The sequence below is a fragment of the Mauremys reevesii genome, linkage group 2 (assembly GCF_016161935.1).
Source record: "Mauremys reevesii isolate NIE-2019 linkage group 2, ASM1616193v1, whole genome shotgun sequence".
Taxonomy (NCBI): Eukaryota; Metazoa; Chordata; order Testudines; family Geoemydidae; genus Mauremys; species Mauremys reevesii.
In genome coordinates this window covers 155,722,411-155,844,565 of record NC_052624.1, presented here as the reverse complement: position 1 = coordinate 155,844,565, position 122,155 = coordinate 155,722,411, and the positions used below count along the sequence as shown (strand labels likewise).

Genomic DNA, 122,155 nt, shown 5'->3' with positions numbered 1-122,155 from the left:
CTGACCATCTTGGCTAATAGTCATTGACACCGCTAAGTCACTTAGGTGCTTTTGAAAATTTTACCACTACAGCCCAAATAGCCAAATCATAAGAAGGGCAGGGTTGGGCGGTGGGGGGTGGGAACTGAAGCACAGAAAATTGAAAAGTCTTGTCCAAGGTCACCCTGCACGTCAGCAGCAGAGCTGGCAATAGAAGCCAGATCTCTCTATTCCCACAGCTGACACTATAGCCACTAGCCCACACTACCTCTTGAGAAGCTAGAACCTGGTTAACTCTATTCGTTAATCAATTAATCCTATCAGTTTTCCAACACCCCTTCCCCCTGTCACTCTCACACCATTTCTCAGCACGGTTCCGAGCAGAGTGCCGTGGTGAGGTCTTATACTACCAGAGAGGAACAGTGGTTTTGTGATTCGAACTGTCGAGAGGCCTGGCTTCTATTCCTGGCTCTCTCCCGGTCTTGCTCCATGACCTTGGGTGAGCATTTACAGGAAATTTGAAGTGCCAGGGGGTGGGGGAAATCTTCCATAGTATGGAGTCCTTAAATCAAGACCAGGGCTCTGATTCTGCTGTCTCTTACACCAGAGCAAATCCACTGACTTCAGGGGATTGCTCCTGTCTTACGCCTGTCTAAAAGTGAGCATGGAGTCAGGCTGTAAAGGCAGGGGCGGCTCTAGGTATTTTGCCACCCCAAGCACGGCAGGCAGGCTGCCTTCGGCGGCTTGCCTGCGGAAGGTCCCGGGTCCTGCGGATTCGGCGGCAGCCTGCGGGAGGTCTGCCGAAGCCGCGGGACCAGCGGCCCCTCCGCAGGCATGCCGCCGAAGGCAACCTGCCTGCCGCCCTCGCGGCGACTGGCAGAGCGCCCCCCATGGCTTGCCGCCCCAAGCACGCACTTGGTGTGCTGGTGCCTGGAGCCGCCCCGTGTAAAGGGCTCTTTCTAAGATGCACTAGCTTCTCTGCACTGACTGAGTTTGACTGAGTGGAATTTTCTGTCTCATCTTAATGAAGGGACCAGACTGGATGATCACAGCTGTCTCTTAAAGGGCCTTAAAATCCATAACTTGAGTCACCTTTGCCTGGTTTCCAGAGGTGCTGAGCACCTGCAGCTCCCACTGAAGTGAATAAAGCCCCCTGGTTTAGCTGTGATCAGAAGCTAGTCCCAGCATTACACTCTAGCAAGCTGCGCTTGCCAGAAAGAACCACAGAGATTTTTCTCCTGCTGCATCCTTGGTTATTTTTATCAGGTTTTCCCCTGATGGACCTAGCACAACTGAGGGGCTGATCACTGAAGTCCCTGGAAAGGCCTCCAAATGGTTTCAACAGGCTCTAGATCAGGCCCCCATTAGCAAAGCACTTATAGCACATGCCTCAAGTTAAGTGTGAGCTAAAGTGCCGTTGAAGTCGACAAGACTTCAGCCTGTGGTGCAAGTGAAACTTGTGCTTTGCTGTGCATGGACAGTAAAGCCCCAGCTCCCAGACTCATGTGATCACACCATGTTGGGGGTTTTAAGTAAATATCTAACTTCTGTAGCTGTGGATAAAAGTACAAACATGTAAACTCCCTAAAGGCTCAAAAAAACCGAGCAAATTAAAAAATATATATTTTTAAAAGGTCTCATGATTTTTAAGTCAATCCTGTGATTTTTTTATTTTATTTTTTGAAGTGGGAAAGAGCTGGCTCATAATGTTTGAACCGGAGCCTCAGCAAGGGTCTATGTGATGGTGTCTCTTTAAGGCAAGAAAATGGGAAAAGCCCCCTTCCTGGCACTGAGCTGTAGTTGGGTCAGGCTGAATACCTGGCTACTCTTTAGACACACAGGGATTTCTGTGAGATCAAAGGGCCGCAGGGGCTGATTGAAAGCAGGGGCCTTGGGGAAGAAGCAGAAAGGAGGGGAGCTGGGGCCAGAAGCGGACCAGCCCGCCCGCCCAAAGGTGATAATGCCTCTTCTTGTTCCTTGGCTGGAAACTGGCTCCAGCCCCTGGGAATGAGGCGAGAGGGGCCATGTCTGGGGAGACAGCACCTGAAAGGGAAACATTAGACTCCAATCAATCAGTGGCAAATTAGGAGCAAAGCAAGGTGGCTTCCGTGCACACACAAAAGGGAGCTTTGCTCTGCCTCCTGTCCATCCGTTCCTCCCTACCCCCTGTCGAAACATGAAGGGCCCGGTGTGTGCCATCAGGGTGACACTGCCAGGCCTTAATCCCAAAGGGTGGATGCCATTAGAGGGGATTTGCATGCCATGTGTGTCTGTGCCTGGTCAGAGCACTGGAGACCGGCAATTTGAAATGAGACTCACAGGGAGGGGGCATCCTTCAATCAGACGGGGGGGTTAATTTGTTCTTGGGAAAAAGGCTTCGACGCCATGCTCTGGGGACTGATGCAGCGCTCCTGTCTCCAGCTTCCCCTGCAGAGATACCGTCCGCTTTCCCCCACCTTGCTGCCCAGGATTGTGCCAGGTGCATGCTGCTCTCTTCCCTGCTGTGACCCAGGGAGGGTGGAATGCAAGCCCAGCTTGGGTTGTTGGAAGCAAACCTATTTCCAGAAGCCAAATAGCATCTCCTCCAAGATTCTAACAGCAAAGGAGAGAGAATGTGTTCAAAGGGGTGGATTGTACGCACTTTGCGGACAAGGACTGTCTTTTTGTTCTGTGTCTGTACAGAGCCGACCACAATGGGGCCCTGATCCTTGATTGGAGTTCCGAGGGACTACAGTAATAATAATGATTATAATGAATACTCTTTATTTTAAATGTCAATTTCCTGTTAAATTAACCAAAGAAAGCAGCATAAGCAGAGCCCACTTCTAGCAAACTTGGAAGTCTCCTGCTTTCAGATGGGAGCTGGGTGGTCTGAGCACACTTCTAGATTACCAAGACCAGGTCTGCTGTTGGGAAGTACTGGTGAAATGGCAGTTCCCACCAACCAGCATTGGCTATGCCACATGCCAATGAGGCCACATGTCACCACCGCTGCAGTCCTTGCAATGGTGGAAGCTGTAGTGAAAAAGCTTCTGTTGGTTCTACCACCTGGCGATCTAGCCCTTCTGTGAATAGCAAAAGTACCTTCTGGGGTCCTGGCTTCTTCTGGTTTCTGGCATCATAAAGTCATAGAGTTTAGGGCCAGAAGGATCATAAGATCAAGTCTAACCTCCTGTATATCACAGGTCATTAAATTTGTATTCAGCCTGTGTCCTCAGTGCTCCACGCCAAGGGAATTATATCCTGGCATTTCATGGTGACTTTCCTAATGTTCTGTTAATGTTGCCAGCTCTGGAGCTTTTCTTAAAGCCCCAGTTCCAGGAGTCATGTGATTACATGAGAACCTCAGCTTTCATTTTCAAAAATAGCATGTCTCTAGCACTCCTGGTTGGGGAGAAAACATAGAAAAGGAGATCCCTGCGGGTGCTGGTGCCAGAAGGCAAGTAAACAGATCCTACCATACATTGGTATTTTAAATCTCATGATTTCTAAACCAATTTAATGAATTTGGGGGCCCTGATTCATGGTTTCTGAATGCTTGGAGTTGGCAATACTGCATACAGCAGAGCAGAGTCCACTTGACAGGCTGAGTTGGTGCGGTGACATGGCCATGAAGAAAGGTATAGGGCTTCGGGCCAGGATCTGCTCTTAGAGACACCAACATGAATCCAGAGCAGCTCCTCTGACTTGGTGAGATTACTCCAGCATAACTGAGCTCAGAGACATCTGATTCTCCTAACATAACATGCTTGCTACTGCCAGCCAGGGCTAATTGTTCTCCATGTCTACTGAAAGTAGGACAAGAAGTTATCAGCTTAATCTGCAGCCAGGGAGATTTAGGTTAGATATTAGGAATAGGAACAACTTTCTAACCATAACGGGAGTTAAGCTCTGGAGCAGGCTGCCCAGGGAGGTGGTGGAATCCCCGTCACTGGAGGTTTTCAAGAACAGGTTGGACAAATACCTGTCAGGGATGGTCTAGGTTTACTTGGTCCTGCCTCAGCACAAGTAGATGGACTGGGAGACCTCTTGGGGTCCCTTCCTGCCCTAAATTTCTATAATTTCAGGACTGCTTTCAATGCTGCTAAGCCCCCAGGATTCCCTTTGAAGTCAATGACAGCCATCAGACCCTTAAGGGGCCTGGTCCCTGAGGTGGCTTGCAGTGAGTTCCACGGACACCCCAAATCCACCGCTGCAGCCACATTGCCTCTTCCACCACCACCCGACCCGCGCTGTCCGACCGCTCCCTGTAATTGCTTTTCCTTCTCACAATGATGGGGCGGACGGGGATGAAGAATCTTAATCCTTTAACTGGGTCTAAAAAGAGCCGTTTACAAAGCTACACAAATATAATGCGGCAGGGATGCCGCTGAGGTAGGGTGCGGGGGAGGGAGAGAGGGTCGAAAAAGGGAAAATTATAACAGTTTGAGTTAAATGAAGCTTTAAAGCAGGAGGGAAATGCAACACCCAGTAATTACTGGCTAACAATAAGGCCAGGAGCCCGCTCCCAGGTGTGACAGTCAGAGAATTAGCACAGGGGCTGTTTTAGGGGCTGTTTTTTTTTCCCCTTCGGCCTCATAGAGTTTGGTTCTTGTTTCCACAGGAATTCGAGACATTCTTTAAACTCAGAAGGCTTTAAAAGGGCTGGTTTTGCCTCCCCATTCCCTCCCCTCCCCCCCCCCCATTTAGCCAGAGCTTCAAAGGTGGAGGAGTTCCCTTTGTGTAATCTCTGCTTTAATTTTTTTTTCCTTCTTTCCATCCCCTTCCCCCCTTTTATTTTATTCCCCCCTCCCTTCTCATTCTTCTTGACCTCCCCGTATAGAATGGAGTCTGAAGGGTGAGTCCTTTTTAATTATGGCTGGGGAAGAAAAAACTCACACTGTTTCTTTCTTGTTTTTTGAGGTGAGACTTGGAGAGGGGAGGGGCGGGGGCTGGAGGGGAGGGGACTGGAATGTCTTTCTGTGCAAAAAGTGCAGTCAAGGATATCCCACCCCGGCTGCATCCTGCAAAGCATGATGGCCCCCATGTTAAAAGCAAAATGTCTTTCCCAAGGCTTTTCTCATCGGGCCGCTTAGTTCCTCGCCGACTCTGGCTGGTAGCTTGAAAGGTCTTGTGTGTGTGTGTGTGTGTGTGTGTGTGTGTGTGTGTGTGTGCAGGGAGGGGTGTGTGGAGTGGGAGGTGCATTGGGACCCAGCTGGGGATGGAAGGGTCTCAATGCTGGTGAGATTAACTCGCTGGAAGGGGAAGTAATAATGGCACCTCTCATGCAATTAATAAAGTTAGTGGGGCAGGGAGTCTGGGAATGCGAGTCGGGGAGGCCGGCGCGGTCGGAATGAAAGAGCAGATGCCGGCGAGGCAAATTAGAGATGAGCCCGAACCCCGGGAGCGTCTCCCCTGAGGCCACCCACCCCGAGCATTGGGGGCGGAGAGGGGGCTGGAACAAATGGACCCCATTTCTGAACCTGCCCCAGTTCAGGGTTCGCAAAAAACAGGGCTGACTGATGAGAGTTTGCAAAGCATAACCTGCCTCTTGTTCTGCCCCGCTTGCTCCAAGCAATTGCAGTGTCAGAGGAAAGGCAATTCTGGCAAGGAGATGTCTAGCTCTAGGCACTGGTCCGAGGAACCCTGGAGAGTCCATTTCAGGGCACTTTGGTCTAGGGTGACCAGACAGTAAGTGTGAAAAATCGGGACGGGGGTGGGGGTAATAGGAGCCTATATAAGAAAAAGGCACAAAAATCAGGACTGTCCCTATAAAATCAGGACATCTGTTCACCCTACTTTGGTCTGGTTGGTAGCTGAATTTGGTGGGGGCAGAGAAGAGGTGTTCAATTAAATCAGAGCAGTTTGCCTTAGTCAGTCACAGGGAAGCTAGATTCCCAGGGCCCAATTCCCCACTGCACTGCACCTCGTGAGGTCGTCTCCACCAATGAAAAGTGCGTGAGTACCTCCCAAGCAGCATGTTTTGTATTTAGTTTGCACTGGTGTAAAGGCTGCACATGGTACAGTCCCCTCTGTTTGTGTCTCTATCTACGATAGACTTAGGGCTTGTCTACACTACAGGACTATTTCGAATCTACTTAAGTCGAATTTGTGGATTCGACCTTAATAAGTCGAATTTGTGTATCCATACTAAATACACAAATTCGAACTTCTGAGTCCACATTCACGGGGCCAGCTTCGACTTTGGAAGCGGTGCACTGTGGGAAGCTATCCCACAGTTCCCGCACTCCCCGCTGCCCATTGGAATTGTGGGATTTCCCCCCAATGCATGCTGGGGAAAAATGTGTCGTCATTGAACCGTCAATCACGCCTCCTCTCTTCCTTGAAAGCGCGGAAATCTGTTCGCGCCCTTGTCTGGTCGGTTACAGCGCGGACGCCACAGCACTGCGAGCATGGAGCCGCTGCGATCATCGCTGCACTTATGGCGTTGTCAACTCCTCGCACGTTATCGACCACCTCTTCCACAGTCAGATGCTGAGAAACCGGGCGAGGAGGCTCCGGCAGCACGGTGAGGAGAGTGGCGCAGACCTCTCAGAAAGCAGGGTACGCCGGGCAGTGGAGATCATGGTGGCAATGGGTCAAGTTCATGGTGTGGAACGGCGATTCTGGGCCCGGGAAACAAGCACAGACTGGTGGGACCGCATAGTGCTGCAGGTCTGGGATGACACAGAGTGGCTGCGAAACTTCAGGATGCGTAAGGGCACTTTCCTTGAACTGTGTGACTTGCTGTCCCCTGCCCTGAAGCGCCAGGACACAAGGATGCGAGCAGCCCTGAGTGTGCAGAAGCGAGTGGCCATAGCCCTCTGGAAACTTGCCACGCCAGACAGCTACCGGTCAGTAGCGAACCACTTTGGCATGGGCAAATCTACCGTGGGGATTGCTGTGATTCAAGTAGCCCACGCAATCGTTGAGCAACTGCTCTCAAAGGTAGTGACTCTCGGAAATGTCCAGGTCATCATAGATGGCTTCGCCGCGATGGGATTCCCAAACTGCGGTGGGGCTATAGATGGGACTCACATCCCTATCCTGGCACCAGCCCACCAGGCCAGCGAGTACATTAACCGAAAGGGCTACTTTTCAATGGTGCTGCAAGCTGTGGTGGACCATAGGGGACGTTTTACCAACATCAACGTCGGGTGGGCGGGCAAGGTTCATGATGCGCGTGTGTTCAGGAACTCTGGTCTGTTTAGACGCCTCCAGGCAGGCACTTTCTTCCCGGACCACAAAATAACGGTTGGGGATGTGCAGATGCCTACAGTGATCCTCGGGGACCCGGCCTACCCGCTAATGCCCTGGCTCATGAAGCCCTATACAGGCGCCTTGGACAGTGAAAAGGAACTCTTCAACTACCGGCTGAGCAAGTGCAGAATGGTGGTGGAGTGTGCTTTCGGACGTCTCAAGGGGAGATGGCGGACCTTACTGACTCGCTCGGACATCAGCGAAAAGAATATCCCCGTAGTTATTGCTGCTTGCTGTGTGCTTCACAATCTCTGTGAGAGCAAGGGCGAGACCTTTTTGGCCGCTTGGGAGGTTGAGGCAAATCGCCTGGCTGCTGTTTACGATCAGCCAGACACCCGTGCTGAGAGAATATCCCAGCGGGAAGCGATATGCATCAGGGAGGCTTTGAAAGCGAGTTTCCTAGCAGAGCAGGGTAACCTGTGACTGTCCACTTGATTTTAAGAGAGCCTGATCATAAACCAAGTTTCCCCCACTTCCGAAGGACGTTTTAAAACTAAGGACATGTTTTAGTAATTAATAATAAATCTTTCGTTGACTTTGCATTTCTCTTTCTTCGTTGAAACATGGAAGCATTCTGTGCTGGTTAAGGTGTGCACTGATGGGTGGGTTTGCAGGAAGGGCGAGGTGCCGTCTTTGGATAGGGGTTAACATGACGGCTGTGGGTTTGGGCGTTGGAAGGGGTGAGGGGTGTGGGGGAAGGGTGAGTATCTGCCCCTGGATGAGGTCTCTTTTTGGGGCTCAGGGCACCGGGGAGGATCGTGACTACGGTCCAAGTGCATGTGAAGGGAAGCCTGCCTTTACATTCGGGGATGGCAGGCACCAGGACCCTGCACAAGCATACACATCAAGGAAAGACCCGGGGCAGCATACACCACACAGACTGTCCCTGGTGCCTAGTGACTGCAGTCTGTGTGTGCCCTGCAGTTGACCCTGCAGCCAAGTCTGTAGCATGGCACTGTGGGCTATGTAGTGAAATTAAAATTCCCCCCACCCCACACACAGAACAACAGAAAGTCTTCTGACACCAGAAACGTGACGGAAACAGTCAGTAACACCAAACCGCTTTTAATAATGTAGTACACAGTGGGGGGTTTGAACTTGGAGTTGGGACTGGTTGATGCTGTAAGGAAAGAGCTTGTACAAATTTACAGCGCGAGAGTTGTCTCGAACATTATCTGTGTGCTGCGCTGCAGGGACAGTTCTCACGGCCCCTACCGCCCCTCCGTCTTGTCACTTTGGGTGAGGGGGGGACAGGACTTCTTGGCGTTGGAGGGCGGTTGCAGATGCACTGCAGGGGGGCTCTCTCCTCCTGACTGCGGTCTTGCAGAACATCTACAAGGCGCCGGAGCGTGTCCGTTTGCTCCCTCATTAGACCAAGCAGCGTTTGAGTCGCCTGCTGGTCTTCCTGCCGCCACCTATCCTCCCGTTCCAGGTGTGTGCGATGCTGCTGACACAGGCTCTCCCTCGACTGTCTCTGCTCTGCCGCCTCCGCTCTGGAGCTGGCCATCAGTTCCTGGAACATGTCGTCCCTTGTCTTTTTCTTTCGGCGTCTAATCTGAGCCAGCCTCTGCAGGGGATGGCGGGCAGTCCGGGAAGGAGCCGAAGCTGTGTGATGCGAAAAAGTAGGTGATTTCCTTGAACAAATACATGTTTGCCAACAGTAAACACAGTCTAGTCAGTTTCAGTTAAGAAGACCAAACAGGGAACCAAGTCTCAGGAGATCTCGGAACTAGTCCGAGATTTGAATACGCTCTCATTGGCGGCGCGATTGCACTGGATAGCGCAAGCGAGGAGAGACAGCTGCATCCCTCTTGCACAAAGTCCTGGTAAGCCTTACAGTACAGAGTGCTTATCAGTTAGTGCTTAGCTGTGCTCTCCTGCTGGAGGCAATGTGCAAAGCAGAAAAGATGAGCGTTATGCGGCACCTCCGCCAGTGAACGGAAAGACCCTGTATGCTTTTCCTCTGTGGCCTGCAACACGTGGCTGTTAAGCGAGGTCATTCTTATGCAAAGTAAAACTCTGTTAAGCGAGGGTCATTCTTATGCAAAGTAAAACTCTGTTAAGCGAGGGTCATTCTTATGCAAAGTAAAAGTCTACCATGCACAATAGTAACAGTACACTAATTCCACTAATTAGATGCAGCACTTCCACAACGACATCACCCTGAGGCGTGTCAGGCGCACACAGAGAGAGCGGATGCTAACAGAAGCCCTGCACAGACCAGGACCATACGCTGCCATGCTCGTAGAGGCGATGGTCCCCCTGTACCTGAGGATGGCCTGGCGCGGAAGAGTGTGCTTCAACGGAGCACCCAATAAAGCACCTCTCCCAAGAAACCTCTTGCTGAGGCTTTTCCAGCTGCTCTCTGAGAGCTTTTTTGAACTGTCCCCAGAGGACTATTGCTCCATTCCTATCTGTGTAGACCTGCTGTTTGTATAGTTTCATATTTAAAAATTTTTATATAGTATTTCTATTTTTTATATATATCCCTGTTTCTTAAAAAAATAAATGTTTCCCTGTTTGTAGCACTTACCGCCTGATCCTTCCCCTGATTCTGAGTCCGGGTTCACGGGCGGGGACGGTTGGTAGGGGATCTCTGTGAGGGTGATGAAGAGATCCTGGCTGTCAGGGAAAGCGGGAGTGGGTTCGATGTCACCTGCGCCGTCCTCAAAAGACCCTTCCTCATCTTCCCCATCGGCGAACAGGGAGGGGGAACTGTCCCGGTACACTATTCCGTCCTCGGAGTCCACCGTCACTGGTGGGGCACTGGTGGCAGACCCACCTAGAATGGCATGCAGTGCCTCGTAGAAGCGGCATGTCTGGGGCTGGGCTCCGGAGCGTCCGTTTGCCGCTCTGACTTTTTGATACCCTTGTCTTAGGTCCTTCACTTTCACGCGGCACTGCATCGCATCCCGGCTGTATCCTTTCTCTTTCATGGCTTTCGAGACCTTCTCGAAGGTCTTCGCGTTCCGCTTGCTGGAGCGCAGCTCCGAGAGCACAGACTCCTCGCCCCACACAGCGATCAGATCCATGACTTCCCTGTCAGTCCATGCTGGGGACCTCTTTCTATTCTGGGATTGCCCGGACTCCTCTGCTGGAGAGCTCTGCATCGTTGCAGGTGCTGCGGAGCTCGCCCCGATGTGCAACCAGAACGTCAGATTCAAACCGCCCAGACAGGAAAATGAATTCAAATTTTCGCGGGTCATTTCCTGTGTGGCTGGCCAGAGAATCCAAGCTCGGACTGCTGTCCAGAGCGTCAACAGAGTGGTGCACTGTGGGATAGCTCCCGGAGCTGCTAAGTTCGATTAGCATCCACACCAAGCCTAATTTGAGCTAGCAAGTGCGAATTTAGCGTTACTCCACCTGCCGGGGTGGAGTACCAAATTCGAACTAAAGAGCCCTCTAGTTCGAATTAAATGGCTTCCTGGTGTGGACGGTTGAGCGGTTAGTTCGAATTAACGCTGATAAATTCGAATTAAAGTCCTAGTGTAGACCAGGCCTTAGTATCAGAGGCATCAGCAGCACCAGGGGTAGGGAGCTAATGCTAAAGGTGGAGCAGGAATGGAAATAGTTTTGGACACAACAGAGTCACTGGCTTCCAGAAGGATCCAAGCTGCAACCCCACTCTGCTCCCAATGAAATGCCAGCTGGGACTGGTTCCAGAGAGGGCTGTGCGCTCTGCCCCTGAGAGTGGAATGATGATGTTCGAGTGATTCGATTAGAAAGAAGGACAAGGGGAGGGGAGAGGGAGAGGCTCAGGCTGGGTCCTCCAGAATCTCTGGGAACTGGGTTTATCCTGTCCAGCCTTTTGCCTCGGAGCATGAATGTGGGAGATAGGAAAAGCCAGTTCCAAACACCCCTGAACTCTGGGAGCTTGGAATGTGGGTCTTCATTGTTGTACCTTGGCCCATGGCCAATTGTCACTGCGATTATTTGGTGCAATTAACACTGCTTCACTGGGACTGTGATATGCTGGGATCCTGTTATCACTCTGGGCTTCTGAGTCCTTCTCTGCCTCGTGTACCTGAGAGCCTGTCTGTGTTGTGTATTTGGTTGTCATGGGTTTTGTTACTATGGCAACTGAGTTAGACTATTAAGGGATAGCTCAGCCGGTTTCAACCGGCTGAGTGAGCTCTCTGTCTCTGTAAATAAAATGGAGGTTTTGGTTAGCTGTCTGCTCTCTGGCCTCAAGTGATTTCTTCCTACACCGGCTGCCCCAAGGATATAACACTGGCGACGAGGGTGGGATCCTGGTGCTGCTCCAGTAACAGAAGGAAGTAGAAGTCAAGGTAAAGACCAAACAAAGAAAAAAAGCTGCTTGTTTGCACTGACTGTGAAAGTGAAACTAAAAATCATGGCTACTCTGACCAGGCCCCTGGAGCCTTTTGATGAGAATACAGAGCAGTGGCATGTGTATACTGAGCGTTTTGAGCTTTTTGGTATTGCAAATGACATTACAGAAGCGAAGAAGGTGCCAATATTCTTAACTGTTGTAGGGGCTAAAACCTACTCTCTGCTACGCAGCTTACTACACCCTGTTAAGCCTGAGACTAAATCTTACAGTGACATTGTGGAAATCCTGGGGTCTCCTTTCTCCCCAAAACCATTGGTAATTGCTGAAAGATATAGGTTCCACAAAAGAGACCAAAAGGAAGATGAAACAGTTGTACAATTTGTAGCCATTTTAAAAAAGCTAACAGAACACTGTGAATTTAAAGAGATGTTAAATGATGCCCTGCGTGACAGGTTAGTGTGTGGCCTCTGCAATGAAGCTATACGGAAGCGCCTACTGACAGAGGCTCAGCTTACATTACAGAAGGCTATTGATATTGCTGTCTCCATGGAACTGGCTACAAGGGAGGCACAATACATCGGTGCATCCCCTAGGGTGCAAAAAGTGTCACAAGAACTGACCCACAAAACGGTGCAGAGTCAAGAATGTTACTGCTGTGGTAAGCCGGGTCACCAGGCATCAGAATGCTGGTGTAAGGACCTGGTGTGTCGACACTGTGGCAAAAAGGGACACATTGAGCGTGCCTGTAAACAAAAGAAAAAGAGGCCTGTGGTCTGGCCGACAAAAAGAGGAACCTTGCATACCCTAGAGCAGACCCAGGATGATCAAGGTGACACCTCCTCACAAGAGGAAGTGCCACTGCATGCTTTGTCTTTGGCAGCGGGCTCACATGAATACTGGGTAACCCCCTTATTGGAGGGCAAACCTATATGCATGGAACTAGACACCGGTGCAGCTGTCTCGCTGGTTCCTGAGACTGTGTATAAGGAAAAGCTACAGCATCTTCCGCTTAAGGCAACAAAAACTGTTCTGAAGACGTATACAGGTGAAGCTGTGCCCATGTTGGGCACTATTGATGTTAAGGTGGAGCTCAATGGACAGGCGGCTAAATTGCCACTGTTTGTGGTGAGAGGTGACTACCCAGCCTTAATGGGTAGGTCTTGGCTTGGGAAGATTCAGCTGAACTGGGCAGAAGTGCACCGGATGACTAAAGAAGAAACCAGTCTAACCCTATACTAAGGAAACATGCTGCTGTTTTTGGAGATGATTTGGGAAGTATGAAGGGAATCACTGTGACATTGAACATTAAACCTGGCAGTCCACCAAAATATCTGAAAGCCCGAACTGTGCCATATGCCATCAGGCCAAAAGTTGAAGCAGACCTGGAGCGCCTGGTCACCAATGGAGTCCTAATACCAGTTACCCATAGCTCATGGGCCACTCCTATCGTTCCAATAGTAAAGAAAGATGGCTCTCTCCGGATTTGCGGTGATTTTAAAGTCACTGTCAACCCAGTGTTGTGTGCAGAGCAATACCCGCTTCCCCGCATCGATGACCTCTTCGCAGGCCTGGCTGGGGGACAAAAGTTCAGTAAGATTGATCTGAGTCAAGCATATTTACAGATGCACATCGATGAAAAGTCCCAAGAGCTGTTGACTATTGTGACTCATAAGGGGCTTTATCGATACTGTCGCCTACCCTTCGGAATCACATCGGCTCCCGCCCTGTTCCAGAGGGCTATGGACCAGATCTTCTGTGGCTTGTCAGGAGTTCAGTGCTATCTGGATGATATCCTGGTCACTGGAAGAAATGAAGAGGATCACTTAAAGAATTTAGAGGCTACCCTACAAAGACTGGAAGAGTATGGCCTACGAGTTCGCAAAGACAAGTGTGAATTCTTCAAGCCCTCTGTTGAATATTTGGGACACATCATCGATTCTGCAGGTCTTCATAAGGCCCCTGCAAAAGTTAAAGCTATTGTGGAGGCTCCCCCACCTCAAAATGTAAGCCAGCTGCGCTCATTTCTAGGACTACTGAACTATTATGGGAAGTTCATCTCACAGTTAGCCACACTGCTAAAACCACTTCATGAGCTCCTTGGGCAGAACAAGGCCTGGAAGTGGACTGAAGCCTGTGATGTTGCATTTAACAAAGCTAAGGATGCATTGTTAAATTCTGAAGTTCTAACGCACTTTGATCCGTCCTTACCCTGCAATTGGCCTGCGATGCTTCCTTATGGAGTGGGAGCGGTCGTGTCACACATTATGCCTTCGGAGAAGACCTATTGCTTTGCTTCACGCACTCTAAGCAAAGCAGAAACTAACTACGCCCAAATCGAACGTGAGGCATTAGGAATTGTTTTTGGAATTAGGAAGTTTCATCAGTACCTGTTTGGGCGAAAGTTTACTCTTCTTACAGACCATCGACCTCTGACATCAATTTTTGGACTCTACACAGGCATTCCCCCATTAGCTGCTAGTCGTATGCAACGTTGGGCATTGATACTTTCTGCACACACATATGAAATCAAATATCGGAAATCCACTCTGCACGGCAATGCAGATGGCCTCTCAAGGTTGCCTTTACCGGTCAAACATCAAGATAGTGCCCAAAAGGAAATCTTCTACTTTGAACAGGTAGAGAATACACCCATCACTGCTACTCAGATAAAGAAGGCAACCCGCGTTGACCCAGTATTATCCCAAGTTATGGACCTGGTGATGCATGGAAAATCTCGACAAACCTCTTCGGTCTCACCCGACCTTGTTCCCTACATGTCCAGGCGGACGTAGTTATCGGTCCAATCTGGTTGTTTGTTGTGGGGGAGGCGTGTCATTATTCCACCACCCCTGAGATCACAGATGTTAGAACAGCTACATTCCGTTCACTGTGGAATAGTGAGCATGAAGGAAATTGCACGAAGCTATTTTTGGTGGCCTAGATTGGACAGTGCTATTGAAGAGAAGGCAAAAGCTTGTATGTCATGTCAGGGTGTAAGAAATGCACCCCAGTGGGCACCCCTACACCCATGGGACTGGCCTGAAAACCCGTGGCAACGTATTCACGTTGACTTTGCTGGCCCCCTTGAAGGAAGCATGTTCTTGGTGGCAGTAGATGCCCATTCTAAATGGCCAGAAGTGTCTATAATGCAGTCCACTACTGCAGAGAGTACTATCCAAAACTACGAGGACTCTTTAGTCGTTTTGGTCTGCCAGAACAACTTGTGAGCGACAACGGACCGCAGTTCGTCTCTCAGGAGTTTCAAAACTTTATGAAGGCAAATGGGATACACCACATCACGTCAGCACCATATCATCCGTCTACCAACGGATTAGCTGAAAGATTTGTGCAGACAATGAAAAACGCTTTGAAATCAGCAAAGGGACAACACTCCATTCAAAAGCGTGTGGATACCTTCTTACTTTCCTATAGAAACACACCTCATGCTACGACCCAGGCTTCCCCAGCCTTTCTAATGATGGGACGACAGCTGCGCACTTGCTTTGATCTGCTGAAACCTTCTGAACCCAGACAAACTGTGCAACATCAGCAGCAATATCAAGTCATCAGACGGGCACCCAGAGCAAAAGACCGAACCTTTAGCCCAGGACAGCCAGTTTTGGCTCGGAATTATACTTCCAGAGCTAAATGGGTCCCGGCCACAGTCATCACTCAAACAGGACCTGTTTCCTATACAGTCCGGACTGCAGAGAATCTTACCTGGCGGCGACATGTAGATCAGCTGTTGCCAGGTAATGCCAGTCTACAGGACCCATCTGCAGTTGAGGGGTCTGACTTCACCCCTCCTGGTGAGACACCGAATCATGAGTCACCTGTTCCTGACTGTTCTCCTCCATTACTGCCGGCAGCTGAGATACCCCTTTGCCCAGCACGAGCTGATACCACCTCCTCACCTATTCGTGCTGCGGACCCTGAGCCCCTAGTACTTTCGGGTGCAACAACACCAGAAGTTCGCCGTAATCCACCTAGAGACAGAAGGCCTCCTCATCGGCTGGATCTTTAGTTAGGGCGAACCCACGGTTATGGGGCAAAATAATCCCCAGGGTTTAGCCGGGAATGGAGGCAGTCTACCCTCCTTCTCTAGTTTAGTGTGTGTTTTATTTAGGGGATGTTCTTATTGGGGGGGGAGGAATATGTTGTGTATTTGGTTGTCATGGGTTTTGTTACTATGGCAACTGAGTTAGACTATTAAGGGATAGCTCAGCCGGTTTCAACCGGCTGAGTGAGCTCTCTGTCTCTGTAAATAAAATGGAGGTTTTGGTTAGCTGTCTGCTCTCTGGCCTCAAGTGATTTCTTCCTAAACCGGCTGCCCCAAGGATATAACAGTCTGCACTAGAGACATTTGCATTGGGGTAACTATACCAGCGCTCTGTGCCTCAGCTGCTTTCTCCCATCTTTGCCCTCTCTCAGTGCCTTCCCTGCACATTAATAACTACGTTAATGTTTAGGCTGGCTCGGCAGTGCCCGGCTCTATCCAAACCAAACAGGTTTGTGATTGAGAAGAGGGAAGTAGGAACTTGCTTCCGCCCTGGCCCAGGAAAGATTCCCACTGCCTGAGTTTGCTGGCAGATCCCAGTGGGCAGGGCAGCCAGGGTAAGCCGAGCCATTTGCCAGGGTTCCCTGGGCAGGGAGAAGATCCTAAAGCAAAGAAGGTGGGTGCTCGTCCATGACGGAGTCCCAGGGGCACTGCCTAACCGAGGCCCCACAGACCCAGGAGATCTGGTGGAGGACGTAAGTGCTGCTGTAATGCTCTTTAATGCATATTGGTAACCTGATGCCGGGAGCTGAAAAGCACCTTACTCCTATGCAGAACGAGCACCCTGTGAGTGTGACACGTTACTAAATCCGAATGGTGGCGTTTCATGCTCGCTTTGCACAGGTGTAAACAACTGCACAACATGCAGGACAATGGGGAATCAGGCCTGAGAGTCCAGTGATGCTGGCAGGACTCCTGGGTTCCATTCCTGACTCTGCCTCTGGCTCCCCCACTCACTGCGAGCCCTAGGACTACACCCGATTTGGAGAGACCTTTAAAATGATCAAAGATGAATGCAAAGAACCACAGATCAGATGTGTTCTGGGAACTGGACAGAAATTTTTATACAGACAAGAAACCCCAGGCTTCCCTGGAGGCCTCTGTGGGGTTCTGATGGTTCCATTCATTCCTGTGAATTGCCCCTGTACACTGCATGGCAATTGTCTGCCGCATGTTTGCACCCCTGTAGGCACCTGGAGTACCTCACCTCTACATCAGGCCACTACAGCAGCAACCACCAGGATGGACTGCATGGCCCACCCATCTCAGGCAACAGGGGGCACCAGCATTTTGCAGTCTTCCTGGGTTGGAGTGGAAAAGGCGATTAATTCCATCATGTGTTTGGCTGGTTGTCAGGGGAAGGTGTCTGGGATTTTTCCCTTCGTGCTCAGATCAGGAACTTCCCAGAGCATCTGTGTCGGTCTGTCTAGCTCAGGGCCCTTGGCAGGGACAGGGAATTCCAGGCATGGTGTTTGGACAATGCACACAGAGGGGTCCTAGGGTTTCCAGTCACTGTTGCTTTTTGTTTCCCATGCACTAACCTAATGGTACAATGACAAGGTGGCAAACACACTGCAGGGAACCCAAAGAGATGTTTGCATTGACAATTAAAACAATATTCAGGGCAGGGGGCAGTGCAACCAGCATAGGGAGAGGGAGCTGGTGGTGGGCACAGGGAGTGAGACCAGCACAGGGGCTAGGCATCGAGGGTCCAGTGGGGACTCGGGAATGAAACCAGCACAGGCCATGCGCTTGTGGTATTGGGGACTGTGCCATTAAGGGCTGAGTGTCCCATGCAGAGAGTCTGGGTGGGGGCACTGGGAACCCTGGACACCGATGATAGCAAAGCTCCAGCAAGCACCTTAAGCCCTGAGCGATTACTGAAGGTAGCGTGGGGCTGGCAAGGCATGCTGAGTTTGCCAGGAACAGTCTCGAAAGCTTGTTGCACACTTACCCAGCATTCGTTCTGCAGTGTCCCCTCTGGCCCCTCACATGGGCTCTTGCCGCGACTGGGGGAAGGGGAAAAGAGAGGGAGATGAAATACTGACCAGGCAGCACCACTGCTACCGACGCCACGGTGTGTACGCATGTGTGTGTGCCTAGGGGTCACTCCTGTGTAGATGGTGTGAGAGAGACACACCCAAGGCCTGTGCCACAGTGAATAATTGGGGGTGGGGCAGGGAGGAAAACCCCCACAAATCATCCTCTGTGTGTGTCATATCTGCATGGCAGTGTGGGTGTCGGCAGTATGACGGATAGACAGACACCCACAATGGAGAAATTGTGTGAGTGGATGGGTGAGAGAGAGAGAATGGGTGTACCTGGGCCTCCCTGTGTCTTCCTGTCTCTGGGTGTACATAGGACACTTCTGTATAAATTAGGCCCTGAAGCGCATACTATCACAATCCTCCCCATGGCAACACCAGGTGGCCTGGTGCCGAGTTGGGCTCATCCTGATTACAGGGCGTGGTGGGGAAGGTGCTGCTGGGGAGGCTCCTTTTAGGCCACTCCAGGGAGCCCCTAGCCTAGATTTGCAGCTCTGACAGGTGCAAGGGGCTGTGGGGCAGGGAGCGTGGAGGGGGAAAGGTCTCATTTCCCAGCCACTCCTAGGGACAGGGAATAACTTGCCCCCTTCCAAAGAGCCCAGGGGCCCTCACTGAATTCTCTCCCTGGCTCTTCCACGGCCACTCACATGCCAAGCAACCGGGGAGTCTGAGGGAGGAATAAGGAGCTGCTGCTGCAAATTATCCCTCGTCTCCAGCACTGCTGCTGCTGCTCACTCAAGCCCTGGGTTGCTGAGAGAGGCGGTCGCCGTAGCAACGTGCAGTGGAGGGGAGGAGATGCTCAGAGCAGGGATGGCTCCCCATGGAAGAGCGAACCTGCCTGCAGCTAGGGACAGGCTCCCTTGAAGGTAGGTCCAATTTGCTGCTGTCCCTCTCCTCTGCCTCTCTCGTTGCCATCCCCCGCTCTCCACCCAACACCCACGGCCACTGCGGTGGTCAAGTGAAGAAGGCTGCATTTCCGGCTGGCTGCTCCTGCTTGCACAGGGGAGGCCAGAGTTGGGTATGGGTGGCAGAGGTCCCAAGCATAGGGTTACAGAGAGCCCCGTCGTGCTGAGCTGGGGGGGCCCCCAACGCCGGGGGCGGTAGGGAACACATGCAATGTCGGCTAATCCAGTTACAAGGGTGGCACAGTCACAGGGGAAGGTGAGACTGACGGTGTGTCACTGATGGTCTAAGTGTGGTGCTGGGACTGTGTGCGTGAGTCTGAGTGACATTGTATGTCAGGGCAGGTGACAGTGTGTCTGCCTGTTCCTCTACTGTACATATCTATTTAATAATGCCTCCCAGCCCCAGACCTCGGCTGCGAATCCACTGCTAAGAATCCATCTCTCCCCAGAAGGGCTTGGGTGACTTCCATCCCTGTTTCGGCAACTGCACAGCACCCACACCCATTCCCCAGGGGCCCCACGAAGCTCTGACAGCCCAGCCCAGGTGACGGGTGTGGAGATGAGGCTGTCTGAACAGATACATCACCTGGAAAATTTCTGCTGATAGACGAAACTGCATTGGTTTCGTTGCTTAGTCCTCTGAGGCCCTGTGGCTCCTCGTTGGCAACCCCCAGGGCTCTCTGAGAGAAGGAGAGTCTGAGCATTCAGCACCCTGCACCCACAGAGGGGACTGCGTGTGAGGTCGCACTGCCCATCACCAGGAATGGTAAGGAAACTTAGAACTACACCCCTGGAGAGGGCAGTTCCGAAACAGGGCCTTTCCTGGCCTCGATCCTGACCCGATGGATTAAGAGCCCCTGCAGGGAATCTGGTTTGATAATCGATGGAACAGGTTGAAGTTTCCCACCTCTGATTTCTGTGCTGATTTCATTAGCTCCTCTTATTGACTATCATATTCTGAGGCGTTAGACATTAGTGGACTTTGCAGCATTCTTAGTGCATGGGAAACAGGGTTCGCATAAGTACATTGGCCACGCGATGGACGACTATTGATCCTGTATGGGGCGCCTGGCTTCTACTCCTGGCTGTGGCTGGGGATAGGGTCTGTGGTTAGAGCAGCAGCGTGTGAGCCAGGACAGCAGTGTTATCCCTGTCTCTGGGAGGGTGTGGGGTCCAGTTCTACGCCCATACAGTAGAGCTGGGAAAAACTGTACCTCAACAGGGCTGATGATAATTTCTCCCCTTTGCAGGGGGCTCTGGATAAAAGGTGCCAGAGAAATGCCGAGTGGTGCTATCGTCATAATTGGCCCCCTCTTGCTATACCTGCTTCCCTGCACATCCCGAGTGTCTGTGGAGGGCTGGGATACTGCTGGAGACAGAGAGAGGCCCGATCCTTCTCCCATACTCTCCATTTCACATGGAGGTCTCTGGAGGTGGCCTGCTCCCTGACAGCTGGTTCTCTTAGAGTCAGATCAGGAACGCCTGGGACCGCGCCCAGCAGCAGAATTGTCAGTCGCTATTTAGTCTCTGAGCCACTTCCTCCCTGCCCCCACCAGTTCTGTGCTGTTCTGTTCTAGCTGTGTGGGGAGAGAGGATACTGCTCTGTGCTCTCCCCAGCTATGTTTCTCTAGTGCACTTGCAACAGATGGTGATTAAGCAGTTGTTGCAAAGGAACTCCTGAAGGGGGAGCCCTTGGATTTACTAGGGAACATGGCACTGCCAAGAATGCCCAGGTTGGGAAGTCACAGACTCAGGAAGGTCAGAGGACAGGTTCCCTTGCCGGGCATAGCAGCCCCTGTTTCCTGGCTCGGTGAAGCTACAAGGGGTATTCTGGAGAGCTTAGGGCCTGGTTTTCTTAGTCGACGAGCACCCATAAACGGCACCTGCAATGGATGGGAGCTATGAGCACCTCTGAAAATGAGGCCATTCATGTTTTCACCCCATCAGGGCCTACCTGCAGGATCCCCGCCCCTTTTCATGTGATCTGAAATAGCAGGCCCCTGTCCTGCATCCATAGGAAACCTGCATTCTGGCATCTCAAGCCAGAGATGAACCCAGATCACTGTGCTAAGCACAGTGGATGTGGATGGAACATGGATGGGAGACCTCCCAGGAAAACCTAAGCTGCTGCCAAAGTTGGTGCTGATGATTCAGTAGAGGATGCTCTTCCTTCAGGGTCATCAGTGAATGGCTTTCCCAGCCTTGTGCAAAGGGATGCTGGAGGTGCTCCCTCTTGGATCAGCTGTGACACCAAAGCCCAGCTCGTTTATGGCTATTACAGATTCTGCAGCATCTTTTCCATGAGATGGGGTGTCAGCCACAGTGTCCATGCCAAATTCCACCATGGGCTCTGCACTCTGCTTCCTTAGAGAGGGCTGTGACTCACTCTCCCCGCTCCAACCCCCCTGGAACTTTGCGGGAGTTCTGATCCAATTCTGAAGCCGGAAACTTGGTCTCAAATGTCCATACAGATACAATTATCATCCTAGAGTGTTATAGTGCTGCGTCTCAGACAGCTGCCACGTTCCACCCCAGAGGCAGCTGCACTCCAACACTTGGCAAGGCGGGGTGATGTGGGAGGAAAGGTGGGTCTAGACGTATACTATCCATGAGCTATAGCCAGCTGGAGCAAAGCCATTTCTGCAGGATGATATCCTGTTTGTCAGCCTGGTTCCTTTACATTGCATCGCCTGGATTTTCTGGGGGGAAATTCTACCCATTTCTCCCCCACCCACTCCTCTCCCTTCCATTCTGCCATGTTATTTTTGGCACCGGCACAGAGCGTGGTGACATATTGATTTATTTCATTTTATTTTGCAACAACAAAAATTAACAGAGGGAGGGAGAGAGAGCAAGATGGAGAGCCGCCACCTCTCACAAATACTGCTTCGTCATGATGCTGGTTAATTCTCCTCTTGTTCAGAAATGGACTGAGCCAGCAGCAGAGGTGGGGAGCTGCACACACACACACACACACACACACACACACACTCTGACTGGCTCTCTAAATCCACATTGCTATCACCACTGGATCCTTTGCAGGCACTGCCTCTGGGGCTGGGAGATATACACACACACACACACACACACACACACACACACACACACACAGAGGACTGTCATGCTGTCAGATACACACCAACAGCACAGCAGCTGAACCCAGCAAGGGCAGCCGGCTGAGGATTCGCTGTGCTACTTCCAAGCAAGAGGCAGAAGGAGGGGAAGGAGAGGCGTTTTGCTGCGAGAGAGGGCAGGGGAGCAGTTCTCTGGGCTCCTGGGGCTTGTTGTTGTTATCGTTCTCGGCTTGTTTTTCGGGCTGGGAAACCATGCGGGATTCCTGGAAGAGGCTTCCATAGGCTGCCGTACAATCTCATTGAGCTCGTACTTGACCCTGCCATGGCTCGGCAGGCGTGAGAGGCGGGAGGGCACATTCCAGGCAGATGCTGTTCCACTCTGGTGCCTGTGCCCAGGACTAACCCAACCTGCAGCAAGCGAGTGTGCAGAACCGGCAGGGACTGGAGTTCAGCTGGTATGTTGTTAATCGCATCAATTCTACTTCCTCCTGCCTTCCCTTCCTCATCCTCTTCTTGCTTTGCTTTCTCCCTCCCTTCCCTCCCTGGCTGTTTGTTCTTTGCTCTTTCTTTCCTTCTGTCCAGCCTCTTCCTCCTCCCAGGCACCTGGAAAGGGGACCGGCTTGCTAAGTGAGGATGCTCACCCTCCACTGCCAGAAGCATCACCGCCGGCTATGACAAAATGTGTATTTTTCATAAGTGGCTTCCAAAAGGCAGGCCCCACAGACAGCCTTGGCACATGCCGTCCCTGGGGTGCTGCTGGTGATGTGGGGCAGCAGGGGTATTGTGCTGCTAGGGTGGAGTTAAGGCATTCTAAGCTGGCACTTGGTTGGCAGGAGCTGGTGCTGGTAGTAGGAACCAGGATTCTGGTGCCAGCCGGACACTGGTTAATAAGAGCTGTCTGGCTGGGCTCAGCTAAGGGGGTTTTGCTGGGCTGCGTTGGCCTATTACTGGTTTGAGAGGCTGCTTAAAATGTTTTGGTTTTAGCGTTTTAATGCTCAGGGCCAAATTTTCATGCATAGGCAACTAAACAAGGCATTAGCACCCCAGCTTTGGCCCTGTGATTGGACCTTAGGACATATAATGAGCATTTGTCCTTTGAGGTTCTGGACCAATCATGCAGGTGACAGGGGTGGCAGGTTTGTTTAATTTTTGGTGGTGCCCAGAATGGGTCCAAGTCCTGCCCCGCCCACACCTGCCTAAGGTTCTGGGAGGGATTTTGTGTGCAGGAGGGGGTGTGGGCTCTGGGAGGGAATTTGGGTGCAGGAGGGGGTGTGGTCTCTGAGCTGGGACAGTGGATTGGGGTGCAGGAGGGTGTGCAGGGGTGCGGCTCTGTGAGGGAGTTGGGGTGCGGGCTCTGGGCTAGGGTTGGGGTGCGGGAGAGGGCCAGGGGTGCAGCGCTTACCTCAGGTGGCTCCCCAAAAGCAACCTGCACACCCCTCTTGCAGCGGCTCCTAGGTGGGGGAGGTCAGGGGGTCTCCGTGCACCACTGCCCACAGGCACCGCCCCCGTAGCTCCCATTGGCCACGGTTCTCAGCCAATGGGAGCTGCGGAGTTGGCGCTCAGGGCGGGGGCAGTGCGCGGATATACACATCCCCCCAGGGCCACAGGGATGTGTCGGCTGCTTCCGGGAGCGGTGTGGAGTGAGGGCGGGCAGGAAGCCGCCTTAGCCCCACTACGCTGCTGGTGGTGGCAGTGGCAGCCGGGGTCACCCGGGCCCTTTTAAATGCCTGGGGCAGCAGGCAGGGTCGGGAGATGCTCTGGGGGAGGCACGTGGGGGCAGCAGGTGGAGCCAGGGGAGAGACCCGTCCCCGAACATTGGTGGAGCTGGGCCCCCGGGTCCTGAATATTCCTGTAGCATGGGCACCATGGGCCCATATAACTTGCCACCCTGAGGAATTTGGATGTTCTTGGGGCCTGTGCTTGACAAATGAGTTCCTCAGCTCTCATGAGCCCATTCCCCATGGGCTCAGAAATCCAGTCCAGTTCTTCTCCTCCTCTCAGAGCTGCATCCAGAGCCCATTCCAGGTGGGTGCAGAAATGCAGCAGGTCCAGGCCTTTAATGTCCATTTCCTACAGAGAAACATTTTTGTGACTAACAGGAAAGTGACGAGGCAGGCGGGCAGGCTGCCTCCACAGCTGCACAACCGTAGACTCCCTCTTAGCAACCGGCTCCCTACAGTTTCAAATTCCATGCAGTTTTGGGGTTCTGGGGATGCTTCCAGAGGCCCTTGTATCATAAGGGAGTTCAGAAGCCTCACCTGGGACCAGCTGATTCCCAGGCCAAAACAGGAATGAGACAAGGGTTTGCACTGTTTGCAACTCAGGGAGAACTTCTCTGTGCAGAAAGTGACCGAGGTAGAGGTGGAAGAGCCAAGGCCGTGCTAGGTGGAAAGCAGGGAATGGCTGTGGAGGTGGACCTAGGCAATGGGCAGATCTAGGATCTATAGTATGGGGTCAAGAGGGAAACATCTCTGAAGAAAAGTAGACATTTGCTCCCAAGGGCACTGGTTTTAAAGCAGCCCAGATCAGCGGTGACCAGAAGCCATTCCCGTCTGATAGCCCCCATGGGCAGTGAGTTTACAGGGTCTTAGTTTAGTTTCTAGCAGGACAAGCATCTATATCCCCCAAATCCCCACTGCAGTTGGCCTTAATTTGCCTCCACCCTTATGGGCAGTCAGAGGGAGCAAACAGCCACAGCTTAACGGGCCACTCTCATACTAGAGAGGGATCCCTCCAGGGCGGGGGTGAGAGGCATGGGAGGTTGCAGCCCATATACTGGGGACACGAGGACATTGTGGGTATTGCAGATTTTGGAGGGGATGGCATCAAGGTCCCATAGGCCCATCTGCCCCTCCCATCATCCATCCTATGGCAGCTGAGGGGACACACAGGCAGATGCCAGCACCTCCTATGCTAGAAGAGTGAGAAAACTACCCGTTTGCACAGTGGGAAAAGGGGTACTGGGATCGCTGCCTAGATGGGGTGATTGTCGTCAGGTTCGAAAGACAGAGTATAGAGCAGCCATGGGGCCAGCCCGCTCATACGCCTGCCTTAGGGTTTCTAGCATTGTCGGAATGGCTCTTAGATTCTCCCATGCCATGATGGGCACGTTAGGGACACCAGAGAGAAATGCACGTCCCCCGGTTGAGAGATCTGAGCTCCAGCCACAACCTCATCTGCACACTCCAAAGTCTCTTGGCTCCAGAGCTTTGTTTTGACTCATGATCAAGGCCTTTAGCAAACTTCTGACTCAGGTCTGGGCTGGGATTTCAGAGTCCTCCACGTTCCTGCTGGGGACTCTCCGATCCAGGGGTTTGGTACAGTCCCATTGACAGGAAACGGAGAGGGAATGTTGGAAGTGTTGTGTCTGGCCACCCCCAGGACCTGGGCACTGCCGCCCAGCTGGGTTGCTGGGACAGAAAGGAAAGAACCCTTCCCTCCGTGATTCCCCCAGGGTGTGTCAATATGTAGCGCAGGTTTCCAGAGGCGCTTGATGTCCAGGGAGGAGAATGTAGGGGCTCATCAGGCTGGAGTGGACAGGACTCAAGTCTGCAAGGAGCTTGGCCTCTTGCTCAGTCTATGTCTCTCCTCCTTTCGCTGCTGTCGTGTGTAAAGCCTGGTGCTGCTGACTCTTGGCCCACAGCAACCACAGCCCCATTTCTCTCCTGGGGATCCAAGCTCCCCAGGCTCCATAGCTGCTTATTCACCAGCGCCCACCCTTGTATCGCAATTCCAGCTGTTATTTTGTGTGCCACCGGTGTGCTCGGCCCTCTCTGTGCACAACCTGAGACTCTGCACCATGGAGCTCAGAGTCTGGGGGCCAAAGCATGTGGGGGCTGCCATCAAAGCCAACAGATGTGCTGTATGAGCAGGACCGACCCTACATCAGACAATACAGTGCAGAGAGAGGTCAATGGAACCATCCCACAATGGTGCAGTTAGGAATCACCAGTATCTTTGTTATTAGGGGCTTTAATGAGGGTTTGTTTCTGTTGCTCCTCGCAAGCTGGGTGTGTTGAGCTGGACATTATCAGCTGGTAGGAAGGCTCAGTTCTTTTGCCCCCTGGCCTCCCTATGCCCTTTCTACATCCTCAGCTACTGAGACCGGCTCTGGCCTCTCGGTGAAGCACATGCTGCTAATGTACAGAGCTGGCTTGAGAAGCCATTTGTTCCCAGAGCAATAGCAGCTGAGAAGGTGGAACTGGCTATGGCTGCCAAGCTGCCACAGAGTGAGAGAGGCCTGGGGAAATGCAGGGGACTCCATGACTCCCTCCTGGCGAAGGAACTTGCACATGGTTTGCTCTGACTTGTCTCTAAGAGGAACGCCTGCCTTGTTTGGCCGTTGGTGGGTGTCAAACACCACACCCTCCCGCCCCACTCAGCCAGGGCAGAAATCAAACCATCCCGGTGGCTGTGGGCAGGATCAGCTGCGCTCAGAAACAGCCACTGGCCTAGGAGAGAGCCAAGGCTCAACTGTGCTTTGCTGCGGTGGGTGTTGAACTCCGCTAACCCTTTCTGGGCCGGGGAGGGTGGGGGTAGCTGTATTCAACCCCAGCTGAAGGGAGAGGGGAGCAGTTTTTTATCCTGCCATCATATGCAGGGAAGGCAGGGCCTCGTGGACATGTGTGTGTGTGTACATCTATCTATCTATGACTGCCTAGGAAGGAGTACTGCAGAAAGGGAGCTGTGGGTCATAGTGCATCATAAGCTAAATATGAGTCAACAGCGTAATGCTGTTTCAAAAAGTAGTGTGTCCCGTTCTGGGCACCACACTGCAGGAAAGATGTGGACAAATTGGAGAAAGTCCAGAGAAGAGCAACAAAAATTCTTAAAGGTCTAGATAACATGACCTTTGAGGGAAGATTTTAAAAATTGGATTTGTTTAGTCTGGAGAAGAGAAAACTGAAGGGGGACATGAGAGCAATTTTCAAGTATCTAAAAGGTTGTTACAAGAAGGAGGGACAAAAATTGTTTTTTTTAACCTCTGAGGGCAGGACAAGAAGCAATGGGCTTAAATTGCAGCAAGGGAGGTTTAGGTTGGACATTAGGAAAAACTTCCTGTCAGGAGGGTTAAGCACTGGAATAAAATGCCTAGGGAGGTTGTGGAATCTCCATCATTGGAGATTTTTAAGAGCAGGTTAGACAAACACCTGTCAGGACTGGTCTAGATAATACTTAATCCTGCCGTGAGTGCAGGGGCCTGGACTAGACGACCTGTCGAGGTCCCTTTCAGTTCTATGATTCTATCATTCTATTTAGTGTTCACCATGATATCCCAGAGAGATCCTCTGGCTTAGTGCTGTGCTGAGAGTGCCCAGCCAGGATGACATAGACCTGATCTTGGCTACCCATGTGTGTTTCCAGCTCTGTATGAATGCTTTGTAAGGATAACACAGGAGCAAGGGGACAGAGCTCCCCTTTGTAGCTTGCTTCTTTGCTTGGAGCAGGAAGGGGCCTGCCAAGGAAACTCGCCCTCCCGAAGAATGATTCCCCACCCCGTTTTCCACAGCCCCAGGGTGACTCCTGAGGGTGCCGTGTGGTAAGGAGCCAAGCACTGCCTGAATCCAAGGCAGGTTGCGGTCAGCTGATAGGGCAGCTTTGCCAATAGGTTGTGAAGCTAGGGGCAGAGGAGGGAGCCAGGTTTGCTTTGAACCCCCTCAAAGAACAGCTGGCCTGTCTCCTTCCACCCCATCCACTGCCACAGTGTGCCCAGCTTGTCGAGTGCCTTTAGCGCGGCTGCCTGTTTCCAGCCTCGGCTTTGCGTCTCCACAGCAGCAGGCAGAGCTGTTGCTATGGCTGGGGATGTGGAGAGAGTTCTAAGCTTCTTTGAGTCTGTGGCCTGCAAAGGGGCTGCCTCTCCAGGAGGTGTGTGCAGGCAGGTGGCCAGGGAGTCACGGCCCAGTTATCCCTGGCTGAGCTGGGGACGAGGATGCCTGCAGTGCCCTCAGGCAGGGCCAGCTCTACAGTTTTCACCGCCCCAAGCAGCGCACTGAATTGCCACTGCGGACGGCGGGGGCAGTCCGTGTGCCCTTAGGGCGGCAGGCACGTTTCTGCAGCAGCGGCAATTCGGCGGCAGCGTCTATGTTTAGCTGAAACCACCGTGGACAGCTAAACATAGAAGCTACTGCCGAATTGCCGCCACTGCGGAAACGCGCCCGCTGCCCTAAGGGCACACGGACTGCTCCCGCTGTCCACGGCGGCAATTCGGCGCGCTGCTTGGGGGCAAAACAACAGGGACTGCCGCCCCTTGCAGATTGCCGCCCCAAGCACCAGCTTGGAATGCTGGTGCCTGGAGCCGGCCCTGCCCTGCAGTCTCTGGGACGCTGGCAGAAAGCAGGGCAGGAGGTGTAGGGGGCTTGAGATCACTTTTCCTGAGCTGGGAATTGGATTGGACATGTCCCCTGAGTGTAGCTGGGAATGGGGCAGGGCCTCAGTGAGGACATGCGCAGCAGGTGTACCATCCTTATGGGCTGTCAGGGTCCCCATAGGGTACGAGGGCTCCCTGCAAGATTGCCCAGGGAGGGAGTTGCCCGCAGGGAGGGCGATGACACAGGGAACAGGCTGTCAGGAAGTGAAGGGTGTCCTGGAGTCTGAGTCTGCTGGGGTTTGGCTGCTCCCTGCCAGGCTGACGTCACGGCCATTCTGGACACATGCACGCTGGTGCATTCACCCCCACACCCGTGTCTATGCCTCTCTGGGTGCAGCCTTGACCAAGTCCCCTCTCATCCCCTTTACATTATCCCTTAGTCTGTTTCCTGCTGCCCCTAAGAGATGCTGTCTGGGAGGTCTCCCACCCCCCTCACATACAGGATGAGCTGGCTAATCCCATTCTAATCCCAGATTACACGTCACAGGAGCCTTTTCCTCGCCCCGCTGCATCACAGCCGCAGCCTCTCCAGCGCCCAGGGGCTGCTAAAAGGGCATCATCTCCTTTTGCAAGGCTGGGTGGCCATTGGCAAGCTGCGCACTCAGGCACAGCAGAGCGGTGGCGTTGGAGTCAGCAGGGTCACAGCAGAGTGGAGCAGAACTTGGCCCACTGCATCCAGCTGACATGCTCTGTTTCCCATCCCTGGTGAGAATGACAGCACCGGATCCGTGGGAGCTAACCTCCCCAGGCAGGGAGCCTCAGATGCAACAGCGATGCTCAGTGCATGCCATAGCACTTCGAGATCCTGGGGTGAAAGGCACTGTTTAAATGCAAAGATCCCCCTCCTGCGCTGCCTAAGAAACCTGGCCCTGGTTCTTCTGACCAAGAGCCACCCAGAGCCGCTGCAAACTAGCACAGCACTTCCTTGGCTTGAGGAACAATGACTGCTAGTTCCTGCTAGAGCTCAGAAACCAGGGGATTATAGCAGTGTCACAGATATCCACCTGAGTCTCAGGTCTCCTGAACACTGAACACTGGTGAAAATGGCCCCTCCCATCCCCCTGCTCACCTGTAGATCTCAAAGTGCATTGCCAATGGAGGTCAGATAACATAGTGCAGTGCAAAGAAAGGGCAATATCACGTTCCCCATTTTGCAGCTGGAGAAACTGAGGCACAGAGAAGGGGGAACTGATTTGCCCCAGGTGAGTGGGAGAGCTGGGAAGAGAGCCCAGGTCTCACCCTTCTAGCCTGGTGGCTGATCACAGGACAGTGCCACCCATGATCTCAGTTATGCAAGTGTCACCTGCTGAGAAAGCACAATGCACCCTAGCCTTCACCCTCTCCCAGCCCGGCTCTCTCTTCTCCTCCTCTCTGCTGCTTTAGCAAATTGGGGAAGAGACAAGGAGGCAGCCAGAGTGAGCAATAAACACAGGCTCTTATCCTGCAGAGCCTGACCTGGGAGCAGTAATTGACACAAACTTCATTTAGTATCAAGAAGCCCGTGGGGTGTGGGCATGTTGACTGGAGCCACTCCCTCTGCCTGGGAGGCTGCGGGCCAGAGCCTGTTTGATGACTGAGGGCAGGGACCCTGTGAGGCCCACACAGCACTTGCCTAGAAACACTCCCTGTTGCTCATGTGCTTTGCAGCAGCCTGCTTTGCTGAGCGAGCTTGAAGGGAGCTGTCTGCCTCTGCTCTCCCCTGCCCCATTCCACTGCTCGCCCCGCAGTGAGCGAGAGACCTCCCCTCTGACCCACTCTGCTAGGGGAAAAATATCCCACCAGCTGCCAAGTTTTCTGCTTGTGCAGCCCATATTTTAATGTTAATGAGTCATCCTTTTTCCAGCTGGCACCTCTGCTGGGTGATGCTAAACAGTGTGGAAGGAATAGATTGTCAATAGCACCGGGTTAGCATTGCCAGCCTCCCCAAAGGCGTTATTCCAACACATTTGGGAGGGACCAGGGAAGAGAAGCTGGACAAAGGAGGAGATAGATGCCGATAAACCCGGCCAGAGCTGTGGATCTCATTTCCATGTCTCCCCTGGTGCTACTGCCACCTCGCTGCTCTTCTTCTAGCAAAGCAGTTGCACCAGGCACCCAGGATCAAGCTGCCATATAGATCCCAGGAGCCGCTTAATGGGATAGCCAAGTCCATACAGTCCCACGGGGCATCCAAATCACTGTCAGGAACGTGGGCATCTAAACCAGACCCTAGGTCACCCAAGTCATGCATGTGGCCCAGCCACTCAAGCTGTCACTGAACAGGGAGGCCAAGCCCAAACCATCACACAGGGCATCCAAACCATTGCCTGGGCACCTGGGCCATTCTGTGGTGACCCCATGCCAAGTCCCTGCATGGGGCACCCAATTGTGGGCATGGAATGGCAGCTGCTGCTCCTCCAGCTGGACAGAGACTTCCCATGTAGCTTTGCCCAACCTCACCCAACAGACAGCAGCCAGGTGTGCGATGGTCCAGCATGCTGTGCCCTATGCCGCCGTTCCTTGCTGCTCTGGGGGCTCCGGCTGCTCTTTCCTTAGCTGTCCCATGCCTGTAGCTGCTTTTTCCCTCTGGGGGCTAGTTGCTTGCCTGGGATGCATGGGTATGGGGGGGGCAGGTGCAGAAACCAAAGACACAGGTACCTAGGAGGACATGTGCTCATGCTGCCTGGAGCTGGGGGAGCCATGTTCTGACAGCCAGGTCTTTCATTCTAATGGGCCTAATTAGGCTGGGCTGACCTCTCCTAGAGGAAGCCGGCTGGCTGGTGTAATGGATGGTGCTGTGCAAATGGCTGTTGAGGCAGAGAGCCTGTGTGCATCCACCATTCCTGCTGCAATTGAGAGCCGACTGCCTCCCGGATGGTAATTGACGTGCCATTATCACCGCTCACTCACAACATTAAGATTTCATTGCTGGGGCTGCATCTCTAATGGTCTCAGCTGGTGTTGGTTGGGGGCTAGGGTGGGTGGGTCTGTGCACAGAGAACAGCCTTTCAGCAGGAAGCCGAGGGACTGGAGTTCAGCGGCACCGGTGGGAGCTGTAGCGTAGACTGTCTCAGCTGAAGACAAAGTGGGAAAAATTCCTGTGCCCTGTCTCTACAACAGCTTCCTCTGTGGCACTCGCAGCCATCCAGGTGACTTAAGGCTCCCATTTTTGTCAGGGAAGATGTGAACAGCACACATGCAAACTCCCTCCAGGAGAGAAACACACCAGGAGAGAGGAAAGAGGCCCCTAGCCTGAGAACAGAGTGGGGACTAGCTACTGCAGACAGAAGGCAAAAACTTGAGTTCCTTCGCTCCCACTAGTGTCCACTTTCTGTTCTTTTCTTCTGTGGGACCACACCCAGAGCCAGTTCCACATGGGCTCAGAAATCCGGCCCAGGTTCTTCTCTTGCCAGGAGGAAACAGGATGCTTTGTGATTAAGGCACTAGACTGAAGTTCAGAAGACCTGGGTTCAGGTCCTGGTTCTGTTACAGACTCCCTGTGTGATCTGGGGGCAAGTCAGTTAGTTGCTCTGTGCATCAGTTTCCCATCTGTTAAATGGGGATAGTGGCACTGTCCTACTTCATAGGCAGGTTGTGAGGATAAACCTGTCAGTGTTTATGGGGTCCCAGGTACTGGGAGGGAAGGTACTTTGAGGGAACGTACTTTGAGGGCCATGCAGGTGCCTTGGTAGATACTTGAGTTAGGATGAACCTATGGGGTGGAGATGACACATTGTGTGGAGCACTCCCATGTATTTATTGAATGGCCAGGTACTTGTTTGAGAGAGCGGGGCAGATGGGGACAGGGTGGGAGTGTGGCCCATTGGGCAAAGGAGAGGCCTGGATTTCAATGTGTGTCAGGACTCCTGGGTTCTGATCATGCTGTAAATTGTATGGGCTCTGGTCCTACTGTCTTCAGGAGTTGCATGCACATGGCTGATGGGATAATTGGACCCCTGGGTGTTCTGCCACTGGCTCACTCTGTGCCTTAGTTTCCCACCTTTACCTCCTCCTGCGGGAACACGAGGCTTAATTCGCTGACATGGGCAGGGCTTTGAGCTTCTGGGGTGGAAGGTGCTATAGAAGCCAGTTTGCAGACACTGGCTCACAGTGGATATTATCAGATTTCCCTCCCACTCTCCAGGATATTGGCTTTAGATCCCCCTGGGGCAGAGTGGAGGAGGCAGGGAGGCTGGGCTGTGGATAGAGCTCCTGTTGAAGGATGGCGACTGGAGGGCGAGTCAGCCCAGACGCTGAGATAGCAGAATCTTTATTCGGAAGCCCCTGTCTCTTCTTTGTCCTAGGGAGAGAGCAGGATGGAGAAGGAAGCAATTGCCCTTGGGGTCGACAGGGCTGGCCCCCAGCATCCCTGTGCAGCAGGTGGGGGCACTGGGATGGGGTGAGGGTTGTTGGGGAGGGGGATTGTTGGTGTTTTAGTGGGAGGAGGTGGCTATAAGTGAGGAGTCAGGGGGTGCAGAACTGCAGGTCCTAAGCCACTGTCCAGGATGTTCCCCATGGCTGCGTGGGGCACCGGAGCCCTGCCCATCTTTCTCTCTGCTGTCCTAGTGGTAGCACGAAGAGGCGTCCAGCAGGGCTGGGTGTGTTTCCCCAGCCCCCTTCCCCATGCGGCCACGTGCGTTCTTGGCTCACGGGACCAACTCCCCGTCTGTTTCAGGAACTTGTGACCTAGCATATCCCTTGCTTATTTATGGCTGTGAGTCTTTTCCATAGCAACCCTCACATGATGCCTTGGAGCGAGGGAGGGGGAAATGCCAGGGGAGAGAAACAATGAGAGACGGAGAGAAAGAAATAGAGGAAGAGTCGTGATGAGGAAGGGCGAGGGAGAAAGGGGAGATGAAATGCTGGGAGGGAGGAGAAGCGAGCGAGAAAGTGAGAGTGGGAGAAGGAAGGAAGAGGAGTGCATGAGCCATGTGTGATACCCCTCCCCCGTCTCTCTCAGGCCATAGCTCTCTGGAGGAGCAGGAGGGGCTGCTCCTGCCCTGGCCACTTGCCCACAGGCTGCTGCAAACTATCATGCTTGGCTGCTGTAAAAAGTCAAACCCCGGATTTCCTGGAGTGGGGGGAGCCGGCCTCCTAAATCACCCATGTCAGCCCAGCTTTGTGCACTGAGAACCTCCTGTCCCCAACCTCTCTCCCCCCGCCAACATTGTGCTCTGAAAGGTTACTGTGCTGGCAGTGCTCAACGCCGCTCTGTTCTCTAATCCTCTTCTGTGTCTGTCCCACAGGCTGGGGAGAGCCTGGGACATCCTACTTGCCAGCCCCTGCTCTGCTAGAGGAGCTGAGAATCTGGTGCACTTTCCCCTCTCCAAAACCTTTCTAGGGGTCAATAGGTTAAAGTGGCCAAATGCAGTGATCTAGCTCTCTATCATCTGTTGAATTGACTGCATGAGTGAGAAGAGCTTATTGGAGGAAAACTAAAGTTCAGGGATTTTTATTATTTGATTATTATTATTATTACTATTATTAATGATGATGATGATTGGTTATTATTATTATTTGTATCCAGGATCCCAATTGTGCTAAGTGCTGCACAAACAGAGGAAAAAGATGGTCCCTGCCCCAAAGAGCCCACTATCTGAGTAAAAGCAGGCTAGCAGAGTTTTGCATTTATTTCTGAGCATGATAAAGCCGGGGGCTCTCGTATCTTGTGGCAGTGAGTTCCATAGTCTGGATCCAGCACCTGTCAAGGTTCTGTTTCCTGCACATGAGTCTCCCCCACTGGTTGACAGTGTCACAGCTCCGCTGGACTGGGGCTGCTGTGGAAGGATGTTCCAGTGGTTTGGTCACTAGTCTAGGACTTGGGCGGGATATAGGTTGAATTCCCTGCTCTGCCACAGATTTCCTGCATGACCTTGGACAAATTGCTTAGTCTTTCTGTGCCTCAGTTCCCCCCCTGTATAATGGGGATATTAGTGCTACCCTGCCTCCCAGGGTTGTGTGAAGGTAAACACCTTTCAGAGTGAGGAGTGCTTGGAGATCTGCTGAAAAGAGCTGAGTGTTACTCTTCGTGGGAGGCTGTGGTCATGGGGGAAGAGGCATCTCTCAGGTAGCCAGTGGCAGGCTTTGAATGTCAGGGGAGCGCTCTTGAGCTGGGCTCTATGTTTGTTAGGCAGCCGGTGTAGCTCCTGGCGCTCCTGGGCCATGTGGCTAAGCAGACAGGCTGCTGTAGTTTTCTCAGGGCATGTGGTTTCATACTTACATAGAATAAAGCCTGGAGGTCACCAGTTGTCTCTGTCTCAGAGGACAGGGCATAAGCCTCTGGTCAGCTGCAAAGGGTAATGGGCACCAACAGCTCTGAGGAGCCCAAAGGGGTCCCAAGGCTGCAGATTGGCTGAATCTGAGAGCTGAAGGTTCAGTAATGGGGGTTGCTTGAGGAGAAGGTATGTTCTTCCAGGTACTTCCCCCTTCTCACTAGCATCACCTCCGTCTTGCCTGGGCTCAGCTTTAGCCACACGCTCTGGGTCCTGCCCAGTGCTGATCTCAGCCCACTGCTGGGAGAGCGGGCGATGGGGTTGTGTACCTTGGAGGTAAGGAGCCACAGGGCTGGGTAATGCTGGCACTGCAGCCCGCGCTGGCTCACCAGCTTCCCGGATGGCTTCACGCAGGCATGGGCTCTGGAGAGAACTGGGCATTGCCTTAGCTTTCGATTCACACTCCCACCTCCCGCGGATTTGGCTGGCACTTGGTCAAACCCATCAGCACCATAACTCGGGGCTGAGCATGGGCCAGCCAGCCCCAATGCTCACAGCCCCGTCCTGCTTCACCCAGCTTTGCTTGGCTTTCAGCTATTCCTTTTCGGCAACCAGTCTCGGTGCCCAGTCCCTATGGTGCTGGGGGATGGATGGAATCAGTTTGCTCCCTGGTGCAGAGAGATCTGGATCCCAGCCCCCGGTGGCTCACAGCTGGCCTGTGTGAGAATCCCAAACATGGGTAGGATCCAGCCTTATCTCTGATGGCACCCGCAAGCAGCCAGCACGTGTGTACTCAGACTGCCTGCCAAGGAGAGCCCGAGTGGCTGGGATCACTGGCCCAGGGAGATTGGTGGTTGCTATGGAGAGAAAGACTGCTGATTTGGGCGTTGGCACTGCTGTCTGCTCCAGATAAGCATGTTCTGGTGAAGTGCCCTGAAAGGGTGGGGTCTAGGCCACCGGAGCTGAAGGCAGTAGGTGAAAGGGACAGATTCTCGGGACAGCTACAGCTCTGCCTGCCTCCTCCTCTGGGCCTCTCGTTTCCATCTACCTGCCTCCTTCTCTTCATCTACAGTGTGTCAGACTCTCCTGTCTGTCTAATCATCACCATGCACATCCTTCTCTCCAGGTATCCCTTTGGCTCGTTCTCTCTTTTCATCTGTCTCTAATCTAGCTGCATATCTCTTCCTTGGTCCATCTGCCTGTCTGTATGTCTGTAGTCCAGTTCTTCCTCTCTCCATCTGTCTGGCCGTATATACACGTCCATTCAGGGCATGGGCACAGTGAATTGGCAGGTGACTCAGGGTGCACGCAGAGCCCAGGCCTGCCTTGTATTGATCTGTTGCTGGCAGGACAGCAAGTGGGTGGTTTGAAAGGCGTGTGGCCCAGACGCTGTTATTGCACAAGGGAGAGTCTGAAATGTTCCTAAGCAGTTGCCATGTCTCCAAAGGAGCCCACCTTTCCCTCGATGGGAAACGGCTGTTGGCTGCTTCCAGTCAGGACCTAGTTAAGAGTCCCAGGGGACCCAGGGAGGGAGTGAACCACTGGGTAAGGGCATGGGGAATGGGTCTGATGGGAGCTGGCAGCTGCAGGCACATGGGGGGCAGCCGGGGATGGAGAGCAATGTTTTCGGTGATTATTTTGGATAATGTGATTATCATCTAAAATATCCACGGGTCTGCCTGTCGGTGAGGGCCAAGCAGCTGCTTTTGACGGCTTTGTCAAAATGTTCCAACTCAGCCAGATGTGACTCCCGTGACCCAGCATACATCGTTGCCTGGCCGAGCTGTGAATGGGGGTGAGGTGATTCCAGCCTGCATGCAGCCTCCTCCGATGTGCCCGAGCATTGCTCACTGCTCCCAGCATGCTGATGCTCCCCTGGGCTCCATATAACTGCCCAAGACTTGCTCCTCCTTCCATGGCCTCCCTTCCTCACCCTGATTTCCTTCCTGCTATGCTCCCTGGCACATAAGAATACCTGTCATCACACTCTGGGATAGTGGCTCATCCCCAATTTTTGTGCCAGACATGGAGCACCTGAGACATGTTACCCCAAAGGTAGTGCCCTGCACTCACTTGGAACATCCATGGAGGAGCAGAGCATTCTGCACCTCACATGGAATTAGATATGGTGTTACATTGAAGTGTGTGATGTACCATTGACTTGCACGGATCACCCCAGTGTTTGTGTGGGACATGACTTAATGTGGATCATCTCCAGTTGATATGTGGCTTTCCAGGGATTCTCCCCAGTGGATACCTGGGATATGGCTTCACGTAGATCTTTATCATTGAATACACAGGATGTGGCTTTATGTGGATTGTCCCAAGTGGATACATGGGACATGGTCTCATGTGGATTGTTCCGAGTGGCTACATGGGACGTGGCTTCACATGGTTTGTTCTTATTGAATACATGGGATGTGGCTTTATGTGGATCATCCCCAGTGGATATTCAGGACATGGTTTCCTGTGGGTCATCCCCAGTAAAAACATGAGACGTAGCTTCATGTGGATTATCCTTAGTGAGTATGTGGGACTTGGCTTCAAGTGGATTGTTCTTGTTGAATACATGGGGAGTTGCTTTGTATGGATTTTCCCCAGTGGGTACATGGGAGGTGGCTTCACATGGATCATCCCAGGTGAATGTGGCTTGATGTGAATCTGCTTCATAGGACCTAGCTGATAGTTAGGTTGGGTATGATTTAGCTAAACAGGGTGTGAAATGTGCTTACATCACCTGCTCCCGTCCTGTGGATTTCCAAATATACTACTCGCTGCCAGGCATCAGGAGAACTTGGGCTCATCCATGGGGGTGGTACAACGGACTGGGAAATCCATGAGACTGACACTCAACAAGGCTATGGCCAGGACATTTGTGGTTCCTGAGATTCCAATGCACAGTGTGTCCCCTTGAGACTGGCATCAGCTTCCACCTGAGCCCTAATCCCCTTTACGGCAGGCAGCCAGAGATTTCTAAGGGCTCTTCTTATCTGCTAACAGCAAATCCCAGTGTCAGGAGGAGCAGGGCATCAGCTGAAGCCATTCCCAGAGAGTCAGGGACTCCACCCCTGGCTTTGCCTGCAGCGGTGCCTGTGGAAAGTCTGAGCTCATGTATCCTGTGCTAGTCAGCTACTCAGCCGGCCTGGTCCCTACAATCCTACAATACATCGTTATCTAGTGTCCCTCATGCTCCCTGCTGTGCAGGGCTGCTGCACAGAGAGAAAGAGGCTTTCACAGGGAGACGAAATAGTCCTTTGCCCTTCCTGGCGCCGTTCATTGTGGATTTCGATGCACTTTGCAGGCACTCATGAATTACATGAGTGCTCACAGCGCCATCCCTGGGAAACATCCATCCCCATTTTATAGATGGGGAATCCCAGACACAGAGAGGGTCTGGGTGCAGCCCCTGGGAAGGGGAGAAGAAGCGTGGCTGGATTTCTGTGCCCACCTGGAATGGGCTCTGGGTGTCGCTGCCTGGCCAGAGGAGAGCCAGAGCTGCATTTCTACCTCTGCTGGCCTGGATTCTAGCAACACAGCACCAAACCAAAGGGTTATTTGGAGTGTGTTTCTGACCCAGAGGCGGAGAGATTCCCAATGAGATTGATGAGCCCGGATGGTGACTATGTCTCCTGGAAGAGAGATCAGGATGACATATCACGCTAGCTTGATTTCCTGGGACCGGAGGAGGCTCAGCCTTTGGGGGGACCTTAGTCCCTCCCCTCTTCCATTTCTAGAGGCAATGGCTTAGTGCTTTAAGCCTCATGTTTGAAACCCCAGGGCTCCTCAGAATCAAAGGCTAAACACCCAGCAGAGCCACTTCAGCTTTTCAGAATTTCATGGTAAAAAAACCCGATGAGCCCCATGAACTTGTTGCATGTGAGCCTGTCCTGGAACAATGAGCTTCCGTGCAGGTTTTCAAGATTCTCATTATACAGGGGTATAATGCACCTTGGTCCCAGATAGCACTGCTGTGCAGTGAGCTGCATGTCACCCCTCCAACCCACCACACCACCACCCCAGAGGTGGCCGCGTCTCAGAGTCCCATCAGGGTGAAACAGAAGAGATGGACTCAGCGCAAGACAGTGTAGACACTCCCCATTCGGAGTATGAGGATTGTTTGCTCTCTCCCCACTCCTGCCCTAAAGGAGAATTTCAGAGAAAAGCAAGAAACCTGTAAAAGAGGGGAATACAATCCCTCCCCCATCCCACCCCGCCCCAGCCCCTTCTGTGCTGGGTTCTTTTCCTTCCCAGAACCGCACGGCTGCTTGTTAGCGCTCCAGGGCCGTACGCTAAGTGCAGCCAGACTGCTGCCCTTGCTCCCCACTGGGGCCTTCTCAACCCAGCGTGCTGGCTGGGACAAAAGGCTTAATTAACTCTGCTCTGATTGTCAGCGCCAGGTCAACAATCGCCTGCGATAACAGGCCTCGGAGCTGGGCCCTGACACAGGACCACCTGCCCAAGGCAGGGCAGGGGGGGAGACAAACTCCTGCTGAGAAAAAGCCAGACGGAGCGGAGCCTGTTTGACTCCGCTGGGCTGAGGGAGGCCGAGGCCTCTGAACAACAAACCCATTGTCCCCCCGGCTGGAGGACAGGACTTAGCTACAGGGCTTAGTTACCCGCATCAGCGGCTGGGGATGGCAGGTGAACAGGCCTCCTGGGCAGCATGCTTCAGGTGGCATTGCTGGGGGAGTCCCGTCCAGACTGTCAGACAAACGCCAGTCCTTCCCAAGCCATGGCTGGGAGGAGGACCGGCCCCTGAGGGGTCTTGGCATGTCTGGGTCTGCTCCGTGCCTGTTATAAACTCCCAGCATGAAGGAAAGGCAAAGGTCCCCCAACCTGTTGTCAAGGAGATTGAGGCAAGGCCTGTGCTTGTGCTGATTGGCTCAGAGCATGGAAAGTGCTTCTTTCTCACGAGCTCTCAGCATTGGGCCCTGTGTTTTTTGGATAATCTGGGCCCAGGCGTCCAGAGCTCCGTGTAACCAGAATGAACCCTCACAAGCCCCTGCACTAGGTCTGTGGTATCATGGGGAAATTGAGGCATGGAAGGAAAGAGGCCACTGATTTTGGGTGCCTCAGGGTTTCACCAAACAGCTTCCGGGGCTACTGCCAAAAAGGTTGACCTGCTCTGGGTCACCCCACAAGCCTGTGTCAAAGGCCCCCGGGGGATCCTGGTCCCTTTGCTTAGGCCACAGGACTGTTTTTATGTGTCCTCTGACAGCCGTAGAATTGTGCTTGGTTTGGATGCTGGTTCCCAGAGTTTGGAGGAGGATGGTACTGGATAAAGGCTCCTCACTTTGGTCCCATAGTAGAGCCCGCTGATCCCTCCCTCCCGGAGCCTCAGCAGCTGGTGGCTGCTCTGAAGGCCAAAGTAGATGGAACCCAGGAAAGATGGAGCATATTGAGTCTCTCCCTTAGAGGTGGCACATGCGCCCTCTCCCCTGCTGTGAGCAATGACAGACCGGCAGCCTCTTGCAGCCTGGGGGGCAAGGAGTGGGGGAGATGGAGGTGTGTGTAATAACTGGGCAAATCACCCCCCGCCACAGCCTGCAACACAGGGAGACTAGAGACTGCTCCGGAGTTGGATTACTCTGTTCCCCGCTCGCCTGGCCTGGTGAGACCAGGCCGCGACTGCAAGGATGCGTTTTCCAAGCAGTGGGTTGTGGGGGATATTGATCAGAGATGTCTCCAGCTGGCAAGTGCATCTGGAGGGCGAGGCTTGGGTTTCAGCTCTCAGGACAGAGAGCAGTTTGGGGAGAGGAGGGCTGCAGAGGTCTGGTACTTGGAGACGCCCCTTGTGGAGCTGATAAGGTTCTGGCTGGGAGCAGGCTTGCCACATAGCTCTGTCTTGTACTGCCTCCCCGTGTGAGAGGTGCCCCGTGTGAGAGGTGGTGGAGAGGATGCACCGGCACTCAGAGATGGATCGGAACCAGAGCCGGTAGTCTGATCCACTCCCAAACTCCACGGCTCAGGTAAAATGGGATCCACGTCAGAACTGCACCCCTGGTTGTGCAAGATCCAAACCTGATTGATGAGGCTTTGCACCCTCCCGAACAGCCCTGGTTTTGCCCATCTCTGCCTGACTATTAACCTGGGGGTATTGAGAGGTTGGCAGTAGCCCCTGATGGGGATAATGCTGTAAGGGGGGCAGAATCCAGAGGCTGGAGGTATCAGAGCCCCACCAAGCGGGTACTGGAGACATCAGTAGGCACCAGGGTGGCACAGTAGAGCCTAACACCTGCCTCACCCCATCTCCCTCGCCCGGGTGCTCGGTGTGATGGGGGCTTGTCCAGAGAGAGAAGGGACTGACTCACAGAGAGCAGAGAGGATTTCCCAAAGGAGGGGCAGCAGGAAGGGACCCCCTTTTGCAGGGGTGGGGTCAGCAATCCGGCCCTGCATGTACCCCCTGCAGCAGTGATTAATTTGTAATGAAAGAGGTGCCAGGGCTCAAGCAATTTTTTTACTTTCATAACGGATGTAGCAGGCCCAGAGGAGCCGGGGTGATGAACTGCCAGGCCCAGAGGTGCCGGGGCTCAGCCCTGGCAAGCTCTGGCACAAATTAAGCACTGCCCCAAAGGGCCCCGCCCCCCAGAAGCACAGGCTGCCCCACGGCTGCGGAATGGGCTGATCTGCTCCCCAGCTGTCTGTCCACTGCCCCAGGGACTTCCTGGAAAGCCCTTGTTGACCGGACTTTGTAGTCGGAGGTGGGGAGAGCTGGGCAGGGCCGGGTAGGCAGAGCGAGCACGTCTGTGTCATTGCTGAGAGCTTGGGAGGCGTCCAAATGCACTCTCTGTCACTTCCCATTGTCCCGAAAACAATGGCTCAAAACAAGTGCAATGATCCCACCGCTCAGTGCATGGAAAGACTCAGCAGTGGCTGGGAGCCCAACTGGCTGAGATCACTGCAGGCTCACCGGCGCTGCCAGGTCCTCCCTGGCCACGCCCTGCAGTGGTAGAGCCATCGCTCGGTGTCCTGGGCTCTGAGCAGGCTGTGTGTGCTCCAAGCCATGCCATCTCCCCAGACCCTTGGCCCTGGGCAGGCTGCGCATGTTAGCTCAAAACCGGGGCTAACTAACAAAAGTAACTGTAAATGGGGACTCATTATTGAGCAGGTCTGTTTCCAGTGGGGTCCTGCAGGGATTGATCTGCTCTTGGCCCTACACTATTTAACATCTTTATCCATGGCCTGGAAGAAAACATAAAATCATCTTGGATAAAGTTTGCATATGACACAAAGATTGGGAGAGTGGTAAATAATGAAGAAGATGGGTCACTGATACGGGGAAATCTAGATTGCTTGGTAAGCTGGGTGCAAGCAAAGAATACGCGTTTCAAAAATGGAACTGTATACCTCTGGGAACAGTGTGCCACTCCGCCATGCCATGTGGGAGACTCTGGCGAAATTCCTGCAGGAAGGGGTTTCCACCCTGGGCCACGCAGGACGCTGGCTAGCTCCTCAGTTCAGGTCTCTTGCTCCCTGGGTGGGGAACGCTGCCATGCTTTAGGGAAGGGGAAGTTTGTCCCTGCTTAATAGCGCCTGCTCTGGCCATTTAAGAAGCTACACTAGCTCCCAAGGGAACCCCATGCAGGGAGGGTGCTGGTCAGCCAGTGGGGGAAGCAGGGGTCTGAGGGTGGCAGAGGTTTCAGTTTCCCCTCATCTGACATGTGGTTTATGTCCATCTCCCCGGGTGTCTGCATCCAAGCTGCCCTGGCTGCAGAGACCGGATCGTGGGAGAGGCGGTGTGTGGGTGGGTGTGAAGGGGGGATCAGCACGCCATGTCTGGTGTGTGGAAGGATCTCACCTCTCCCCATCTCTCTCCCTCATTGCAGAGGGAGCATCTGACCCACAGCCCAGCCTAGGAGCCCAAAGGGATGTGGAAACACAGAATCACTGGTACGTAAACCCCTCATCAGCATCTCCCCACCTGCCAGGAGAGATGGGCCAAACCCAGAGTTGTGTATCCAGCTCTCCCAAGCCCTCAGACTCAGGAGACAGTGGGGCCTAGATCAGAACCGCCCTGGTTCTGGCTCCACAAGCATCATCCGCCCACCCCATTCCCCTTCCCAGCTTTTCCCCTCTCCACCGGGCAGCCCCCTGCTGAGCCTGCTGATGAATATTTCAGAGCCCTGCCGTGTGCACCTCACTTTGCATTAGCATCAGACGCCTGAAGGCGGCCAGCTTGGCCCAGTAATGGGGCAAGACGAGAAGCCCAGGGGAGCCAGGAGGGGGCTGCAGATCCAAGGAGCTGAGAACCGGACATTGCTCAGTGACTGCATACAGAGGCCCCCTCCCCCTCCCTGATTGGTTTGATCTGAACCTCTCAAAGCCTTGATTCCTCCCCATGTACACGCGGTCCGGGCTCTCCCTCCTTTATTCCTCCATCCCTGACCCACGATGGCAGTGTGCCAGATGGACCAGCCCTCGGGGATCATTGCAGACTCCTGTCCCCACTTGAGACGGGAGCAAAGGTCTAAGTGGCAGCTTCACTCAAACAGATCCGCCAGGCCAAGCCCTGGCATCAGCTTTGTGCCATGACTGGGCAGAGGGGCGGCAGGCTGGGTGCCCCCCCCCAAGCTGCTGCCAGGACCCAGGGGGGCAGGCAGCTCACCCTTTGGAATCCTAGCAGCAGGATGCCTTTGCCCAGGCTGATTGCTGCTAACGAACCTTCCTTCTTCACCCCGCCCCCTCCCCACAGGACTCTGTGCATGACCCGGCCCTTCCCACAGGCGACGGAATGGAAAGGTTACAGAAGGTAAATGAACTGGGTTAAACTCTTCAGGCCTCCGCTTTGCAACCACCCCGGACACCCTGGTCAAGGCATGGGGGAAGGGGTACGGCGTGGAATATATTGGAATGCAGGAGGCTCTCGCCTCCAGGGGGCCACTTCAAGCCCACCCCATCTCTGTTTGTGGGCCTCGTGCTACTAACTGGTGGGTCTCAGTTTGCTCACTAGCAGACAGGTGTCCACAGCACAGAGCCGCTGGCACCAGCAGGCCCCGTAGTTGGCAATCTCTGCAGAGAGATCAAGGGCCCCACCTGCTGCTGCAGGGAATGCCCAGATGCAATGGCAAAGGGCAAAGGAGCCAGCACTATACCTGCTCTGAGGGGGTGCAGTGGCAGAAGAGAACCTGGGAGCATCCCCTGCCCGCTGCCATGCCAGGTGAGGGGCAGGTGTCAGTTTCTGAGCAGGACAAGGGGTGAGCTGGCAAAGGCCGTGCTGGGCCCTTCTGCACTCAGCACTGCAAGGGCCACGCAATTGCATGCTGTTAATTGCAATCACTGGATGCTTCTGAGGCGCTGGGGCATGCAGTTGCTGTACAGGAGAGCAAAGGAGCAGGGTCTATTCTTCACCCATCTCCATGCTCTGTCCTAGGGGCTCCGCCCCTTGCTAACTGGAGTTTGGGCAGACAGCACCACCTAGTGCTTACTGCAGCTCTCATGGACACATCTGCTGAAGCTGCTGGCAGTGCCCACCTGGGCACAGCACTGCCCCCTGCCCTAACAACATGACCACCATTTGGGCTGCGGGAGTTGGAGACCTCGCTGTGCTGTATGGGGCAGGAGCTGCAGATTTCCCTCCACGTGTGTGGCAACTCCTGACCTGGACTGGTTGAGTTTTAATTTCTAGTTGAACGTGTTTTGTGTTTTGGGAGGAGCTGCAGTTCATAGCCATTCTCCACATTAAAGATGAATTGTTCCCTGAGTCCCAACCTTCCCCACACACCCCATGAGTCTTAGGAACACAGGGACTGCCAGATTGGATCAGACCTGTGCTCCATTTAGCCCAGTATCTGGCTCTGACAGTGACCAGCACCAGCTGCTTCAGAGGAAGGGGAAAGAAACCCCAGGGGACAATTATGGAATAACCTCCCTACAAGAGAAGATTCTTCCTGACCCTCAACACTTAGAGGTTGGTTTGTGCCCTGAAGCAGGAGGGTGTTTGTATCCCCCCTGTTTCCTCCTGTCTAATGTAGCGGTGGGTGTTCTTGTGACTCATATACAGCTCCAAGCCTTTTTGAATGCTGTTGTGCTCTTGGCCTTGATAGTATCTGGTGGCAGTTAGTTCCTTGGGTTTACAGCCCCCCCATATCCTCAGTCAAACCTGAGAGCATGTGTAGGCATGAGAATGCCAAGGAATGGGGATCTCAGAGGGCTGATGTCCTTCTGGATTTCCTAGGTCTTGCTCTGAGGATCAAGGCCCTCCTCTCTGGGAGTCAGTTCCACTCATCTCCAGCCCTTCATACAGGTGCAGCGATGGGAACACACACACACACACAGGTACACAAGCACACTTGCACATGCATGCACACACACAGTTGCACGTGCATACATACATGCGTGCAGACACATACACACACAAAATCTGGGTGCAGGTGCGCCCGCACACACACTATTCTCAGCATCATGAACTTCCCCCTCCAAAGCCATATCTAGCTAAATGGTGCTAAACTGACATATCCAAAAGGCACACCCATATAATATCCATCTAGGCAGGGAGGGGCTGTTGGGTTTGGTACTGTAATTCCCACCTGCAAGGGAGTGAGGCTCATCAGATGACTGCTTCCCTTGGCATTGCTGCCTCTCTGTGTGCCTCTCGGGGGGGCTTAGCTGCGTTTTCTCTTGCCTTGCCCTGTCGGCTGCATTGATGAAGCCAGCGGAAGAGAAGGAAACTCACAGAGGTCTCTCCCTCCTTTCCAGCAAACTTTAACCTCCCCTGGGAGTGTCTGTTCCTCCCGCGGGTCCAGCGTCCCAGGATCGCCCTCCAGCATTGTGGTGAGTGCTGTTCATGTCATATCTCCCTTTTGGGGGGTCTCGAAAGCACCCAAACTCCGTGTGGGCAGCGTAATATAGCGATCAGAGCAAAGTAATGGGAGTCAGGACTCCTGGGTCCTGTTCCTGGCTCTGGGAGAGGTGTACCGTTTGGTGTTTAGAGCAAGGGAACTCAGGACTCCTGGGTTCTCTTCCTCACTCTGGGGAGGAGTCTGGTCTAGTGCTTAAAGTAAGAGAATGGGAGTCAGGTGTCCTGGATTCTAATCCAGGCTCTGACCTGCTGTGTGACTTTGGGCAAGTCCCTTCCCCTTTTCTGTGCCTGTGTTTCTCCATCTCTAAAAATGAGGAGAACAATCCCTTCCCAATTCCCAGATGGGCTGGGAGGCCTCAGTTCCATGTGGGAAAGAGTCGTGCACCCTGACCTGCACTAGGAGAAGCTCAGACACCTGCTTGAGGCTTTTCTGGTTGAGAAGGAGCTTTTCCTCCTTCGCAGGCCAGAATGGACAATGAGGTTCTGGGCTACAAGGACCTGGCGGCCATTCCCAAGGACAAGGCAATCCTGGACATCGAGCGCCCTGACTTAATGATCTATGAGCCCCATTTCACCTACTCCCTCATGGAGCACGTGGAGTTGCCAAGGAGCCGAGAGGTGAGGGTGTCTTGGGTGGGGCATGGTCCTCTGTGTTTGTTCCTTCTCTGACAACCCCCCATCAATGGCTGAGCTAGTGTAAGCTCTGTGGGCAGCTCCCATCCGGCTAAGGGGAGATGCTTGCACCTTGCTGGGCTGCAAGACAGGGATGTACCAGAAATCTTTACTGTGTATCCCAGTGGTTGCAGGGTGAGTCAAGTAAATGGCATCTATCTCTCTGTGCTTCCTCCCACAGCGGTCCCTGTCCCCCAAATCCATCTCTCCTCCTCCTTCTCCAGAAGTGAGTACTGCCACACCTTGCCTCCTGCTTAGTTCTCCGCAGGCGTCTCTTGCTCACAGGCAACAGAAACCCACAGAGCCTGAGGTCCGACCAGTCTCCCCCACAATGTGCCCTGTATTTTAACAATTGTGCTTTCACTCCTATTACGAGCACTAGGGAGACTGGGGGTGGGGTTCTAGGGGGTCTACACTGCATTGAAACCTGAGGCTATGTGACCCGGGTTTCCAGCCCCAGCCATGCTAACACATCCATACTGCACTGGGCAGACCTTCTGACTTGGGTCTGCTGCTTGAGCTGCGTCCACACTGCTCAATGACAGGACTAGGACTGGGACTCGGGCTCGGATCCACCCCCCTAGTAGGGTCCCAGGAGTGCAGACAATTTGTGTGCAGATGGAAGGGGGCTTGGGCTCAAACCTGGGCTTAGTGGCTGGTGTAGACATACCCCGGGAGAGCCTCTGCAGGGGGAAGGTATTACTGGGACAGGTGTCAGGATTGGTGCCTGACGCTGCCTGGCTGACAGATCAATGGATGAGTGGATCCATCTTTTCCACTGGCTCATCAAATGGCTCCTCCACTGTCCACATGCCGTGGCTGTGTCTTGAGCATCCGCACTACTGGCTGAGGTGAGATCAGCTAGCCCAGGAGCTCAGCGGAGTCAGAATCCAGGGGCTTAGGTTGCACTTGGACCCTGATTGAACAAGAGAGTTTTAGAGGCTGGATTAAACTAACCAGCCCTGTGAAAGATGAGGGAGATGGACAGCTGGACTTCCAGTATGCCTTGGGGCCAGCTTCACCATGTCTCACCATTCCAAGCAGTGTCAGCCTTTCCTGAGAGATTCGGGAGAGTTTTCCCTCCCAAGGGGTGGGACTGAACTTTGAGATGCAGTCTGGGCTTGGCAGTTAGGTCTCTGTCTGAGCAGGCAGCATGGGCCACTGTCAGACACAGGCGCATGGGGCGCTGATCTGTCCCAGGGCAGCAGCTGCTCTGACACTGGCTCTGTTCACAGGTCATCCGGGACTGGATGGAAAACAAGTCCCTAGGAAGTGCCTCCCAGGCAGCTAGTCGCCGGACCAGCAGCACAGCCCGGAGCGGAGTGCACCACTTCCACCGACCTGGTACGGCCCACATGCTGTCTGGGGCTCTCCAGGGCTCCCCACATGGGTGCGAGGGGAGTAGGACCCCAACTTCAGGGCCACACACCACACTGAAACCCTAACCAGAGACCCAAGACCAGACCCTGCTCCCTGCACCCCCACCCTCCCTGCTGGAGCCAGCACCTGAACCCAACTGGGGGACTGGGACCCACTTGTCCTTCCTCCAGGACCCCACCAGCATGGAGCAGGGTGAGCGCTGTTCCGTATACCCACAGAGCAGGGACAGCAGGAGGGTGAGCCTCCCCCACCAGTGGGCCCCCACCTCCTCTAGGAGTGAGACGGAAGCTCAGCTGTGCCAGTGGCGGTGGTGGGGCTGGCTCACTGGGTTGCCTGCTCCTTCAGCGGCATTTCTCACCCTCCTGTTCCCCTCCCCTCCTCCAGAGACCAACACCATGGAGCTGAACATATACAAGAAGCCGCCGATCTACAAGCAGAGAGGTGAGTGCGGCTGCTTCCCCACCCCGGCCTTTGGGTGCTAGGTTGGGACATTTGGGGGAGCGAGCGCAAGGAGATGGGGAAGCCAGATCTCAATTTTCTGTCCCTCTGTCTATTACAGAGCCCTCGACGGGAGCCCCACAGAGCAAGCACATGATAGAAGACCAGATCATTGAGTGCTCCAAGTTCCCAGCAGCCCAGGCCCCGGACCCCAACCAGCCAGCCAAGATCGAGACAGATTATTGGCCCTGCCCTCCCTCCCTGGCAGTTGTAGGTAGGTGATGGCAGGGTGTTTTACCTGCAGCTGGGCGACTCCTGTCAGCTCCCCCCCCCACACACAAGCTGAGCGGGGTCAGTACTGAGATGGGAAACCACCAAGGAAAGCTGAAGTGTTGCTTCTGAGTTAGCATCGACACCCCATTATGGTGACTGAGGGGGCTGGGCAGATGGGACATACAGCCAGGGCCCTGACCGCTTGTGGTCATGAAAGATCCCCTGGCACGTTTTGCTAGCCCTGGTGCTGGAGTGATTCATTCTGCCTCCCTGAATTTCCCCAGCGGGGAAAGGATCCAGCCGCCCTCTATCTCCCTGCCCCCTTGATTCGGAGTCTTGCTTTTCCCTTTACCCTGACGCTCTCTTTGGGTCCCCAGAGAAGGAGTGGAGGCAGCGGATGGCCTCCAAGAAAGGCATGGAAGAAGAGGAGGATCTCACGGAGGAAATGACTAACCTCCATGAGCTACAGAAACAGGAGCTGAGTAAGGTAGGATGACCTTGGAGGTGCGAGGGCTCCAGGAGTGCTGAGTCCTGGACCAGGCTGGGGCTGGAGGGGGCTCCAGCTTGGAGGATGCTGGGATTTGATGGGGGCTGCTCCCTGGAGGATGCCGGGGCTGGAGAGGGTTCTGTGCCCTGGTGGATACTGGGGATGGGGTATGGGAGCTGTGCTCTGGAGCATGCTGGCGCTGGAGGGGGCTGTGTCCCAGCACCGAGTCCTACCTGACCCTGAGTGCTCCTTCTCCTTAGGTCACCTCAAACCTCGGGAAGCTGATCCTGAAGGAGGAGATGGAGAAATCTCTCCCCATCCGGAGGAAAACCCGCTCGCTCCCAGACCGAACGCCCTTCCACACCTGTGCGTGGGGCCAGGCAGTGACCCAGACATGCCCTCCTCTCCTCTTCCCCATCTCTGATGCTGAGATCCTCCCCCCAGGCTTTTCCTGGCATCCACGGGAGCAGCATCCATTTTAAGTAGATACCCTGACAAGTGACATTGTTTTGGTATCGTTCCAGGTGTTGGTTTTATTTAAATATGGTTAATGGCTGGGACTGGAGTAGCCGAGAACTCCCCCCAGCCAGCTCTCCTGGCCTGCTCCATGCAGCACCCCTTGCTGGGAGAGGCCGGGGCAGGAGCCATGGGGCGCTCCCCCCGGACCATCCCCTGCACTGCTTTGTATGAGGATTGCTGCAGGAACAGTCAGCCCAGAGGTGACACTGGCTCTTGCTCTTTTTCAGCTCTGCACCCGGGGAATTCCAGATCCTCCACCCTTCCTGCCTATGAGAGAAGTACCCTCACCAGGGTAAGTGCAGTTCCCCACTTCACCCTCCCCTTGCCTGTTGTGTCCTTGGGAGTTTGGTGTTTTCCACATATTGTTCTTATCCGTTCAGATGGCGTTCAGGTCCAAATGGTGCCAAACTGAACCACTCCACCTGGGCTAGGATCCAGCTGACGGTGTCTGAGAATAGCTGTGGCTGTTGATAATGCACTGGGCTGGGCTGTGTACCCCTGGGGTAATGTCCTGGGCTGGGACAGTCAGGAAGAGGGGTTACCCAGAACGGAGAACCAAAGCAAATCAGCCAGTGAGAGCAGCTGGCTCACCGCCCTGCTGGTGAGGGGACCCAGGGCCTTATGCCTTTGGGCCACTGGTTCAAATCTGGCCCGTGTCAGCAATGATTGAGAGTCATTACCACTTTGTGGCTGTTCGGAGTGTGAAATGAGTTTGTTGGGTCTCAGTCCAGCCCCAGTGGGACAGATCTCCTTGGCACCAAAACCACTCCGACTCCACTCTTCTCCCTGGAGGTGTCCTCTAGGGCAAGGTGGAGGGCAATGCAGGGGGAATCTTGCTGAGTTGCCCCCTGGGATGCAGCTACTCTGTGGGTACAGAGGGCCCCTTGTTCTTGGGGCTGTCAGTCTGGCCCTTCTCACCAGCTTCCAGCTGCTTCTTGCATCAGTCCAGGAGGCAGTTTCTATCCAAGCTCCCTGCCCCACTCAGAGGCACTGCTGCCCTGGTAGCTGATGCTATCCGATTTCCTTTTGCAGCTGCAGTCAGCGGAGTTCAGCCCAGCCGGCAGCGAGAAGGGGAGCCCAGGTAAGAGGAGCACATGGCACAAGGGACAGGCGCAGGGAAGATGTGGGTCTGGTCTGGTCTGGTCTGGTCACTCGACCCAGAAAGGCCATTCAGTGTCGTCAGCATCAAACTCTTGCTCAGCTTAGCTGGGCCTGTTGGCCTGATGGGGGCACTGTGTAACACGCCCCATGGGCCAGACCCACAGCTGGCGTGAATCAGTGCAGCACCCCAGCATCGATGGAGACACACGGGTTTACACTAGCTAAGGGATTCCGGCTCATCCCTGCCCCCATCCCACTGCTGATGAGCTCTGTGCCCAGTGCCCTCTCTTCATCTCTCGCCCAGCCCCACAGGATGCTGACAATAGCTGCCCCCACTTATTATCCTTGGGAGGGACGGTGGATTTGGTCTGAGTGGCCTCACGGCATCGGGGAGGGCTGGAGACAGAGTCCTGCCCCTCCAGGGCACCAGTTTAAATTAGGCCCGGGATGGTAGCATGCAGGAGCCAGTATCTGACAGCTGTCGGGAGGCCCTTAGTGAGTTGCCGGGTCTCCGTCCACTTCCCAGCTGCAGTGTCTACCTGGCAGCTCCAGCAGAGAGGCCAAGGACTGGCTGGCTGGTGGGAACACCTTCCCCCCTCGCCCCTAGACATCGGGGCACGACGCAGTAGCTGGGCAGGGTGTGGGGGAAGCCTGCCCAGCCGCTGCCATGCTGTGCCTGTTTGGAGGGCTTTGTTCCCTCGCTTGTCCCACACTAGCTTCATGCAGGGTGCACTGCAGACCAGATGTGACCCCTGCGCTGCCGGGGTGGGGTGTTACTCACGTCATTGGGCATCAATGCTCAGCCATGGCAGCGAGGGCTTTGCAGCCAGGCCCTGAGTGGCCGTTGTCCATTATCTTTTGATATTGGGAATTCCAAAGCTTTGTGCAGCCCACAAAGGGTGAAACTGATACCTCTCCGCTCCGTGTAGACAGAAAAAGCAGGCAAAATCCTCAGCTGGTGTAAGCTCCATTGCATCGGTGGGCCAGATTCCCAGCTGGTGTAAAACCCACAATACTTCCATTGACCTCCTGCCGATTTCCACCGGATGAGGATCCGGCCCCTTGTTCTAAATGAATTGGGACATGCAGCCCCTGCACCCACAGCTGGAGAGTCGGGGGGAGTGGGTCCTAGAGGGACGGCTGGAGCTGGGGTTCTCTAAGCCCCTTTTCTTTGTGTTTTGCAGGCCTGCAGGTAAGCGGTCGCCCTGCCGCTGGAGGGAAGACACTGGGAGTGGTGATGTATCTTGGGAGAGGCGGGGGAAGTGCCCCTCCCTTCCATTGCATGCTCAGCCTCTCCCAACCTCGCGTGGCTGGCACCCAGCTGCCAGACAGATAGAGCTCAGTGAGGCAGGGCTGGTGCTGAGACTCAGACGGGACCACTGGAAAGGACAGGGACTGGAGCAGGGCAGCAGGGAAGAGAGTGGGGTGGCAGCACCAGAGAAGGAGAGAAGGGCAGGCTGAGGAGACAGAGAAACCCAAAAAGGCAGGATAGGGAGGGATAGTGGGAAAGGGTGTGGGAAAGAGAGTGGGAGAGAGGTGTGGGAAAAGAGAGACAGGGATTTAGGAGCTTGGATGGGGGCAGAGAGACAGTAGAGACACAGGGGTTTAGGAGCTCCAGGTGGGGAAGAGAGAGACAGCAGAGATGTGGGGCTTTAGGAGATTGAGTGGGGGCAGAGTGCCACTCTCTCCAGTGCCTAGGCTGAAGCCCATCACCCTGCTGTTTGTTCAGGTTCTTTGGGGGAGGTGGTGGGGATTTGGGTGTGGGAAGCCCTGTATGCCTGCCCAAGACTGACTGGGAGTTTTGCTGTCTGCAGAATGGCCAGCGGGGGAGGATGGACAGAGGGAACTCCCTGCCCAGCATGCTGGAGCAGAAGGTAAGAGCCGTGGCTGAGGGCTCTGCAGGCCCGGGTCCAGGATGCAGGGTGTCCCAGCCATAGGCTGGGATGCTCACACATTCGCCTTGTTACATGCTGCCGGCTGGCTGGCTGGGGGGTGTGGAGTAGCAGACATGCCCTACTGCAGGCTTTCTGTGGGTGGTGGAACATGCCTCATTGCAGGCTGAGCTGGGGGTGCGGGGTGGGGATGGGATGCAATGGGGACAGGGACAGGCATTTTAATGAACCCCGTTGTTTAACTGTGTTGTCCCTGGCTCTCAGATTTACCCCTATGAGGTGCTGATGGTGACGAACTGGGGTCGTGTGAAACTGCCTCCGGGAGTGGACAGAACAAGGCTAGAGGTACGGAGTGGGGATGGGGCATCTCGCTGGCCCCTGCAGTGTCTGGGCCCAGGGGAGGGAGAGGGGCCAAGGAAACAACTGCTGACAGATCCCAGGGCGGGGTGGGGGGTGGTTCAGGGTAAAACAGCTGGAGAAATACATAAAGGAGAAGGGGAGAGGGAAGAGAGGGTTAATGCTTTATGAGCCCTGGACTTGGAGCACCACCTACTGCCACCCCATCCCCGAGCTGCCCTCCCCTGCTGCCCCTCTCCTGCGCTCCCACAAACAGCCCTGGGTATTTCATTCTCTTGTACCAATGCTAAAAGTGGAAGCTAATTCGATTAAAAAAGGAGGGAGCCAGGCTCTTGCCCCATGGCTACATGGGGTGGCACCGGCCACAGGGCCCCAGGCACAGCAGACTCCATGGCCAGCACCTAGAGTGGGCACATGCAGTGTGAGGTCAGGGACTCAGCCAGCAGGGAGTGGGCAGCGTCTGCTGGAGCCCGGAGGGAAGCTCTGGCATTCAGGCCTGTTCTCCACACCATGTGGCAGTGGGTTAGCTGAAGGCATGATGTTAAACCGAGGCGACTCTGGGCCTGTCTGTGCTGCAATCAGAGGCGTGACTGCAGCAGGCATAGATCTCCCTGAGCTAGCTTTGATCTAGGTACCAACAGTAGTGAATCTGTGGCAGCACGGGCTGTACAAGCCCACGTGGGGCAAGATAAACTGCTGTAACCAGTTTAAAGGCAATATAAGAGAGTCTACACTGGGGGTTGCATTGGTTTAATTAAATCATTCTTAAACTGATTTATGTTAAACTGATGCAACTTCTGTGTGTAGATATGTCTAGTGTGAGGGTTTGTATTAGGACTGGATGGGAAACTGATTTTCCATCTTGGGGGACGAAAACAAAACATTAGAAATTTCTTGAGAAATGAAATTCCAGTTTTTTGTTTTTGTTTTGCGTTGATCAAAATGTTTTGTTTCAATAAAATGGTTTCATTCTGATTTTGATTTTTTAAAATATTATATAAAATAAACAATATTTGAAATGAAAAGTTGTTTCAAAATGGAAAATTGAATCCCCCCCTGCAAAATGCAGTAGTACACGCACACGTGTGCTCACATGTGCACACTGATCTGGCACAGAGACATATACACACAAACTGACCTCACACATGCGCATACACAGTGATCTGGCATTTACACACAGGCACTGATCTGGTGCACGCACATGCACACACACACACACAGATTTTGTGTGTACACACACATACACACACACACACACATTGATCTGGCACACACACATGCACGCACACCGACACACACACACTCTGATCTGGCACATGCACACAAACACAAACAGAGTGACTGGTGCATAACACCCACTGTTTCTCTCTCTCCAGAGGCACCTGTCCCCAGAAGATTTCCTGCGTGTCTTCAAGATGTCCCTGGAGGAGTTCAGCAAGCTGGCCCTGTGGAAGCGGAATGAGCTGAAGAAGAAAGCTTTCCTGTTCTGAGCCGAGTGCCCGGCCTGAGCCAACCCTAGCCGTGATCTCAGTTAGTGTCAAACACAATCTCGCATCACAGCTGCTTTAGGGCTACTGAGCCAGTTTTAACACCTGCCTCCCCTCCCCGAAGCCCCTCAGGCACGTTGATCCCTCATTCCCAGTTTTGCCTCTCACTGAGGGATATCAGAGAGCCTCTCCCTGCCCAAACCTTCCCCCTCACACGCCCAGCTGGTGGGCTACTCACTCTGGGTCAAACCTCTTTTAATGGAGCCAGGGGAGGGAGAGTTGAACAAGTGGAGGGAGGAGCAAGCAAACCCTAGTCAGCCAAGGTCCCTGGGCTGGATGATGTGTAGGGGCTTCTCGGGGACAGGGCATCAGTGTCCCTCTTTGCCTTCACCTGTTGCCTGTTGGGGTCACGGCTGGTTCAGCCAGGATGGGAGCCATAGCTACTGGAGAGGGCTCTGGCAGGGGCCCTGGCTCAGCTTGGGGAGTGGACAGGACAGGGACACACCGTAATGCTCGGTTGCTGGACGCATGTTGGTTTAGGTGTAAGGGAAGTTAGGGCTGCTTCTACCTTGCTGCTGGGCCCTGACTGACTCTTGGGGCCAGCCTCCCTCCCTGTCAACACTGGGCAGGGCGCATGTATACCTCTGAATAGCTGTAACCCTGACACAGGCCATGGGGGATGCCGGGTGTCGCCATGGCTGCGTTTCTGAGTGTCCCGTCAGCAATGGGGTTGTCATTTGCCTAGAATAGGCTCCAAAGAGCCATGATCTTCATTAGCAGCCACTCCCCATGGACCCACCCACAGTCGGGGCCCCATCCTCGTAATCAAATACCCTTCAGTGGAGCTGGGAGGGGGCACAAGAACCTCTTGTTGGAGAGAACTGGAAAATCAGAACCAACCCTTCTGAGGTCATCTCTGTCTCGCTCTTGCTCACTCCTGGCCTCCCCCTCCTCTCCCCACTCCCACCATCCCTCCCCGTAAATTCAGTCTCTAGGTGGACATGACCGAGCACCTCCCAAGTTCTCAACCCAATGGCCCAGGCTCTCAAACCACACACCTTCCCGCTAAGGCTACAGCCCCACTCCCCACCCCTTGAAGCTGCCTCTGGGGGAGGGGTGCTCTTAGCTCAATTGTTTCAGGCCTTAGTAGTTGATGATTTTGCTCCTGCCCCTTTGTGGATCCTCGGTCGAAGCCCAGCGGCCACCCTGCCAAGCCCAAGGCCTTTCCCCAGGTTTAACAGAGGAGTTTGCCTGAGCAGTGAGAGACTCAGGGCTTGAGGCTGGAGCCTAGAGGCAGCCCATCATGTTCTCTCCAGCCTGGCATGCAATCTCTGGCAGCCATCCCACTCTGTCCCCCTCAGGCCTCCCAGCTAGGATTTCCCCCTCCCTGTGTACCTCGTGGGGTGCAATAACCCTCTGCTGTGAAAACCACACCATCAGTACACTGCCACAAACTGCAGGCTGTCCCCTGGTGACACGCCAGGTGAGGTCCGACTCTGGCTTCCCAGCCGCAGTGTGTAACCAACCAGGGCTCAGACAAGCCAGCTCCCTCTATGCCCAAGGATGGAATTTCATCAGGTAGTGACAATATTTTAGAGCCGGTGCGGGTGAGGGGATGCCTGTGTCAATGCTAGGTGAAGGAGCAGAGAGGATGCCAAGGCAGGGGGCTCTGTGCAGCTGCCTCAGTAGCTAGGAAGCCAGGCCCTGTGCAGTGACCAGCAGAGACTGATGTGGTGCCGATCCCTTGTGGACCCTGGCCTCATCGCCAGGCCCTGGAGTTTGGAAATAATCACCCAAGATTGCTCTGCATCCTGCACACAACCCCGCCCAAGCCCCGTTCCCCGCATGCTTCAGAGCCGCCTGCAAAGAGCAGTGTGTCCTGGAAAGGGCAGGAAACGTACCAGTATCCTGGGGGGGGGGGGTTGTTCCACGCCATGCTTCTTGTTTGCCAGAGGGTGAGCTCGGCTTCCAGCACAGCTGCACTCCCCACCTCAGAGCCACCTCTGAGATCTCTCAACCAAGCAAAGAGTAAACAGCCGGGAGACTCTCCCTTCCAGACAGGGCATTGATCAAAGGGGATTTAATGAGCCTATGTTTGGATCAGCTGGCCTGTCTCGGGCAGGAGCGTTCTAGAGGGGTGAGCCACGCTTTTCTCTGAAACGTCAGGTGTTGGCAGGATATTGGCCTGACAGCCTGCTCCTGCACATGTACGTCTGTGGGAGCTCCCTATGTGGGGCACATGCAGGACAGTCTAGTGGTCGGATCACCCATCCCATCTGGGCTACAGCACCTTACATGCCTCCAGGAACAAACCCAAGGAGCTAACAATTTCCTTTGCTTTGGGGGTCATTTTAAAAGTCAAAATAACCAGCGGTCGAATAGGGGAACTGCCCCCCCATTAGCCAAACGATTTCCTGGTCTGCTGCTCCGTTCAGTCCTCATCCTGGGTCCTTTTTCTACTGTGCACCACATCTGCTCTGCAGCGCTGGCCTGAGACCCAACCCCCTGCGCTTTCCCTTTCCAACCACTGCCCCACCACTACACTCTGTTGGGATGTAAAGAATGTAATTTATTGGGAAATCCCTGGCCCATACTTGCCTTTCACTGCTACTTATACGACATATCTATAAATATATATATATAAATATGGATTTTTTTCTGATTTGAATACAGTGATTCCCCTTTCTCTGTTTATTTTTTGCTGGTGTCAGAGATTCCACGTGAGAGTGATTTTTTGCTTATAATTAAAGGTGAAATGGCTTTATTCAACACCCGCCTCTGCTGATTTTTATTCCTGTTCGCTTTAGAGTGGTGTTAAATAGCATTTTGCACCTTCCAGACAAGGACTGCAAAGCGGTTCACAGGCCTTAAGAAATTCAGCCTCACCCACACAGGAGGGGATCTTTGTAATTCAATGTTACAGGTTGGGAAAGCGAGGTCCGAAGAGGAGGGACTTGCCCAAGATAATGCAGTGCGTCAGAGTCAGGAATTACACCCAGGAGTCTGAGCTGCTCATTTTCTCTGTTCTGGCTACTAAACTTTATTTAGCACCAAGAGCTAGGAGTAAAACCGCAGGAGTCCCTGATTCCTAATCTACTGCTCTAAGCACTAGGAAACACTTCCTTTTAGGCCACTGAGCCCCTAGGCTTGAGAGCCAGAACTGCAGTCCAAGCCATAACTGCTATTTTTAGCATGCTAGCTCAAGCCCCACTAATCTACCTGGGCTGGAAGGCTGGCTCTCAGCTGCAGTGTAGATGCACCAGAAGTGTCCAGTTATTAATATTGATCCCTTGCCCTTCTCAGTGTTTCCCCATCTGGATGCACTTCCCAGCTGTTGGTGAGTTAAGTCTCACAACCTGCTCCACCCACCCACCCACACGCAGGGTATGTCTGCACTGCACAAAACCCATGGCAGATACTCTCAGAGCCCGGGGTCAACTGAACTGACTCAACCTGGTGGGGCTCACACTATATGACTATGGGGTTAAAAGGAGCCATGTAGATGGTCCTGCTCAAGCTGTGAAACCCGGTGGGGGTCCCTGTGAGTACCACCATTTCCATGTCACAGGCACAGCCCAGGGAAGCAACTTGCCCAAGATCACAGAGCAAGTCAACAGCGGAGCCAGAAAAATGAACCCAGGCGCCCTGCCTCCCATTCCTTTTGGACCCGGTTTTCCCAGGCCCATGCTAACCCACTCTGCATGCCACAGCCCTTCTGACTCGGGACTGGGGCGTGAGCTGCGTCCACACTGCAAAATAGCAGGGCTGGCACACGAGTCACAGTGGGACTCTGGCTCCTAGGACCCAGGTCTTGAGTGCTTATGTGTTGGTGGGGGGCTTGGACCCAAACCTGAGCCCGAGCCTGCAGCCGGACGCTGCGCCCTGCAGGTGGCGGTGCTGCCCCGGGAAGTCGGCGGCTGGCGCCGGCCCTTCCTCCTGGAATCCCGGGCCCAGCCCCCTCCCCTCCCGGCATGGGCTGCGCTGGGGCCGGGGCTCCGCCGCTCCTGTGCGCCCGGCTTCCCCGGCTCCGGCGCCCGCGGAGGAGAGGGCGCCCGGCGCTATGTGAGCGGCCAGCGCAGGAGCCTGCCCCAGCGCCCCCCCTGCAGCCGGCGCCATGGAGAAGCAGAAAGGTACCGCTCCCCTTGCCAGCCCCCAGGGCCGGGAACCCCTCTGTGGAGCGGGGCTGGCGGTAACCGGGGGGGGGGTGCCAGGGGGTGAGAGCTGAACTCAGCACCTCTGCCTGTGCTCTCTGGCACCCATAGGTGCTGGAACGAGGGGCACTGGGGTGGGGGCTGCCACACTCCCTGGCTTGAAGCGGTTCCCATCATACCCAGGGTTTGGCTCCGTGGCTGTCAGCACCCCTCGCTTGACAAATTGCTCCAGCCCCACGACCGGCCCGTGCCCGCCGCCGCCGGTGTGGTTAGCCAGCAGCTCGCCTGTTCCTTTTCCAGGTGGTTGAGTGCACGTTGCGTGTTGCCTGGGAGCGAGGCGTTGACATACGTGTAACGGTGCCAACGTGCCGTCGGTACCGCCTCTCTCTTGCAATGTGGGCTCCTTTGAAAGCACTCCTGGGCAGTTCTCTGCTCTGGGGTATTTGGTTGGGAGGCCGGGGATCTCCAGGGGTGAGGGCTGTGACCCATGCCTGGAAGAGCCCTTCTCTCTGCTGCTTGGGAACACGCTGCCCAGAGAGGGAATTCCAGAACTGCCATGTCTTCTTCTCTGCAGTCGTCCTCCCTTATCCCTTCGTGGTGTGAGTCATCTTGCAGCTGGCCAACACAGCTCAGAAAGCTGGAGTCCAGGCCCTGAGCCGCTGAGATGGCTCAGTAAGCAGAGATCAAATTAGGAGAACCTGGGATTGGAGGGAAGTGACTTCCCTTGGAATGGGGTCATTCTGGTGCGGGATACAGAGGGCCTCACGGTCTCACATCCATGTGCTGAGCTCCCCACAGCAGCCCTGGGTGTCAGAGTGGGATGTCGGGGCTGAGATGAGATCCCTGCAGAACTGGTCGTTTCCCCATCCCTGGCTTCTGCTGCATAGGGAGTGATAGTACAGGAGGAGACTTTATCCGGGGGGGAAGTGGGAGTCACATCCCGATCCTGGCTGATCTCCCTTTAAAGGACTGAAAGAGGCCCCTGCTGGGGGTGGTTCTGTCTGCTTCATCACCCAGCTCTGAGCCTTGCGTCTGAATTCCTGGCAGCTTTTCAGTCCCTAAAGTTGACCTGGGGAAAGGTATCGAGATCAAGCACTAGCTGCTGAATGGCCTTAAAACACTGGCATCTCAGACACATCCCAGTCTTCCTTCACCTTTTCTCCACCCCCCTGCTGTTGCTGGGAATGCACTGCAGATGGGGGATTGCTGCATTCCGACATCTCTGGGCTGTACAAAGGTTGCCATGACCGTGTTGGCTCGGTCCCAAGAGGCTCTGATATACCCCTGTGCCCATGGTGGGATCTGGCTAAAAGAGAGCCCTGCACAGGGAGCTGGCCAATCTATTGGTGACAACAGACCTGGGACGCCGAGATCTGTAGCGTGCAGGCTGTTTGTGTGTTTCCTTGTAGCAGTACACACTTTTAGCAAGTGTTTAGCATCCTGATTTTATATGTGCCCTTGGGGCTCACCTGAAAACCAGACCCTGTCCCATCCTGACTTAACCAAATTTTGTTTCCCTCTGAAACTCAGGCTATTATTATTTGGCAGTGTGGTCGAGTGGATGGGGCGTCAGACTGGGAACCAGGACTCCTGGATTCTATCTCTGACTCTGCCAGTAATCTGCTGGATGACCTTGGGCAAGTCGCTTCCTCTCTCTGTGCCTCTGTTTCCCCTCCCACCCATTGTCCGTCTTAGACTGTGAGCTCTTTAAAGCAGGGGCTGTCTCTTACTATGTGTTTAGCAGAGTGGGGCCTTGATTTCACTTGCGGCCTCGGGTGGTACTGTCATGTAAATAATAATAGCGGTCTCAGTCAAGGATCAGGCCCCAGTGTGCCAGGTGCTGCACAAACGTGCTATATAAAACCAGCGTCTGCTCCAGGGAATTCCCAATCTGAGATGGTGACACACAGATGAACAGACCTGTGGGGGGGGGGCGGGGAGTAGGGACAATGACAAGATGACAGTGAAGCCTTTGCATAAATGAGTGGACTTTGTTCCTTCTCCTGCTAGCATTGCTGGAAGACTGAATTCCTCCGCCAACACCTGACTGAGTCCAGTGACTCTGGCTTTTGCACTACTTTAAAGAGGAGGCGCTTGGGGCTGGTCCGTGGGCACTCTGGGGCTGGGTGATGGAAGCCTCAGGCAGCACACTGGGGTCTATGGCATGACCCCTTTCCCTGGGGAACTCAGCTCCCACCTCCCCTGAACGCGGGCACACGCCTTCAAGGCACATCACCTAGAGCGTCTGAATGGACAGTGGCCCAACCATCGCTGACAGCAGCGGGGGAATGAGGTGTTGGGAATGGGCTGGTAGAGGAGCTGGATTTTCCATGTGCCTTTCCCTGCACTGTCTAGACTTCCCCAGCTCCACGGCAGTTCCTGTTCTTTGGGTCGCTGTGAAAGTTGCTCCCACGGTTCCCAGTAAGGGGCCTACTAGACGTGGGATTGGGGCATGGGGACCCGGACAGGGCACAGTGCTGCAGGCAGCAGCTATTGTGGGAGGAGACGGGAATGGGGGCAGATGCGTTTACCTTCAACTGCTCTTTCTTGCCATGGAAACCGAGGCAGCTGTTTTCAATCTCTGTAGCATTTACTTGGCCCGGGATGTTTATGGATGGCGCGTTGTCAGGGGCGAGTCGGAGACCCCTTGGATTGCAGCAGCCAGGCTTTCAGCACCAGGGAATGACGCTCACACCAGCGCAGGCACGCTGACACACATGCGTGAGCACACGTCTGCAGGCACACACTCTCGTAGGCATGTAGACACAACCATGTGCACACCCTGTCATTTAGACAGCCACCTGGGCGCACACAAGCACACAAACCTGCATGCACGTGTGACAAAGCGGGTGAGCTCACATGGGCGCGCACACACCTTTGTGCACGCATACATGTGCGACAAAGCACAGGATGCACATGCTCTCGTGCACACACACACAAGTCCATCTTACTAAACCCACGTGAAATGCAGTGCACGCGAGCACAGAGCTCTCCCGTTGCTGATAGAGAGGAGGAGCGCTGCTTCCCACAGGCCCGTGGGCGCTAAATGCTCTGACTCATCCCTTGCACGTTGGGTGGCTTCCTCCCCCAGCCCCCGTGTCATGTGTTCCTGCAGCGCGTTGCTCTCCGGGTGCCAGGCGGCAGGTGAGCCCCTGAATGAGCTTGTGACAGACCATCATTGACGTGGGGGGGGAGGGGGAGAAGAGAGTTAATGGCAGGGCAGGTCCTGTCAGAGCTGGGCTTCTTGCTCATAGCTGTGGGTGCCAGCGGGCTGAGTGCGGGGTGCTGGGGTTGCGAGGGATAAAGCACGAGCAGGCACAAGGTGAGAGTTGAGGGGAAATGTGGCCCCCAGGCTGGGGTGGGGGGGAAGAGGAGCGGTGCTGGGAGTGGAGGGGATGTCATCACAGGAATTCAGACTCTGCTGGGGTCGGGGGAGGAAGGAGGGAAGTGAGGAGGTGGGGAGACCAGAGGGGAGCAGCAGGGAGTGCTCAGTGCATAGGCCCCCTGCCTGGCCTGGCAGAGCTGGGCTGGATTCCCTTCCCGGGGGCTCCCTGGATCTGCACTGGAGGAGCATGCTGGCTCTGCTTGTGCTGTGCACAGGGATGTCTCCCTCGCCCAAGTTCTCCCTCCTTTATTTCCAGAAACCCGCCCCCTTCCCAGTGCCCCCCTGTCCCGCTGCCCCTGAACAAGGTGCAGGGAATTAGTCATCCCCGCCCCTCCCGCCTTGCCCTGTTTCTTGGGAAGTCCAGATGTTTGGATCCCCTCCTGCTTTGCTAAATCCATCTCCATCCCAGATGTTTTCTCTCCTGCAAGCAGTGACAGTTTGCCCATGCTCCCTGCCTGCCCTTGCGCCCCTGTCCCGAATCCCTCCCTCTCCTCTGAGCATCTCGCTCTTTGTCCCAGGGCCCTGCATGGCTCTGCAGCACCCCCTGTGGCAGGTGCGTGCACTGACCACTGATGGTGCAGGGGCCCAAGCCTGGGGAGGATCCAGGGGTCAGGCAGGCTGGGAGGAAGGTGCGGGAGCAGCAGCTGGGAACAGGATGGATGAGGCCAAACTCCTGTTGAACCCCAGACTGACCCAGGCTGCAGGATTGCTGAGCAATGTCAGAACGTTTTGCTCCCTTGAGCTGCAGATGGGGCCCAGGTAGGACGCTGGGGCTCTGGGAATGCAAGGGGGTGGCACCAAAGGAGAGGATGATATACGAAGAGAAGTGAGCCCAAGCTGCATAGAAAGTGGGCCGGAGAAGAGGAATCATGCATCACTCAGCCACCCCCTGGGGGAGCCCAGCAGCCCCTGTGCTGGCTGACTGCCCACCTCTCTCTCTCCCTCTGTTCCATTTCCCACATCCGCCCACTCACCCTCCTTTGCCATGTCGCCGGCCGCTTCGCTCTCCTCTTCCCTTCACCCAGTCTCTGAGCCCCTCATTGGTCGTTCTCCACCCACCCCTGCCAGTGGGTTTGTGCAAAGGACGGGCAGGGAGCTGGAATCCCCACCTCTGCCAGCACAGGATTCCTTGCAGTGCTGAGAACCAGGCTCACCTCAGCCAGGTGCTTGCTCCCCGTCAAACCGCCCTGATGTCTCTCCAAGTACCTGGGCCATCTACCGCTCTGCTGCATCCCCAGCTGTTTACAAGGCACTTCCACATGTGCTCTCTCTCCTGGATGCAGCCAGGCCTTCCTGAGGAGTCGCATGGCGTGACTCTGGTCTGTGTGTGGGGAGGATTTCACCTTCTTCTGAATCATCAGCTATTGGCCTCTGCAACAGGCAGGTCATGGGACTAGATGGGCCCACTGGTCTGATCTGCAGAGACTGGGGCTTGGTGGGCCTATTGGTCTGACCCAGCGCAGCAGAGAGCTGTGGGGACCAGGCTGGACTCACTGGTCTGATCAGGAGTAGCAGGGGGATGGGGATACTGAGCTAGATGGGCAGGGCAGGGAGGTGAGACTATCATCCTAGATGGAGGGGCCAGTTCAGCAGCGAGGAAGGATTCCAGCTCAAATGGATTTGTGGTCCAGTCTGTGGATTAGGGAGCAGGGTGGGGGGAAGGGGGAAGGGGGGAGGGACAGACAGAGTTCTGTGTTCTTGACTGGCATGGCCGAATCTGAAACTGGAATCCCATGATGAAATATGACCTCGGCTTTTCTTGCCCCGGGGGAATGTGGGACAGCAGGTCTGCAGCCTTCAGAACTACAGGGTCCAGCGTGTGGGAATAAAGCACAGTAAACCCTTCTGTTTTATGAGCCAGGACTGGGGAGGTGGGAGGGGAGCGGGGGCTGTCTCGCTTCTGCGCACTTGGCAGCTCCGTATCAGTCTTTCCAACATCCTTGCAACACACGGAGTTCGGGCACCTTTCCCAGCCCTCTCCTCTGCTTGACCATCCTGTGAAGAAGCCAGGATGTTTCTTTGCTCCAGATACTGACCACACGACTTGCCATGGGTCTGATGGCGCGCACTGTGTTCGCTGATCCTGGCCCCCTTCTCAAACCACCAGGTCTGGCGTGCCCACTGGCTGGATTATGCATTAGACCCTAACCAATATAGCTCCAGCTGCTAGCCGATGTGTGAGTGCATCAGGGCAGGGCTGGGCACATTCATGTTTGTTAAGCTGCCCCCATGGAAATGTTTGGGGGCAGTGGCTGCTCCCCACCCAACACCGCAACCCGATCTGCTGCTGGAGAATGTTAAAGCCGAGGGAAATTGGAAAAAGGCAAAGGAAAGAGCAGGAGATGTTGCCTAAGAGCGAGATCTCTGGGTACATCCACACTGCAGCCGGAGTCGTCATTTTCCAGCTCGTGTACCAGGGCACATGCTAGCATTGATTGGGCCAGCGCACTACAAGAAGCAGTGCAGCTGCAGTGGCACGAGCTAGTCACCTGAGTCCAGTCCCATGCAAGATTGTAGGTAGGTATTAGGGCGTCTAGCCGATCCCACTGCCCGTGCTGCCATGGCCACACGGCTGTTTGTAGTGCGCTAGCTCACAGCTACTGCCGTGTATGTCTGCCCATGCTGGGAGTCACACCATCAGCTGCAATGCAGCCCTTCCCTGCAAGGCTGTAGAATAGCCCCCACAGGAAGTGGTGGGAGCCCCATTGGGACTGGCCGAAGAACGGCCCTTGCGGAACAACCCTTCCCTGTTTCCTGCTGGGATGAACTGGGAGCCTCGGTAGATTCCGTCCATTGTGAAAGGAGGAGCTGGGTGTGAGTCGGCGCTGTCCTACCAGGGCGGGTGGTAGCAGGAGAGGTTGGCCAGACTGGGGGCTAAGAGACATGAGCGATTCCCTAGCCAAGTAGGTGAGGAGGACGGAGGAGAGAGCCACGTGTCCATGGATGGAAATGTGCTGGCATGCTAGAACGGAGGTGAAAGGGGAGTGTCATCGGAAAACAACACGGGTCTGTCAATATGACTTGAGAAGCCGCCGACCTGACCCTCCCCAGCTGGAGGGTAAGGATGGCGCTTCATCCGTAGCCCTGTCCCAGGCAGTGGGGCAGGCCGCTTACATCAGATAGACTTACAGCTGATGAGAAACTTCCTCCCCCACCTCCCAATGTGCCAGGCCAGGGCAAAGGAGGAATGTGATGGATTCTCTCCCCTCATTAGCCCTTGTGACTGGCTTCCACGGCGTGACCTCCCAGGACCAGCCACATAGAGCCATTAGGAGCCTGTCCGTCTGTTCAAACGTGTAGAGGAGCAAGGGGCAAACTGAGGGGCTGAGCATCTGCCCCAGGGCGGGTGGTTCCAGGCCTTCCCTCGCAGGTGGGCTGGGATCGCAGCCCCTGCCAGCTGCACTGTGATCGGGAGAGGGGGACGTGGGCCCGTTGGGCTGGGCAATGCGGTGCTGCTGGGGAAGGCTGGGCTGCATGCTTCGCAGAGGGGGTGTGGCAGAGGTGCTGAGGGGTAGGAGTGAGATGTGTTTGAGGGGTGTGTGTGTGTGTGTGCTGGGAAGAGGGCTGGGTTGTGTGTTTTGGGAGATGCACTGAGAGAACAGGTGTATGCATTTGGGAACTTGTGTGTGCAGAAAGGGGTACATTGGGCTGTGTGCCCGGGGAGGGCGTGGTGTGTCTGGGGGCACTGTGCTGTGTGTCCGGGGGTGTAGGGTACCTGGGAGGGGGGCGGTGTGCCCTGTGGGGATGTTGCGCTGGGGGTGCTGTGCTGCGTGCCTGGGACATATGTTTCCTCATTAATCAGATAAATGACTATCTGCGTAAGGATCTGGGGAAGAGGGATGGAGCTGCCCCTGCATACTCACATACCAGGAGCTTTGTGGGGCCTCTCTGCCCCCCCCACAGGGGCCTGGCAGGGTCTCGTTGCTCCCCAGGGGATGGGGCCCCTCTCATGGTTCTGAGAATGCCAGCCGGGGTGTGTGTGTGGAGAATCTGGGGAAGCTGTTGACCGTGATTTGTCCAGAGACTGATCAGGGAAGTGCCATGGGGAGCCATCTTAAACCCTGACCCCGCTCCCCCTGGGCCTGGAGACAGTGAGCTGAGATTAGAACAGCTGTGCACGCACTGCCCTCCCAACAGGTCCTATGACGCGGCAGTTCCCTACGGTGGTGAGGTCCCCTGAGAGCAGCGGGCACCATCACCGCCATGGGGAGCAGGGCCCATGGGCTGCCTTGTGGCTCATCACCTCCGTGAGGGGGTTCCAAGAAATGGAGTGAAAATGGGCCTGGTTTCAGCCCTGTCCCACCCCCCTGGGGGGCAGGGAGGTTCCCTGGGGGGTGAAGGATGCCCTCTTTGGGTAGGGTCAGGGTGGGGGGTTGAGGGGGCCTGGGGTGCGGCCTTTAGGGCAGGCTTGCCATGGCTGGGCAGAATGGGCTTGGTGGAGCATTCCCAACATTGCAATTGTTCCAGGCAGCAAATTGCAGCTTTGCGTTCGGGGGAACCAATGAGGGAACATCGGTGCTGGGGGGACGAGGAAAAGGCCGCCTGGGCCTCAGGCCAAGAATCAGTGGGTTTCGTCAGCGGGCCTGCAACATTTTATCACAGCTGGGAGCGGGGAGTGGAGCCTGGAGCCGTCCGGAGTGGTGCCGAGAAGGGAGACGCAAAACATTTCCAGATGCATGGCGGGGAGGAGGGAAGAGCAGTCTGGCAGGGTGGGTGAGGAGCAGCCTGGCAGTGGGGAAGCAGAAGCAGGGGAGTCTGTATTGCCCCCGCTCTATGAGGACGGGGGAGCTGCTGGGGGCTGGAAGGGAGCATGAGGAAAGCTGGCAGCACCGCCAAGGTCTCCACCCTGGAAGGAAATTTGGCTGGGCGAGAAGTGGAGCAGGGCCAGGCTCTGGGGTTCCACTGCGATTTCAGGCCTCTGCAGCAGAGTTCAGGCGGTGGGCAAGCAGTGACCTGGGTGTCTCCTGCATGTTTCCCCATGCTGTGCCCTCTGCTCTGTGTCATTCCTGGGAAAACTGATGGGGATGATGGGGGTGAGGTTGTAAACTGACTGGGGAAGGGGGAAGAAGCCCCTCCTCCACCATATGTTCCTTGAGTGCAGGAAATTGCTGCTGGGACATAGAGCAGACACAGCTCCTGTTTGGGGCTACAATCTGGAGGGCCCCTTCCACCATTTATGGCCCAGGTGATGCTTTGCATCTCTTAAATGGCTGTGGTGAGAATGCCGAACCCCTGCTGGGGACCAGGCTCGCCCACCTCGCTGTGCTTGTGACCCGAGCCGGGATTTGAACATGGCTTTGCCGAGGTGTAGGAATCCACGGAGCCATCACCAGGTGAGGGGCAGATTCCAAGGCTTTTGGTCAAACCCACAGCTCCTTTCTGGGTCTGCCATCCCAGTGCCAGGCTGTCTGGAACAAGGGATTGCTTTTGGACACAGGGCAAAGCCAGGCAGGGATTAGCAAACCCAACGTAAGGGGTGGTTTGCGTCTAGGTTCTGTTTGATCGGAATCCCCCGAGTTCTAGATTTTCAGGAGTGCTGAGTGCCCACAAATTCTGTGGGCATCAGTGGTAGCTGCAGGTGCTCAGTCCCTCTGTAAACCAGGCTGGTTCTTTCGGTGTCAATCTGTAAGCCCCCAAGTGTAAACGTCTTGGGCTAAGCCTGTAGAGGGAGGAAGGAGAGCCTCTGGAGAGGAAAGATGGTCTGGAGGTCATGAGCCTGGGAGGCAGGACTCCTGGGTTCATTCTGTGCTCAGTTGTGGGTGTTATCAAGTGACTAGGGCAGAGAGCATAGGCTCCATTCCCAGCTCTGTCACTTACTTGCTGTCCAGCACTGAGCAAGTCACTGCCATGCTCTGTGCCTTGGTTTCCCTCTTGTAGCATGAGGGGCAATGATCCATTCAGAATCCCTTTTGTGGTGCCAGGTGCCTTGGAAATGCCAATTATCATTATCCCCAGAGGCTGACAGAGAGGGAGCCAAGGATGGGAAGTGAATCCAGGCCTGTAACCCAGGATGCTGCTGTGGCGCAGAACAGGCAGGCTCTCCCTGGGCTTTGCCTTTGTTCTGGGCTGATTGGGGGCTTTTATTCCTCTTGCCAAGCCATGCGAGGGGGCGGCGGGCAAATGCTCTGCATTGCACTGGGAACACACCAGCCTTCATCAGCTGTGCTGTTTGGTGCAATATTAACGCCCCCTCCTCCCCCCCCCCCTTCGGTGCGTGGGATGTCAGTGAAGGCACAGCGGCTTCTGAGCGCTTGTTGGTGGCAGGGCACAATTGCCCCGCTGTCTGACAGAGGGGGTCATGGATGAGGGAGGGGTGAAGAGGCCTTGTTCAGGCAGCAGCCCTGGGAGACAATGCAGAGACATTCCCCAGCATCGCTAGCCCGGCGAGGGAGAACGGGGAAGTGGACTGAAAGGAGAGATGTCACCGGAGAACTTTCCAGCCACCTCTGCATCTTTGATGTGCCCTGGCCAGCCTTCCCCAAGGGGGGGCGTTCCAGTTCCATCCCTAGCGCTGCCACCTCCCTCCCTGATGCACTGGGGAGCTCTCTGGCAGGAAACACTGAGTTAAACTCACCCTTCTCCCAGTCAAACCCCATATTCATCTCTCCTCTCAAAGAACCTGGAAGCCCAGTCCCCCAAACAAGCCTGCTCTTTTAGTGTGGACATAAAGGGCCTTCAGTCTCCCACTGCTGCTTATTCTCTCCTTGTCGCCCCCTTCGGTCACCCTCCCCTCTTCCCTAGCAGCTCTGGGTACCTCTTGTGTCCTCCTCTGAATGGCAGGATTGTGCTGCGAACTGGGGTCAGGTGCAGGAGATGGGAGCAATGGGTCCCCAGATGACCCGTGGGTGCAAGGAGCCGGTTCTGGGCCAGGCCGGATATAGAGAGCAGGGGAGGGCAAAGGGATATTTTCTCTGCTCCTTGTTGAGGTTGAAAGACTCTTGCCCCAGTCTCGGAAACTCCAACCCTGGGCCTTACCCATCGTGCGTTGACCTGTCCTGGACACCCAGAGCTCCATGCGCTTGGCTGGTTGGCTCTAAGGCATTCCCAGGGGCTCGGCTCAATCAGCACCCTGCTGTCTTGGGATCCCCCAGTGGGGGGCGATGTGACAGAATGGGGTTCCCCTAGTAACTGCCCTGTTCCTTCTGTGTTGCCTGCAGATCTAGACAAGCTCCTTTTGGACCTAGAGTCCTTCCTGCTGATCTTGGACCGGGAGAACCTCAGCTACATTGCTCAGGCCAAGAAGAAATCCATCGCTGAGCTACTTTCCAGGTTCCAGAGCCCTCCATGTATGTATCCTGCTGCTGGGGCATAGGTATCCAGAGACAGGTGACGATGTGCTAATGACCCATGGGGGCGGCTGTATCCTAATAACTCCAAAAGAGGGAAACTTTCTCTAGCAGATCAGATTTGTTCCTGCAGCCCTGTCCATTTCCACAGGCTAAGGTGACCAGATGTCCCGATTTTATAGGGACCGTCCCAATATTTGGGGATTTTTTTAAATATGAACTCCTATTACCCCTCACACCCTGTCCTGATTTTTCACACTTGCTATCTGGTCACCCTATCACAGGCTCTCCATGATCCCTGGAAACTGGTCCAGCCACTCAAATGGCTTCTTTGGTGCTCACCATAGTCCAGCTCTCTGGATCTTTGGTTATCCAGTTTGTCGCTCTCTGTAACTTTGCTTACCAATGAGATTGTCCCCTTGGGCCTGCCCAGAGCTGGTTCCATTTAGCCCTTTTTCCTACCTGTGCCTGACCCCAATCTTCTTCCAGCATCCCTGTTATTCCTACGGGTTTGCCCACTAGTTTCATATCAGCCGATGATGGGGTGTCTGCAAACTGCTCACTCCAGCTCCCGGACTGGAGCTGCTTTCAGCAAAGGAGAATGATGCATACTGAACATGAACAAGCCATTGCTGGACTCAGTCTCCAGACCAATCCCCGTCCAAGTCCCTAGAATTTGAGGTTAATTCGGGATTGTCTGGAATCTCCCAGCACCTGCCCGCCGAGTCACCCGACCCCATCCGGAGTATCAGCCTGATCTCAGAGCTTTTATCCCCCACTTGTTTGTGGCGTTAGTCCCGTCACCTCCTGTGATCCTGATCCGCCTCTTTCCCCACAGCAGAGGACGCAGAGTACATGATCATGCGCTGCATCTCGCCCTCCTCTGGGAGCAGCGCCTTCCAAACGCCACCTGACCTGAGCCCACGCCAAGGTGAGCAGTGGAGTTGGTACCATGTGGGGGATGCGAGAGGAGTTGCACGAAGGAGCGGGGGAGTTCCTAATTATATATGTTGGGCCAGCCCCTGCTCTCAGTGACACAGCTGCGGAGCCAGAGGGACTGCAGTGCAGGCATGAGCACCCTATGCATGAGATCAGAATCAGGCCGGGTGGGTCGAGGCCAGTAACGGGTTCAGATTTTCTGCCAAATATGCAAAAGTGGCCAGTGATTTCAGTTGCCCTTGTTTGAGACACATGCAGGTACCCAAAGCTTGGCACCCAGAGGTACTGGGCATGTTTGAAACATCGGCCTATGGGATGGTGGCCAGGACTCTCCACTTTGGCTTAGAAGATGCTAACACTGTAGCCCGGTGCCCCAGCCTGCAGGGACACTCACCCCCTCTGAGGGGAGTCTCAGTGCTACCCATTGCTATAGAGAGCCTGGAGCTCTGTGCCCCACGGCGGCAACTGCACTGAGTGTGGGCCCAAGCTGCCATTGTGGGTACTCAGCTACTGGCCAGGCCCACTTCGCTGCCAGGCTGAGGGATTTGGGTGCCCAGCTCAGGGGTCCACATTTGCGAACTGGGCTCTATTAGTGACGCAGGCTGAATGATCCCAAATGCTTTGAGGCCGGATCCAGCTTGCATCGGCTCCCATGGGGCTTCTCTAGCTCCAGACACTGGGTCTCGCGCTCTCTCTCGAGGATCTTCGGCCCACTCTTGGGCCTGGAAGGTTTGGAACAGGGCTGAGCAGAGCAGCTGCATCACACTCAGCATCCTGCGGTATCCGAGCGGGGGCTCCCAGCTGCAGCTGGCACCAGTGGCTAGTTGAAATGATTTTAATCATTACCTTTCTTGGCAGCAATCTCGTCTCCAGACACGATGGGAAGGGGAGAGTGTGACTCGCCTGCTGCCAATGGCCAGTGCTCCTCAGGCGAGGTAAGTCTCTGGATCACTCCAGGTCAGGAAGCAACATGAGAGGGAGACAGAGATCTCAGTTACCTCTGATGCCCAGGGTGGAGTTAGCGGGTGGGCGCTTTTCAGGGTCCCAGCACCTGCTAAGTGCATGGGGCAACGAGAGAGCCTGTCACACTGTGGCTGTCCTGCTGTGCCCACTGCTAGGAGGCCAGCCCCAGGCACGGGAGCATCCCAGCCCCTGGCTGTTACTGTGACGGCGTGGGAGAGGGAGACTCAGCACATATTCCAGGCAACACTGCACGTCCCTGGGCTATGGCCCTGCTGTCCACTCAGTGCAGAAAGAGCGGAGCAGGGAGCATGGGGAGGAATGTTCCCATGCAGCCTGCCAGCTCTGCATGTCCAGCAGAGCCTGGGATGCGTGTGTGTGTCATTCCTCTGAGCCTCCCCGGGGCTGAGCAGGGTCCCCAGCCCTGGTGGGGAACCCAGACAGGCAGAAACGGGCTGCGGGTGGCACATGTGACCCCCCCGTTTGCCCCATGACTGCATCAGTGTTGGCTGCAAGTAGGGGCATGGGTTGCGATTGCACCCTCTTGATACAGATGAGGGCGGCAGGATTCTGCTCCTGCTGCTCTTGGACTCCAGGCTGTGCTCAGAATCCAGCCCAGGGTCTCTAGGGGCTGAACGTGGGGCAGTGGCTGGGGATTGGGGTGACTGGCCGAGTGTGGGGGAAACGGGCTGAGGGAGGGGAATTAGAGGCAGCAACGGGGCCATGGGTCAGGGACTGGAGTTGGAAAGGGCTCAGGGGGCTGTGTCCGAGGGTAGGGGCAGGGCCCTGCATGAAGGAGATGGGGCAGGGGTCTGTCTGTTTTTCTCTCTTGCCCCTTTGCTCCCAGCTACCCCTTGCTATCCCTTGGGCAGCTCAGGATACAGGGGTCATAGTGAGGCCTCCCTATCCCACAGCCCCGGCCTGAGGCCTAGGGAAGGGCCCGCCTTGGCTCCCAGCCTGTGGCAGCGGGAGCCGGGTTTCCCGGCTGCTGGGCTGTCAGGCCCCTCCGCAAACAAGAGCAGATGGTTTGGCCATGAGATCATTGGGGAACCGGAAAGGAACAGGAGCGTCTGCAGCACAGACTGGGAGTTTCCAGAGAGGGATGTGCAGAGGGCTCCACTCCCTCCCCGCCGCTCCCTGTCACTCCCACCTGCTCAGGTGTCCAGTGCCTGAGGAACAGCCATACACGGGACTGGCCGTGACAGGACCTCATGGGCACATTTTCCTGCATACGGAGATGTGTTGCAGTGCCTGTAGTGTTGGATCTGTTGTACTGCAGAGAGCAAGAGACATGTGGTATGAAGTAGCAGAAGTGGGTGTGTTGCATTGCAGGGGAGGGACACATTACATGAAGTGCAGCACCATCTGTTGCATGTGCAAGAGAATGCAGCAGGTGTTGCATTGCATGCAACAGAGCCAAGTGTAATTCTTGTGGAGAATGGTACATTGCACGGCATGCAGCAGGGGCGTGTTCCATCACATGCTGCACGGGATGCACTGCATTGCATGAAGAGAGGCACATTTCATTGGATGCAGCAGGGGAAGCTGTCCGCTGCGTGCGGCTGAGGATGCGTTGCATGCAGCAGAGATATGGTGTATTCCCATACAGTGGGACGTTGTCTTGCTTGCATGGTGGGGGGATTGGTTGACAAGATGGCATTTCCCCGTGCTCTGAGCAGATGTGCAGCTCCAGCGGAGTTCTACTGCTCTTCCGGATGTGGATGGAAGCAAATGTGGGCTCCAGATGAGGTAACAGGAGCCGTGGCAGGGGGGAGAGGACCACCCCCCGGGATGCGATTGGCAGGAACAAGAGCGGTGTCCTGTGCCAGAATGCGAGATGTCGCTGACAGATTTCAGAAGCAGTTAATTTGGTAGCTAAACAGCATGAAGGCAGCAGAGGCCGATTAACCGTAGAGGCCACTTTAGGGGCAGTTAAGTTGTGAAGGAAGCAGAAATCCAAGCCACGGGCATCAAAGACTCTTTCATCTCAGTCCTGTCCACATGCAGGGCTCTGAGTCGGCAGACGTGCTGCCAAGGAGCAGGGCGATTGCATGCTGGCGGGGATCCGTGCTTGCTCCAAGCCCACATCAACCTGGAACAGGGAGAGAGGGAGCTCCTGAGGTGGAGATTGAGCAACTGCCCAGGGAAGGGAGTATCTTGAGCCTGCCCTTCAGTGTGCAAAGGGAGGGCACAGCTCCTGAGACCTCTCCTGAGCCCCCAGGGGACTGGCAGGCAGAGTCCCACTGACACCCCATGCCCTGATACTGCCTCCCCTGGCTCTGTTGCGCTGAGTTCTCCCTGCTCTTTCTAGACAAACCCGTTGGGCATCCTGCCCCACCTCCCTAGCCTGCCAGCTGAGGACTCCTACGAGGAGGCAGAGCCCATCAGCCCCGAGGGACATATGAGCCCAGGTAACCAGCTCCATTACACCCCTTCCTCTCCGAAACGAGGTGGGAGCAGCAGGCAGGACATATCAGCTGCAGCGTGTGTACACAAGCTGCCCCTCATGTGGCTGTGCCATGCCTGTCACCCAAGACCCATCAGGTGCAATGTATGCACCTGGGACCCCCCCGTCCAACATCTGTGCCATGCCTTCTGCACATCTGCACAGGGCATCCCTGCCTCTTGCTGCTTCCCTTTTGCAGCACCCTCCTTGCTTGTGGCACGCCTCCTGCATGCTGTGCCGCCTCTTCCATCTAGGCCACGTGGGCATTGACTGTAAGCTCACCAAGCCCCGCTCGGCTCCCTGCATGGCGTGGCGTGCTTCCCATTGCAAGCCCAGAGGCCCCTGGCACTGTTGGGGCGGCCCCTTGCCGACAGGCAGCTCCATTCTCGCCAGGCGCTTGCTCAGCGCCACCCTTATGCTCTGGGCAGCGGGCGGCGGGGACACGGACAGCAGCCACTACGAGTCATACGGTGAGGACGAGGACTGCGTGAAGGACCGTGCGCACTACATCCAGTGGCCACCTGCCGCTGGCACCGCCGAGGCTCCTGCTCGCCCCGAGGCCCAGCTCTGTGGCTTCCTCTGGAGGAAACGCTGGCTCGGGCAGTGGGCCAAGCAGCTCTTCATTGTCCGGGAACACGCCCTGCTGGTGAGCATTGGGTGGGGCCGAGAGGGGTGGGAGCACTCGCAGGTGGAGACGGCTTCCCTGTGAAGGCTGCGTGGGCTGGGGTGTGTGCAGGACAGTGCCGGGGGGGGGGGGGAGAGGGGCTTAGCAACAGGCGCCCAAGGGGTGAAGAGTGCAGGGACGTGGAGGTGGGTGCAGGGAAGAGCTGCAGGGTAAAAGGGTAGGTGAACTGAAGTGCATTCGGTGCCCTGAACCTGCCAGCCCCCTAACCCACAGACCTGCAGACCCTGAACCCCTAACCCCCATCCCCCCCAACCCTGACTCCCTAAACCCACAGACCTGCAGACCCTGCACCCCGAACCCCTAACCCCCATCTCCCCAACCCTGACTCCCTAAACCCACAGACCTGCAGACCCTGCACCCCGAACCCCCATCCCCCTAAACCTGACTCCCCTAAACCCCAATCCTGAACCCCATCCCCCCAACCCTGAGCACCTAAACCCACAGACCTGCAGACCCTGCACCCGACCTCATAAACCCCCATCCTGAACCCCTAACCACCATCCTGCCAAGCCTAACCCCTAAACCCACAACCCTGCAGACCCCAGACCCCAACCCCCCAGTACCTAACAGCAAAGACCCCCACTCCTATATCCTGAATTCCAGCCCCCACCCCCACAGGGAGGGTCAGGGTTGTGAGTTCCAGTTCCAAGCCCTGCTATCCCCAGTTTCGGACCCTTGCGCTCCCCGCCACCCCTGGCTGAGCCATGCCCTTTGCCCTGTGCTGCCACAGTGCTACAAGTGTGCCAAGGACCTGCAGCCAGTGCTGGAGCTGGACCTGCGCGGCTGCCGTGTTGCCTACAAGGCCAAGCGCAGCAAGAAGATGCAGCACGTGCTGAAGATCACGGGGGCGGCGGCAGAGACACTGGTGATGGGCTTCCAGAGCCACCAGCAGGCCGAGGACTGGAGGAAGGTTTGGAGGTGTTACACCCTGGCAGAGCTGTGCATGGAGGGGGGCCATGGGAGTGCGGAGGGTCAAGAGTGGCCTCTGCCACCACCTGGGAGCCCCCGAGGGGGACTATGGGCGAGGAAACAGCTCCTGTCGGGGTGAGACTACATGTCAGATGAGTCTGCACTGCCCACTCCCCTCTGCGGGCAGGAACGGGCATCGTCCAGACAGAGCCATGTGCTGCCCACTCCCCTCTGCAGGCTGGGCCGGGCACCGTCCAGTCAGAGCCCTGCGCTGCCCACTCCCCTCTGCAGGCTGGGCCGGGCACCATCCAGTCAGAGCCATGTGCTGCCCACTCCCCTCTGCAGGCTGGGCTGGGCACCGTCCTGTCAGAGCCCTGCGCTGCCCACTCCCCTCTGCGGGCAGGAACGGGCATCGTCCAGTCAGAGCCATGTGCTGCCCACTCCCCTCTGCAGGCTGGGCTGGGCACCGTCCTGTCAGAGCCCTGCGCTGCCCACTCCCCTCTGCAAGTGGGGATGGGCATCATCCAGTCAGAGCTCTGCGCTGCCCACTGCCCTCTGCGGGCCGGGACCGGCACCGTCCTGTCACCTGGGGCTTGGCAGATAAGTTATGGCCTGGCTCCCCCTGTAGGCCAAGCTGGGTGCTGACAGTTGTTCCCAGAAATCTCAGAGCTGTGGGGAGGGAGCTGTGCTGTGGGGCGAGCCAATGCCCTTTCTTGCCAAGCTGCAGTACGTCCCCACACAGGGCTCCACAAGGAGTTTGCATTAGAGAGGCGTTTGCAGGAGCCATGGGGGCTCTGACCCTCCCAGCAGCGCATTCCTTGCCTTGGAAATGACTCTGCTCTGAGGGGGCTGGGCTCCTGCTGTGCCTGGGGGGCTGGGATCCCCAGCTCCCCCTTCAATTACTGTAATGCTGTCCCTTTCTTGCAGGTGATTGAGGAGGTGAGCAGCTCTCCTCTCAGCAGGCCTTCTGCCCACAGCTCCCCAGTATTGCCCAGCTCAGAGCAGGGCAGGAACTCACACCAGGTGAGTAGGTTCCTTAGCCATCTCTAGCCTCTGCTACCGGGGATCCTGGAGTGCTCTCACGCCCCTCTCCCCACCCAAGTTAGCATCGTTGTTCCTGTGTTCCAGCAGGGAAACTGAGGCACAGGGCAGTGACTTAACCAAGGTGTCACGGTGAGTCAGTGGCAGAGAAGGGAATAGAACCCAGAAATCCTGACAGTCTCCAGTGCGATAACTGGGAGGCGAGACTAGAACCAAGGAGCCCTGACCCCCAGTCCCCGCTATCCCATCCTGTCCTGAGCAGCTCCTTCCACAACAAGCCCTGCTTGCTGCTGCCCACAGGAATGTTGTGAACCCTGAGGAGGGACTCTGCCCTGGGACATGCCCATAGCTCTGGGGATGTGCCCGAGGGCACAGCCTGACCCATGAAATCTGAGGGAGGGAGATGCCCTTGTGAGACCAGACAGCACTGGGTTGTTTCCTATGGCATGTTGTGCCATTTGAATGGTCTCATGTGATGGGGCTTCCTCCTCCCTGGGGAGCTGCCCCCCATCTCCTGGGTCTGCCCATGGGGAAATCTCTGATGTTCAGCCTGAAATTCCCTCTGCTTATCCACTCTCCTCGCCTCAGTGATCATTGTCTGTGGCACCTGTGTCTCTCTTAGGTGAGAGGTTCCCAGCTTGGCTCTGACTCAGATGAGGAGAACTCCCAGATCAGCCCAGCTGCAGCCAGCTGCATCCCAAGGAAGGGAGGTGCGGTATGGACCAGCCTGACCACTCTGTGCAGCATCAGTTACCGCAGCCATCCTGTCTGTGGAACCCAGGGCTGGAACAGCCCAGGGTGCTGGGTGCATTGGTGGAGATGGGGAAGAGACCCAGGGCTGGAACAGCCAGGGTGCTGGGTGCATTGGTGGAGATGGGGAAGAGACCCAGGGCTGGAACAGCCAGGGTGCTGGGTGCATTGGTGGAGATGGGGAGGTGACCCAGGGTTGGAACAGCCAGGGTGCTGGGTGCATTTGCAGAAGGGCTGGTGGTGGGGAGGTGACTCAGGAGTGGAACAACCGGGGTGCTGGGTGCATTGGCAGAGCTGTGGGGGTAACTGCACACAGAGCCCGTGCTCTCACCCCAGGCTTTCCTGAGCTCCTTTCCCACAGCCCACGGAGGCATCAGCTGCAGTTTGTGCTGAGTGGGTCAGTGCCGAGCCCTCTCCCCGATGGCGGAGGAGGCAGCGGAGGCACATCTCCTAACCAGAGGCCTTGGGGGCGCTCTGCAGGTTTCCTGGACGTGCTGCTGAACAGCCAGTGGCAGAAGCTGTGGTGCAGGGTGGAGCAGGGCACCCTACGGATGTTCAGAGACCCCAGCTGCACTGAGAGCCCTGAGTACGCTGTGCCGCTGGCGGGCAGCAATATGACCCCAGGGGCCGACGTGGGCCGACGGCATCACATCCACATCAGCCAGCAAGGCAGAGAGGTCGCTGTCCTGCAGGTGCGTGGTGTAGCTGTGCTAACCCGTATGGTGCTGGCATGGCCCGCAGCCAAGCTGTAGCAGAGAGACCATTAGCTTGGTGGTAGTGGGGCAGCTCTCACTGGCAGCATCCCACAGATGGTAGGAACTGGATCTGCCCCTCCCTTTCTGGAGCTCCAGATGGTGCTGTGGTCACGCAGACGTGGGAGCTGCACTCCGCGCCGATTGTGCTGTGCATGGGGAGACGCAGCAAGGAACCGGCCTGGTTCCCCAGCCCTCTGCTCTGCCCGGTCATGCCTGGTTCTTTTCCTGCCCTTGTGGCTGCGGAGCCGATGCCATTCCCGAGAGGAAGGCATCTCCATGGCCCCTCCCTAATGGTCCTGGTCCAACCTGTCCCCTTCTCTGGTGCAGACCCACTCGGACGAAGAGAGGGACATCTGGCTGAAGATCCTGCAGGTGGAGAAGGGAGCGGAACCAGCCTCTGTGTATGAAACCTCAGTCCCTGAAGATGGACCCAGCTCTGTCCCTGTGGGGTAAGGAGCCCGCAGCACCCCTGAGACACAGTGTATCTTCAGAGCAGTTCCCCCTATTTCCTATCTTCACGTGGTCCCAGCTTCCTCCCTGCTTCAGCCTTCTTTCCATTCTCCTTCTCCCTCGGCTAAGGCAGGGGACCTGGCTGCCCACGGGTGCCTTAAGAACATAAGAATGGCCGTACTGGGTCAGACCAAACGTCCATCCAGCCCAGTATCTTGTCTGCTGACAGTAGCCAATGCCAGGTGCCCCAGAGGGAGTGAACCTAACACGTAACGATCAAGTGATCTCTCTTTCTCCTCTTTCTCCTTTGCTGGGACAGGGCTCCATGGCACAGAATCCTGGCTGCTTCTGCATCTGGCACTGCCATGGGGACCCAGTTACAGAACTAGTGCATGACCGAAGCATGTGCTAGCCATGTTGGGGTCAACCCATGCTGTGTCCGGACCCCTGGTGTTACCGCTCAGATGCACAGGGCATCCAGGCAGCACTCATCAGGCCCTGCTGTGTCCAATTCGAAGCACTCATGGGCCTCAGGTGCTAAGCAAGGAAAATCCCCTCTCCCGATGGGTGCCCAGCGTCACAGGGCTTCCTCTCTGCTCTGCCTGCAGGGGCCTGCTGTTGCGGAGATTCCCAACCCCCAACACCTACATGGACGACCCCTTTGGGCAGCTCACACCAGCGACACACCCCAGCCCTGTCTACTCCAATGCGGATATACTGCACCAGCTGGTAACCTCCATGTAGTCCGGCATCTGTAGGCGTTTCTAGCGAGTGGGCCAGCCTCTTGGCCAGCATAGCTTGGTGAAACTCCATGGGGATCTGGGTAGGCGCATCTGGCCAGCTCGTCCACAGGCTCCTCACTGGCTTCTCTTTGCAGCAGCAGAGCTTGGACAGAGCCACTCAAGACCAGACACAGGGAGTTCTGTGTTCCCTTCCCGACAGTGCCTTCAGCAACCCCCAGAGCAGGGCTCCGGAGGAGACAGGTGAGTGAGGCTCCCTCTCCCAGCACAGCAGGGACGTGGCTGCACCAGGGGGCAGACTCTGTCTGACAGCAGCTGAGCATGGCCTCATCTTGGTAAGAGGCAGCGTCCCAGCACTGGTCGGCTCCCACGTCTGCCACAGCATGTGCTGAGAGGGTATCGCTGCTTCCCTGGGATGGGCTGGCTCCAGTGGGTCTCCAGGTGGCACATGCATAGAGAAGTGCCCCTCTGTTTCTCATTGCCTGCTACAGAACAGCTCCTCTCCTTTGGCCATGGGCATGTCCAGGATTCCCCTGGGCCCCAGGCACAGAGCAGCTCTGTCTCTAGGTTGGTTCAGCATGCCCAGAGGGGGAATCCCTTTCTGAGTGCTCACGGTCACACAGCCTTTGACCCCTTTCTCTCCCATGCTCTTCCAGCTGCTCCTCCAGCCAGCCCGGGCAAGTCTCTGAACAAGCAGTGGGTAGAGGTGGCCCCGGAGCTGAAAAGCCGGGATTTTTTCCAGTCTCAGCGGACGCTGATGCAGCCCGCAAGAAAGGGCGCCCCGGACAGCTTGGATTTCTTAATTGGTATGATTGCTGTACAGCCTCAGGCAAGTTGCTGACCCCCTGCCCCTGTGCCAGGGGTCAGCAAGACTTACTCAGTGCAGGAGAGGGCTGGGAGGGTTGAGCCATGGGTGTTGTCAAGGTTCCCTCCCCACTCTGAACTCTGGGGTACAGATGTGGGGACCCGCATGAAAGACTCCCTAAGCTTATTTCTACCAGCATAGGTTAAACTTCCCCAAGGCACAAATCCTTTCTTTGTCCTTAGACTGTATTGCTGCCACCACCAAGTGATTTAGACAAACATTCAGGGAAAAGGGCCACTTGGAGTCTCTGTTTCCCAAAAATATTCCCCCAAGCCCCTTCATCCCCTTTCCTGGGGAGGCCTGGGAATAATATACTAACCAATTGCCTTTAATAAAAGTACAGACCAGACCCTTTAATTTTAGGACACTAAAATCAATCAGGTTCTTAAAAAAAACCTTTATTATAAAGAAAAAGGTAAAAGAAGCACCTCTGTAAAATCCCTACTAGGCTCAACTTCAAAGTTCCAAAACCAGGAATAAACCTCCCTCTTAGCATAGGGAAAATTCACAAGCTAAAACAAAAGATAATCTAACACATTTCCTTGCTTTACTTACAATTTTTGTAATCTTAGATGCTTATTTCAGGTAGGGTTTTAGGAGATGTTTTTTTTCCTGCCTAGTCCCTCTCTCTGTCCCTAGAGAACACAACAAAGAGAGCACCAACAAAACCTCCCGCCTCCCCTTCGGATTTGAAAGTATCTTCTTTTCTTATTGGTCTTTTTGGTCATGTGCCAGGTTATTTGAGCTTCTTAACCCCTTACAGGTAAAGGAGGGATTTTATGCTACCCTTAGCTGTATGGTTATGACAGGTGTCCTGCGACTCTCGGGGCATGGCTGTAAACCAGAGTGAGTCAGGGTGGCAGGACTGGGCCTTCAGCTTGCCACGTGGGTTCACATGGCCCCACGATCTGCCTTCTTGCAGGTAAGAGGGCTTTCCCCAAGCTGGAGGAGAAGGTAGGGCAGCTGGAAAGGGCGTGCCGGGTGAAAACCAGGCTGAAGGCTGGCTCGGAGATGAACCTGCTAGCCATCGGCAAGTCTCTGAAGGGCCACATAGCCACCGCCACCAGCTCAGCAGGCTCCGAGGTAAGGGAGGATGAAGCAGGGAGGGTGAGAGCCAGACACTGGGCAGCCATGAGACAGAACAGTTGGGGGCTAGAAACCAGCAGGGGCTGTCCTAGGGCTTCCTGCCTTTCTCTTCTCCCATCCCTTCCCCAGCATCTTCTCTTCTCCCTCTTTCCCTCTCCTTATTCTGCTGCTTCTCTCCTGTTCCTTGAGAAAGTCAGGTCTAGCTTATGTCCTTCTTTCTTGCCTTTAAACAAGGTGGGGAGGTGATTCCATATGGAGGGGAGCCCCTAGACAGGGGGAGAGGTCTGACCAGAGGCTGGAATGGCCCTTGAGCAGTGGTTCTCAACCTATTTACCATTGTGGGCCGCATCCAATACCTATATGGCCCTGAGGATGTCACATGGGCTGCAGCTCTGTGCTGATTGGACTGCATGTGGCCCACGGGCCACAGGTTGAGAACCACTGCCCTAGAGCCTCTGTTCACAGGCCGTGCAGGGTAGGCGGCTAACCTCCCAGACAGGTTGGAAAGAAGGGCAAAAGGGGGCTCCCACACCCACCCCTCTTCTCTACTCTTATACGCAGGGTTCCTTCCTAACACCTCTGCTGAAACGCACCACCTCCACCAAGAGCGCCCTGAGGCGAGCGCCCTCTGTGGTCATCATTGAAAAGGGGAAGGTATTGCAGAAGAGAAAGGTACTGAGGGGCATCTCCTCTGCTAGGGAGAGTCATGCTGGGTGTTGGGGGGAAAGGCCTGGCTCGCCTAGCACCACCTTGTCCCCCCAGGACATGGGAATAATTGTCCTTTCTCCATCCATCTCTTTCAGGAATGGGAGATGAAGTCTGCCATGTAATCGGCCCCTTCCACCCGCTGAGTGTCCCCAAAGGCAGGAGACATTGCACTGTACATATACATATCAGACCGTGCGTCTATATATATACCGTTAACGCTGCATGTGGATCATGCACAATAAACTCTGAATCTCTCCTTTTTTTTACCATAGTTATCAATGTTACAATAACTCTTTTTTTGGTTTTAAACTGACTGGATTTTTATAGGTTGTCTGCAGTGGCACTGAAATGGGGGAAAGGGGACCAGGCTGGGTGGGAGAGGGCTCACCCCAGCATTACTGGGTCTGGACTCTTCACAGCAGCATATCCATCTGGTACCATTTTCCAGGGAGCGATTCCACAGTGGCTTGTGAGCTCATTAGCCACCAGCACTCTCCTCCTTGCGGTTGATGTGACAGAGGTGGAGCTGAGATGGCTTCTTTGTCTGCATTTACGGAACCTTCCTGCAGCTTCAAGTTGCATAGGCTGGTGCTTCAGAAGACAGTTCTTTTGAATGCCTCCTGACACACGGGATGAAAGATGAGAACAAACGTGAACAACAGCTTTCCATGCTGTTAGACCCTAAAAGAAAGTGGAGATACAAAGAGGATGCTCTGGGCTACCTAGCCATGTGTTTTTGAGTCCTTTGAAGTCTTTCATGGATCTCCTCCACTCCTCTTTCTAGCAAACACCTTTCTCCATAGAGATAACAGCCCTCCTTTTGGTTTCCAGATAGACACAGACATTTTACCGTGCAGGGATGGAATGATGCAGCTCTTTGATAACATTACATGCATTGTGCAGCTGGGCATGTCTGAAATCAGAAGAGGAGTGCTTCTAACTGGGTACGCTGGCCATACAACCAGGAGTCTAAAGGGGAGGAGGAGGCTGCCAGGAGGTGTGCATGCTACCCTGCTGCACTGCCTCTAGCCAGCTGTTCTTGGCAGCCCGCATGCTGGGACTGAAAGGGAAGGAACATGAGCGGGGACCAAGAAGTGTGGCAGCTGCTTTTAAAGTGGTCACAGGCTCTGCTAAGAGGAGACAATAATTTCTGGAGCCATTTAGAGACGGGCAATACACTTCTTTATGAAACATCAGAGTCCAATGAGCTAACACCCTGTGGAACGACTGTAGGTGCCCACTGCGGTTTAGTGGATCGAGCACAGGGCAGGGAGTCAAAATGGCTGGCTTTTGTCCTCGGCTCTACCACTCCACAACCTTGGGCAAGTCTCTTCCCCTCCATGTCCCTCAGCTTCTCCCTCTGTCAAACAGGCCTAATGACACTGTTTTATGAAGGTGGGTCAATCTGAGATCTGCTGCCATCAGCACCAGAGAAAGGGCAAAGTCTGGTTAGTAACTCTCTCCCAAGCCTGAAAGCTCAGATGCCCAGTGAATATTTAAGGGTGAGGCATGGACACAGCTTTCATTACAGCAAGTGGCATGAGAGTAACTGCATTGAGAATAGTGTAAACACAGGAGCGTTGATTGTATTTATGTTTATAGGGACTCAGTCATTTTCAAGGTAATATGTTGCGAATAAACTAGTGCCTTGTGTTACAAATAACATAGCAGATGATGAAAAGAATTTTTCAAAATATAGAGAACATATAGTTATTTATGTTCTTCGGCGAAGACTTGGACAACGGAAATCAATTTCGCGTCACTTTCTGGTTCTGATCTGCAATCAGAGCTGCTTTCCCCTGGGTCTGCCTAGAACCATGTTGAAGTCAACAGGGCTGCAGCTGGCCTAGTGTGACAGCCATCCCAACACACCTGGGATTGAAATAGACACCTCCAGAGCCAGAAGCCTGAGTCACTGCACCTCGGCTATAAGAGATTCCCATCCTCAGTGGAGCACAGAGAGGAACTCACACCACACAGTGCCCAATGGGTTTCATAAGGGCTTGCTCATGCAAAATCAGTAATTTACAGGATCCGGGTATAAGAACCTGACCGTAATCTAAAGCAAAACAGATTTTGTTGATTTCTATTGCATGGTGCTGCAATGTTTGGGTTGCAAACACTGCAGGGGAACTGTTATTTGTTTAAAAGCAACTGTTTGCATTGGATTTTGTTTTGTAATTGTAGACATATTTTTTCTAATGTTCTTGAGTTTTTTAAAAACATGCTTTTACCAAATTGAAATGTGGGGGGTGTGAGAGGAAATGTTAAATTGACAGTGTGCCTTTAAAGGTCCAATATGTAACTTGTTAATTCAGAAAGATGTGAGGGTTAGATGGGGGGAGTCTTTTTTGTTTTTTTTTGCTGCGGTTTAGGGTTGTTTTTAACAAATTATGTCAAATAAATGTTTCAAACCCCACCTTTTATCTTGTAAAATGCATGATGCTTGGAGGGGTTTCCTTTAGTCTGGTTTGTGCAGTGATTTTGTGATAGGGAAATATTGATTAGGAACATGGCTGAGGTTCAATAGACATTTTGGTTCTGACCCAGGGTGAGATTAAAATCTAGGTGAGGTGAAAAAAGTTGGTGCATGAAACGGCTGGCTCCCCAGTTCTCCTAACCCACCCCACTATCTCTTCAAGTTTAAAATTAAGACATCCACTGCTGGATGGAAATAAGGGGAAACCACATGGAAAACAAGACAGTGCTTTACTTTAAAGGATGTTTTAGGGAAACACTACTTCCTGTAGCATAGCAGTGGATTTTTCTCTCAAGGGCACAGTTCTGCCGCCCTCTGGCACACAATGCAATTGGCACAAGCAGACATTGAATGTTTAAAATGGTACTTATCAGTTTTAATGCATTTTCAATACATCTTAAAATAAGGAGTGGGGGGGTCTCCCTATGCCCTCCTGACTCCCTCCCCCAGCTCCCTAATACCCCCCTGACCCCCAGCCCTGATCCCCCATGCCCTCCTGACCCCAGCTCCCTGATCCCCACCCCCCGATCCCCCATACACTCCTGACCCCTTTCCCAAGCTCCTCCATATGCCCCTGACCCCAGCTCCCATAGCCCCTGACCCCCACCCCAGATCCCCATGCCTTCCTGACCCCAGCACCCGATCCCCACCCCAGATCCCATAGCCCCTGACCCCAGATCCCCATGCCCTCCTGACCCCAGCACCTGATCCCCACCCCAGATCCCATAGCCCCGACCCCTTTCCCAAGCTGCCCCATACCCCTGATCCCTACCCCAGCTCCCCATAGCCCCTGACCCCCAGATCCCCATGCCCTCCTGACCCCAGCACCCCGATCCCCTCCCCATAGGCCCCTGACCCCAGCTCCTGCCGTTTTGAACCTGCCCCGCCCTCCTCACTCCCTGCGCCGGGAGCCCGCCCCGCGCTCCCGCACAGGCCGCCGGGTGGAGCCCGGGCTTCTGTCTGCTCGGGCCGGGTCTCCCCGTCGGTGGCCGGGATCCCCGGCGGGCCGGGCCGGGCCGAGCCGGCGCCGCCATGTTCAGCCGCCTGGGCGCCTTCCTGCAACAGGCGGTGGAGACGGTGAGGGCCCGGCCGGGGGCGGCTCCGCCAGGGAGCGGGGTGCTCGGGGGTGGGGCCTGGGGGGTCGGCGGGAGAGCAGGGCCCGGGGAGGGGCTCGGGGGGCGTCTCCCGGGTTAGGGTTGGGGGGCTCCCAGGGGGCGCCCAGGATTGACCTCCAGGTGTCGTTGTGGTCAGAGGCTGGGGGCTCCCACGGGGCTGGGGGGGGCTCCAGAGTTCAGGGTTGGGGGGTGCCCAGGATTGACCCCCCGGTTTTGTTGGGGTCAGGGGATGGGGGGAGCCTAGAGAATTGGGGTTGGGGGGCAACAACTGGGGCCAGGGTACTGGGGTGGGCACCCAGAATGGAGCCCCCCGGGTGTCACTGGGGTCCTGAGATGGGGCAACCCAGGGAACTGGGGGGTCTTCCAAGAGCCTAGATGTAGGATCTGGGTTGGGCCCCCAAGGGTGTCATTGGGTGTCAGGAGATGAGGCCCACAGGGGACTAGAGCTGCGGGGTGGGGGCATCCTACAGGGTACCCAGGATGGGCCCCAGGGTGCTATTGGGTTCAGGAGATTCGTGCTCTTGGGAGGGGGAGAATTGAGGGCTTGGGGAGAGGAGGGGGGACAGAGAGGTGTCCCAGGAGATATGGGGTTGGGGTCAGGAGAGGGGCCCCAGGGCACTCTGCTTTGGGGCGTCTCTCCTAACCCCCATGTCTATTGGGACAGGGGTTCCCAGGAAGCAGGATGCTATGGGGATGGAGGGGTCAGAAGGGGGGAGACCCTCCTGTGAGTAGGGCCTGTGGGTGGATATGAACAGTGCCCTTCCCAAAGGGCTCGCTCTATCTACTAATGCCCGCGCCCTCCTCTCTGCAGCAGGAGCCCAGCATTGACCTGCTGGAGGCATTCACCGAGCACTGGAAAGGGCTCACTCACTACTACCTAGAGACCACAGGTAGGTGGTGGATGAGGCTGGGAGTCCAGGCTCTTGGGTTCTATTCCCAGCTCTGAGGAGGGTGGGGACTTTGCAAGTTAGAACTTCTGAGTTGTCTTCTCAGCTCTGCCAGTTGATGCGCCGTGAGACTTTGGAGAAGTCCTTTAACTGTGCGGTGCCTCAGTTTCCCTCGCTGTAAAAGGGAGACAACGAGACATAGTTGGCCATTTGTTGGGGTTAATTCGTTAACATGTACAAAATGCTTTGAGAGCCTTGGCACAAGAGTAGAGCAAAATGTTAATGCCTCTATTATCCTCTTCCTGTGAGTGATAATGAAAGGCCTGCTGAATAAAAACCCTGCCAGGAGAAATGTTGCATGCAACCGTTAAAATGTCTACATGCTGCTCTATATATGGCACACAGGCATTGTTTCTTCCCACCAGAAGAACCACAGGGGGTGGTGGTGTCCCTGGACATTTGTAGATATCTGATACTCCGGGCTAGAGCCTTATAATAACCAGTCTCTGTTGCTCAGAGATGCTCTCTCAACATTTTGAGAATGGCTGGCCTGCTCCTGCACTATATGCTATGGCCAACATTTCTTATCCTTGATATTAAATTAGGTCTGATCTACACAGAGTTTTTGTACTAGGTGTTTGATTCTATACTGCTGCAGCCTTAAGTCTGCATACAGTTATACTGGTATGAAGTGCTTATCCCAGTATAGCTTAGTCCCTACCAGTGTAACTGCATCTACACTAGAGGGAGTTGTATTGCTTTACAGTTAGAGGCATGGTTATACTGGTACAGTTGTGGTGTGTTAAGAAGGCCTTAAGCCCCTAACTTTATTTAAATACCTAAGTATGGATTTATGAGCTTAACCTTAGACTCGCAAGTTTGAGAAACGTTGACCTTTGCTCTTGCCTATCTCAGTGTTGTTGTTCTATTATAACATTGCTGCTTAGTGTCACTATAGCTAATGGTCCATCAAGGGTTCTATTATAGGGATAATAATTTTTAAACCAATGTCCTAGTTGCTTGGGGTGCTGCAGAGATAAATATCAAAATGAAAATTACAGCTTGGAAGCCAAAGGGGAGAGGTTGGGAGGATATATGTTTTAAAATTACCTAGGATGAAATGAATTGATTGATTTGCGGCGGGGGGTTATACCTATTAACGTTCCCCCGAAGCTCAAACTTAGTTTAAAAAAGATCTCTGATTGAGAGGCATGATGATTTTTTAAAATTTTGTTTTTGTTAACTTCCTCTGGATTCTACCTGTCCCCGAAAACACCCACTTGTTTTTCTGTTGCAGGGAGGGGAAGGTTTTAAATTCACCATTTTGGAGTCTTTCACTGTGCCTTAGAATGTAGAGAAAATCTTTCTAAAAGATCACTCCTGTGTGGCATGGAACAGTGTCCTGATGCCTGCAGTAGGAATTATGAATAAAGGATTGGCTTTGCCTGATTTTTTTTCTCAGGGTTTGTTTCATTTGGGTCTTGGTTAGTGTAAGGCCTGTGAGTGTGCTGCCCAGGCTCTCATGACCTGTGGCCCTAATCCCGCAAGCTGATCTGCTTGGGCATATCTCTGCGCTAACGTGAAGCTCCGTTGACTTCACACTGACACAGTATCAAACCCGTTCCCCAGCACAGAGGTGCTGGTTTCCAGCTGAGACATAAAACTGAAGTCCTGGCCACTTGTGACAATCCCATGATGTTTTTACAAGTGTAAGGGTGTTGGCTCCAGGGTCTTGACTAAATTGCTTTGTGGGTAATTACATTCTGACTACTTCCCTTACAGCTTCTGTTGGATATGCTTGCTATTCACTTCCTGTCCCAAACTATTATAGCATTGCTGTGTTGTTGTAACCGTGTCAGTCCCAGGATATGCTGTGCACTATTAAAAGAGCTGCCATGTTCCATCTCAGAGTTATGGGGTAGCGGGGGTGGATATGAAGAAGCTTTGGTATAAATTTGAGTCAAATGGAGCTAAAGCCTTAATGCCTGTTTTACCCAGCATGTAGCGTGTTTTGCTTGGGATTTATATATTCCTTCATTTTAGATGAAAACACCCCAGTTAAGGAGACCGATATCCCCTGGCGCCTGAAACAGATGCTGGACATTCTGGTGTATGAGGAGAAGCAGCATCCAGCAGGGGAGACAGGGCCTTGTTTGGAATACCTGCTGCAGCACAAAATCTTGGAGACCCTTAGCACTCTGGGGAAAGCAGAGGTTTGTACACTGTGTTACTCACCAAGTCGGCCATGCACAAGCCCAAGACCGGGGATGGGCAAACTATGGCCCACGGGAGCGTCCTGTCCAGCCCCCGAGCTCCTGACCTGGGAGGCTAGCCCCTGGCCCCTCCTCTGTTGTTCCCCCTCCCCTGCAGCCTCAGCTCTCCCTGCCACTGGAGCAATGCTCTGGGCAGTGAGCTCCTGGGGCAGCGCAGCTGCAGAGCGGGCCCGGCCTAACCCGATGCTTTGTGCTGCGTGGTGGTGGTGGCAGCAGCGTGGCCCGGCTGTAGCGCCACCAGCCACCGGTGCTCCAGGCAGTGCGGTAAGGGGGGAGGGAGCAGGAGGGGTGGATAGAGGGCAGAGGAGTTCGGGGTGGGGGGTGGGGGTGTGGATGGTGGTCAGGGGGAAACGGGGTTGAATGGGGGCAAGGGTCCCAGGGAGCAGTCAGGAAGGAGTGGGGATTGGATGGGGTGGCAGGGGGCAATCAGGGGGCAAGGAGAAGGGGTGGTTGGATGGGAGAGTCTCTTAGGGGAGAGTCTGATGATAGAGAATCTCCAGGTTATAGTCAGGAGCAGAGGAATGAGAAGTATAATGTAAGGGCCGGATCAGATGATAAACAGTCACATAAAAAAGAATCTGGCACATCAGAAAAAGGCAGGCTAATAAACAGGGACAAGTTTTTAAAGTGCTTGTACACAAATGCCAGAAGTCTAAATAATAAGATGGGTGAACTAGAGTGCCTTGTGATAAAGGAGGATATAGATATAATAGGCATCACAGAAACCTGGTGGACTGAGAGCAATCAATGGGACACAATCATTCCGGGGTACAAAATATATCGGAAGGACAGAACAGGCCGTGCAGGGGGAGGAGTGGCACTATATGTTAAAGAAAGTGTAGATTCAAATGAAGTAAAAATCTTAAGCGAATCCACATGTTCCATAGAGTCTCTATGGATAGAAATTTCATGCTCTAGTAAAAATATAACAGTAGGGATCTATTATCGACCACCTGACCAGGACAGTAATAGTGATGATGAAATGCCAAGGGAAATTAGAGAGGCTATCAAAATTAAGAACCCAATAATAGTGGGGGATTTCAATTATCCCCATATTGACTGGGAACATTTCACTTCAGGACGAAATGCAGAGATAAAATTTCTCGATACTTTAAATGACTGCTTCATGGAGCAGCTGGTACGCGAACCCACAAGGGGAGAGGCGACTCTAGATTTAATCCTGAGTTATCAAGAGGTAACTATAGCAGGACCGCTTGGAAATAGTGACCATAATACAATAGCATTCAACATCCCTGTGGTGGGAAGAACATCTCAACTGCCCAACACTGTGGCCTTTAATTTCAAAAGGGGGAACTATACAAAAATGAGGTGGTTAGTTAGACAAAAGTTAAAAGGTACAGTGACTAAAGTGAAATCCCTGCAAGTTGCGTGGGCCCTTTTTAAAGACACCATAATAGAGGCCCAACTTCAATGTATACCCCAAATTAAGAAAAACAGTAAAAGAACTAAAAAAGAGCCACCGTGGCTTAACAACCATGTAAAAGAAGCAGTGAGAGATAAAAAGACTTCCTTTAAAAAGTGGAAGTCAAATCCTAGTGAGGCAAATAGAAAGGAGCACAAACACTGCCAACTTAAGTGCAAGAGTGTAATAAGAAAAGCCAAAGAGGAGTTTGAAGAACGGCTAGCCAAAAACTCCAAAGGTAATAACAAAATGTTTTTTAAGTACATCAGAAGCAGGAAGCCTGCTAAACAACCAGTGGGGCCCCTTGACGATGAAAATACAAAAGGAGCGCTTAAAGATGATAAAGTCATTGCGGAGAAACTAAATGGATTCTTTGCTTCAGTCTTCACGGCTGAGGATGTTAAGGAGATTCCCAAACCTGAGCTGGCTTTTGTAGGTGACAAATCTGAGGAACTGTCACAGATTGAAGTATCACTAGAGGAGGTTTTGGAATTAATTGATAAACTCAACATTAACAAGTCACCGGGACCAGATGGCATTCACCCAAGAGTTCTGAAAGAACTCAAAAGTGAAGTTGCGGAACTATTAACTAAGGTTTGTAACCTGTCCTTTAAATCGGCTTCGGTACCCAATGACTGGAAGTTAGCTAATGTAACACCAATATTTAAAAAGGGCTCTAGGGGTGATCCCAGCAATTACAGACTGGTAAGTCTAACGTCGGTACCGGGCAAATTAGTTGAAACAATAGTAAAGAATAAAATTGTCAGACACATAGAAAAACATAAACTCTTGAGCAATAGTCAACATGGTTTCTGTAAAGGGAAATCGTGTCTTACTAATCTATTAGAGTTCTTTGAAGGGGTCAATAAACATGTGGACAAGGGGGATCCGTGGACATAGTGTACTTAGATTTCAGAAAGCCTTTGACAAGGTCCCTCACCAAAGGCTCTTACGTAAATTAAGCTGTCATGGGATAAAAGGAAAGGTCCTTTCATGGATTGAGAACTGGTTAAAGGACAGGGAACAAAGGGTAGGAATTAATGGTAAATTCTCAGAATGGAGAGGGGTAACTAGTGGTGTTCCCAAGGGTCAGTCCTAGGACCAATCCTATTCAATTTATTCATAAATGATCTGGAGAAAGGGGTAAACAGTGAGGTGGCAAAGTTTGCAGATGATACTAAACTACTCAAGATAGTTAAGACCAAAGCAGATTGTGAAGAACTTCAAAAAGATCTCACAAAACTAAGTGATTGGGCAACAAAATGGCAAATGAAATTTAATGTGGATAAATGTAAAGTAATGCACATTGGAAAAAATAACCCCAACTATACATACAACATGATGGGGGCTAATTTAGCTACAACGAGTCAGGAAAAAGATCTTGGAGTTATCGTGGATAATTCTCTGAAGATGTCCACGCAGTGTGCAGAGGCAGTCAAAAAAGCAAACAGGATGTTAGGAATCATTAAAAAGGGGATCGAGAATAAGACTGAGAATATATTATTGCCCTTATATAAATCCATGGTATGCCCACATCTCGAATACTGTGTACAGATGCGTCTCCTCACCTCAAAAAGATATTCTAGCACTAGAAAAGGTTCAGAAAAGAGCAACTAAAATGATTAGGGGTTTAGAGAGGGTCCCATATGAGGAAAGATTAAAGAGGCTAGGACTCTTCAGTTTGGAAAAGAGAAGACTAAGGGGGGACATGATAGAGGTATATAAAATCATGAGTGATGTTGAGAAAGTGGATAAGGAAAAGTTATTTACTTATTCCCATAATACAAGAACTAGGGGTCACCAAATGAAATTAATAGGCAGCAGGTTTAAAAGAAATAAAAGGAAGTTCTTCTTCACGCAGCGCACAGTCAACTTGTGGAACTCCTTACCTGAGGAGGTTGTGAAGGCTAGGACTATAACAATGTTTAAAAGGGGACTGGATAAATTCATGGTGGCTAAGTCCATAAATGGCTATTAGCCAGGATGGGTAAGAATGGTGTCCCTGGCCTCTGTTCGTCAGAGGATGGAGATGGATGGCAGGAGAGAGATCACTTGATCATTGCCTGTTAGGTTCACTCCCTCAGGGGCACCTGGCATTGGCCACTGTCGGTAGACAGATACTGGGCTAGATGGACCTTTGGTCTGACCCGGTACAGCCTTTCTTATGTTCTTATGATGGGGCAGGGGTCCCGAGAGGGCTGGTTAGGGGAGGGCAGAAATGAGAGAAGGGATTGGATGGGGTGGCGGGGGGAGTCAGGGGACAGAGAGCGGAGGTATGTGGATGGGGCAGGGGTCCCAGAGGAGCCATCAGGGAACAGGGGGGGTTGGATGGGGCAGGAGTCCGGGGGGACGGGGGGGGCAGATAGGAGGTGGGGGCCAGGCCACGACCCCCTCCCCTAACCAGCCCTCCATACAATTTACAAAACCCGATACAGCCCTCGGGCCAAAAAGTTTGCCCACCTCTGCCCAAGACAAACACCATTCATTGCCCTAGTGGTAGAACTGTTGATTTCAGTGACTATAAAGTCTGACTTGTTCACAGCAAAGAAGTATAATTTTAAGGAATGGAGACCAGGGTAAAATTTTTCAAATCATATCCATGATTTAGGAGTCTGAAGTCCCAGTTTCAGAAGCCACTTAGGCTAGACTAGGACTTGGAAGGTGTAAGCAGCCTATTAGGCCCATGGCCTTGTCTACACTACGCAGTTAATCCATGTTAGATAACGCCTTTCAAATTCTAGGCTAGACAGCACCTTAGGAGCCTAAATCCCATTGACTTTCAGCGAGACTAAGGCCAGGTCTACACTAAAAAGTTAGGTTGACCCTGCGACGTCGCTCAGGGGTGTGAAAAATCCACACCCTTGAGTTATGTAGTTAATCCCCGGAGTGTACAGCACTAGGTTGATGGAAGAATTTTTCTATTGACCTAGCTACTGCCTCTCAGGGAGGTGGATTAACTACAGGGATGGGAGAACCCCTCTCATTGCTGTAATCAGGGTCCACACTGAAGTGCTACTGCGGTTCAGTTGCAGTGATTCTAGTGAACATCTAACCTAAGGCTTGGTCTACATCTAAAACTTAAGTCAACCTTGCTACATCGCTCAGCGGTGTGAAAAATTCACACCCCAGGTAAGATGTAGGTAAGACACCACTAGGTTGAAGAATTTTTCTGATCTAGCTACTGCCTCTTGAGGGGTTGGATTTACTACTGTGCTTCTGTCACTGTAGCAGGTGTTTACACTACAGCGCAACAGTGGCATAGCTGCAGAACTGTGGCACTTGGTCGTGTAGACATACCCATAGGCTCCTAAGCACCTGAATCACTTGGAAATGGGACTTGGATTCCTAAACCACTTAGGCACTTTTGAACCTTTTCCCCATATGCTACAACCTTTGCTGATGTGAGCAGTGTTTACTCAGGTGAGTAGTCTCATTGACTCCATGATTGAGGCTTGCAGGATCAATCCTTCGATTTGCAGGAAAGAAGTGTTTTTAAAAGAACTCTATCAGAGTAAATATCAAAAGCTAAAAATTATAACCATACTAGCCTGTGTTACTAATAATCCCTTGGCTTATTGTGCTATAAATAGTCTTTTTTCCCCCTAACACAAAAACAAGGAAACAGTAACTGGAAATATAAGTCTTTATTGTGTGTTTATAAAAATCAGTTGCATTCAGTACCGTCTACCCTTTATCTCTGCTATGATTCATCCTTGCTTGTTTTTTCCATTTCATCAAGTTATAGGACTTATGAATAACAAACCTTTTGAAAATGGAAAAATAATCTAATTGATTTTTTTTCACCACAGGGCAGCTGAGAAGCTTAATTTATTAAAAGTGAAGTTCATTAAGCAATATAAATACTTACTGAGATAATTAATTAATGTTTTTGAAGCACTGTGAGAGCCTTAAAAGGTACATTAGAAGGGCAAAACATTATTTATTTCTGTTGTTAGGGTATTTTTATGCATTGTGTGGAGCTGGGATAGTGATATAAGTCTGGTCAATTTGACTGCTGTTTCTAGTTCAATGCGCAAATGGTTGTTTTACCAGTGCTGCAGGGAAATATTTACTTCCTAAATCAAACCAGTTTTCGCTTACATTTGGGTTGTGGAAACATGTGTATTCACGCTGCATTAGGGAAAAGCTATTTGTAAACTAAACCTCGGTGTTGGTCTTAACATTATCCCAGAGCATTCCCTTTAATGTTCTCACAGTTCAGCTGGGCTCCAGTTTATATCTCACACGCTTTCTTGATGGTTGCGTGAAGCAGGGACAGTGTAGCCCTACCAGATTATCTGATGATAGAAAGGAGATAAAATCAATAATAAACTGAATTGTGTTTTCCAAGAGCTTCAAAACCCTCTGTTCTTGGAATTTCCCAGTCCATGTAAACTTGAAAACCCTTATGGTGTTTTAGCCTTCTGCACTAGCTGCAGTATATAGGGTGCGTATGGATAGATGTTTGCAGCTCTTACCTCTGCCATGTTACATACATTCACTATCTATCTGTGGCATAATGATTGGCTCAGACACGTTGTATCATGTTTCCTGTGGCACTGAAGGGGAATATTATTGAACTGCCCATTTACTTCGCTCTCTCTCCTTTGCTCTCAGTATCCTCCAGGCATGAGGCAGCAGGTGTTCCTCTTCTTCAGCAGAGTCCTGGGACAGGTGCAGCATCCACTATTGCACTATCTGAATGTGCACAGACCTGTTCAGGTGAGCGCTGCTTCTGCTTTCTCTTTGGCTTGTCAAAGCCGCTTTCTGAGCTGTCTTACTGCAGACAATGTAAAGTGCGCTCCTTGCAGCGCTCGTCGTACCTTTCCTCACTTAGTGCTCTGATGGCCTAAGTTTCTGATGAGCAGTGATGTTAACATAGACCCCATGGGGGGCCCCATTCCCCAGTGCTATGCACCTGGTGCTATGTTACACCAGTGCAGAGTGGGTATAAAATATGACTGTTCTGATACCCAATTGATAGTGGTGTAAATCATTATGCAGGGTTCAGGGCAATGCCGAATACTTTGCTTTAATGTTACTTTGCCTCAATGGGGACTATTGCCTGCTCTTTTGTTCATCGGTGGCTGTACGACTGATATGGGTACATATTCCTGGGGAGTGTGTCCAGCAGCTTCTAGTGAGGAGGGAAGAATGCCCGTCCCCGATGCCAGCAAACCCCTTTCAGCACTGTATAAGCTCAGTCCTACCCCCTCTTTTATCACTGTGAAGGCTGACCGCCCTGTGTCCTTCCACAGAAGCTCCTTCAGTTCGGCAGCAATGCACTAGGCTCTGCGACTGAGAAGGAAGAGGTACAGTTTGCTGCTGTTCTGTGTGCAAAAATCAAGCAGGATCCTGCTCTGCTCACGTACATCCTGGAGGTAAGGAGCCCCCATTGGCGCCTGCATGTCATCCCTTCCTTATAGCAAGGTATTGACCACTGCTGGAGGCAGGCTTCAGGGACCAATGGGCTGATCTGCTAGGGTATGATTGCACGGTGATCTGAATAACAGGCAATTTCCACAGCGTAGCAAGCTGTCGAATCTCACCTCCATATATCACAGACATTGCCTCAGTGCTGCATGCTCAGGGATGACGCTGAGCTCCTCTGCACCTGAAATCTTGCTGGCTTCTTTAAAATTAGGCAAAGTGTCTAATCTGGTGCTGGTGGTTACCTGGATCGTTCCCATCTGACAGCTGTTTGGGGGGGCCCTGGGTGAAGCAAATTTGGTCAATCTCAGTCCAGTTCCCAGTGAGCTGGTGTTTGTGCCATGAAAATAGCCAGTGGTTGGCACTAATTGGCCCCTGGATTGGTAGTCTTAATAAAGAGACCATGGGTCATGGATGCTCAGCACCCCTTTCCCCGTGGGGGAGTATGCATCTCTCCCAGATGGCTTGATGGGACGTGTGAAGCTTGCTTTGTCACTGCTGTACCTGTTCTGTGACTAGAAGGTCACATAGTCATTGATCAGGCAGTTTAGAGCAGAGGACTAGGATCTGGGATTCCTGGGCTCTCTTCTTAGCGCCACCCTGGACTTGCTGTATGACCTTAAACATAGCTCTTCACCTCTCTGTACTCCCCCATCTGTGAAATGGGGATAATATCTACTTCCCTACAGCACATCGGGGAGTTGTGAGGATTGTTTGCAAAGGGTTATGAGATCCTCTGTTGAAATGTGCTGTGTTGTTTTATCTGCTTAGCTGAGCATTTCTAGGTGTTTTTGCAGTATATACATATCTAGGTATGTTCAGGTACATATTGCACCTATCTAGCTTTCTGGGTATTCGCTGTCTGTACCTGGGATCAGTCCCGTTTGTGTCAATGCTGGAAGCGCTATTGCTGTGACACTAACTGCTCTCTCTCCTGGCTCTATTCTCAAGGGAAAGAATCTTCTAACTGCGAGCCCACAGGGAGATGCTGGCAGCAGCCAGAGAGAGAGCTTGGCAACCAACGGAGCCCTGACTGCATCTCCTGAGCAGGACAGAGAGCGTTCCATGGGTGACGCCCCCTGTGCTAGCCTGGCTGGAAAACCAAAGAATTCTGTCTCCAGCTCCTCCCCTCTGAGAAAGGAAAACAATCTGATCACTTCCTTAATCAACTTGTGCAAGAGCCAGGTACTGACATGGGGTGGGGAAAAGCAGAAGGGTGCCAGGCGGCAAGTAGGGAATGATCTTGCCTGTCAGTGGAATGGAGCAGGTTAGCGTCAACCTTGGTGTTCCATTCACCCTTGAGCTGGGGAGGGGAATAAACAGGCTTGGTGCTGTGGTAAAGTGTCTCTCTCTCTCTCTCTCTCTCTGGCAGAAGAGCAGGGTTGCACTAAAAGCTCAGGAAAACCTGCTGCTTCTCATAAGTGTCGCTCAGCAGGCAGCTGCCACGTACCTGGTACAGAACAGCGCCCTTTGCTGTCTGGTGACTGATCACCTGTGTGACCTGTACAATGCCGTCCCTACTTCAGCCGATCCTGCAGATATCCTCTCCCTAGAGAGAGTCAGCTGGAGGTAGGAAGTTGATGGGTCAGTAGGAAGATAATGAGAGCCTGGGGTAAATCCATTCCCAGCCTCACTGCAAGGGAACGACCCTGCCAGCTTTCACTCTTGGGCTTCTCCCTGGAAGTATTGGGCCCAGAGGAGACGAGTGAGATCGGTTCTGCAGGGGCTGCACCCCAGCTCCCATGGACCTTGGCAGGATTGAGCACCTCGCAGGTGTGGGTACATAGTGAGGCCTGCTAGGCTGTGGTATCCTCTCCAAGGGGGACTATGGGATGGCTCAAGCTGGTACTGGGTAAGTCCCTGGAGAATAGCGACAGTGTGGTGTCTGCCCTGGCTCAGGGGGTACAGCCTAGCAGAGGTCCTCAACCTCTTCCCTACAGGGGACCCCCTTCCCACTTAGCAATATGGGAAGAGCAGGGTGGTCACCACTACCACTCCTGGTGGGTCATGACCCCAGATGAGAACTGCTGGCCTTGTTGCTCTCTCAGGTCTTTTCCATCTCTGGTGTTCTATGCCGTATGGGCCAAGTGAGAACGTTGAGAGAACTAGCAGCTTCCTTTGCTCCTGTCACTCCAGAGAGGAGACTCCTCTCCTTCCCCCCCCCCCCCACCCAAAAAAAAAATGTACCATAGCCCTTGGATGATGCTTTGGAGTTGATTCCTACAGTGTCCTTCACCCGCTTTGATCTCTTTGCAGGTTGCAGAATAACTCTGCTGATGAGGCCTCCTTCCCAGGAAAGGGGAGCCTGGATGCTTTCTTTAGCTGGTTAGATTACTGTGATCACCTCGTGAGAGAGTCCCACCCGGTAAGAAACAAGTGACTCCTCCCCACTGTTTGTTGTCTTAGATGAGCATTCCTATCTCCTCTGCCTCAGAGGGTGCAAGTCTCTAGAGCAAGACAAATATACATTTAAACATGTGAGGAGCCTGATATTTAAGGAATCATGTCGTCTTAGCCCAACCCTAGATGCTGTTTCGGGCACAGCCAAAGAGCCACTGATTTACAAGAGTGGATTGGAAACTGGCTGAGTTACTCATCCCACCTACAGCTAAACATCTTGTGCCTTTTACCTGATGAGCTGCTGGCAGTGGAGTTAGACTGCTGCAGCGTAAGCCAGCCTCGCTCACATCTCTGCTAGAACTCAGGCCAGGCCACCTGTTTTCCTCCTGCACTTAGTAGACAACCTCATTAGGCCACTACTAATGGACTTATAAGCCACGGATGTGATGGTAGGTGGGCCATTGGGAACCAAACTGTGTCTTGTCTTATGACTAAAATTCTCCTTGGAGAAGGCAACCTATGGTGCCTTTTTGAGATCCACCAACTCCAGTGGCTCCTGGACTATTACATTCTGGCTTTTGTGGCTTAGATTTTGGGTTTGCCATGTGTCCTGAAGTGTGTTAGGACAGCCTCAGTTTCATCAGGCCTGTCTGTGAGTCCAGCTTGTCAGACAGCTGAAGATCTCTGTGAAACTGCATCAGAGTATGATGAAATTGCAATCTTTGTGTGATATTGTGGAAGATCACCATGATGCATCGCCACACACAGCTGCAAAATGACAACATGCACTTGCTAAGGTCACAACAGGATTATTTTGTTCCTACGGGGATGTGTTAAAGGGTGGGAGCCATCCTGGCTGACCCCAGTCTAGTGGTTTGTGTTGAACCCATTTAAGAAGACTCCAGCATGTTCTGGCTCCATCTTCTAGCTACCAGGAAATGCTTTCCTTTAATAGGAGTGCTTGGGTCACTTGGTTCCAGAGTCTGTGTGTGCAAGAACCACATAGCATGTGTCAGCCCTGGCCAAGGAACAGTGATGTCACAGTCACTCCCCATATATGTCAGTGACCCTACCACACCGAGAGAAACTTTAAGGAGCAGCAGAGCCTCTGCTCTTGTCATGCAGGAAGGAACTAGGGGAGTCGTAGGAATATCAGGCAGCTGGTAGCTTGTTACTTACTCTCTATTTGTGACCATCAGGTAGTTGCAGATGCCGTAACGGAGACCATTGGTGAAAATCTCTTCCAGGGGATTCTGCAGCCACAGCTCTTGCAGATGTGAGTACATGTGTCACACAGGCTGAGGGGCCAACCAGCTGTTCATCAGCTTCCTGTGTAAACTGGGGTGCGGGGGCTGACCTGGTCTGGCACCCACACCAGGCATGAGAGGGAGGGAAGTGGGTTAGTCTTGTGGTGAAAGTAGGGATTTGGGAGTCAGGACCTCAGTTCTTTGTTTCTGGCTATGGCAGCAGCTGGCATTAAATAAGTCACTACTTTGGTGCCTCAGTTTCCCCATCTGTAGAATGGAGCTAATGCTGCATTCAGGCTGGTGAAGCTCAAATAATTCCCATTGGAAAAGTGCTTTGCGATCCTGGGATGGCAGGTGTGGTAGCTAAGAGGGGTGCATAGCACTCCCGCAAGGAGGCAGCTCCCCGGCCACATGCGTCCCTTCCAAACTTTTGTGGAAGTTAATCTGTCTTAAAATCCTCTTCCTACACTTCAGTGTAAAAGTGAAACCCCTGCTGGCAGAATGGAACATTCCACCAGAAGGATTCTAACCTGGTCTGCCAAGCTGGGGAATTTGAGTCTGGGAAGCAGAGAAAGTTCAATAGAGGGAAAGGCAGGAACATCTGAGCATCCTGGAGACGAGGCAGGGGTGTAAAATAAAATGGATTAAGGGAAGAATCAGATCTCCTCTGTCGCAGGGAGTGGTTTTGGCAGTTTTCTAATGCCTTTAGTTGTCATTCAAAGCGATGGGCCTCATTTTATCCACCCTAAGATAGGGTAGTGCTGAGGCCAGTGGTCGGTTCTAAGCCTTCTGCAGCTCATAGAGCCAGTGCCGCTGCTCAGGGCCCCTCCAAAGGCAGGACCAGAGCTGGCCCCTGACAAGATGGAGTTTCACACTTGGCTCTGCATTTCCAGGCCTTCAGTATTATTTTGGACTCTCTTGTCCCAGCATAGTAAACTTCCAAACTCATTACACCTGAACTGCCCAGTCTAGCCTCTGGCTTTGGTATTGCCTTGACCCTTTTCATGCGCCCTCCATCCGCTGCAGTGGCCCATACGCATCTCTAGAGAAACTTTCTCTTCGTGAGCTGGAATAGGTGGCTTTCCGGATACCACTCTGCATTATTTTCGCATTGCTCTTAGTGTCCCAGAGGTAGTGACACCTTAGGGTCAGAGCAAAAAATGAGGAGCGCGGGTGGAGTCCTGGGTTCTGTTCCCAGCTCTGTCATTTCCTGTCTCCGTGCCTTGGTTTTCTCATCCATCAAAGGGGAGGGTGCCACTGGCCCACCCCAGGGGGTGGGGGGGTACAGAGCTTTATTTGTAAAGTCCCTAGAGGTCCTTGGGTGGAGATGTTTCCTTTAGAGCACATTGCTCACTGTGCTGCATGTGCCCTCTGAACAGCTGCATGGAGATGAGCAACAGTAATTACTTTCCCTCTGCCATTATTTGGCAGGTCTGAACTTGGCATCCTCACCTCTACGGCAATGCTGACGGCCATGGTGAGGCAGATCAGCGCTCCTGCCCTGCTCCGGGAACTGGTGACATTCCTGCTGGGCACAGAGAGGCAGCCAGAAGCCATCACTAACTCTCCACAGCAGCATCTCCTGCGCTCTCAGCTGATAGAGCACTGCAACCACTTGTCTGATGAGGTGAGGCTGTGTCTGCATGCTGAGCTGCCACCTGCAGCCTCCCATGGTTCTGCCTCCCTCCTCTTCCCTCTCTGGTGGGACCCCAGACTCAGCTTTTACTAGCTAACCTCCATCTTGGAATTTCAAGGGGGGAAGCTGCTCTTCCTTTTGGACCATGTCCAGACCTAAGGCCCTGCTCCCTTGAGATCACTAGTGACGCTCTGGCACCCTGGTAGGAGTTGAGGGGTCCTGCCGTAGTTCCAGGCCAGGTCATTGTATTCAGTCTCCTTAAATTCCCCACGCAGTTTGTCAGATACAGGATTTTTCAGTCTCGGCCCTCAGCAGTCAGGCAGTGTTGCTGTGTGGTGGCTCCATCTCAGTGCTGGATGAAGTGATCCCTGTAGAATTTGTAAAGTGCTTTGGGATATTAATAACTGATGCAGTATCGCTCATCTAGAAGGATCCCAAACCACTTCAGACAATCTGGATTTACAGCACCACTGGAATGTAGCCACCTCTGGGGGTTCAGCCCCCCTGCACATTGCATGCTGTACAACAGTAGAATGCTGGGGCAAACCCCTGCTGCTGTCAGCCATGCTATGAAATCTTTAATGTCCTCACCAAGCAGACAGGATCCCTTGTTTTTAAGGTCTCCTCTGCAAGACCCTCCCCCAGCTAACTGCTAGGGAACTCCATGTATCAACCCTGGAAGGGATTATGGTCTGAGATGGCCCTGTGGGGAGTGCTGGGCTTCCTAGCTGCGTTTTAGTGGTGAATGCTTTTCAGGGGAGTTTTAAAGACTTATCCCACAAATGACCCACGATTCTGCCCCTGTAGATCAGCCTTGCTAGCCTGAGGCTATTTGAGGAGCTGCTCCGCAAACCCCATGAGCACATTGTATACAGCCTAGTGCTGAGAAACCTGGAGGAGCGGAGCTACATCCTGCGCAGCCAGCCGGGGCAGGAGGAGCGGAGCACCCATGAGCAGGAGCATTACGAGGACACACTGTAAGTGGACAGAAATGAGAAGCGCAGAACCTGGTGGGCACAAGCTGGGGCTGCAATGTAATGCCTGTTCCTGGCCTTGCAGGGAGCTGGAGGAAGATCCCTATTTCACTGATGAATTTCCAGATACAGGCTTCCGGACATGTAAAAAGCCAATGCCATCCTCCCCCCGGGGGCCTGCCAGGCCTAGTGAGAAGACAGACGTGAATGAGATTGTTCTCAGGTAGGGCTTTCCCTTGGGCTGTGGAGGCTAAGAATCACGAATGATAGACCATGCACCCAATGTCCAGCACCTTTGCCTCCCCTCTGCAGGCTAGCTCTCAGCTTTGATCCAGCTAGAAGGGTGGGGTGGCTTTGGGGAACTTAGTGCAATTCCAGAGCAGCCCTGGCAGCGCAGGCTGTGAGAACTGGGTGAATTCCCCACTCTGGGAGCCCCTGCTCCAGCAAGGGCTCTGTGGACTGGTAGTTTCCTGCTCCAGGCAACATGCCTGGGCTGGGGGATCTGGTAGGAACCCTGCCACACAGCAGCTAAGTGAAAATGCGAGCCTCTGAATGTCAATTTCATAGTTCATTTCAGGAACACCCTATTTTGCTGTGTAGAATGAAAGCAAGTTCAAAAATACCGGAACTTCTGGCAAACCAACTCCCTGAGTTTGTCAGCTTGCATCCTGCCCTACCCAGCAGCCTTCCATAACAGGCTAGAGTTCTGTCTCCTAGGCCCTTTCCCATATTGATAGCCATGCCAGGGGCCCATCTAAGCCTCCGGCTCACAAAAATTGGGCTGTTACTTTGAACTGCAAAGGAAGACCCCACACTTGCTCATTGTTGGGCATCCCATCTCCAGACAGTGTTTTTCTGGTACATTGTTACCAGGAGCCCAGCCCTCCAGCTTTCACTAGCCTAAAGCTAATGGGCATTGGCTATCCAGCCCCACTAGTAAGCTTGGAACATCGTACCTAGCCTGCGCAGTTCACCATAGCTTCACAACCAGCAGTAACCCAGGGAATGACAGAAGGGTAATCTTATGGTAGGTTTCATGGGGTAAGATGGTGCCTGCAGTAAGGGTCAGGAAGGAACTTTCCAGCCATCGCACAGGCTAAGTGCCGTATTGGGGAGACCACATTAGGAGCTGGGATATCAGTGCCAATAGGCCAGGTACATTCTGCATCTGCTGCACTCACTCCTCTCTCTCTTCCCTCCCCCTGGCAACACCAGCATAGGGGGAGATTTGCATAGAGTACCAGCTGCTGTTGGCTTCTCTCTTTCAGTTTCCTGGGCCTGGTTCCTGATGAGGCAAAGACCTCCTCCTATCTGGAGGAGGCAGGATATGATACCTATGTGCATGATGCCTTAAGGCTGGTAGGTCATGGATGGGGTCCCCATACCCCTTGAATCAGGGGCGGCTCTACAAAGTAGGCTGCCCCAAGCAGCGCGGAGCGCTGCGCCGCCCTTCCCCAGTCCCGCGGCGGGTCCCCTCTTCCCGCGGCTCCGGCATCCTGGGGAGGGCGGTATTTGGCTCCGGTTGAGCTCCCGCCGGCATGCCTGCGGCAGGTCCACCGGAGCCCGGGACGAGCGGACCTGCCGCAGTCATGCCTGCGGGAGCTCAACCGGAGCCGCGGGAAGACGGGACCCGCCGCAGTCATGCCTGCGGCAGGTCCGCTCGTCCCGGGCTCCGGTGGACCTGCCGCTGGCATGCCGGCGGGAGCTCCACCGGAGCCAAATGACGCCCTCCCCAGGATGCCGCCCCAAGCGGGTGCTTGGCCCGCTGGTGCCTAGAGCCGCCCCTGCCTTGAATTCTCTGCTGCCCCCACTCCCTTCTCACAGCTCCCTTCCCATCAGGACTATTCTACCTGACACACAACTCACTCCACCCCTGTCTGTGCCAGACCTGGCTGAGATTGGACATACCCACTGCTCAGACAAGGTGGCCGGTAGGGTTTCAAAGTCTTTCTTTTTCCCCCCTCAGCCTGGGGCTTCCCTGTCCCATTCCAAGTGGAGATATAAAATGCCTTTGATCTTTAACAGTACCAGCTGTATTGCCAATTGTTTTGCCAGTGCACCTGTCTGCCTCCCACACCCAGCAGTTTGGGCTGCTGGCCATGTTCACCCTAGTTTTAGGGTTGAGAGCACTTTATCCTCCATCGCCCTCATGCTTCTTCTGTCAGTTTCAGGAATGCTCTGCTAACATATCCTCATGGAATTGGCCCCAGGAACCAAAACCTCTGGAGCCCTGTGACCCACAAGCAGCATTTTATGAGGGCCACTTCCTGAAGGTGCTGTTTGACCGTATGACACGGATCCTGGATCAGGTAGGGTGAAAACTGCAGCCTTGTTTTGGGGATCGGGGAGCTGGAGCTGGGGCTTTGTCTTTGGGGTAACCAATGAGCACCTAGCCATTTTGTAGGATACAAAGGTATTGGCTAGTGACCACAACACAAGACTGTGATCCTTGATCCTCATTCCACCCCAAGCCTTCAGCCAAGTCGGTGGGGAAATGCAACTATTGAATTGAAACTGAGCCTCAACAGGGAAATACATTTTGTCCAGCTTTGTAGATCTGTCTGGCTGTAACAGCTTCATTTCTATGACTTCTGTAACCTTGCAGGTGGCCTACAAAAGCAGATAGCTGCCAACAGGAACACAAGTCACCATCAAATTAGACTGTAAGCTCTTTGGAGTAGGCCCTGATCCTGATTAGGGTTTGTGGGTGTTCCTGTAATGCCAGAGATCCACCTCACTGGAAGGTAGTTTTAGGCCTTTCAGGCTCTCATTTTCCTATTTTTAAATGAATGAGAGGGACATGAACCAAAGGCAGAGTCCAAGCCAGGCTGCCCCTACTGCAAGGGTTCTCAAACTGGGGGTCACAAGGTAATTACTGGGGGTTATGATCTGGCAGACTGCACCCCAAACCTTGCTTCGCCTCCAGCATTTATAATAGTGTTAAATATATATAAAAAGTGGCTTTAGTTTATAAAGGGGGGGGTCACATACACAGGCTTGCTATGTGGAAGGGGTCACCCATACAAAAGTTTGAGAACGACTGCCTCTGGGAAGGCACTTCAAGGAAGCGATCTCATATTTTGTCTATGTTCTGCAGCCCTATGGACTGAACCTACAAATGACATCAGTGTTGTCCCGCCTAGCCCTCTTCCCGCACCCGCACCTCCACGAATACCTCCTGGACCCCTACCTGAACCTGGCTCCTGGCTGCAGGACACTCTTCTCTGTACTCATCAGGGTAACTTCTCCCTATGCCAAGTCCTTGGTGGGGCATAGGGGTTCATGTCGATGGTAGTGTGCAACTTGGGGGGAGAGAGATCAGAAAACAGCAAAAAAGCCTTGCACAAAGCTGCCAGCACCTCTAGGCTGAGTGGGTCCAGAGTAGAGTCCTGGACTGAGGGCAAGGCTGTATGTAGGAAGTGCTCTGAAACCCAAAGCTGGGTGGGGGGCACCTCTCCACCTGCAGGGAGCTAATTCTCACCTCCTCCCTAGGTGATTGGAGATCTGATGCAGAGAATCCAGCGGGTGTCTCAGTTCCCAGCCAAGCTGCTGCTGGTCCGGAGACAGTTAATGGGGCTGGTCCCTGAAGAACAGTAAGTGCTTGTACTCGTCTTGGGCTACATCAGCTGGTGCCCTGCAGCATGTGTAACACGGGGAACAGTATCTGTCTCAGCAGACATTAACCGCCAGGGAAACTTCCCTCATCTCAGCACAGGGCCCCACTCCAGTGTGCTTGATATATCGGGGTGGCAGGGAATTAAGTACAAGCAGCCTCAGGGTTGTTTGGTAACAAGCCTGCCCTCTGCTTGTGCTCCACGCTGTGCTAAACTTTCTGGGATAGACATGAGATGGGGTGGTGGAACATTCTGCTCTCCAGGCAAGGGAGCCAGCTTCTCCCCCCTGTGCAGAGCACTCCTCAGCATTTGCTTTGGTTCCCTTGCAGGATCGATCACATGACCCTCTTCCAGGGAGTAGTGGTGCTGGAGGAGTTTTGTAAGGAACTGGCAGCCATAGCCTTTGTGAAGTTCACCCCAGAGGGCCCTGCATGAGCCCAGCCTCCGGCTCTGCTCAACTGCTTCCTGGAGAGAAGATCTGAGTGCAGTGCCAGCCCGCACTGCTGGAATGGGGAGATTAGTGGCAGCACCACTCCTCACTCAGCCATCCACCTTAGCTGAGACCTTCCTGTATCACTGGCCTCCAAAGAATGTCTGGCTCTAATACCCATCTGCCTGATAGCCAGACTCCCCCCCGTCAACCAGCCCCTCTCCACAGAGCAGCAGGGAACCAGGACTCTGCAGCATCACAACAGAGGGCAACTCCTCCAGGCAGTCTCAACATCTTACTCAGGTTTGTTGCTTCCCTTTCTGGGGGAAGGGGACTCTGCTTCCTACCTTACAGAACTAATGGTTTGCTCAGTGTTCAGCTCCCAAAGCTGGCCGGGAAAGCACTAGCTGCCACAGCCCCCAATGTTCAGAAAGCAAGACTAGATGCATTGAGAGCCCTCCACCATTTCTAGCTGCTGCCTCTTAGGATCAGAGTGGGCAGGAGTATTTGCAGAAAATCATCACCCACAATCCATTCTGCAAGATTTTTATAGCTCCTCTTCCAAGTGACTATGGCTGGGGGAGGGAAAGGAATGGATGCATGAGCAGGGCAGTGTCTAAAGCCCTGTGGAATAGAGAGCTGCATTGCACTCTTGCTACATAGGGCCTGTGGGAGTGCACTGTTCTGGTGTCCTCGCAGTGAGCCCAGAATAGACTTCTAGGTAACTGTAGGTGAAGGTAGGATACAGCACATTGCAAAAGTGGGTGCTAAATCAAAACCAGCCTCCTCTGTGTAACAAACACAGGGACAGACAAGGGAGCCCCAGCCCCAGCTGGGTGGCCATAAGACACTCTTCTGGCCTTTAATCAAAGTGCAGCATCTCCAGCTGGTGCTTTGCTGCACCTGGCCCAGCAGGGTCTATTAAAAACACCCTGAATATAAAATATGGACCTAGAAGCCTGCAGTCACACTCCAGCCATGGCACTTATGATGCCTTGCTGGGCGGGCAGCCAGCCTCACTCCTAGTGCTTCACTGCCCAAACCTTCCCTCTTCCCCTGCAATCCAAAAGGGAAGGAGTAGGGATGGTGGGTGGCCTTGAGGTAAAAGTCATGTTCCCCTCTCTCCCCTCCCCTGCCCCCAAGCTTTAAGAGAGGCATAAAGAAGTGACTGGACCTACCTCCCAGACAGATCCTGAGGCTTACTCCATTGGTTTTGATGTGTTTGGGGTTCCTGAGCAAAGCAGGGCAGGCATGAGTGATGTGGCTGTGTGACAGACAAGTCCCACTGGGCCCCATGCACTGCTGTCAGGGGGCTTTCTGTTAAACAAGCTGTCATTTAGTCTGATGCTAGCTAGCGATGGGGGCAAGGAGGAACAGAAGGTACATGGAGTCCTTTATTGGAGGCAGGGTTCATTCTGACTTTGAACTGGCTCCAGTTGCTTTCCATATGGTACAAATAGAGCCACCGTGGCTCTGCCAGGCAGCAGAGACATGTAAGGTTGCTCCTTGTCCTCAGCGAACCTTTAGAGGCAGCGCTGCATTCCATCATGCTCGCAGTGCCTCGGCTCTGGCTGATCAGAAAATGGGACAGCAGCCCTCAGGCAGGTGCAGCTCTACCCTGTCTTCCTGGAGGTGGGAAGGCATTTTGCTTTAGTTTAGCTAGACAGAGTGAAGCAAAGCCTTGCAGAGCACCCTCCCAAGCAACCTGCCCCATTGTGAAAGGAAACTCAGAGCTACCTCTAGAGAGCAGGATGCTTCCCTCACATATCCTGGAGAACAGCCCCTTGAGAAGCCAGAAGGGCTGGAGGCCAGCATCAGCTGAGTTCTCACTCTTCCCCAGTGTTTCCCTATAATAGGCCAGATTCTTACCTGATGTCCGGCTTCATAGTATCATTGAAGTTAGTGACCTACACCAGCTGAGGATCTCACCCACTGCTTTCTTGGGTAGCAAGGATGAATTTGTAAAGTGCTCTGGGAATGAAGTTAGCAATAGTCTTTATACCAGCAATACTACCCCATTCAACAGGGCTGTGTCTCTATTGATAGATATTCACACACCCTGCAGAATGCCAGCATCTCACTCTCTTCCCAATGTGCACTTTAGAATGTAACAAACACTTCATCACAATGCAGCGAAAAGGTCTCTAGTAACAAGAGTAGATACAAATTACTGTATTTGGGTAGTGCCTAGCACAATGGGGCCCCAATCTTGGTTGATCTGTAGGCACTACCATAACAACACCGTCAGGGCAGCTTGTAAGCCTGACAAATCTCAGCACAACTGGGTTCTTGACATTGGTATTAAGTGCAGGGTGGATGCTTAGGGGCACCATTGGCTTGGCAATGCACTATTAAGTGATTCTTTATAGCATATTTAGCTATACTGCATTATCTACAGAGGGGCTTTTGGTCTTGTGTTGCCTCTTATCAACCATGCACAAAGGTGTGTACACCTGGTTGCTTGGTAAATCTGGGTGTTGGTGTTGTGTTTATGGCAACTGCATGTGGTAAGTGGGTACAATGAACTAGCAAATGTTACAGCACCACCTCTTTTCAGAACTATGCACTTTTAAATGTATGGCATGTAACTAAACCAGCTGTAAAATTTGTGCAGTTTAAGTCTGTACATATGCACCAGGTACAAGTAACTTAACTCTTCCTGTGGCAATAAAGTGATGTCTTGATAAATTGGAATCAGTTGGCTCCTTTTCCCTTTACGAACCTCTCCTAGTGCAATTACAGTGTTTTTTCAGCTGCACCATATTTTTTTTATGGAGTTAGCATCTCAATTAGAGGGAGCTGGCTTTTTTCGCAGCTCTGCCACTGACTTGACAAGTCACTGCCTCTGCCCTCAATTTCCCTCTCTGTAAAACAGTGCTAGTACTTACCCACCCTTGGAAGTGTATTATGGTCCTTACATTAAAATGCTTCTGGGCCTGTAGCAGAGCTGAAATACAAACACATGTAAGCATGGGGCAGAGGCACTCTTAAGGGATACTGCCACTACACACTTTGTTGTTGCTGACCGAACCCCAAAGCAGCCTCCCCGCTTTGGGCGAGACTAACACTGGAACTAAGGCTGGACAGGTTTAAACAACTGCTCTGAAAAAAGGCAGGGGAGAATGTGAATCCCTGGCGCACGGTTAGGGTGCAGAATCAGGTATGTGAGCCACCGCAGGAGACAGATTCCTGATGCAGTACCAGTAACACATGCAGACCCTGTACCGTTTCCTGAGTATAGGTGGGGCTTTGCCTGATTTTAATAAGAGGTACATGTATTACAAAGAGCACGGCAGATGCACATCCCACCCCCTACAAGCTACACACAGTTTCCAACCTGGAAGGGCCTACTGCTAAGATTTGCAGAGTGGACCAGTGACTTGGGGTGCCCACACCCCTTAAAGAAGAACCCTGACCTTCAGGAAGGGCCAAGCAGCTGCCCTCTGAAAAAAATCAGGCCCCTCTAACGTGGCTCAGACTGGCCATCCACACATCACTGGGTGCCTCGGCCTGCACACTTTACATGTCAGCCCATTTCCCTCTCAACTTTGGAATGGAGTCCAATTGGAGCTGCATCTGGAACACAGCAACTGAGATTTTTGGAAACAGGGGACCTAACTCCATGTTCAGACACCTACCTATGTGGCCTGGTTTTCAAGGGTGCAGATTGAGCCAGCAGCTCCCAGCCACAGTGATTTCCCTTTGAAAAGCAGTCTCCTTTCTCTCCTGCCATCCTACCCAGTTATCCATTCCAGAGTCCTGTGACGCGCATTCGCCGTGCCTAGCATTCTCACAACATGATAACACGTTGTTTAGCTTGCAGGCTTAATATAAGTTTTGGCATCAGGCACAAAACTCTGGGTCAGTGAAACCACTTGCTCAGAAATTTCACAGTAAACAACACTGCAAGGGAGTCAAGAACAGCACAGGAGGAGGAGAAATGCATGAGCCTGCTCAGCAACGACCCTCAGGACTCTAGCCTGTGCTATGTAGAGCTGGGCGAAATCTTTCAACCAGGACTTTAGATGGGGGGGGGGGAAATGCAGATTCAGTGAATTTGTGTTGATTTCACCAAATTGCTTCAGTTGAAAAAAAAATTTCAAATTTTGGGGGATTTTAAAACATTGATTTGAAACAACTTTTCATTTTGAAATTTCCATTAAATTTTTACAATTTAACAAAACAAAGGCTCAAAAATAAAAATTTTCATCCGACCCCGCATTGGTTTCATTTTCAATTTGTCAAAGATTTCATTTTTGGTTCAAGCTGAAACAATTTGTCAGAGTGAATTGAACCAATCGATTTGCCCGGCTCTATTCTGGAGCCTGCTCTGGAAAAGGAGGAAGCATCCCTGCTGCAACGGCAGAGAAAGCACATGGATCACAGGCACTGACTGGGGCATGATCAGTCAGTATGTCTCCCTCCCCTGTGGAACTGCCAAGGCAGCTGAAAGGCCCTGTGCTTTCTGTGGCTGAATGGGAGTTTGGGGTGAGAAAGCTAACCACTCCTATGTTGCTAGGCAGAGTGTGGTTCTCAGTGTCGCAGCAGGGCTCAGGCAGGAGGTGGAACCAGGACTATGGCTTTCAAGGCATGTTTTGGAGACCAGCAGAACCTGCTGTCCCCTGCGGCACGAGGGCTCCTCTAGAGCTTTACAAAGACATGTACTCTACGTTTCTGAGCAAAACCTCAAGCTGACCATAGAGCTGCTGGAACATTTGCTCCTGCATACATAGGGCTGCTCCCACTGCCAATAGCTTGTTTCATGTGAAACGTGACAGTCCAACCCCCTTTCAGGCCAGCAGCAGAGGGAGGCCTCTGGTTCCCTTTTAAAAAAATGAGAGCAGCTTGCCCAGCTGTGAAGCTAAAAGCTCTACAGAGTCCAGCAAACTTCAGGCTCCATCCAGGTCAGAACAGTTCCACACCCAGGACCAAGAGGTGGAACTCCTGAGTTGTATTCCCAGCTCTGCCACTGACCAGCTGTGAGAGTTTAAGCAAGTCACTTCCTTCTTTGTGCCTTAGCATTCCCATGTTTTGGTTGGGGGAACTATCAGCCTTCCTGGGGTATGAGGCTTGGCTGTACGGAAAGTACTTTGCATGGGAGGGCACCGTGTTCTTAGCCCCATCCCCAGAGCAGGGAGCAAAAGAAACAGGAATGCGCTGCTGCCTTCCAACCGAGCCCAGCGGGCCTGACTGACTCATTCTCCACATCACATTTGCCATGTCTAATAAACTTTGCATTATGCTTCCAAACAGAGCCCTGCTTTAATCCCAGCAAGGAACAACATTCAACACTACAGAGAAACGGCCCTTTTTATTTCCAGGCTCCAGCTGTAAACAAGCTGCCTTGGCCAGCTCTCTGCATCCCGCATCGGGGACATGCGGTACCATGGAAGGGAAGAGCCCCGGACGCTGGAACTTCAGCTTTAGGAGTTGCAGTCTGCCCAAAGGTCACTTCAGGTCAAGTCCCGAAAAGTCACCCCCCCATGGTGGTGCTGCGTGCCCCCCTCAGCTTGATGTAGTGAGGGGGTTCCACTCACCCTTCCATAACCGTGCAGGGGAAATAGGTCTGCGGGTGGCAGCGACTGGGTAGGACGTGCCCTGCGGGGAAGCCATGCATCATCCTCAGGATGGCTGCGTGGGGACAGCCAATGGACGTAACAGGGTGGAGCGTGTCCCAGGCCTAGGGAGAGGTCGCTGAATCCAAGCTTCAATGGGACCTTGTGGGAGAAGAGCGAGAGGGCAATATTTAAGCATCAGCACACCTGGCACCGTGACACCCTCTCCATCCATGGTAACGGTGTAGCCCAACAGGCTTTAGCAAGGGCTCACCTGGAATTATTATAGGGCAGGGGTTCTCAAACAGGGGGTTGGGACCCCTCAGGGGGTCAGGAGGTTATTACATGGGGGGTCGCGAGCTGTCAGCCTCCACCTTAAACCCCACTTTGCCTCCACCATTTATAATGGTGTTAAATATATAAACAAGTGTTTTTAATTTATAAGGGGGAGGTTGCGCTCAGAGGCTTGCTATGTGAAAGGGGTCACCAGTACAAAAGTTTGAGAACCACTGTTATAGGGTTTGCTACTGACAACCATCATCCTAGTAAGTCAGTGAAAGAGGCCACCAATCAGGTCCCAGTAAATGAACCCAGAACTGGGAGCAGGACTCCTGGGTTCTACTCTAAGCTTTGCCATAATTTGCTTTGTGGACTTAGGCCAGCCAGTCTCAGTTTCCCCATCAGCGAAGTGGGGACCAGATATGCCTTAGGAGTGGGGCTTAGCCAGAACTGCTTACCTGTGTCAGTAGCTGTGAATTGGAACAACAGATGATGAGCTGAGCCGCTGGAGGATTCTGCTTCTCAAGCTGCTCTCTTCGATCTTCCACCACTGGAAGCTCTCACCATGCAGCTCTGGTGGTGTCTCCTGGGTGCTCTGGCCACCCTGCGTAACCGTCAGCAGCACGTTGAAGCAAACGCCGTCAGATTTCCCTGCATTCTTGCCCAGGTGCTGCAGCCCCAGGACCCCGTGGGCCCGGACAGTCACTTCAGGTAGCAGGCAGCATTCCTTCAGCAGCCTGCATGCTGCCGCCTGGATGCTGTTTTGGATTTTGCAGGGGGAGGTGGTGCGGGCAGACACCGGCAGGTGCGGGGCCCCTACAGCACTCAGTAGCACCCACAAGTCACCGGCACCATTGGTGAACGTAGCCAGGAGCCTCTGGCAGATCAAGGCACAGGGCATCTCCTCCGGCAAGGTCATTGGGTGGGATGGGCTGTCTCGATATCGCACAGCAAGGTCCATAAGGGGCAGGATGTCCCGGGCTCGCAGAGGAAGGACAGGAGATTCTCTGTCCCACCACCTGGCTTGGAGGGATTCAGCATCTGCATCCTGGGGTGCCTTCAAGGTCCCACCTAGGCAGAAAACAGAGTGTGCCCTCAGAGTGGCCTGGGCAGCAGTGCTTGGGGCACAGAAGGGGTTGGCAGGGATGTTACATGTCTGCAGATCACTGGGTGCTAGAGGATGGGGGAGGGAGGAGTTAAGGAGGCAGCTGGGGGCTCTTTTCCAGGGGAGGAATGAGGATTTGGGGGTATAAAACATCCTTGGTTTTCCCTTCATAATCCCTACAATAGGCAGTAGCACCATGGCCAGAGCTTGGAAACATGGACACCTCCCCCTCTTCAACTAACACAGCTGGGAGTGCTTGTGAAAGGATGGAGTGGATGCACAGGCTAGGGGCAAGGACCCTGTCATGCACGCTACCACCACAGCTCTGCCAGTGCAGCCATATGAGCTGCAGCTCCCCAAACACAGCACCCTTCTGACCTGCAGCTCCCCCCGCCCAGTTCTAACCCCTCCTGCACCAAAAGCAGTTTGGACTCAGTGGGCAGTTATGGTGCAAGCCCAGCACAAGATGCCGTGTGTGTGCACGCGCATGTGCAGTAGGAAGAGCAGGTCCTCTGGGCACCTTCCCTTTTCTTTCTGCTCAGAACTGGAGCCACCAAGCTGGACAAGCCCCACACGGACACGCCTCCTTTGGCTAGCTCCAGGGGGAAACCCAGAAGGCTTCTCTGCCTTCTGCCCCATGCCCAGGGTTGAGCTTGCTGCTTGCAGTGTCCCCTGCCATCCCCACACATTTTAGTCCCACTGGGCGGGAAGTAGGAGTAAAGGGGAAGCACCAGTTGGCCGAGCGAGGAAGACAAAGCGAATCCAGATGGGGCCTCTCTCTTCTACTGCCAGCAGAGTGAGGGGCTCACACTCCAGCCCTGTCTCCTCCTTCACCTCCCTCTTCATGGCCTCCAGGATGGTCTCATTGGGCTCCATCCTCCCGGCAGGCAGGTACCACGTCCCATAGCACTCGTGCTTGGCCTCCTGCATCATCAGCACCTCGTTCTGGGAGAGAGGGGAAAAAATCCCAGGTCACACAACATGGAGCCATCCCAATGGGCAGGGACCAGCCCCGTTTGGATCACCTCACTGCATGGGGCCCACAAAAATCAAAGCTACAACAAAACGTAGGGCCTCCCGCAAGACTCTTCCCTACAGGCCAATTCTCCAGTCCAGTCTTCAGCGTCCCAAGAGATGTGGGTCCCACCAGTTTCCATGGGAACTTAAGAGGTGTCTGCCCTAAAGTGAGATCAGTTAGGAACCACCGAATTCATCCACCCCGTTCGCTACTGTGTATTTAAAATGGCCCAGGCAATATGATTGCTACCCCTTCCTTTGGAAGGGTACTCCACAGCCAGAGAGATCCCACCATCCAGCTCTTTCTGCTCTTCCGCCTACCCTTTTCTGTGCTCAAAAGGACATTGGCCAACCCAGCCCTTAGGCTTTGGAAAAAGAAGATAAACCCAACCAAAACATTCCTTAGTAGTTTTTTAAAATGACAACGAAAACAGTTTTTAAACACACAGATACTTTCCCCTACAGAACATCGGCCACCAAACTCTTTGGACTAGCTCATAACAACTGGAATGGCTAGAAACAGACTCCAAACCAGGGGCAACATCATCATTCTGTATTGTTTGCATAGCACCAATGGTATGCACTTCAGGGCCTTAGAAGCAGGGAAGAGGACATTAGGTTCTGCCAGTAGAGCTATGCCAGAAAAATCCCCCTAGTGGAGATGCACATTATACCAGCAAAAGTGTTTTTGCTGGTACAGTTTATGCTTTTGCTGTCAGCAAAAGCAGCTCTACTGGCAAAAAAAGTACTTTTTTTGCCAGTATAAACTGCATTTACACTAGGGCTTTTGCCAGCAGAGAAATGCTGCAAATACTAAGGTGAATAAAAATATATTAGAAAAATAAAATAATCATAAGTTTTATTTAAATGAGATTTTAATTTAAATACATTAAATTTTAAATTAGGTTTATAATTAAAAAGAAAAATTTGAAATGATGATAGCCTCTGATAAAGGCCTAATCTTACTATGCTCTACTAAAATCATTTAAATTAAATTACAAACTGTATTAGGTATTACAAGTTTGCTGCCATGGTTTAAAATAAAGTCAAACCACTGAAACAGTGGAAGTCACTGGCTAAGCACCTGCCGCCAGAGTTTGCTGAAGTGCTAACCCATCTTTTGACAGCCTTTTGCAGTATAGTCTTTTATTTTATTTAAAATAAATCATTGACTACAGCAGGTAGAGAGAGAATATTTACTTCGTTTCAATTAGTTCAGTTCAAAGCTAAGAAACCAAACAGGAGTGGTAAAAGTATGAATGTTTGTCTTCCCCCTTCTAATCTGCAAATAAAAACTAGGTGTAAAGATGAGAGCTACAAGTTCTAACGTTTTGAAGGACGTGGGATCAGAAAAAAATCACTTCAGTTTACTAACAACAGATAGTTCCTTTGTTTCGTAAACCAGTTGGTTTGAAATACAAAACATGTTTTGATAAACTTTTTTTTCTGGTTCCCGTTCTCAACTCATTTAAGGAAGTTTTATTTAACTAACAAAAAACAATTATAAAATGCTTTTTTGTGCATTTTTACTTGAATTCCAATTTCCAGCCAAATAGAGCTTGACACAAATCACAAGTAACAAAATTAAATCATCTAGGACAGTGTTTCTCAGCCTCTTTGATGCCAGGGACCAGCTTTCTGCCTCTCTAAACTGTGTCAGGGAGATCTCAGGGACCGGCACCGGTTCATGGACCAGTTGTTGAGAAACACTTTCTAGTACAGTAGAACCTCAGAGTTATGAACTGACTGATCAACTACACACCTCATTTGGAAATTGAAGTACACAATCAGCAGCAGAAGGGGAAAAAAAGGCAAATACAGTACAGTATGGCGTTAAACGTAAATTACTAAAAAATAAAGAGAATTTTAAAAAAAGGATTTGACAAAGTAAATGAAACAAGCACAGAAACAGTTTCCTTAAATCAAGATGGTTAAAAGCAGCCTTTTCTTCTTCATCATAGTAAAGTTTCAAAGCTGTATTAAGTCAATGTTCAGTTGTAAACTTTTGAAAGAACAAACATAACAGTTTGTTCAGAGTTATAAACAACCTCCATTCCTGAGGTGTTCGTAACTCGGAGGTTCTACTGTATAAAAAACGCCTGATCATTCACCGTTTTCTAAATAAAAAAATGTAAAAACTAAGAATTTAAATACATGTACGTTAATCTATAAAAAACTGTTTAAATATGTTATTCTCCTGGTTAGCAGGAAGAACCAAGTTTACTTAAATATTGCATTTAGTTGCAAATCAGCGTTTTCATCATTACTAACCAATGAGAACTTTCCTAACAAAAGGATGATAACTAAAACATACATATGCAAAACCAGATTAAAATCTATCCTTTAAATTGAGGTTTCCTGCTGACTGATTTAAATCAATCCACCCTGGGCAAAAAAAAAAAAAAAAAAAAAAAAATTACACCTCTAGCTGATGTTGCTATGCCAGCAAAAGTTTCTAGTGTAGACCTGCTTTGGTTGTTAAAGGAGCTTTGTTTTAATAAGCTAACTGTGTTACTAATAACACATGTAAGGAAGCTGGGTCTCATTCCATGGTCTGCTACTGACCCACTGTGACATTTGGCAAGTCACCTCTCATCTCCGCGTGATTCAGTTTTCCCCAAAGGTAACATGGAGAGAATACTTCCCCCCACTTTTGTAAAAGTGCTTTGAAACAAAGCTGTTAAGAGGGTCATACAAGTGCTAATTAATTTTAAAACAGAGGTTAAGATTTTCAAGAGTGGCCAGTCATTCTGGGGACCCAAACTAAGATGGCTTGAAGGAGCCTGATGTTGAGAACAAGAGTGCTCAGCGCTTTCTGGACTGTGGATACTCACCCTGCAGTGACTGGATGCCATGGTGATGGGCACCATAGGAAACCCCTCAGCAGTTACTCTGATTCCCCCAGCCAGTGCTACAGGGGACCCCTCACCTGGTCATTGAGCAGGACAGCCAAGACGATGTAGCAGGCGGTCTTCCGCACTCTGACAGGGTGCAGGGACACAGGGGCAGAGTCGTACCTCTCCTGCACCTCCCAACCCCTCCCGCTCAGCACAGCATCCAGCTCCTCTGCCAGAGCACCACAGGCCATGGCTGCAACACACCAAACCCCACAACTGGTCAGCGGCACAAGGCGCAGCGATGGGTGGGCACCAGAGGGCTGTGGTGGCAGGGAAGCATGGTGACCTGAGAGCCCCAGAAAGGGGTGCTGGGGGACCAGAGGGGTACAGATAGCAGGATGGGGGGGCAGTGACATGGGGGCTCCAGAAAGGCAGGTTTCTTCCCACACTCAAATATTCAAGTGCTCCTCCCCAGTGCCAGAGAAGGTGGGTTATTGGGGGAGGGCAGCAGTGAGGTTAAAATGCAAACTCTCCAGCACACTGGAGATAACTAGGGTGGGTGGTGATAGTGGAAAGTTTGCTCCCAAAATATCCCCAACTCTCCGCACTGACACTTCTCTTTGGGATGAGCAAGAAAAAGGGGGAGTCCCTGAGAGCAGGGGAGGGGAATCAGAGTGTGGCATGGGGGAGGGGGACACCCTGAGAACTGGGAAGCTAGGACCTGGGGGTCAGAGGGATGGACCCCCTAGGAGCTGGGTGGGCATGGAAAGGGGTCAGAGGGATGGACCCCCTAGGAGCTGGGTGGGCATGGAAAGGGGTCAGAGGGATGGACCCCCTAGGAGCTGGGTGGGCATGGAAAGGGGTCAGAGGGATGGACCCCCTAGGAGCTGGGTGGGCATGGAAAGGGGTCAGAGGGATGGACCCCCTAGGAGCTGGGTGGGCATGGAAAGGGGTCAGAGGGATGGACCCCCTAGGAGCTGGGTGGGCATGGAAAGGGGTCAGAGGGATGGACCCCCTAGGAGCTGGGTGGGCATGGAAAGGGGGCAGAGGGATGGACCCCCTAGGAGCTGGGTGGGCATGGAAAGGGGTCAGAGGGATGGGCCCCCTAGGAGCTGGGTGGGCATGGAAAGGGGTCAGAGGGATGGACCCCCTAGGAGCTGGGTGGGCATGGAAAGGGGTCAGAGGGATGGACCCCCTAGGAGCTGGGTGGGCATGGAAAGGGAGCTGGGGAGCAGAGGGAGAAGCCCCCTAGGAGATGGGGGGCAGGGAGGGCAGAGGGAGCCCCCCGGGAGCTGGGTGAGCACGGGGGGGGGGAGGCTAGGACCTGGGGGGCAGAGGGAGGGGCCCAGGAGCGGTGAGGGCGGGGTCAGGACCCCCCAAACTTACTCGTCTTTCCCCGGCAGTTTCAGCTCCCGCCCCGGAAGAGGCTGGCAAGTTTCAGCTCCCATTGGCCAGCCGAGATAGGACGCTCATCTTCCATTGGGCGGGATCGCTTTCATTCAGGCTGCCCGCGGCCGGGAGGAGGAGCTACTCCTTAAAGTGGCCCCGTGCCCAAAAGAGTTGCAGGGTTCCAGGGGCCTCCATAGGGATGCGTGTCCCCACTGGGCCCGCTGACCCCGGGGCGCATGGTCACCCCCGACACCCCAGTGACCCTGGACCCCCTCCATGGGGAGGGGGTAATAGGGCAGTGCCAGCTGCCCCTGGGGCATTGACAGGGGGGCAGGGCAGTGCCAGCTGCCCCTGGGGCATTGACAGGGGGCAGGGCAGTGCCAGCTGCCCCTGGGGCATTGGCAGGGGGTAATAGGGCAGTGCCAGCTGCCCCTGGGGCATTGACAGGGGGGCAGTGCAGTGCCAGCTGCCCCTGGGGCATTGACAGGGGGCAGGGCAGTGCCAGCTTCCCCTGGGGAATTGCTCCATGGGGTGGGGATAGTGAGGTTACAGGGGGTAGCGTCAGCCTCAGGCAGGGCCTGCAGGAGCATCAATCACTCCGCACTCAAATCTGAGAGCTCTTCCTCACCCTTCTAGACCTGCCCTCCTTTCCCTGGGACTACCCAACTGGGGTCCTTGGTGGGTGGGAGTGGGTCTGAAAACCCATGGGCTCTTCCAGCCCACCACCATGTCCCCCTTGCTGCAGTCGTCACGCCAGGGACAAAATGGCATCACTCCCCCTCGAAAAGTGGGAGAACCAGGCCTAGCAGCATCCCCCAAACCCTCACGCCTGCCATCTCACAACAGCCAGGCCAGAGCTTCCTTGGTGAAGTCAAGGAGCTCAGAGGTAGGGAAAGGGCACCAGCACCCTGCTTTCCCACTTAGGCCCTTGCCACTGACCTCTGTACTCGATAAATGGCAGGTGGGGGTATCAGCACTGCCTAGCTCCCAACAAGCTCTGCCTCCCCCAAACCCCCCACTCTATCCCCCCATAAATCAACACACCCAGTCATGTCTTGCCAACAGTTTATTGAGGACTCCTTTTAACACTGATGTAGGGACTCCAGATGAAATGCACTCTGCCTCCCCTGCATCCAACCAGCCACACAGCACAAGGCTGCCCTCACCCCCCTATGTTCACACACTACCTGGCTTGGCAGGGGCACGCCGCTGCCTTACACCCAGAGCCCAGGGACACCTGTGAGCAGGAATCCCGGCCCAAAGAGAAAGAATGAGGATGGCTTTGTTCTAGGCAGGAAAGGGGGAGCAGGAAAGGGAGGGACACAAGGGAGGAAGACCAAGGTGTGTGAGAAGGAGAGAGGGGGGGGGAAGGAAAGACATGGAGAGAAAGCATGGGGCAGAGGAGAGGCATGCAGCCAGTGCTGAGTGCACCAGGGACAGAGATTAGGAGGGAGTGGGGTATGCAGGCTGTGCTGGAGATAGAACAGCAGCTGTTTCTGTTTTCCAGAAGCACAATGGCCTTGGAAAGTGTGTGAGGCCCCCCACCAAGGCAGCATACTCATCTCAAGCATGGGGGCTTGAGGGGGAAGAGAAGGAAACGAGTCTAGGAGTTAGGACACCAGGGTCCCATTCCCAACTCTGTCAGGGACTTGCTGTGAGAGCTAGAGGACAGCAGTACGCAGCTCCCGCATCAGAGGGGCTGGGTGGCTGAGCCCACTGCCTTTAAGGTCCTTGAGATCCTGGGACGAGAAGGGACATGCAAGGCATGTTTGATTCCCAGAGTGGCGCTTGCTCTGATGAGACTGACAGCGGGGCAGGACAAGGCCTGCTTTGACTGTGAACTCCTTGGGGCAGGGACTGGCTTTTTGGTCTGTTTTTGCAGCACATAGCCCAGTAGGGTCCTGATCCATGACGGGGGCTCCTAGGCACTGGGTAATACGAACAAGAATGAGTGGGAACTGGCCTAACCTCCACCAAACTCATTTCACTGACTAGCTGCAGGGCTGGTTTTGAAGTATTCCCTCTGCCACCATCAGTCCCTGAAACACCCCCCTGCTTCCTTTGCCTCCAACGCCTGGAGCCAGGGGTGGCATTTCTGAGGCTTTTTTGCTCGCCTCAGTCACAGGGCGTCTTTGTCTCCTGGAAAAAGGGAAATCCCAGCTAGCGGGCGGAATCAAGCCCTGGCCTCCCACTCCAGAGTTGCAAGCAGCTGGAGATGCCTGTGGAAAGCGGAGCTGGGGTGGGGGGGGGGGGGGAGAGCGTGAGGCCCTGCCAAGCGTAGCAGCACTGGCCTAAGCACGGCAGCGTTCACCTGGCCAGCAGCCAACAGGAGCATCTGGTCTAAACTTACCCAAGCGCCTCACTTGACAGTGTCTAATTCACAGCAGCCTGAAATGACCGGCTCTTAATCTGACAGGATTGGCTGCTTTATCCCTCCCTGACCCCGCCATTGCAGGCTAAGCTCTCAGCTCTTCCACATCTGCAGGGCGGAGCAGGGGCCTGGGAGGATGGCGTTTATTTTAGCTGGCGGGCTGCTGCATGGTTGCTGTCCAGAGGGTGCTGAGGAGACGCAGCGCCTGCCTTGCTGGAGGATTCTAGTGCTGGAAGGAGCCCCAAGTCTGGAGTGGCCTGGAGGAACTGTCCTAAAAAGGAAACAGGAGTGGGAGACGGGATTCCCCCTTCCTCCCTGAGCTCCCAAAGGGCAGTGAGTCATCCAACCAGGCTAGTGCTGCGGCTTGACAGAAGAGAAACAAGAACATTGACAGGGGAGCCTATGTACAGGGCTGTCAAATGGGCCCCTATCTGGAGCAACAAACATGGAAATCTGACACTTCCCCTTGCCAGCCCTTCCTGTCCCAGGATCTCAAAGTGCTTTAGGAACATCAGTGCGCTCAGGTCCCTTGGGAGATCACTCAGCATTATTGACACCATCAGGTCAGGGAGAGATGGGAACAGGACACAGGTCTTCAGACTCCCAGTCCCTGCTCTGACCACTACACTGCACTCATCCCAAGAGGCAGAAATAGAACCCCAGAGCCCTGACTCCCACGCAGTCTCCCCTGCTCTAACCACTAGACACCACTCCCTTCTCACAGCTGGAAATAGAGCCCTGACTGCCAAGCCCATTGCTTTATCCATATTACACCTTTTCTTCCCAGGGTAGCCACACTGAAAGCCCCATCCATGAGATGGGCCCATTGCCGTGGGAACTGGACCCTCAAAGGGCCTGGCACTTTTGGGGAGAGAACTGCCCCACTGGCACTCTTTAGAGCATTGCTGCCGATATGCTGAGCACCGAATGCCATAATTCCAATGGACATCCCTAGGGAGATCATGACTAGTGTGATGACATCATCAGGGTGAACCTTCTGTGTGATGACGTCAAAACAAGCCCTGAGCCAAAGGGCACAGAATGAACTCTGGCACGTCGTCATCAAAGGGAGCACAAATCCGAAGTCACTACACACAGTGACATCATCAGAATAAGTTCCTGGTGTGAGGCCAGCAGAACAAGCCAAGACTATGATGCACTAAATATGGCACCAGCCAGTGCACAGTGTTACAACTCGGATGAGCTTCCGTTATGACCTCATCACAAGGTGCAACAAACACGATGGCCATCACCACCAGCACCTCCAGTGATGTCATTATGGAGCATCACCATAGGCACCCCACCCGATGCCAACAGGTGGGAGGGCAGCAGAGCTTGCAAGGAAACGTGCCCCTCACCTGCTATGTATGAGAATGGCCCCTGGCTGCCTGTGCAGAGTCCCCCATTCACCCTGCACCGAGAGCACAGTACCTCTCCATGTCCCAGAACACCCCCACCCTGCTCAGGCCAGGCATGGATGCGCTGCTGGAGTCCCCTGGCAGTGAGTTACATGCAGTTTCCCTGCCATTATGTATTGGGGAGGGGGTTTCTAAGCCAGCCATTCCCTTCCCGCTCCTGCCAGAGCAGCCTCTGGCCTGCCACACACTTTGGAAAGAGTTAAGCAGCAGCCCGGGCCCTACGGTTTAATTACAGAGGGAATTGCTAAACCAGAGAGGCTTTTAATCCCTTGGCCTCCTCCCCGCGCACACTGCCAACTGGTGTAGCAGAGAACAGATGGGAACAGGGCCTCCAGCGATTCACAGGCGCTGGGGGAGGAGAGAGGCTCCACTCCTTTGCACAAGCTGGGGTCACCCTTGTGCTGCCTGGGACCACGTCAGAGGGAGAAACCGAGGCAGAGCCTGATAGTGCAGCAGCAGCCTCCCACCCTCCCTGGTGCAGAAAGAGCAGAGAGCTGACGTGACCACCTCCCAAGTAGGGTTGCCAACATGATATTTAAAAAATAAGGGACTGTTTTCTTGGCACCCCTGTCTCCTGATATTATCATTATTAATAATAATCAGCAGTACTCACCTACACTTGCCAGGGGGATTTCTTGCTGCTCTTTGCAGCACTCAGCAACTCCCAATCTTGTTGCCCAGAGATGACAAAAGGGATGTCCCTTGTAATAAGGGACCACTGGCAACCCTACGCCCAAGCCACAACCTCCTGTGTGCTCCAGGCCTCCCTGCATTGGTCCCCAGGGCTCCAGGGAGAGCCCAGATGCTTGCTCTCCTTGGGAGGTGACCTCACAAGTGCATGAGCCACTTCCTCCTGCCTTTGTTACTCTTGCTGGGAGGGACTGCCAGCCCGGCAGGATGAGCTGTTACAACTGCTGCATGATCTCGCCCCACTTTTCTCGCTCAGCCAACGTGCACAGCAATGAGAGCATGGCCTGGAGAGACGCAGGCAGACAGGAGAGTGGAATAAACCAGAGGGCCTGTTTGATGCACCAATTAAGATGGTGTCTGCTGCCAGGGGGAGGAGGACAGCAAGGGCAAGAGAAAGGGGATTTGGAGAGTAGCAGACTGTCTGCCTTCCTCACCCCAGCTGGTTGGTGGGACCTGCCCTCCCACTCCATTCCCCGGTTAGGGAGACAAGTCATATCAGCCTGCTCCCAGGGGCTGGGGAGAGAGAATAAAGGGGCCTGGCTGGGAGAGTGCGGGGCTGGCCAATATTGTCACTAGACAAATAGCTCAGAAATGCCCCCCTCCCACACACACCACTGCCACCCCCTAAACCAGGCCACACGCTCCTGTAGGGTCCAGGGAGACTCACTGGGTTGGGCCCCTCAATGATGCGGATTCTCAGTCCACAGGGAGCCAGCAGTGACCACAGGGGAGAGATGGACACGGAAGTGGAGAAAGCAGGGAAGGCCAGGTGGAAATCTGGGTCTCAAACCAGTGCAATGGCCTTGTTGGCGGATGGGTCTTGGGGTGAGAGGCCCCAGGGCCCTTGGTTAGCTCCCCTCCTCTCCCAGCCTGCCCCAAGACACCTGCGAAGGGGAGTGCGTGAGAATTAAATGGACATCAATTCTGCATGCAAC

The 122,155-nt window shown here is 53.5% G+C and overlaps 4 protein-coding genes across 17 annotated transcripts; 3 read left to right on the top strand and 1 right to left on the bottom strand.

The window, feature by feature from the left end:
* Positions 1-18,041: 18,041 nt before the first annotated feature.
* DMTN (dematin actin binding protein) lies at positions 18,042-56,285 on the top strand. 7 transcript variants are annotated; one of them, XM_039525097.1, is made up of 18 exons: positions 21,914-22,048; positions 41,978-42,041; positions 42,844-42,900; positions 43,802-44,058; positions 44,847-44,921; positions 45,412-45,567; positions 45,803-45,847; positions 46,857-46,965; positions 47,386-47,442; positions 47,561-47,713; positions 48,090-48,199; positions 48,460-48,565; positions 48,946-49,010; positions 49,751-49,799; positions 51,004-51,011; positions 51,634-51,693; positions 51,976-52,056; positions 53,445-56,285. In XM_039525097.1, the coding sequence occupies exons 4-18, from the start codon at positions 43,876-43,878 to the stop codon at positions 53,556-53,558; spliced, it is 1,371 nt and encodes a 456-aa protein (XP_039381031.1). In that variant the 5' UTR covers positions 21,914-22,048; positions 41,978-42,041; positions 42,844-42,900; positions 43,802-43,875; the 3' UTR covers positions 53,559-56,285. The 7 variants fall into 7 exon arrangements, with proteins under 7 accessions (XP_039381036.1, XP_039381031.1, XP_039381033.1 ...); XM_039525098.1 differs by lacking the exon at positions 21,914-22,048 and adding an exon at positions 35,124-35,277; XM_039525102.1 differs by lacking the exons at positions 21,914-22,048; positions 43,802-44,058 and adding an exon at positions 18,042-18,480 and having other exon boundaries at positions 53,445-56,284.
* Positions 56,286-57,512: 1,227 nt separating this feature from the next.
* Positions 57,513-83,107, top strand: LOC120396357 (actin filament-associated protein 1-like 2). Of its 4 annotated transcripts, none has more exons than XM_039521132.1 (17): positions 57,513-57,685; positions 68,249-68,377; positions 69,216-69,308; positions 70,175-70,251; positions 72,588-72,687; positions 73,151-73,368; positions 74,138-74,317; positions 75,244-75,339; positions 75,980-76,067; positions 76,588-76,799; positions 77,190-77,311; positions 77,921-78,041; positions 78,193-78,295; positions 78,709-78,858; positions 79,840-80,000; positions 80,565-80,675; positions 80,807-83,107. In XM_039521132.1, the coding sequence occupies exons 1-17, from the start codon at positions 57,670-57,672 to the stop codon at positions 80,831-80,833; spliced, it is 2,004 nt and encodes a 667-aa protein (XP_039377066.1). In that variant the 5' UTR covers positions 57,513-57,669; the 3' UTR covers positions 80,834-83,107. The 4 variants fall into 4 exon arrangements, with proteins under 4 accessions (XP_039377066.1, XP_039377065.1, XP_039377068.1 ...); XM_039521131.1 differs by having other exon boundaries at positions 78,190-78,295; XM_039521133.1 differs by lacking the exon at positions 57,513-57,685 and adding an exon at positions 65,781-65,800 and having other exon boundaries at positions 69,219-69,308; positions 78,190-78,295.
* A 993-nt stretch (positions 83,108-84,100) lies between these two features.
* Positions 84,101-107,253, top strand: FHIP2B (FHF complex subunit HOOK interacting protein 2B). Of its 3 annotated transcripts, none has more exons than XM_039527565.1 (17): positions 84,101-84,267; positions 85,117-85,195; positions 87,236-87,405; positions 93,506-93,610; positions 94,147-94,269; positions 95,270-95,503; positions 95,691-95,887; positions 96,575-96,683; positions 97,858-97,934; positions 99,337-99,532; positions 100,349-100,518; positions 100,601-100,738; positions 101,784-101,874; positions 102,681-102,824; positions 103,613-103,753; positions 104,008-104,108; positions 104,459-107,253. In XM_039527565.1, exons 1-17 carry the CDS (start codon positions 84,223-84,225, stop codon positions 104,562-104,564), a joined length of 2,226 nt encoding a protein of 741 aa, XP_039383499.1. In that variant the 5' UTR covers positions 84,101-84,222; the 3' UTR covers positions 104,565-107,253. The 3 variants fall into 3 exon arrangements, with proteins under 3 accessions (XP_039383499.1, XP_039383498.1, XP_039383497.1); XM_039527564.1 differs by having other exon boundaries at positions 84,104-84,267; positions 102,687-102,824; XM_039527563.1 differs by having other exon boundaries at positions 84,105-84,267; positions 85,120-85,195.
* A 680-nt stretch (positions 107,254-107,933) lies between these two features.
* NUDT18 (nudix hydrolase 18) lies at positions 107,934-116,837 on the bottom strand. Of its 3 annotated transcripts, XM_039527566.1 has the most exons (5): positions 116,739-116,835; positions 115,445-115,605; positions 112,230-112,443; positions 110,852-111,464; positions 107,934-110,276 (listed from the first exon to the last, which is right to left on the bottom strand). In XM_039527566.1, the coding sequence occupies exons 2-4, from the start codon at positions 115,601-115,603 to the stop codon at positions 110,857-110,859; spliced, it is 981 nt and encodes a 326-aa protein (XP_039383500.1). In that variant the 5' UTR covers positions 115,604-115,605; positions 116,739-116,835; the 3' UTR covers positions 107,934-110,276; positions 110,852-110,856. The 3 variants fall into 3 exon arrangements, with proteins under 3 accessions (XP_039383500.1, XP_039383502.1, XP_039383501.1); XM_039527568.1 differs by lacking the exon at positions 115,445-115,605 and having other exon boundaries at positions 116,739-116,837; XM_039527567.1 differs by lacking the exon at positions 116,739-116,835 and having other exon boundaries at positions 115,350-115,488.
* Between the last annotated feature and the right edge of the window lie 5,318 nt (positions 116,838-122,155).

What these genes read in the sequence shown, in the direction of transcription:
- NUDT18 (XM_039527566.1), bottom strand. Translation starts at nt 115,603, where the DNA reads ATGGCCTGTGGTGCTCTGGCAGAGGAGCTGGATGCTGTGCTGAGCGGG. An exon ending in CTGTCCTGCTCAATGACCAG is followed by an intron (nt 112,444 to 115,444) that starts GTGAGGGGTCCC and finishes CCTCTCTCCCAG; the next exon opens with AACGAGGTGCTGATGATGCA. An exon ending in CTTCCTCGCTCGGCCAACTG is followed by an intron (nt 111,465 to 112,229) that starts GTGCTTCCCCTT and finishes TTTTCTGCCTAG; the next exon opens with GTGGGACCTTGAAGGCACCC.
- FHIP2B (XM_039527565.1), top strand. Translation starts at nt 84,223, where the DNA reads ATGTTCAGCCGCCTGGGCGCCTTCCTGCAACAGGCGGTGGAGACG. An exon ending in GCAACCACTTGTCTGATGAG is followed by an intron (nt 99,533 to 100,348) that starts GTGAGGCTGTGT and finishes CTGCCCCTGTAG; the next exon opens with ATCAGCCTTGCTAGCCTGAG. An exon ending in TGACACGGATCCTGGATCAG is followed by an intron (nt 102,825 to 103,612) that starts GTAGGGTGAAAA and finishes TATGTTCTGCAG; the next exon opens with CCCTATGGACTGAACCTACA.
- LOC120396357 (XM_039521131.1), top strand. An exon ending in GCCAGTGCTCCTCAGGCGAG is followed by an intron (nt 70,252 to 72,587) that starts GTAAGTCTCTGG and finishes TGCTCTTTCTAG; the next exon opens with ACAAACCCGTTGGGCATCCT. An exon ending in TCCGGGAACACGCCCTGCTG is followed by an intron (nt 73,369 to 74,137) that starts GTGAGCATTGGG and finishes GTGCTGCCACAG; the next exon opens with TGCTACAAGTGTGCCAAGGA.
- DMTN (XM_039525097.1), top strand. Translation starts at nt 43,876, where the DNA reads ATGAGTCTTAGGAACACAGGGACTGCCAGATTGGATCAGACCTGTGCT. An exon ending in CTGACCCTCAACACTTAGAG is followed by an intron (nt 44,059 to 44,846) that starts GTTGGTTTGTGC and finishes CCTCCTTTCCAG; the next exon opens with CAAACTTTAACCTCCCCTGG. An exon ending in CTCCTCCTCCTTCTCCAGAA is followed by an intron (nt 45,848 to 46,856) that starts GTGAGTACTGCC and finishes CTCTGTTCACAG; the next exon opens with GTCATCCGGGACTGGATGGA.